The sequence below is a fragment of the Pezoporus occidentalis genome, unplaced genomic scaffold (genome assembly GCF_034315485.1).
Source record: "Pezoporus occidentalis ecotype Australia unplaced genomic scaffold, CSIRO_AGI_Poc_V1 ctg8, whole genome shotgun sequence".
Classification (NCBI taxonomy): Eukaryota; Metazoa; Chordata; class Aves; order Psittaciformes; family Psittacidae; genus Pezoporus; species Pezoporus occidentalis.
In genome coordinates this window covers 3,868,870-4,006,734 of record NW_026916158.1, presented here as the reverse complement: position 1 = coordinate 4,006,734, position 137,865 = coordinate 3,868,870, and the positions used below count along the sequence as shown (strand labels likewise).

Sequence of the window (137,865 nt, the reverse complement as noted above, 5' to 3'; positions counted from 1 at the left end):
TTGCAGCCCAGAGATGTGGTGGTGACACTGCTGTGCTGGGTCTTGCCTGGGGCAGAGGCAGCTGCTGCTTCCCAGCAGCCACAGACCCAGGGATCAAACAGCCTCTGCCTTGCTTTCCAACAGCCCACATGAGAAGGCACATGGGGTGGACAGGGGTTGGGTGAGTCACCATGTCCCCAGAGCACCGGGGCTGCACACTGGGATCCTCGATACGCGTGTGGCCTGGCACAACCTTGGCACTGCATTTTCAGGGCTTTTCCCAGCAACATTTCTTTGACCAAATTCAGTTTCCCTTAAATAACATCATCAGTTTACACCGGATGGGGGTCATAAGCTTGTGCCAGGTTTGAAGCCCAGAAGTGCTTGCTGATGTCTCCAAGATGTTGCACCGTTGGATTTGGTGCAGGAGGGTTTCTTGCCCTAAGCTGATTGACTGCAATAAGACGTCCCGCTGTTTTAGCAAACACGGGAGGAAGATGAGTACAGGATGTGAGGCTATACATCAGCAGGAGGGCCTGCTTGCTTCCCTGCCCAACAGAGCGCACTGCTGCTGGCCCCAGGCAGCCCTGTGCTCTTGCATGGTGCTGCGGGGCCTCACATGTGGCAGCCCAGCAAAACCAGGACAGTTTGGCTCCTGAAGGGGACAATCCATGGCCCTGCTCCCGACAGCAGCATGCCCTGGCATGCAGCAGCGCAGGGTGTTTGCTGGCAGAGGGTGAGGGCTCCCCAGCCCTTCCGCAAACCCTCCAAGTTAAAAACACCAAACTCAGGATGTCAGAGTTCAGCTATAAACCAATCCACTGTCTCACTGGGCAGAAGTAAGTCTCTGCTTAGAGGGAACAGCCCGATAGCGCTGAGCGCTCCCCAGAGTACTTCCCTGCAGGGGCCACTGAAGAGAGAGACAGCCTGAGGGCAAGGTGGTGTAAACCCAGTGGTTTGCAGTCATTGAAATGGTGATGTGCTGTATCTTTGCTGGGATTGCTGCCTTGCTGTCCGAGTTATCAGGGTTAGCTATTACAGGGCCCCAACGTTTTCTCCTCGCTACATGCGGGTTGTGTGCAGCTGCGGTGGGGCAGATGAGAGGCAGGAGCCTGCTGTGGTGACTGAACCACTGGTGAGCCCACTGGGGTGTCCAGCTGGCAGGAGCCAAGAATTAGAGCTGCAAAACGATTTGTCAGTGATGTGGTAGCTTATACCTTCAGCAGACTAATGGGTGTATAAGGGAAACTTCCTGTGTGCTGTGGAAAAGCAAGTTATGCAGTGTCTGCATGAAGGGAGTCTGCGTGCTTCAGGATGGATACAGCAGGGCAGTGGGTGGGTGATGGTGTGACCATGCTCAGCATGGAAGAGGATAAATTACAATGCGGCAGAAAGATGCTGCTGCTCCTGGAGGATGAGGCAGTTTAAACTTCAGAACCTGGTGAAATACAACGTGTGAAGGCCTGGTGTGTTGAATAATAAGTAGTAAGTATGATGCTGCCTCCCCTGGCACTGCTGGCTGCCAGCCGGGGGCTGCCCATGCCTGCCTGCACCGAGCACAAGATCTGTACAGAGGTAGGACGCAGCAGGACTGTAGGTGGCTTGTGTTGCCCTTCATGCTGCTGAACTTCAGCCTGAGCATGCAAGAGCATAGGTACAAACTGTGGTCGCTGCTCCCTTCACTCCTCCTCTCAGACACACAAACACCCTCTGCAGGTCCCCAGCCAAAGGACTCAGCGTGTAAGTGACACAGATACCAAATTGCTCCAATTTTGAAAACCAGAGTTTCTCTTTCACAAGAAAACAGTGTGCCTGGTAAACATTGATGAGAAGATAAGGCAGACAAGAAAGAAGGTCAGATACAGAGACTGCCTTCACATCTCCTGTGAGATGCATAGAAACCATAAAACCTGCTTATTTACAACTCTCTCGCAGTCAGCTTTTCCCTGCCAAACCACTGCCAAGTTATTCTCCCTGCTGGAGAACGGGAGACAGCCCTGGGGTCACACCATCACACTGCTTAAAGAGTGGGGAAACTGTCCTGCAAGTGCCTTTTCCAGGGGGGATCCACATTAACTGGCTGCTTTACCCAAATGTCACTGAAGGGAAGAACTGACAGCACAGAACCCCTCCAGGCAGCACCAGCTCTCCCCAGACCACTGCTGCAGGGATCCCGTGTGCCAGGTCCCAAACCTACACGTTTAAAAATCGCCTCCTCTCTGTGCCTCTCTAGTGGATAAAATGTGATTTTTTTTTTTTTTTTTAGGAATTTTGGGTTTGGTTTTTTTTTTGAGCACTGATTAATATTAAAGTGCATCTCAGGGGTTGTTTAAAAAAGGCAGAGCCTTTGAAGGGGGGAACACTGAACTGCACCAAACCACATAATTTAATTTATATTATCTTGTTTAAATTAATGCTGGGTTTTAAAAGCTGTTTAAAATCAGAAGAAAGAAATCACTGGCAATGTTAACTGTGCCACTTAGTGTAAAGAGGGTTTCGCAGAGAAATATAAAAATAAATATGCTGTTCTTCTAGCAGCCCCACCGATCATTTCATAATGAAAGCAGGCAGGCAGATGAATTTCCTTTCAGTGAAAACACAGAGAAAAATGACAGGCTCATGGTTATTTACTTTAGGTTTTGAAATGAAATTACGGCAATTATTTTGCTCTTCAGCACATGAAATACAGAATTAATAGAATTCACAGAAGATGAATATTCAATTATCCTGGTTTAGGGTTTTTCTTGTGGCTGATGCTGAAGCAATAAACAAACTTTCCTTCAGAGAGCTGTCTCCAGCAGTGCTGTCTGCCAGCAGATCCCTGCTAGGTGCAGTTTTTGCTCCACTTGGGAGCCCAGTGATAAGGGGCTGTCCTGGCTATCAAGTCTGTAATCAAAACCTGCTCCTGTTCAGAGGTTTTCCCAGGAAAGACAGACTGAAGAGTACATGACTGGGAGTCCACAACCAACCAGGAATTTTTGAGATGACAAATTTTGGTGGTGGGGCCCAGAGCGCAGATCCATGTGCTCAGGGTGCACTCAAACTCTGAAACAAGTTATTAGTATTGTCCTGCTTCAACACTGCCACAAGAGATCCTGCTCATTGAAGTTACCAGCCAAAGTCACTGGCTCTCAAACAGTCCTTACCCTCAGTCCGAGGGAGCAGGATTGCAACCTGCAAGTAAATATCCATGTGCACAAGCAAGGTGACGTTGTTACCACACCACAAGCCCACTCTGACCAAATAACATGCCTTTGTGTTCCTCAGCCTGTGGCTTCAGATATCTTAGCTTAAATAGCCAGAAATAATTACAATTAAAAACTATTTCCCAAACCAGAATCACCTTGGTGGCTGTGCAGCCCCAGTGCCAGCACTGTTAAAAGGTGATGGGCCCCAAGCCTGACTTTGGCCGTCATCTGGATCTAACAATGGAAAGAACCACTTGTGGGGTGTTGACCTGGACCTTGCACAGGGCCACCAGCTTTGCTGCAGACCCTGGAGCGAGACCAGCAAGTCCTGCCTGCCCTGCCCCACAGGGTGCCCTGACCCTGCAGCACCTCTGTTAGAGCAGCATTAAGGGCAAGAGTTATTTTTCAGCCCACAACTATACATTAGAAAACACATATGTGAAGATTATTGAAAGTATTTTTCTGCTTATAGTGGCAAGGTCATTTGTTTTTGAAAACAGCAAACTACTATATGGCAGTTATTAAAAGAAACTGATGCAGAAAAAATGAACTTTGAAACAGTGAAATGCATCAAAACTGGCTTATTCTAGTGCTTGCAAGAAAGCAGGTCCTTTGGCAGTGGTGGTGTCCTTGATCAGCCTGCCTGCATTTTGGCCCTGAAGCCCTGGTCTGCAATACTTCAGTGTGCATCCAGACATAGAAAGCAAGTATGGAGCCAGGCAATGAATGAGAAGATCTGAAGGTCTGCACTGGAGCCAGGAAGACACCTTTCCTGCAGAAATCAAACCTGTGGAAGTGTGTTTCCATCCTGAAGCTCTGACTGTATGTGTAACATGGTGCAGACACCTTGGGGACCATCCCCTCACCCCAGGAAGTCCTTTCTCTGTTTGACACATGTCTCAGCTTCTTCAGTACACATTACCCCATATTGTCCCTCGTGTATGAGTAGGCATTTCTGCAGAGGGTGTTAAATCTCCCAAAGGAGACAAGGTAAATCCCTAATGCCACCGCCATCTTTGAGTCCCACATGGCACAGCCTCTCCAGCACCCTTCAAACCAGCTGGCCACTGCCAAAGCTCCGCTGGCACCACTGCAGAAGATTTCCTCCTATTTCACTTTTGTAGGGTACCTTTTTAATGATCACACAGCCTTACAGAAGGAGGTAATAAAACAGCACAATCTAACATGTTTACAGCTTCACTTTTAAATGTGAAAATGTGTTTTCTAAACTAGATAGCTGTATATTTTCAGACCTTTCCAAAGTGCCTGTTTTTCTTTGTATAGCTTCTGCTTCATTATTCTAATTTAATAAAACCATAGCTAAGGCAGAGAGCCGACTCTTTCTAACTAATGACAGACTTTGATTTGTTTGTACTTCTTGTTATAGATTTTTCCTAATTACAAGCATTTTTCAGAGGCAGTTGAAAAAATAAATGAGCAGCTGGTTTGAATGTGCAACCTATCATTGTATTTCCTAGAGCTGCAGAAAAAGTATTGCATTCACAGGAAGATGATTTTCAATAGAGAAGGGCAGAAAAGGCATTTTCCAGTTGGGAGTCCATATCACCTCCCTCCCTCTCTCTCCTCCCTCCCAGTGTTACTGCCAAAAAGCAGCCAATTTTTCAGCTCCTCTGGTATCCCTGGAGATGTCCACCCAACCAAAGTGCAATTCATAGACCTTCCATAGGGCTGCCAGGGCAGGGAAGAAGAGGAGCAGTATCGCAGGGAGCCCGAGAGCAACCATGCATGGTAAGGGAGAATAGGGGTCTCCAGGGTCTGGATGAGCATAGAGCAAATGCAGCAAGAGCCTTGCATGGAAGATGCTATTCAAAGCAAATTAAAACAGCCAAGAAACAGGGTGCCTAATTGCAGTGGCTTGAGCCCAGACTGAGAAACACACCCAGAGCCCGTTCAGCTCTCACCTTCTCATAGCACAGAGAACCCTGCAGCAACTCAGCTGCTGACAGTCCCACAGCACTGTAAATGAGGGCCACAGTGCTCTCTCCCCAGTCCCGCTGCTCTCCCTGTGGGTGTTCACCATTCCAGATCCCGCTGTCAGCTAGACCACAAACACAGCTGGTAGGACCTGCTGCAGTGACAGGTAACAGCACACAGACACTGTCCAAGCAGGGAATTTGGGAATCAGCCCACCAAACCAAAAGCCTTACATGTCTCAACAGCTGGGTGCAGTTTGACTCAATTCATACATATCTATGCAATGATTTCCTATTAAATACTGATGGGAATATCTTCTGAGGTAAACACAGGCTTTTTTTTTCCAAGCAGATGATGTTATTTACTTCACAAATGTACGTACTGTAAAGTCATATGTAAGCTCTTGCAACAAATGACTTCCTGGTTGTGGAACGATGCCAAACACTGAAGCAGACCTCTTACCAAACACAGCCTTGCTGTTGCCGATTGCAACTTGTTGTCATGCAGTTCATTAGAAATCACGCACATGTTATAAAACAGTATTGCTAAACGCCTGGTTAACTCATCCAAGTCAAAGTCCCTGCACGTTTGATTCATTCTCAGAACAAAGACTGATTTTCCTATGAAAACAAACCCCTACATGCTTCTCTTCACCCCTTAGGCAAGCAGATTTGTGGAGGTGTTTTGGTGTGGTTTGGTTTGTTTTGATGTTTGTTTGTTTCCCTCCCCCCCCGCCCCCCCAAGACAATATATTTGATTGCAGAAACCATTTTGAGACTTGAATAAAAAGAAAAATCAATTAGGATCCTGTGTTCTTTGCTAGGGCAAATTACGAAAAAGTTGTATTTGAATCAAACAGCTCACATTTTCCCCTGGCAATGTGTTGTAGAAGGGCTACAACCCCAGAAAAGCCAGTCAACACTCAGTAATTCTCCCTTTTAGCTACCCAGTTTTTGCAAAACAGCTAAGAAAAGTAGCAACGCGGTCACTAAGATAACGCTGCTGGAATTCCTCTGCTAACTGCCTGGTGTGTCGCTGCTTGCTGTAGCAAGATGCGTTAGGTAGCAAATAGCTGTTCAAGGTGCAGAGAAAACGCTGAGCATTACATAAGCGAAGGAGCCTGACAGCCTTCCACGTGCGCACGGTCGTCATGAGTCACTTACAGCTTCACAGCAAAACGCCCTCCCATCCATCCCCCCAGTGCCGCCGGCGCGGAGCCGCTGCACGCTTCAGTGCCGAAGCGTCTCAGAAGTGTTGTCAAGGGGCGCTTCCCTTCACTCCCTCCGTCTGGCGGATGATTAAGTTAAAAAGCCATTAAACCGGAGCAATTAAGACACTGCTGCTGGCACGTCTCTTGCCCACTCCTGAGCCGGCTGCGCAGCCCTGCCGGGGCTTTCTGCCCAGCTGGGCGGTGATGCGAGGCAAGCACAGTGCCGGGGCTGGCACAGGGCTGGGGTGCCACAAAAGCACCCGGCCTGCTCAGATGGCAGGGACCCGGCTTTGGGTTAATTAAACCTTCTGTATTCACACTGCATTTCAAGTTGGTGTTTTCTGGTTGGAATAAAACTCAAAGGTCCTGCCTGCTGCAGGAAGCAGGGAGGATCAGGGTTTGCTTTGTGATGATCCGTGCCTCCTGCAGGCAGGGCTTCTTCCAAAAAAATAATCCTTCCGCTCCCATGTCATAAAAATTTTAGCGTGATTCATTTAAAAGAATTAATTCCAGCATGGTTGGCCACGCAGGGCTTTTCTAATAGGAAAGTGGATGCAGGATTGATAGTGGGAAGGCAGGAAGCTGCCAAAGGGGAGTCTGGCATTTTTCTCTAGCTGTGACTTGCTAGAAGCCCCTTCACTTGCTTCCTAAGTAAGTAAATGAAGATAATCAGAATTAACCACCCTGGAAATCTAGAAATGCAAAGAGCTGTAAAAGAGCTAAATCTATCATAGAAGCATAATGGAACTTTAACATTCAGTAGTTATTATTTAATGACCAAAGTGTTAAGAGCTGCAAACACAGACAGGGATTCGATGTGCGGCTTTGTAGGTACTGCCAGTGTAGTGCAGAGGGAAGTGGACTCTCCAGTACGGGGCATGGGCAGAAGACAATGTTCACCGCTCCTCAAGTCAGAGAGGTAAGGAGGACTCAGAAAGAAGCATAGGAGAAACAACCACCCTCAGAAGTTCAGTTTGGAAACAAGGAAATAACATTATTGGCTCATTCAGATCATCCTTGGCTGTCCTCAAGAGTGTGTGTGACCAAACTCTTTCGGTTTTCTCCCTGGAGACCACACTTGGGTGTCAGTGCCCATGCTGCTTGGTGCTGGGAGGAGCAAGTGGCAGGGTGAAGGCTGCAACACACAGCTCCCTGCTGAATCATTTTGAGACTGAGATAAACTCCCTCTGCTTCTCCAGCCGCAGGAGCATCCGGAGCTGAACGGGCTGCAGGGGTTGCACCAGGCAGGAAACAGGTTTGACTCTATCTGGTGCTGTCTGCTGCTGCTGCAGCCTGACCACAACTGTTTTACGGTTATTTTCTCCTCTTTGAAATGGAAGAGCACCAAGGGGGGGCAAGCTGGGTCTCCTCCAGGGAGCACAGGCTCTCCACAGCATCTCTGTTTTCTGTTCAAGCTGGCACCAAACAAAAAACCCTTCGGAAAAACTCCGCTGGAATTAGTGGAGGCCTTCAAGATGGAGTCAAAATAAATCCTCAGCAGTAAATTACACCACTCACACTCAAGTGTGCAGTTACTTAATTGTGCATCTGACCACAGGAAGCCCCAGCCACCGATTTACCTCTTGCCAAAGCAGAGTCTGATGTGGGCACAGGAGCACTGCAGCATGCAGACCACTGCAAATGAGCTTAACCCCAGCCACCCTCCTCGCTCAAGCTGCTAACTTGAGCAGCTAACTTGGAGCTGATGCTTTCAGTCCAGTTTGTGTCCAGGGAGAGGAGCAGAGCAGCCTAACACCAGTCTCCTCCCAGCCTTGGTGAACTGCACTCCCCGAGACAGCCTGCCTGGAAATCTCCTGTCGGGGTCTGCTCTCAGCCTAGCTGGAACAGCAGCACCATAGGGCTTTTTAAACCTGATGAAAAAGCTAATTTTCAGATACAAATATAGTGTTCAGCGAGCCAAACACTCTCAACTCACTGTTCAGGCCACCCGAGAAGCCCTTCTGCATTTCCCCTCTGTTGCTCTTCTCAGCACCTCTGGATCCTGACCATTTCTCTGCTAAACATGCTGGTTCTGACAGTGCATAATTAACACTGCAGATTGTATTGTGTTATGCATATGAGCTCAATCAGACCTGTAATTAAAGCCAGTGGAAAATCCACCAGCTCTTGCTGCAGAAGAGGCAGCTCTCTCCCAGCAGTCTGAAGTAAGAGGGCAGAGTCCAGCAAGTAGGTGAAGAACCTTTGTGGTTTTCTGCTCTTTGATCTCCCTGTTATCCCAGGTGAAGGATTTTAATAGCATCCTTTTATGACTGTGAGTTGTTTGTTTGTGGTTTTTTTTTAATCACATTTTTTATTATTTAAACACTAAAAAAAGGATTGCACTCTTCACGCAACCAGCAACTGCACCTGCAAATCCCCATCCTTGCAGTGATGTAAGAAACATCACTTGAATTGTCTAATTTGTGGCTCCCACAGTCTGGAAGCACATTTCTAAGCCAATTTCCTTTGTGCCCTTGGGTTTTTCCTTTGGGAGCTGCTGCTGTGCCATGGGCCAGGGCCCCCTCATGTCAGTGGGCGGGCTGAGTGGGGCGGGTGTAAACCCCTGCACACGGCTACTGTACCCTCCACTCACCCTGGCATTGCAGTGGGAAGACGTAGCATGGCTGGCCAAGAGGAAGCAGGGACATGGGGCACCAGGGCGAGTGCTGGGAGCAGGGACACTGGGTTGAGGGTTTTCTACAACCCTGGGCCTGGAAGGCAGCTTTCCCTTTTTTTGTCTGCAGCCTGGCTTCTGCAGGTGCTGCCCTCGCCTCCTGTGCCTTTCACAGATAACACAGAGCTTAATTGATGCATTAGGAGCAAAGAGCTAAAGTACACATGCATTCCCAGTAAAGCTAATTTTGCACAAGCTATTAAGGATGTAAGTGCCAGCAGATGATAACAAGACCAGAAGATGCAGGGAGCAGCTGCTACTCTCCCTACCTGGAACACCAGGATGCCTCGCAGCTGGCTGGAGCAAGGGCATGCAGGGTGGCTGGATGGGCTCTGTTCCTGCCTCGTGGGATAGGACAGGACCAGTTGTCCCACTCCTGCACAGCTCCAGGTCCAGGCTATGGGGCATGAGGATGTGGTGCCCCATGGGAGGGCAGGTGCAGTGGGATTCTGCCCTGAGCCCCTGCCAACAGTGGGATTGGGATCACCTTGAGGCTTCACAGGCAGGCCAGAATTTTTACTATTAAAAATCCTAATTGGTTTACAAAGGCTGAGAGAAGTGGCCTCTAATAGCTCCTATCTTATCTGAACTTTTTGCTGTTCATACCAGAGCCTTTGTTGACATTTTAAACTATTTTATTTATAAACTTTCTTCCCTCTACAATAGGCTGCTCTGCAGAAACAGATGTTCCGCACAAACAGCTCTACAAACAGATTTATATCTCTTAGGCCAAGTTATCCCACTGACCCCAGACATATGCCTGCTTAATAATTAATGACTTTTTCTAAATTACTGGAATGCAGCACAGATTCCTCTGGTGCACTGAAGAAAGAAACCAGACCTGCACTAGGCGATTTAACAGGGGCTGACAGACAAGCAAAGCAGCCTGAGTAAGGGGGCTGAGCAGGCTCTCTGGGAAGCTCTCCTTGCTAGCTGGGCTGACACCCACCAGAAGGTCCCATGTTCAAAGGCTTTAAAGGTTGCCACTTCCCTCAGTTCTGGGGAATAGTTTTCATCCACAGAAAGCCATCAGGCTGGGTAAGTAATTCTCAGAGTCACTGAAGGCTGTGATTTCCCAGCAGCAGGTTTGGTGGTGCTGGGCAGTGTCCAGTACCTCTGAAGACCATCACACATCTACTTGAAAATGCCAAATACTGGAAGTCAGCCACACCTGAAAGGCCATGCCCAGAGAAAACCAAGGGCATTGCTCCCTCTTCCTAAAGGGCTTCAATGTGTACAAGGGACACCAGCGTGCAGCCTTGTCCCAGAAAACCCTGAAAGCCTTTCACTGGTCACTGACTCTTCTGCTGCAGAGACCCAGCGCAGTTCATTGGCAAGATCAGAGGTGGTCCAAAAAAAATGAATAACTCAGTATTCCTGTTCCCCAGGAAATTTTGACCTATTTTGAAATGAGCTGCAGGTTTTTAACATTCAGAGTTGCTGCTCAGTATTCTGAGTCAAAATATTAATTCTTTTAACATTGAACAGTGTTAAAACAAAAAAAATGCTAGAGCATGGCAACATTTCAAACTGTTAACAACTTTTTTTTCCCTATAAATAGGACAGACTAGATAAATTACACCATACAACTTCATGAAACTAACATACACCCATGCAAACTAACAGGAGATGAAACCTCTCCTCACCAAAGCTTCGCTGTAAACTGTAATTCTGAATATCCAAAGTTTTCCTTGTTTAACCCTGTTTTAAGAGACCTTTGAATGTTTTTCTTTTTTTGTTTTTTTTTTTTTAAGAAAAAACCCAAACCAAAACAAACAAAAAACCCCAACCCAGATAGTTTTGCAGAATGAGCTACGAAGACTTTTCCTGTCTCCTTGCATTGACTCCCCTGCTATTTGCAATTGCTGACAAGCAGCAGCAAACCCGGGGTTGAGCTTGGATGGGGAAAAACCCAGTCGGTGAGCTGGAGCAGCTCATGCCCAGGCTGGAGCTGTACCACAGGGACTGCCCCCATGTTTGAGTTAAAACATCCACTACACAGCAATGAGAGTACATTAGAAAGGCAATAAGAACCTTTCCAGCACTGTGGGTGGGGGAGCCCCTTCTCCTCCTCTGATAAATGCATCAGCTAGTGTTACGTTACCGCTGTAATTTCTGTATCAGAAATTTATGCCAAAGACGCTGCAGGAACACAGTCCTCATGGACATCAGGTACCCATTGTGCAGCAGATCGGTTTGAGCTACTCTGGGCGCTGTCCTATCACCGCATAGGGGCGGAGGGTCTGTCCTTGCCGGGGCTGTTCCCAGTCCCCCTGCCACAGCCTGGGCAGAGCAACTGCCCGGGGGCTGAGCTGTCCTTTGGGCTGGCTGGGGTTTTTAATGTTAACTTCCTCATTAAATCAAGCTGCTGTACGCCTCCCCCCCCCCCAGGAATCCTAACTATGACCAGCACGGTGCACCCCCCCACACACCCTGTGCCTGCACCAGCCAAGGAAGCTAACCAGCTAGTTGAGAGATAAACTCAGCTCACAGCCACTGTAACCCAGCATGTGTCTGGCGACACTTAAAACAAATCCCCACATGCTTTGCAAACATTTTTCTTTTTAATTCCAGTGCATTCCCATCAGTATAATGTTTTTAATATATTGTATAATCCATGGCAATCCCCTGCCCGCTGCTGAAACCCAGGAATGTATGTTCATTTTTTTATATTTTTCTTTTTTTACCCTATACAAGCAAAAAACCAGAACCCATCTGCAAAAATAGATGCCAACATGCCACAGTGGTGCCCACAGAGGGGCTCAGGCATTACAAGACTGGCAGTGCCTGTGGGATGCCACTTTTCCCACTGCAGCTGGAGGACTAGGGGCACGGCCCTGCACACAGGGGGTCTGGGTGTGAGTGGCCCACTGGCTCTATCTCAACATCAGGGATGCATCTAAATTTCTGTTGATGCAGGTTACACACAGATGATAAAAACCCAACAGCTTCCCTATGGCCACATGTTCAACAGTTTGCGCTTCAGCACATGATCCTTGCCCAAAGCAGAGCTGGGGAGCTGCCGGTGGCTCTGCAGCATGGCCCAACCATGCTGGATCAGGTTTGCTATGAAGACATGCTCTCTTACCAAAACCACCTTCCCAGACTTGCTTGCAACCACTGGAGCAAGTCTGAGAAGAAAAGAAGTGCATGAAGCCAACATGCCCCAACTGCAGCAAATACAAAGGATAAAATACAAGCTCTAGCATGGTTTTAATGCTCATCTCCTCCTTTTCCTAGAGAGAGAAGGTGCAAACACAGCCATATTTTAGCCATGATTAAGCCAGTCCCACAGATGCAGCAACAATGAATGACCTGCGAGACAGGGTAGCACACCACCGGGACATGCTGTTCTCCAGGAACAATGACATTAAGTGGGAAGCCACCACGCTACCACGGAGGCTGGAGCCGTGCGGCACAGACGCTCCACGCCTGGTGGGGAGACAGCTGGACCTCCTCCGGAATATTAAAAAAACCCGAGGGGATGACTCAGCCTCCCCCTGGAAATGCAGCAGGAGCAGCAAGCGGAGGAGCAGCACACGGCTCCCTCCAGCCGGCGGCACGCGGGTGGAGATATCCCTATCACACACCTCCAGCCCATTGCAGTGTGTGAGGACCACTGGTCCACAGGGCTTCAAGCAGCATCCCAAGGGTACTCATGCCCATGGTGCAGCGATGTGGCTTGGCAAGCAGAGTGCCTTGCCGAAAGGCATTACTGACTTGGCAAGGGATGTTGCTTTCCAGACAAGAAGAGACATGAAGTTGTTGACACATTTCTTCCTGTTCCCATTCAAAACTACATCTCAAGCGGTGCTGTGAGAAAGTCACATGCCGGGTTTAACAGATTTCTTCCCAGAATGAGTCTTCAGCTCAGAAGGGTAGGACATGAGGGATTAAAAAATTAATACAAAATTTTGTTTGCCTAAAAGGGCTGTCACAGCATGCTCAAAATAGGGTGCCAAATTCTTCACTGATTTCTGCCCTGTAGTAGCCTGAACTGATGCCACTTGGAAAGCAAATTACTTCAGTAGCAGTTTTGTTCACATAATTATTAATATCCGCTCTACTGGGAAAGAATCCACAAATAAAGTACAAGAAAGTGTTGCCCATCCTTCACAAGTGGGTACCTTCAAATTGCAGCATTACAAACTGATACCCAGGGTTGGGAAAAGGGACAGAGGGGTGTGAGGTGGGAGAGGAAGGGGAAAGAAAAGAGTTGGAAGTGTGTCCTTTCTGCTGCCCTGCTGTTTGTCTGTCCATCAGTCAGCAGGCTGGAGGGACACCAACCTGCCCAGCGGAACAGGGTGCAAGTGCTCCCCTCCAGGATTTGGGCTGCAAGGCATAAGGGAAGGGGAACGCTGCCAGTTACTGAAACAGGGCAAAATGCAAAATGCCAGAAAGTGAATTGGGATACGGCAAGACCTACATTTTAGTGCTGAATATGAAGTGGTGCAGAAGAAGCATGTGAAAAACAGCTTGGTTCTGGCAGTTCCTGATACTGGGTACTGCCTGTGGGACATCACCCTGCACACTGGGGCGTCTCAGGGCATGGGACGAGCCTCATCATGCCCTGTCCCTGTGGGAGTGTGGCAGCAATTGGCCCTGCAGCAGCCCTCAGCTCATGGGGGGCTCATGGTCCCCAGCTGCAGCATTCACCCTGGGAGTAGTTCAGGGTCTGCAGGAGGGGACCACAGAGGAGCAGGTCACAGCCCTGAGAAGCTCAGCAGGTGGACACATAGCTGCCAGGGTGCCGGGTACAGCCCTGGCTTCCTTCTGGTGAAAAACGGGGGCTTTTGCCAGCATCTGTTGAGCAGGGAGAGATGCATGTGTGAACTAGCAGCTCGATTATGTTTTTGCTGTGCTCTAAGCAAAGCAAAGCCTGAATTCCTGAGAAAGAAAACAGATTGGGAAACAGAAGATTGCCCAATTTACCTACCAGTGAGTCAGAAAGCAGCAAATGTGGCGCATTTGTTCTCCTGCAACAAGCCCTCTGTTTGACTGGGGTACCCAAAAGCAACCAGTAACAACCCTGGGGAGGACCAAACCCTCACTTTGCTGTCAGATTATGTGCACATCAGGCTCTGAGCTTGGCTGAGCAGTGCCACTACCAAAGGCAAAGATTTCCAAGGGGGTTGAGCTCAGTTTAGCACCCAGTTCTGCTGCAGCACTGGGCAAGTCCTGTCCAGGGACCTGGGGCCAGAGAGCTGTGATGCTGCCCCAGCCAGCAGCATCCTCACCCCATGGTCCCAGAGATGCAGCTTGCCCTAGAGTTGCAGCGACTGCCAGGGAAGTGGACCACCACAGCTGCCTGCAGTTACAGGGCAGAGGACTGAAACACCACAGCATTTTGCTGGCCAGTTCCAGCAACAATGGTAAACAACAGCCTTAGGCTTACAGTGGTAGTTTTATTACTGTCATTAATATGTTACGGAATACAAGTACGCAGAAGCTTGCCTCCAACAACAGACCAGCATCCATGTTTGCCAATGACTAGTTAGGTGAGGGTCCTCCAAAGAAAAATAATCCAAGTAAACCTGAACACATAGCGGATTAAAGTTCAATTACTGAGGCAGCACCGGACACAGAAGCTCATTGGATCCAAGACATGAGCAGTCGCTCAGGTGGCAAGCACTTACCACAGCATCTCAGGCAAGTTGGTGTAGCTAAGGCAGATCGGTGCTTGCCCTCATTTTTAGCCATGTTTAAGGCTATTCCTGGACAGTGCTCCTGCTCTGGGAGCTGTCACAGGCCATGGCTGCCCTTGGCCATGCAGCACCCCTTTTCCACACCCTTGGCTGGCACCCCTATCTGTCCCAGCTGCAGCAGCCAGTGCACTGTTGGGGAAAACACCCCTGGGGTATGTTCAGATCTGCTTAGCCCCCTTGGCAGCACCCCAGGGAGGACTGGGGCTCCTGCCACCTGATGGCCTGCAAACATAGCTCTTTCTGGTTGAACTTGGCCATGGCCTCTCTGGCTCTGGCAGAGGCCGGTGAACTGTACACAAGGTGGTTTTTGAACTGAAAGGGATTTTACAAACAAATTGCAGCTTATAGCAGTGTTATAGCAATGGAAATTGGTAAAAGTCTGTCTCCTGACTGGCTTTCACTGCAAGGTGGCTCGTGCCCAAGGTGTTGCCAGCTTCAACGTACGCAGGGATCTCCTGGCCAACAGACTTTGTGCCACATATAAGACATATAAAGGGTCACAAAGACCAAGGCTTGCACCACACTTTGGAGATGTGTGTCCTCCAAAGAGGATGGAGCTGGTTTAGAGAATGGACATAAAGTCGTTAATACATTGTATCAGGAGAAATTAATACAGCAATGTGAGTGAAGCTAGAAAGGAAGGATACCTCCAGAGCAATTTTATAGGGCAAGTTAGATTCTTGTTGATTTCCTCAATCTCTCTTCCTTGAGTTTCTCCTTTTCACTCTGTATCTATGCATCTATTTTAGGATGAAATTTTCAGTTCTGCACAGATGTTCAGAACTAGGTTTCATGCAGTAACGATCTTTTCACATCATTTTCCTTTCTGCACTAGAAATTATGAACAGAGGAAGGAGCTGAAGCCAGCAGCAGCTGTCAGAGGCTGGGTTAAATAACACATTGGATGCATTTACCCCCTTTGCTTACAGCTGCCAATGCCACAGGGCCTGTGACCACAGTCACAGACCCCTTCAACATCAGGTGTCAGTGTCCTACACTCCTCCCATCCCAAATCCCATGTTCAGGTAGTGCACTTCAAGCAGGCCACAATTGCTGGCACTGCAAGGAATGCACCACACTGCACCAGCTGTCATTTGTTCACCAGCTACTCCTCCAGCCTGCCCAGTAGCACACCTAGCCAGACACTAGAGATGGATCCATTTCACACGTGTGTGTACCAGCTACAGTTACGGCATTTTAAATACAGGCATTATTTCACCACCATTTCAGTTTTGCTGCAGGACACATGGTACAGTCACAACAGCCCTGTGAGAAGCAGTGACTGGCCCCTGCGCACTGCAGCAGAGGTGCACAAGGCCAGTGGTGCCAAGCACGCAGCAAATGGGGACACGGCAGGGATGGGTGGCTGTTCATCACCTCCTGCCCAGGCTCCCGGCACTGCCAGAGCTCACACCTATTCCCACCCCAGCTGCTGCTTGCACTGGACTTGAGGACCAGCTCGCCTCGCACTTAAGTGCCCCAGAGCGTCACTGTAATCATCCAAACCCAGAGCTCAGGCCCAGCTCCCCCCTGCCACAGGCAATGATGCTGCACAGGGAGGGCAGCAGGGGCCGCTGCACCGCCAGGCACTCAGGGTGACCTGCACCCGCGAAACACGTAAGCCCTCAGCCCCAGGCTGGCTGGCACACAGTCCACACAGGCTGTTGCCACACTGTGGCTGGCGGCAGAAATACCCCGTGAAATGAGATGCAGCGCTTGCTACAGAGCCGAAGCGCAGCAGCTCTCAGTGTCTGATGCTGGTTGTTACCCACCATTAATGAGTGCGCAGTAACCCAGCACTTGGTGTTGAGCCAGGCTCTTCTTCATGCTTCGTGTTCAGGATTTCAGCACACCCCACACTTCGACCGCAGCAGGTCCCACACACATGTGTCCAGGGAGCACCCACAGCCAGCAGCACCCAGGCTGGAACACTGCACCAGCCCCCCAAGTCACCCAGTGTCAAACGCGCCTCTGCTGAAACAGTGGGAGAGCACAGGAGCAGCTCTGTCATGGGGCAGCAGTCAAGTGCACAGGCAACAAGCACAAGCAACGCTGCTCCTGGCTGCACAGCAAGAGATAGGTGCAGGAAGAGGGAGACGAGAAGCCACCTGGGCTTCCCAGCAGCACCACCCCAGGCAGGTCCACCTGGATTTGCCAAACACACACACAAACACCAAGATGGACTCCACACTCAAGCGAGTGCTGGGAGCAGCTTTTCTTCTGTGTGCTGATGGCAGGACATGGTCCCTGCCCTGCACTAAGCCTGCTATCAGCAGGACACAGGACTCTGTTTTTAGCCTTACCAAGACAAACAGCTCAGCTGAGACTTGCCCACTCAGTGGAGGCTTGTTACCACAGGAGTTCCGCCTGTGACACTGTGCCCTACTAATGCTAACAGTAAGATACACAGCTCTTTTTGTATAAAGTGTTGTTTTGTGGTTTAGGCCACCTAAAAGCCAGCCATACTTGAGAGGAAGGTGGAAAGCAGCAGCTCCACTGCTGACCTTTTCCTGAACCATAGGTATGCACTGAGAAGAGAAAAAACGAGGTATGGGTGGAAAAGGCAGTTAGTAACACTGCTTCATGGAAGGGTTTCTTGTTTTCCTCAAACAGCATTTCACAACATCCCTGCAGAGCGCCACGGTCAGGAGGCAGCCGTAGCTGCTGCAGCCGAGCTGCAAAGCTGCTCCTGAGGCTGTGTGCCCAGCCCTACGCAGCACACTGTGCTCCCGGTGCGAGTACAGCCCCAGATACCATGTGCTCCGTATACAGCCCAGGCTGGATAACCAGCAAATCCAGGCAAGCAAAGCATCAAAGGAAGAGCAGAGAAAAAACATTTCCCTTACGACTGAATGTTTTCTCCAGTGCAGACATTGCTTTTCAGCACAAGCATCCCACCTCTTTCCTGGCCTAGCCCGTCTGGGCATCTCTCCAGCACCCCACAGCTCGGGCACCTTCTCTCAGCCCTGTGGTTTCATTCCTGTTCCCACAGCAAGGAGGACAGGCTGGGCTCACTCTCCCAGACCCTCAGATACATCCCCAGTCCTCAGAGAGTGCTGCAAGTGCCTCCCACCACTGCACTGCCTTGTGGCCTGGGGCACATGAAAACAGTCAAAGTGACTTTGCTCTCTCTGCTCCAGAGCCAAGGGTCCGCACTGTGCCCACAGCACCCCCATCCCATCCCTCACAGGCTGGGTGCTGCAAGGGAGGGACCCCCTCCTGTCACACTGGACATGCTGTGCCACGTGCTGCTTGCCCTCAGAAGAGCATAACCAGTCTTACTCCGTAATTGTCACTCTCCTCTTGCCACTATTTAACTGCTGGTTTCCCTGCTGGTGCCAGGTAATTGCCAATACATGCCACAACAAGCTTGCTAAATTCCTGCGATGGGTAAAAGACTCCAAATTGCCTATTCCTAGGTACAAAGTACAGGTGTGTGATGAATGCTGTTTGGCCATACCCTCCCTGGGGTTTTGGGTGCTCAGGAGTAACTGCAGTTCATTTCTAGTGCATTCCTGAAATACCACTGTGGCTCATTTCCTCCTGTGGTTTATTAGCACAGGAATAATACTCCTTCTAACATCTTCACCAACTCCCATGAAAGATACAGCACATCAACTTCTTACCCACTCTTGGTTTGCTCCTTGAGTCTATATAACAAGCTGCAGGCAGCTGCAAACACCACAGGCACTTGGGCTTCCTCCAGCACAGCTCTATCAGCAGACTGAGTTATTGCAAAGCACCTCTAGACACTGTCACTGTCACCAGCCATCCCATCCCATCCCATCCCATCCCACCCCTCCACAGGGCTTTCAGCACCACCAGCAGCAATGAGAAATCCCGGCTAAAGCAGCTGCATACAAGCTGTTTTGGAGGACTTCAGCTGTGCCTCTTCAAAACCAGGCAGCTCTGCACAGCAATAAGCTGGAAAGCACTTTGAGAGAGGCGTATCCATGCCACAGGCAGCTCACCCCATGGAAGGGGCCCACCAGTTCTGGCAGGTCAGCTGCAAGAGGCTCATCCTTTCTTCTCCTTAAAAGCAGCATCAAGGACCCCTTACCACCTGCCACTTTGATCACTAACTCTCAGAGCCCAGGCAGAACCACAAACCTGAGGGGATCCCCATGGCACTGCAGCCCCATTGCCATTAGCCAGAAACCAGATGCATTGAGCTGTACCTTGGCAAGACCGACCTGGAGATGAGACCCCAGCCAGTGCTGCACAAGCATCAGGCAAAGCCTTCCCTGGTGCTGGCGCCCTCCCAGTGCTGTGGTGGAGCCCTGTCCTGGAGGATCTCCCCCCAGCAGACCCCAACACTACACCCACCTGGCAGCAATCAGGTCCTACCTGCACACCCTGAGGCTCCCAGCTCTGTCCTGCAGCCACCTCCCAAGTCAAGCCGTGCCCTGCTGCCTCCAGCCCTTTATCCCAGCGGAGCCCCACCACACCCACGAGCACACAGCACCGCTGGAGGCATGTGTGTGATTCTCCAAGCCTGCTCTCCCTGTGGCACGGGGCCGGAGGCGCTGATGCTGGGATGGGTTGCTGCATCCCACAGCACGGTGCCGCTCTCCCCAACCCTACATGTGCTGTGTGTCTCTGGTGCTGCCAGAGGGCAGAGCCGTACCTGACCCAGCACCTCTCCCCAGCACGGAGGCAGCGCTGGCAGCCAGTCTGAGGCACTGAGGCACACAGCATGAGGCCGCTGCCAGGAGCACAGTGGTGTGATCAGCTCTGTTTGGGCAGGATATAGGCTGTTTTTTATTACAACTCATACCCGGATGCAAAAGACCTTCGGAATTACTCTGTTTCCTTCTTCCTGGCACCATTCCCTGCTTTCACTAGAGATCATACAAAGGCCATTCAAACTCCTTTTCAGGCTTCTGCTCCTCCTTCCCCAAAGGCTGAGAATCCCTCAGTCATTTCAGACAGCATCTCAGCTGCAGATACCCAGGGATCCCTTTGGACAAAATTCTTATATTTCGCTTTTAACAACTGCTACAGCTGCTGTTGTTGCTTCCATGGTTGTTACCACCCCAGCTCTGGCCAGCGACATGCCACTGCTCTGGGCTTCCTGGGCTGCAGGTGCTGACGCTGCTTTGGCAGGAGCTCCTTCTCATGATTCTCTTCAGCAGCTGAGTGCTTTGATTTTTCTTGGCTCTCCTGTGTGAGCCCTGCTATGGGGCAGAGCTGCTGCTTGGTACTTGCTTACCAGCCTGAGCCCCCAGCACAGCCCAGTGCGATGGGACAAACCTGGTCGGGCTGTGGCAGAGTCCTGCGTGACCCCAAGCTCTGTGGGGCCAGTGGCCCAGGGTCCACACCACTGAGTCGCATCCTGCCCAACTGACCAACAGCAGCTGCCAGATCAACGGCAAGAACCTCCATGGCTGCCTTCATCAGATAGAGAGAATCAAGTCACGTTATTTTTGCTAATTTAGAGTGCTGGCGCTGTTTGACACAGTATTTTTCACTTGGCAGCTAAATGCAATGATAGATTTAACTGCTGGGGTCACTGCAAGCATGAATGCAAACACAGTACCAATAAGCCAGGGGCTCTGCTGACAGGAATGAGGTGTCTGGGTGTGCTGAGCTGAGAAGTGGACAAAACCAGCCTGAATTCTGAGGTCTCTCGGGCTGTGCCGATGAGCACAGGAGACACCTGCAATCCTCTTGGAAACCAACTGTTCTGACAGTTTCATTTTCCAAATTAAGCCTGTGATATTTTTGGTCAATAATTTTGATTACCAGTGATTGGTGGGACGCTGATCAGGGAAGAGTAAAATGTGGAAATGGGGCTCCCTCTAATGCCAGTCACTGCCTTGCTGCAGGTACCAAAACTGGGGGCAGCTGCTGAGGGCCCATCTCCTTTACCTGCATCTTGAAAGTACTGCCACAAGAGGGTAATAAAAGCTCAATCTCGATCTATGGTATCCTGGTACTCTGTATTTATCTTCTGGATTTAACAATAACCTCACACTTCCTTAGTATTCTTCATAGATCTACTGTATCTTTAACATAGGATGCGCTGTAAAAAAAAAACAATACCAGCATCTTTTTCCTCCAAATAAATGATATCCCTTCAGTCGAACAAATGCACAGATAAAACTGAAAATGTGTGCAAAGGAAGCAGTGTAATTTTTAGCCTGATCTAGAAAAATGTAATTAAGAAAGAGACCTTTTATTAGGGCAATTTCACTTTATTTTTTTTTCCATACAGCAAGGTCATCTATAGCAGTAATAATAAAATAAGCATAAAAACAAATTGCAGCCCAGGACAGAGTACATAATTTGGAGCAACTACAAGCAAAAAGTAAGTCTGTGATTACATAATAGTAAAACCAAGCACATCTGTCCTTTCAGCAGATGAAAGTTGCGGGGTTGCAAGTAAGTGCAACTTCACCAATTATTCAGTGTGAGTACTGGAGAGATCAGGTATGGCAATGGCCCAATCGCTTTGTCTTTCCAGCTTTGGCATTCGTGTGATGACAAGGTTTCTTGAATGCTTTCCATTAAAATGGTACAATTTCCCAGGTTTTTTTTTTCACCTGCTAAAAGAACAGGACCACTACAGCAATAAAAATAATCACATAACAACTACAGCTACGGTGTGCTGTTTGGTTTGCCTGTTCATGATTCAACTCTTTTGTGAAAGTCAGTATTTGTTTTTAAGAATCTTTTTTTGTGAACAATAAACCACTGAAATTGTCAGAAACTGGTCTGAATAGCATATATCTTTAATATACTTTTTGATACTTTAAACATGCAGTAGTTTTTGAATAATGTACGGAATATTTGATCCATGATTTCACCTTGATGGTTTGAAGTACCTGCTTTTTTTTCTTTTTTTTTTCTTTTTTGCTTTTTTTTTTTTTCTGAATGGTTTTCAGGCAGATTTGAACCAGTGGAGCTTTTGTCAGTCATGAGGTCTTGGAAGGATGGCGTATCTTTCCAGCTGAAAAAATCCTGGCAAACTACAAGCTGTCCACATAAAGCAAAGCAACTTTTTTGAAGGGGTATGGAGTGCTAACTCTGTGCCACTTTTGCAAGCAATTTTGTTCAGCCTGTCATTTTATTAGCCTTAACAAAACTCCTTGTAATTATAGACATTTTTATTCAAAATAAGATCTTACTATTATACAGGTTTCTCTCTTTTTTGACTATATACAGAAGTGCAAAAAGTCAACCTTCTCTCTATACGTTCCCACATGCTAAACTGCAGCATAATCAACCCTCAAGAGTTTGCACACACACACGATAATTCTTGTTACGTAAACTTTGAGTATTTGGATTATCAACAAAAAGTCCCTTGATCTATTGATTATGCAGCTTATTTATAACAAGGCCTGATATTCAGGGATTTCAAAAAATATTTAAACAATATTTTAACATTTGAAATGGATACAGTAGAAAATAAATTTTATTCTAATATCTAGGAACTAGATTTTCTCATAATAACTAATTACAAACAAAATAAATCATCAAAATATTACTCAATTGTCTGCCAGGATTGTTGCCATAGCAACAACTTAACTTCTTACTTAGCAATGATTATATAATTATAAGATATCCATATAAAAGATCTTTGTTCTTTTAATGAAAACTAGACAAGAACTAACAATGACTGACATTCTTACATTGTAATATTAAATCAGTAAAATATAAATCATTTAGTTAACAAATACGAATACTCATATGACACTACATGTAAATTCAAAACTGAGTATGTTATGAAGAAAACTACCTTTTTTTTTTGTATTTTGAAAAAGTCATCAGTAAACTCTAATAAAACAAAATTCTATAAACTGAAATGGTATTCAACTGGTAATAGAAAATGAAAACAATCTAATAAATGTAAGAAATAAAACCTACACTTTTAACAAGAAAAAAAAAAGTAATATTCTATAATGTTAAGTAACTACAATAACATGTGAAGTCACCTATACTTTCTTAACACGATTGAAATTACATTGGTATGGGTTTTAACCCGTAATGTAATAATCTAAGGCTTTAATAGATGTACAGTACAATCAGTAAAATCAACACATCATTCTTATACTATAAAGCATCTCTCTCAAGCATAAAAACTTGCAGTAAACTTGGAAGTATGGAGAGTTCTACAACTGAACTCACGCTTCTTCCACTCCACGCTACGCTACCAGTGACCTGGCCCCCACTTCAGCACTTTGCTGAACAGAGCAAAAATATCCTTTACTAGCTGCAACATCCAAACCACAAAAAGGAATTCCTTTGGATGAATCCGTTCTTAAAACTTGAATGCACATCTATTTTTTTTTTGTTTTTATTTTGTAAAGGCTTTCTAAGGCTATAAGCAGTTAATCTGAACAAAAAAAATCACATATAAAACTCACCCAAGTATTTAACCCACCCAATTTCTACACTAATTAACATCTCCATTTTTTCATATTTTGGTTTGTCATGCATCTGATGTCAGTGCTTTTTGTGTCTTTGTTTAGAGTCACCATGTAGAGCGTGACTTTGATGAAGTAAAAGTGAAACCCATCTCTGCAAAACATTTATAGTCCTTTTGACTTTTGACAGAGGCTATAAATAGAAGCAAAAGAAGTTCCTCAAACATTTGTTACTGTGTCTCAGAAATGGCTTTTCCCTTTCGTATATCATGTTATACAGTAAAATATGCATAAATATTACACTACAATGCCTTAAAAGAGTTAATATATATGTCCAGTATGGGTTAATTTGTACGGCTAGAGTATCTTTCTTGTGCTGTCTACTGTTACGGTAAGGAATAGTTGGCCATTTCTGAGACAGCTTTGGTTTGAACAGAATGGTGCCCTTTGACTGATTAGTACTAACAAAGTAAGTGAAAATGTGGTTCTGAAAATAACACTGCAGAAATAATACTCTAATCGGATGTACAGTCTATGGCACTTCATGAGAATCCTTAACAACGTGGTACTTAAAGCCATTGATGTGCTTTAAAATATACACAGTTGTGGTTTTGCTTGGCACATTCATCTCTGTCAGATACCTCTCTTACCACTTCTTACAATCTATTACATTAAAAATATTACTCTTAAACAAAAATTACTGTGCATGCACGCTCTTGTCTATAATGGCAATTTTAAATACAAGGTGCACCTTTGTTATTTGTAAACCTTGAAAGAAATAAACTTACTTTAAAAAATTATATCTTGGTCTACAGACGTACCAATACATAATAGATTCATGTTTACATCATCGTCTGTCTTTTCAAGGTGACATACATGGTTATGTAGGAAATAGACTACATATGCATATTCAAACACATATGCATACTTCTGTTCTAGAAAAGATAGACAATGTTGTAGGTTTTAGACAATAAGATCACCTCAGCACAAATACCAATTCAATGTACAAAGTATATAGGCAACAGTGTGCAGTGGATTTCCAAGTTCTTGTTTCATCTCGTTAACATGCAATGTGTGGATGTCTTACTGCTGAGGGCGTTTCCGCGTGTTGCTTGACAGTATATACATTATGGCTAATGAGCTTGTCCTCTTCCCCACCCAAACACACTGTCCTTTTCTCTTTAGTTATGATCTAGAAATAAAAGAAGATAGAGCATTTTCAACACAGTCATAACTTTTTGTTAGCACCATATCAGCCCCAACTTTACACGTGCAGCAAGGAAATCTGCCACCCAGCATGGGGAAGCTTGCACATGCCCCTTGTGGGATGTCCCTCTCTTTAGTAGGTGTTCTTGCAGCACAGCTTCCCATCACACCTGAATTCTGCAGGGGTAAAAGTGCACAAGATGCTGGCCTCCTGCTGTTCTCAAGCCCCAGCTGTGGAATCAGAACTTGGGGACGGCTTCCCGGCCCTACAGCCCAGACCCTGGGAGGCAGCTCACCATCCAGCACTGCGGCAATGCTGCCAGCTGCCCCAGGCCCCCTCTCTTCCCTCTGCTGCTGCTGCCCCTGCAAAGCAAATATTTGAGAGGCACCTGAATACCCTCAGGAATCTGGGCTCTGTGTTCCCAAGGTAATTTTTCACACCTAACTGCACTAGTGTAGCTGTTTCTCTAGTCTCTGTTGCCTATCGCGTGAGGGATGCCTCTAAAGAGTGGTCTCTACAATGGGCACACCCCCAGTCCCAGCTGACTGCAGGGGGAAGCTTGGTAGCACATTTACGCTGCAGATAAGTGGCATCCCACCTCAGTCACTCAAGCAGTTTAACAAGGGCTTTGTTCACCTGAAAGAATATCTATTATTATAAACCCACTGTGGCAAATCAGTTAATCCTCACCCTACATAATAATTCCGTTATTGCTGAGCCATTCAATAAAAACTGCAGCAGAAATGGAGTGCAAGGGAGAGAAAGGCAGTACAAATGACAAGCTATCCTCGGGGAGCTGATGTGCTGCAGGTGGTCTTAATGACAACAGGCAATTTAGTAACAGACTGGAATCTACAGTTTACTCACAAGAAGATACAGGGGAGAAAAAAGTCTCTCAAGCTTAGGCATACAAACCTAGATTTCAAGCTATTCAGAATGAAGATTGCAGTATACAAAGCTGACCTAGACTATCTCCAATTGCCATGCACACTGACATAATGCAGGTGTGAGCTGCACCTGTGCTGTGGGACCTCTCTTCACCATACCACACATGCCAGGAAAATACTGTACATAACATATTGTTGTCACCTGACAACCTGCACTTGTGAGAAATCAGGTGTCAGCTAGACAGACAGCTACACCTGTGTTTGCAGAGATGCCGGCTTTCCAAATCTGGAGATTTAAAATTTGTTCTTTCTAAAGACAGCTTAACATAACCACCTCCCCCCAAGACCTGGCCCTTGGCTCACATTAGGGCTGGAGCCATCATCCTTCATAAACAAAATGTCAACCTCTAATTTTAGACTCTGATTTTGCTCCATGTACAAACTAATACTGACATTTGGTCCAATGCACTAGCTAATGTGGTCACTGCTAACTATGGGCTCACTACTCAGAGAAGAATGGCATGCCAGTGGAGCTCAGAGACTCCTTCCCATATCTTACTAGTTTTCTTAGAAAGAAAATAAAACATCCTGTCCCTGAAAAAGACAAATTATGCACACATGAAAATAAGATAAATGCAAGAAAAAACACTTTGGGAACTTACTGTTTGATGACAAAATGTCTACATCTGTGTAACATACTTGTGGCTAGTCAGATGTTCGGCAGATATTATGGGTATCTATAGGTAAAAAATTTAAACAGTGAATAACATGTGCAATAAGCCAACCCAGAGACACAGCATTTTGCTATAGAATGTAAGTTTGGAAAAGTGAGGATTGGCCATGAGTTGGCAGATTTTATATTTCAACTAGAAGTTAAAAGTCAACTGAAGTGCTACGATAGCAACTTAAAACTGGAAAACATAGTGTTAAGTACTAATTGACAAATATAAGTATTATTGGTTGTTTAGAAAACAAGAGAAGTTAAAATCTACAAAAGTCATGCAGTGCAGTAATTGAAAATAGCCCTTTTTGTTGGCCTACACAAAATTCTGTGCTTTCAGTGTATCATTTAAAATGACAAATTCTCCAGTGGCCTTGTTTCAGTCTGATTTTGTGAAGTGTTCACTGCTTTCAGTGTCTTGGTTGTTGAATGCCAAACCTAAGATGCCCTGAGCTTGATTGTCATGGCTGGTGAAAATCTGCTGTCAAGAAAAGCTGCCCACTGCCACCATGGGCATCACGTTGGGTCAGCTGAAAATCTGAGACTCCCCAAAGCAGTGAAACAATTCTCAAAATGTTCGTCTGCATAAGCAAGAGTTCAGGACGTGGCTCTCCTGAAGTGCCCCATCAACTCAGTTTCCCATAAAAAAAGTATTAAAATCAGACTAGATTACCAGCAGTACAAACTTCTGTTCTACACAAGAGCCTTATGTCCCATCTGTGCAGCCCCATGGTGGGAGTCAAGGGCAAGCCCTTGGGGCCAGGTCCTTGAGAAGGGCCAGCACTAAGATGTGCAGGTGCTGGAGGAACCATGAGGAACCCTGTAGTACAGACAGGACCACATCTGGCTGGAGGGAGCAATAGATGCACCCATGCACAGGGAAACATGTTGGGGCATTGGCACAAAATTGATTTGTACAATCACAAATGGCTGTTGCACTTGAAAAGACTTTCCTGATGGATACTGAGGGAGACCTGTTAATCTGCACGAGAAAGTGAATGGGGAGGTTTCCTCTTAACTAATTTACAGGTCTTGGTGTTGGTTTTTCCACCCCTTGTGCCCTCTCCTCCCCTAGCAGCTCCACACAACTCTACAACATTGCCACCTCGAACAGAAATGTGCTTCAAACATAATGAAGCTTCTCATACCATTTTTTTTCTACTGCTGCAGGACAGGCTCTTGCACCCAACTGTGTAGAAGCATCAGGGATAGGGCTGTTGAAACATACCAAGGACCTTCAACACCAGTCAATGAAGATGAAGGGCCAGATCTTAAGACTTTTGGCATGCATGCACATCGCATCGTGTGGCATTAAATAACTTCAGCATTGCTCACAGAGTATATACATATATTTGTTATATATGTATATATTGAGGTTTGGCTGCAGTACTGTACTAAGTATGTTATGAGGCTCCAGGGAGGATATGCATGAAATGATCTGATTTCACAACAGAAAGTTGCCCTGTAATTTATTTGGGAAAATGCATGGCTATTTAGACAGAGATGATTAGAAAAATAATGATGTTTTCCTGTGTCTTGGCTTGTTCTTACAACTCCCTGGACTTACAAAAGATATAGAGACATACTTAAATTAACTGTATGGCTTAATAAACTACTGAGAGATCAGTAAGCAGACAGGTTACCAAAGAATGTACAGCTGGGCATTGTACAAACTGGGAGTGCTCAACAGGCAAAGGTGGAGAGGCTTGAAGCCGAAGATTCTGGGCTTAATCCTGTGAGAGCCTGCAGCATGCAGCACCCTCAGCGGCAGCGCAGCACTCGGTGTGCTGCAGTTAGGCCAGGGCTGCTGGTGTTATCCACTCCAAGCACAGAGGGGCATGTGCACATGCACTGCTGCCCAATGTCCAGCTGTGATGCACACCCAACAGCATCCCCATAGGATTTGGAATTGTTTAAGGAGTTAGCGCTAATGACTTTGGAAGCTGAATATGTCAAGTAAGCCTGCCTTAAAAACTGACATTTATCTCCAGAATTACACATACAGAAACATGCCTGCAAAATGCTGAAGAAAACATTTAGTTCCCTTTTCTAAAAGTGATTTCCACTGAGTAGAGTAATACCTCTATATTAGACCAGAACTGATGGCTTCACGATATCAGCAATTCTAATTCCCTAGTAAATCTAAAAAAAAAAAATAATTTGTTTTTGTAAGAGAAACTAGAGGGTCTTTAAAAAGCTTTTAGTATTGCAGTTTCAGCCAGATGTACTACAGAAATCTGCATTTTTGACAACCCAGCCAGAGAAAAACAACAGGCCACATTCTGTTCCCAGGCGCAGCTCCAGATGGTGCATGTGGGGACTGCAGCTCCTCTGGCCCTGCAGCTCATCTTTGGAGCAACTCTTCTGGCTTTTCTGGGAGGACTTTTAATCACTTACTTAATAAAACCTTATTCGTTTATTCCTGAAATACATCCAAACATGGCAACAACTGGGGTAACTATTTAGAAATAAAACCAGGCTTTAATGGACATTTTCTGAAGTCTGCTATTTCCAAGCAGAACTGCAAGCTGAAACAAAGGTTTAAAAGAAGTTTCTGTGTGGCCCTTGATCAAACGTTTTGTTTGGTTCTTGGAAGAGGAGAGTCAGAACACGTTCAGACTGCTAAATTCAGATGGTTAAAAGTGTGATCCTGCAACCCCTCTGCACAGAGGTTTTACTGGCTTTCACTGGAGTTCTGTACTAAAAAGAACTGTCGGCTTCACAGAAATAGAAATAAATAATGGGTTCCATGTATCATCCCTTTCTCTTTACATCTCTGAGAGCAGAAATAAGCAGCATGGCCCATAAATGTTAAGACTGAGTCAGAAACCCTATTATCAATTATTTTTAGCATCAGAAATGGAACTGCAGCACCTTTTGAGCATGGATAAAGGCTTATTAAGCTGTGCTGCAGATCTTAGAGAGAATGTGTAGGCCAACAAGAGGTAAAATCAAAACCCCCATGCTCATTAAAAGCAAAAATTTCAAGTTGTCTGTAAGGAAAAGCTGTAAATTAGCAAACCTGGTTGGCTGTGGCTGTTGCAGCGAAGGGAACACTTGTGGCAGATGTTGTTGCTGCAGACACAGTGGCTGGCGTAGCACCGTGCACCATGGGAACTTTCGGAAGGAAAATCATATAAGCAAACATACAGAAGAGTGTAGCAGTATGGGAACCAGAGCGACATGTGGTAGGAGAATTGAGCATGGTATTTATCACAGCAAAAAGCCCGAGACATCATTGCCAGCGCGTGACATGCAATCACAGTGCAAAGCAGGACAACATTCCAGGGACAAAGAGGGGTGGGAAATGAAAGAGAAAAAAAGGGGAAAATGCTTGTTACCATCAAATCAAGAAAATCAATATAAACAAGATTAACTATTTCAATACAAAAATCAACAGAAGAATTCTTATGCCCTTATATTTACAAATTTTTGTCTTTAAAAAATTCAACCCAAATATTTACTGCAAACAAAAATTAATCTTGTTGAAGGACAGTATGTGGCTATAGTAAGATACAATCTTTATATAACAGAAGATAGTTTCTAAACACTGGAACTCATAGTCCAATCAAAATCCACCAAAGAACAATGTGCAATTCAAAAAACTGCTCTACAAAATTAACAACATCTATGTGTCCATGTCAATTAAATCAAAACAACTGCATTTAATTGACAGGTGTTAGGGCAGGAGGCTAAGGGAGGTGGACCGGCACGAGAGCTATAAGTTAAAATCTAGCAGTGGATTTTGAGGGTCTGTGAGCTGCACCACAGGTTTAAGATAATCAAGAAACAAAGCTGGCACCTACCAACACTTGTAGCGGGTGTCATGCACAATATTGAGCCTGCCCATCATGCATTGAAGGAAGGTGGATTTGGAAAGGGAAAAGAATTAAAACAACCCATCACACGTGTAATTAGAAATTTCATTTGAACAAAGAAGAAAAATTGTTATTATGGGAACAGTGGCATGTAACTGTCAGCACAATCAAACCATACAATAGCACAGTGATCCATTCCAACTAGTCTTCAGTGAAGGAGAAGGAGCTCCTTGAACTGTGTGCTGGTTTATTGTGGTTGCCTTTGTAGTACCATGGAGGATTAGCATGGCAAGGAAAAGTTTCTTTAGCTTTATTTTAAACCTCTTCTGGTCTTAGCAGTGCCTTGGTTGTATCTGTATGACCCCTGTGAGCTGCTGGTGCAGTGGAAATGATGCTGGCTGTCCTCTGCATCTATGTGCTTAATACACAGCTCAGAGGAGCGACAGAATAGCTAATGTCTCCTGTGCATCTCAGGGCAGCACCTAAGACACTTGTTCAGCATTTGTTCCTACATTATTGGAAGCAAATAATCTTAATGTCCTTTTCAACCCTAACTATTCTATGATTCTATGATTATGGGAGGTATTTTAAGCTGCTGGTGTCTAGGCTCACAACCTGCAACTCCCCTAGGCTACACAAAAATAACTCAAGGGGCAGCACCTGGTGATTTCTGCCCTGCAACCAGAGCCAACAGCAGTATGGTGGTTTTAGAAACATTATGGTATCATTTTTTTATCTGTCGCTAAGTTGGTAATTCTGTTTACTTTAAACGGCAAAATGCCTTCCACCAGACTGAACTCAGAACCTTATATTTTTGCTTCCAATATGATAGAAAAATATATACTGATATTTCAGGATATAAATTTTTACTATCCAATTCACTTTTTATTTAATAATAACATTTATTAACACTACTAATTATGCCTGACACAGCACAAGCTGAAATAAAATCTAAAATCCCACAGACTGTAGTGGAAATGGAAACAAATTCTAGAAGACTGCCAATGGGAGCCACGGCAATGCTGCTTCCTTGACATTACATGACATAAATGGGGGACAGGAAGTCGTTTAGCTGGTGCCAAACATTTTAGTGGCTTGATCAATCTCAGGAGCATTTAACTAAGCAGGGAAAAAGTCAATCAGTATAGTTACTGCTTGGGACAAGGTTATTCACTGTCATCACTGTATATGTAAGGCCACAAAGAAAAAAGCATGTTTCCTAATTACTTTTTCCTAATTACTCTTCTATCTCTCCTTCATGGAAGATACTGAAAATATTAATGAAGAAAGAGTAAAAGAAGGGTAGCTTTTTTGACTTCCCCATGCACAAATCATGGCTGAAGTCAATGGAATCACTTGCAAGATTAAAAAATGAAGCAAAATTTGTTTATAAAGTATGAACAGTATGTAAAACTGCTTTCTCAGTCCCTATTATGACATCTCTATGGTGTTAATACGGTTACAGAGAAGAACCCTTCAGTTCTGTCTCTGTGCTGAAGTGCCCTATTTATAACGTTGTACATACTTTTTAGACCTGGAATACTACATCATTCCATGCATTATTATGTCTACACATTAAAGACAAGTTAGATATTAATAATGGCTCTGAAATATCACTGTAAAGCTTTTCAGATAGAAATTCTAGTTTGACTTGTCATCATTAACATTATAACCAGTGCACACAGTTTTGAAAGGGAGCTGAAGCAAATGAACACAGGCAGAAATGAAAATACTAGCTAGGGTGCAATAACTTGCAAATATGAAGACATAATGCTGTATGACCCTCTTACCTGAAATAAAAATAATTTTTGCTATGACCTTAATATTCATTTTGACTTCAGAAGCTTTGACTGACTAATGAGAACACATGAATAATAAATGTGCAGTTTCGAATGTTCCCTAGTTTTTCAGCACAAGGCAGAATTTTAATTCAAGGATGTTCTCAGTTAACTGATCATAACTTCACAACCAGACTATTTCTACAGTGGCATAAAGCTATTTTTATAAATATTCTATGTTTGCTGGAGCTTTACTTCCTCCTATTATTCCCCTCAGTCTATTTTTTCAGTCCAATATATTAAATCCTAATTAGAAATACCACCATAGAAAGCATAAGCACTCCTGTCAAGGTAAACAGCTGTGCCTTATTTTTCTCTCCCTAACATCTTGGAGGAGAGCAGTGGTTTTACACAGACCCAGAAGCCTCATGGATAAAGGTGCTCACACAAACACCACTTTAAGAAAATGTGCACTGAGTCCCACCCATGAGCAAGTTCTCTGGTGTTGAGGCTGGAGCAACTACATGAAAGTGCAATGCGTTATCTTAACGGCAGAGGTGGCTGAAGCCCTTCCAGGCTGGCTCCACAGTTCAGCTGCCCTGATACAATTCTGCCCCTTGCAGGTGCATCGTGACAACAGCTCCTGTAAACTGTAAAACTGACCCCCTTCTTCTAGAGGATTATGCTTCTCAAAGACTGCCTGGCTGCCCAGTTGACATACACAGGCTGAGAACAGCTGTATATACACAACTGAGGAGACAGTGAGCTGAGGCACAGGATGGTAAGAAGCACCAGGGCAAGAATTTTATCTTGTTGCCCACAGGAGCTGTCAGCACATATAAACATGCCCACAGGAGCTCTCTATCAGCACTTATAAACATACCCCCAGCCAGCTCACAGTTACTGCAGGACAAATGTGTGGAAGTAGTGAATGCCAAATAATGGGTGCTCTGCAAGTTCACAGCCCCACAGCAAAACATTTGCCCACACATCTGCCAAGGTGTCAGGAGTCAGCAGTCAGGTCCAAAGTACCAAAACCAGCTGTGAACATCTACTAAGTCATGCCAAGCCTCCACACTTGGCAGACTACCTCCACTTATTTCAACTAGCCAACACCACAAGTGTCCCCTGTTCTTTCTTGCAACGCCTTTCAGACTTCCCTCTCAGTCTGGGGACAACTTCCAGCAGTCAAGGTTTCTGGGAGACCTCAAGAGGGGAGCCATGTAAAGAGAGAGCTTTATTCAAGAGCAGTGAGATGAGTATCTAAGAGCATATAATCATTTAAAGTGTGCTGGAGTGCTGTCTAACCCCTGGCTGGCACAGATGATCCTTTTATTTGCATTCGCATGCCCTTGCATACAGGCAGCCAGAATTCTGCCTTACAATTCTGAAGAAGTATATGGGTTTGTCTGGACCATGAGTGAAAAACTCTCAAGGGTGAAACATTGAAAGGAAAGTGCCCTGCAGAGAGGAAGGTCCTGCCAAGATCCTCCACAGAGGTACATACTGATCCTACACAGTGGACACACTGACACTGTGTAGGTTCTACAAGTGTCCTGCCCTCAGACCTCCTGCGTTTTCATACACTGCAGCTGAAGCAGTGTAAGAACGCACATGAGTAATTACACTTTGAGTGTCTGAACCTGAAAAATGTCACATTATTATTATTACTGGGAAGCTCAAACAGCTGCTGTCTGAAAAATATAAAAAGAGAATGTAGCTCACACTAAAAAATACTTTGGTTTTCTCGTTTAACATATACTGAACTTCAGTGGTCCAGAAAGGTCAAATGACTCATCAGGAACCACTGCGCAAACTCCTGTAGGTTTCAGTACAGATTTGCTAGAGGAAGGGCTGAGGTAGGTGGTGTGTAAGTGACAACGTCAAAGATCGTGGTCAATTATGTAGTGCAAGTAAGCTCTGAGGCACATGAACCATTATGACAGCTTCTAAGTTCAAAGAGTGTGATTCAAATCAGCTTGAGTACTTTCAGAAATGATCCAGCCCCTCACTAATTTAATGGAAGCTGGAAAATTTAATGGCTTGCTAATTACATCAGTTATGCTTTGCCAAAACAAATGTTTAATATTTACAGGAAGGACTCTGATTGCACACGTTTTTATATGAATTTTAGAATGTGGGTAGAGATTTGATCTAAAACTTACTCAATCAGTCTTTCTATTGACTTGAACAAGCTTCGCAATAGGCAAAAGCCTAACTAATAAGATTTCAGAGGTTGTAAGCTATTAAAATCAAGCTACTACATCAAGCAACTGACTTTTGTGACATTTAAATTACACCTGCGAGTTGTATGTGACATCAAAAAAGAATAGTAAAAGGCATTATACTGAATTCCTGGGAACATACATGCCAAAAATGTTTAGGATAAAATATTTAGGTGTTCTTGGTAAAGACTGAATAGCTGTATTTTCTTTTCTCCCTCAACTAGTCTGCATTACGAAGGGCTGTCCTCACAGACCCTTTCTGATTTTCTGAGTACAGATCTATCAGAAATCCTCTGCATACCTCCTAGAATGATAGTGCTGTTTTAATGTGGGTTCATAGTGAAAAACTAACTCATCTGTGTTAATACAGGTATAAATTCACATGGCATACTAGTTACACAATTCTTCATGAAGTGCTGTTTGCAGAACCAAAACATATATTCCATCACTTGTCCTCTGAAGGGACTTTTGTTTATGTAAGTAACACAGGCATCAATTCTTCTGAGACAAGTGTAGATTTGATCACTCTTGAATAAGAACAGGTGCACCTTGGCTCTGCTTAATCCAAAATTAGCCCTGGGGCTTTTGTGGTAGAGGCCTGAACCTTTCTGTGTAGGTTCATGATCAGCCTACCTGTGAGACTGCCTGCCTGTGCCTTTTATGATCACCGCACTGTAATTAAAATCAAAACTTCCAAGTGTGTGACTGAGAACAACTGTTGCTAAGCACACAAAGGCAAAGGGGTCTTACAGCAAAGAGAAACAAATACAACAGCCTGAGAGATGTGTAACGAAGAGAAGTTAATTGAGGGAAAGAGGAACAAGACAAAAGATTTCACATTTTGATTTGGGATGACAGAAGATGATGTTGATTTTTATGTTAGACTGGAAAACACCCACCCAGCTTCCAAGAGAAGCAGAGAGAAGCCAGCCTTCCTGCAGTCAGCACCTCCTTGGCCAGTGGCTCACTGGCACCGCAGAGCTCACCCCAGCACCAGTGTCCGCTGCACGCACAAATACCTCTATGCATTTGCCACCAGGAACAAACGGTTATTTCCTAGTGTATTTTTCCAGAATTCACATTTCTCCCTCCCCAAAAAAAGGCAAATGAGAAGCACTTACCTGGTGGGAGGAAGGCTGTATGCTGCTGTAACTGCATGTTGGCAAGAGCTTGCTGGTATTGGAAAATACCAGTGTTAAAGACTGCGGTGGCACCATTGGTTTTTTCAAGCGCAGGCCTCTTTGGTAATGGGGGAAGTACAGCTTGAGGAATTCCCTGAATGGTGGATGGGTATAAAAATAAAGTCCAGTAAAAAAAAGAAGAAAAAAAGGGGGAGGGTGGGGGGTGGAGGAGGACAGAAGGGAGAAGAAAAGGAAGAAAGAAAGGAAAAAAGAAATATCAGTAGAAGGCAAAAAAATAGGCAGCACCATGTTTATCCATGAGCAAGCAAGCAGCATAGCAGACTTAACTACCAAATAAAAGGCAAGGTAAAAGATTTACAAGGGAGCACTACTTTAGCCTACCATTACAGCGGCACAGGTAATGTGTCGGAGCCATACATTATGGGAACTGGCATAAATATTATGCTACTGTAAAGCTTCAGGGTTTCGGTCAGGAGCGAGGCTATTGGGGTAGGGTGAAGCAGCACTGCTAGCTCCATGAGGATCAACACATAGAAGCAATGTTAATAGTCACCGTCCGGAGCAGATGGCAGGGCCACTGGCAACTACCCACTCCCCGGGCCCCAGCGCCTGCCCGGGCATGCAGAGCGCGCGCCGCATGCCGGCACCCCCAGGCCACCTCCGCGCCACAGCGCCGCGAAGCCATGCCAACGCACCCTGCGCCCGTGGCTGGCCCTGCGCCACGGCCGCCCGCATGGCACCCTTGGGGAGGGGACGGGATGGGACGGGATGGACGGACGGACGGACAGGGGGATGGGAGGGGAGGGAAGGGGACGGGAGGGGGCCAGTGCAGCGCAGGGGCGGTGGAGTCTGGAGCCCTGCTCTGGGGCCTAGTCCAGCCTGGCCGCCCCTTGCCTCTGGCCAGGGGTAAGGGAGGGAAAGCGGGATATTCCGTTTCTACACATTAACCCCAAACTCGACTCTACGATACAGCTACATGCCAAGCTAAAAGGTGAAAGGTCATAGTACCAGGTCAAAGGTTGCCTCGAGGGGTCGCTTCAGTGATTTGACAGCCGACTGAGTCTTAATTAGCAGGCAGCGAGCACATGATGGCAATGGCCAGTGGGGTCAAGCGCATTAACATAAACAGCAAGCAGAGGTGCATCATGGGGGCAGCAGTGCATTTGGGTAGGTGAGAAAAAACAAATAAAAACAAATCACCGGATGCCGTGTACAACGGTAACAAGACTAGGCATGCACGGGGGGCCGGCAGGCGGCCCCGCGCGGGCAGGCGGGTGAGGCGCGGGGCACTCAGGGCTACGCAGGAGCACAGACGGGGCTCCCCATAACCGGTCACCACCCGCGCTGGCCGGCAGTGGAGTGCTTTCTGGGAGCCCGCGGCCACTGCCTCGCACCGCTGCTCCTGCTCCCCCTGGCCACCGTGCCCCAGCACGCCTGCTGTGCTCCTCTTCCCACACCCCCATGGGCTGAGCACAGCCAGGACAATGTGCCTCCAGGGCCCTCCTCAGGGTGCTGTCCTCTCCTCACTAGGACACCAGTCCCTGAACAGTTCCACACTTGGTTGCTACGACTAGGAGGTTTGCTCTAGTGCCTGGCGAGAGCTGCTGACAGTCCTCAGGTAGGGAACAGGGAAGTGGGCTATGAACAGCATTAACACAATAAGGTTGACTTCAAACTAAGTCTCTACAGACATGGACTTACGGTAACTGAAATACAGGTTTATCTATCCGTGCAACTAGATAGATACACATCTACCCACACAAACATACAATAAACTATATATACATATATGCACACACACGTACAGACACGCACACATGTATGCACACATATATGTACATATAGATACTCTGTACATCAGCAGGCAAAATTAGTGAAACACCTTAACGGTCTGAAACTACTTGACAGCAGATCTGGCACCACATGCTGAGAAAGCTCATTGCACCAAGTAGTGGCTAGGACCCCGAGCACACGCACCCCCCTCCAGCAAGAACAGCTATTACAGATCAGTTATTGTCTCTCCTCAACATACTTCAGTTCCAGAGGTGTTTTCCAAACTTACCATGGCAGCTGCAGTCGCTGCTGCCTGGGCAGCTGCAGCTTGATTAACCTGGTACTGGGCAGCCTTGATCTTGGCTTGCAGGTGTGCAGGAGGGTGGAAGTATTTGCACTTTTCCCGTGAGCATCTCCCTTTGATGTAATCCATGCAGACAGTGACCGTATTATCGTTGGTGTCAATCATTGCGCTGTCGGCGGGGTGAGCGAACCGGCAGTCATTTTCTCCCCTGTTGCAGTTGCCACGCTGATACTCTCGACATACCTGCAACACCAGGACAGAAAGTTGCTTAACCTGGGTGATGGGTGTTGCAGGCACAGCTTGAATCAGAGTTAGGATTTCTGAACATCTGTGAGAGTGTTGCAAGAACGAGTGCCTGTCTCACCACAGAACACAGCAGTGGTCAGATGGTGGGCTTGGCTCTCTGGCAGCAGACACTGCTCTAAAGCCAGTTCTGATGTCGGAGCACGAAAACCCACCAGGATTAAGAGCCAATAACACAGCAGGTTCTATTCTGGCTCGCACCTAGCTGCCCACCAGTTTTTTCCTGTTTTCTGAAGAAACGTGCCGTGGCTTGCTCTCAGAGATCACCCCAAGCACCACAGTGCTTGGATATGGTCACACTCCGCTGTGATCTGGCTGTGACCAAGTTAGCAAGACTCAACGCAATAGTTAAGGTGACTGGCCAGAGGTGCTGGAAGAAGGACTGCATGGCTGTCCCCGAGCAGCCCCACCAGACAGGTGCTTTGTGCCCGTGCCAGGAAGCGAGCTCCACCCACCGGATGTACAGTACAGCACCGCCTGCCATCATCCAGAAGTGTGCCACAAGAGAGCAATCCAAAACCCATAGTGGTGGTGACTGCCTCCCCTGGGCTGACCGGCAATTGCCCTGTGGATCAGCTGGAAGCTGGGCAGTGGTGGAAAAGAGTAGAGGGTGCAGCCAGGGCGGCCACTGCTCCTGCTGCCACACAGCTGCCGTGTGACAGCAGCCAAACAACGCTGAAGGAATCAGAAATGGCACCAAGAAACCTGCTCGGCTGGAGGGATCCCCTGCAGCACCCCTTCTGCTGGTACAGGGACTCCAGGCCGGCCTGAAACAGCACAGAGCCCTCAAAGACCTGCGGCCACCACCAGCAGAGCAGACACGACTCTCATCACCTGTGTGACAAACAGCAGCTCCCTCTTCACACACCTTGCAAACCCTGCATTTGAAAAAATGATGTGTGTTCCTTTCATGGTCAGCTCTTCACAACCACAAACAAAAATGCATTTGTCACTTTAGTTTTCCAAAGGGTATAGGAAACAAGGGGACAAAAGCAAGTAAGTCTGTGTAAAAATAAAACCACTTTAGTAGATGGAATTTCCTTTTCAAGGTGGGTGCCCATGAGCTTGGACCATCAGTATTTCCTCAAGAACCTGGCTTTGATCCCTGCAACAAACCAAATTTGGTTGTTACTTGGTTTCCATCCATGCTAGTGCTCTAGCTGCTTTTTAACCGCTGCGCTGCTTCAAGTACCAGCTGCCCATCACCTAAAAATCATGAAACGACATCCCAAAAGGACAAGAACAATGCCATTTGTGAAGCCCCTTCACAGGAAACATCAATTCGTCCAGTGTCATTTCAGCGTGACCCTATTTATAACTTTTTTCCATGCAGTGACAAAGACTCTAGGTGTATATTTGCAGCAGAGCCAAATGAGCCAGTTCAGTGACTGGGAAGAATGTGGTGCCTTTTTAAGCCATCAGAATCACAATTCTTCTGGTATCTGCTGTGTGAGCTAATTTTACCATAGTTAAAAACCAAAGAATGACCAGAAAGCTGAAATAGTTAGGCAGAGATAATCTTGTCCAGAGCAAATTTTCACAGAGCTGTCATGCAGTAGCTGAGATAAGGTGATGAATGGCTTGCTCTCAGTATTCCTAAGCAGATCTCTGAACGATGGTTTACAGCAGTCAGACACAAACCATAATACTGGCAGTCCTTCTAATGAGTGTGACCAGCAATGGCTTTTGAACCACTGTGACAGTAACCAAGATTGTTTCCAATCCTTGTTTACTTAAAAGCAATCACTGAAAACGGTGGTGCTTTTTTTTGCCATGGGCATGCAGCAATATTTCACTTATCTGCTTGAGCAGAGAAAGGCACAGAAGTATGGCATGCTGCCTGGTCTTTCAGATCTGGAGAACTTTTATTTAGTTATTTATTAACAGCCCTGTAATTACTATCATAATTTTCAACTTAGTATGTTCAGAAACATAAACAGAAGAGGCACCTGTGGGTCTCTGGCCTGTTGACAAAAACGCTGAGTTAGTGCCGCAATCTTACTGATTTGTTGCAATTCATTTAACTTGTTCTGACTTTGGTCTGTGTTTATTCTGACTGCCCTGCTCGGACTTAAGCTGCCCACACTGGTGAGGAGCCCACCGGTGTGTCACCACACCTATGGCAGAGGTCCTGCACTGCTCACCCAGAAGCTGGACAGAGCTTTGGTCAGAGGGCCATGGACAACAGAGCTGAGATCCCTGCACTTCCAAGGTAAGTCACCCCTCCTGTCTCCTCTGCATTGAAGAGAATTTATCAAAATGGGCATATTGTTATCCCATATGTTGCAAACATTTAAGCAAATGGCACCACTAGGTCAGATTTTCTGATTACCCAAGATCTAAAAATCTCCAGGCACTTCTAAGCTGCTTCTTTCTGGAAAAAATGGTATATATGAAATAAGCAGGAAACAGCAGCTTGGTTGTGGTAATTTTTGACTCTTGAACACTTCTAATAGAAAATGATGGCATTTAAATATAAACACATGTGTTTTAAATAAAGTGTTTAGGCAATTACTTTCTCATTTCCCTATCCTTGCTTTTCTTCTAGTTCACTGAAAGAGCCATGCTTTTGTTCAAGATATTTCTGGCAGGAGAGGAGTGTGAGGAAAGCTGTAGGAAAGGCCTCAACCCATGAAATTTCCCCCCTGAGATCCAGGTTCCTTATGGGAGTGGCTGAACACACTGGACACCCAAACATCTGCATGCTATCTGTATAGGCAACAGTCCAAATACACATGAAATCAATCCTACTGCTAGTAACAGCCACTGACCTTATCTTATGAATATTCATATTAATTCAGGAGACCAGGCACACTGCCAGACAGATTTGTGCTGTCTGCCTGCTTTTCTTAAAATCCGAGGTACATGTATTGAGAGCTTTGATTGTGGAACAGTCTGATTCAGTATCCCAGAACACGTGTGCTAACTTACTTTATGCCAGAGTACATAATTCTTGAAAATAAATATTTAAAATTCTAAGCAGAACAAATCATATTCCAAGATTAGATGCTAACATCACAGTGGTTATTTTGCTGAAGGACAGTTCATTCCCAGGGAGAGCAAGCTAAGCCTTATAAAGCTCTCTAATCGTGTCATAACAAATGACAATACTGACAGCAATAATCTAACTTATAGAGCAGGTGGACACATGCTGGCTTCTCTGAGAGGTAACAACCAGACCATGCAAAATCTCTCAAATCAGTTCTGCATTTCCATAATCTATAAAGTCCATTAAGATGTTTTGCTGTTAATAGAAATGATGTACTTACTTGGTATTTTTATACTAAATTTGGATACTCCAGATCAAATGACCCATACTGGTAAGCAGTAGCAAATTATTTTCTCACCTACATATTTCACTACTTGAACTGCATTTGCTGAAGGAAAAAAGGAAGAAGAAAAGACACCCTCTCCCCACAACAGATACTGATTTTGGAAGAAAGCATCATGGTGTGGAATTGCAGAGTTGGTGGGTCAACCTGGATGTGATTCATTCTATGATTCTGTGATGTGCTTCTGGTCCCAGCCAAAATAAGAACTTAAGCAGCTTAAAGGGCAGCAGAAGCTGGATTTCTCTAAAGTTATCTACATGGTGCAATAGCTAGAGCAGAGCCAAGGTAAGGGTCCCATTAGGAAGGACAAATTCATCTCCTACGTGCAGAACCCATCAAGACAAAAGCAACTACCACAGAAAAGGCTGCTGGGTCCTGATGAGCTGGGACCTTACTCACATGGCTGAGAAATAAGTGCCCTGCTCAACAGCGTTCTGCCCCTGAGCCAAGCCCACGAGGGCTGATGTTGCCTTCCCAGCGGTGCCGCGGGCTCCCCCTGGTGTAGGGTGCTGCCCTGCAGGAGCGCAGCCAAAACGCAGGGACCCAGCACGTTTCTGCACGACAGCAATTCCTGCAGCAAATGAAGTCTGCTCTCGGAGGAGTCCTTGCACAGTGGCATTTCACCAGGAAAGGTGACAAAAGAGGCACTCAAAGTCTCTGCTTTTTTTTTTTTTTCAGGAGTTTCTAAGGCCATCATCTTCTTTTCCATGGAAATTCAAAGCAAAACCACCCAGCCTTTTTTTTTTTTTTTTTTTTTTTTTTTTTTTTTAATTTTACTGGCATCAGATGGTTCTGCTGGCTTTTCCTAATCGATAAAACATTTTTTACTGCAGACTGTGCCCTGGGTGTTTTGTGAGAGTAAGACTCTCACAACTCCCTCTTGTGCAGAGGAGTTTGGCTCAGTAGTGTATCACTTCGCTAAATAGCTATATAAAGAGAAAACAAGCATCCAGAGGACCAAATCCTGCATATGAAGCCCCAGATTTCATTAGCTCCCTGTGCACTTTGGTCACAGTCTGCGCTGGAGGCACTACATGAAGAGGTGCTGCCATGCACTCACTCTTGGGCTCCCACGGATGTACTTACTTTCCCAGCCACAAGCAGAGCTGGTGTTCAGGGACTTCAGGTATGTCCTGCTCTTGCTTAGCAACAGAAAAGTTTTGAGACCATGTTTCCCCAGCACCACTGACCAGCACCAAGGCCTCTACAGAGGTGGAAGCACAATCAAACACAGCAGCTAACCATGGCATTGTGAACCAAAGGGCTTCCTGCCACTGGTATCCTCTCTCAGTACTGATTTCCAAATCTAGCATGATTTATTTATGAATTTATCTAATTGCATTTCAGTTTTAATCCACTTCTGGAAGGTATCCATTGTGAAATAGAGTCCTCACAGGAAAAACATCCCTTAGTGATTCCAAACAGCCACCCATGTATCAGCTCTCAGCAAAGTGTGGCTGCCTCTCCTGTAACCTGAGCATGCTTTGGGGAACGCTTTCCTTGGAGAAAACATCTCTAAAAAGGGAAATGACGCGATCCCACAGAAGGGGAACCTGTGGTGATGTGAAGTCTCAGAATAGTGACAGTGGCAGCGGGAAATGCTTGCTGCCAGATGACTCTCCACGCTCCTCCCAACTTGCAGCGTTCTGAGCAGCAGCTCATCAGTCAAAAATGTAACTAAGAAAAAGGAATTAATTTTCCTTCTAAGGGGAGTTAATCCCTGTTAATGCAGATACATGGGCAGAAAGAAAAGCATTACAATTACAACTAGATGCGCTGTGAAACAGAGAGCCTTCTCGTTCCTCCCATCATGCTCCCTGAGTTCAGGGACCATAACCAAGAGCAGAACAACCCATCCACCCCTGCACTCCCAAGCCATCACACCCTTCCCATGCAGAGATGCTGCAAGGAATTCTGCAACCTGCTGCTGCACCAATGCTACAGAAAAACTGGTGCTGAGCACAGGCCACTGAGGTGGGGGCTGAGTGCAGAATATGAAGGTTGGGGCTGCAGGGATGGGTCATAGCAACACTCATCTCTCTCCACTGCCAATCAAAGCTGATCTCCCGTAGGCAGTGCATGCCCTAACACATCGCCATGTACAACAACCAACCAGGGTGACAGTGGATCAGCCCATGTTCTCATCCTCTCCCATTGCTGCCTTTTAACCACTGGACCTTACCAGGGCTGTATGTGCCCACACACAGGCTGTGCTTGCAGGCATGCCCCAAGCACGTGGCAGCTGGTGGCATGTCACTGGCTCACCACCCATGCTGCTGCAGCCCCGATAAGGTGCCGAAAACACTGTCAGGCCTTTCAGATAAGTAAGATTGAGGGCACGGGAGAGCACCAGCTAGAGAGCACTAACATTTGTCAGGGCTGTAGCAAGGATGATAAGCTGGGTGTGGGAGGTCGGTGGGGGAGTGCCAGCACCATCTGTCCAGAGAGAACCTTAAGAGAGAGGCTGAAAGTCATCTTTTACCCAGGCAGCTGAAGCTTTGCCTTTACACTGCCCCTGGTGCTCAGTACCCATGCCCATGGACTCCCGCCATTGCACACATTAACACCTTCTGGGCATACATCAACACAGTTTTGAGGTGCGCTTGCTGCTGCCATGGATATTCCTAAAAAGGCTCAGTATTTCCATTTCTTTCTGTAGAGAAGGGTCAGAAGCAGAAACACAAGCATTAACTTACTGTACAATCATTCAGTCACTTCCCATCCTTACCTGTTACTGAGATTTAGTATTATCAGCTGAAGTAAAACCTGCATTATTTTCTTTTACACAAAAAGTATTTTATATCTAGGAGACATAATAAATGATACAACTTGTGAGAGTAAGTTACACATATTGGCTCCTACCTCCAGCCTGTCTGTTCTCATTAGCTTTTGGGCAGCAGCAGCAGCAGCGGCAGGAACCGGGACACCAGGGTTCCCTGTCACGAGCATTGGGGCAGTGGGCAGGATCTCCGCCGGGACCAAGCCTGGGGAGACAGGCCCCAGATAGGGGTTGAAGGTGGCTGACGCGTTGGTGGCTAAGCTCGGTGTAACAGAAAACATCGGCTGCAATCAGAGAAAAGAAGAAACACATTTCAAATATTTATACTTGCCATGTTGTCAATGTAAGAACTTTTTGGCTGTCATCTTGGGCACAACTGTGGTGAGTTTCTGTTACTGATGGGAAAAAAAAATTGCCAAGTTTGCAGGACATGAAGAACACCCATGCAAATGTCACACATGAGCAAGACCACAAGGACAAGCCTCCCCTGCCAGCCTCTGCTGGTTCTCCTGTCCAAGCTTCCCTTGCATGCTCCCAACGCATAGCTGCTCATGGAGCAAACTCATTTGATCTGCACTTGAGCAATGCCACCATAAACAAGCACTCCTGGCCACAGAAGAAAGCCTGGGGCTCTCAGGGGGACACGTCCAAAATGTGTATAAACATCCGCTCTCAGGGAGAAAGGCATCTGCACAAGAGCCCTGACAGGCTGTCACACCACACTTAGCTTTAGACACAGATAAATAGGTTTCTGACCCTGATGACAGCCAGCACTGATTGAGAAATTACAGAGGTTTAATACAGGAATAAGACCAGATGACCACAACCACTTAGCTTTACAAAATTGAACATGCAGATATTCAGAAAGAAATACACTGCATCAAGGATATGCTTTATTTAGACTAACACATTAAGCCAGAGAGCATGCAAGTACTATTATTCTTTGTTTGCTTGTTTTAGAAAAGAGTCAGATGCCCTTGAAGGCTATCACATGTTGTGAAGATAATTGATATAGAAGACCAAATAATGCTGTAAGACCAAATGTGGAGCTGTTACACTGCAGTAAAGATTAAATAACTCTTCTGTCCCACTGAACGCAAAGGCACTGCACTACCACTGTAACTGCCAAATAAAATTTAGTCTGGAGTGTTTAGTATCTAAATAAAGTAGTTACTCAAGGCATTTAGACTCTTCTTCCAAACTAAATTTTAGAGGGAAAAACAACTTCAGAGTTAATGCAACTCTCCTTCTCTGATTCGTATCTATTTCAGCCAGACAACATAGCACACCACATGTTTTTGTATTCCTGAGGAAATGACTGAACTGTTTGGAAGCACGGAACAAGTCCATTTGAAACACTGGACAAAAACCCAGAGAGAGATTACTGAATTAAAAAAAGAGTTAAAGTTGTACGAATGGAAATAATTTCTTTAACGTCTCTGGTTCTTTATCCATGTGAATGAAAAAAAAAAACAGGCAAATTTTACTCTCAAGTACACTATTAATTAACTGTACTTTTCACTGCTGTGCTATCAGCTATGTAATAATGAACACTAAAAATAAAACTACAAACCAGTCTATTACTGTGTAACTTAAGAGATACCCGTATTTGATTACAGCCCAATATACTCTCTGTAAATAAAAGACTACCCCATTTATTTTCTACTGAGATAATTTCATACTAATATAAATATCCTGTGGTCTTTAATCTTATGACCACTGCAAAATAATAATATATTTTAACAGAACCACTTTGTATTATAATGAAACTCATCGACATTGTGCAATGTTCTGTACACATGTAAATTAGGAGATAAAAACCTGTACTACAGTTGTACTGGCCCATACTCAGAGCCACACTGCTGGCAGAAAGAGGCCATGAAGTGGTGGACCCTGGGCAGCACACAACTGCTTCTCAGTGGCAGGACTCTTCCAGGGCACAAAGCTACCCGACTGCTCCAGCACCCGACTGCTCCAGCACCGACTTGGGTGGCTATGGGATATAGAAGAGTAGGACTCTACCACGAGGGTCACCCCAAGCACAGCCCTGACAACCAAGAGCATCAGCTGAGGGTCAGCTTGGGATCCCCTGCCTGTAACTGCAAACTGGTCAGAACTGGGCCCTCAGTGTGACACAGCAGAGACAGGGGAGGGGCCCATCTCTGCTCTTTACTGATGACTTGTTTTCCAGTGAACTTTCACTTCCCATCTCTAGAGGCAGAGGTACTATTTCTCTATCACCATGACCAAACCACAGAATTACTTAGTGGCCTTGCAGTCTGGGTCCTGCTATGCTGTGCCTCTTGCAAAACTGCTCAAAAAAGCAGCTCCTGAGATTAGCAGAGAGTACAAAGGTGAAGGAGACACAGCCTTGGATGCAAGTCTGTGCTGCCAGATGACCCATAACCCATGCTGTCTCCTCTACTGAATAATTCTGCTGTAAAATTGCCTGTGCGCAACTAACGTCAGCCTCACTAGCAGGTCTGACCTCCACGGGTCTGACACTGCTTGCTCCTCCCTCGACTGGGAAGGAGACATGGGGGCTCCTTTTGAATCAGCCTCTGCAGCACAGCAGAGCCATGGCTCCTCCCCAGACAGGCAGACAGGCTTTATGCCAGCACTCCAGCTTGCTGGCCCAGAGGGACCAGCTGCCTGCAGGGAAGGAGCTGGACTCATTTAACACATCTTTAACAGTCATCTACAGAGCACCTGCCCCACCAAGGAAAGCACAAGAGTGCACCACATACACAGAGAGAAACACTAATAACCTACAGCTACCTGTGAGATACAAACACACCTGCAGGAAAGGCTGTGACCTTGCTCTGCTGCAGGTACGAAGCTGCAGCGTGCAGCAGACTGGCGCACCAGCGCTCTGCAGAAACCCACGCCTGCCTAACAGCTCCGCAGCTCAGGAAAACCCCACTCACTGTCAGAAACCCCCTTCCTCAAGTGCTAGCTAAAAACAGATGAAAGAGTGAACTAAAAAGGAAAGATGGGAAAAGTCCATAGACATTCTTGCAACTAAGACAATGAAAACATTTCTCAAACAGAAATATGAGTGAAAGGATCCTACTGCTTTGCTTACCAAAATAGAGTCTCTCATTAAGTTAGTTCACTTACTTTTATTAAAGCATAGGGTATTGATTTTAGTAAAACAAAGCAAACTGACTGAAGCATTGTAGGATGGGATGGTATAAAACACTTCCCAAGAACATCCTGAAGTAACATCTGTTTCAACTGTGCTAAGAAATAAAGTAATTTCACAACCAAATTAGTAAGACGACATCCATTTGGAAACACTACTGCTGTGGCAGCCAGTGGACCTTTCTATGAATCCTTGTACTGAATGAGACTCAATTCTGAAAATAGCCTGCAGTGCCTGACCTCCAGCAATGCACACAGAATCACCCAGCTGCAAATGGAAGGGGTTGTGCTGCACTTGCCACACTGACTTAAATTTTGCTTGTTAGGGACAGAGTGAGCATAGCATAAAGGAGAACTGAAATATGATTTAAATGTCCTCATGCTAATCTCTTCTATATTAAAAAGGAACATTAATCTAAAGGACTGCATTACTGCTTTTTTGCATGCTTACCCACGTGTTGGTGTGTGCCTACACATTGTTTTGTATAAACCTGAGAGAGCCACATTTGGTTACAATTCATGAAACAACCAACCAAGCACGTTAACAGAGAAGAGTATTTTAAGCAATGGTTCCTACTGTTGGCTGCATTCTGACTTTAGTTTTCTCATAGTCCCAAATATGACTTTACTGGCACTAATCCTGTGTCACTGTACTCAGATCAGGAAATAAAAATAAAATTGTGGCATGTGTACACGTCTGCTTTGAGCTGTTGAAACTGAAAAATAATTCTGAGGTTGCTCTGGAGTTGAAGCACGTAAAGTACAGCCTGTTTTTGAGCTGTCTAGCTGTACAGACACTTAATTTGGTTCCTGATCTGAAAGCCAGCAGCAGCGGGCAACAGCCCACAGGCAGCCCCGTTCCTCCTGCAAGACGGGAGGCAAAGAACTGGCTGTGCAGCACAGTGCCAGGGTGTCCCAAGGAGCACTGCAGTGCCACAGCCTGTAGTGTCTGTGCGCTGATGCTGCCTCAGATCCTCTCCTTGACTGGGTGACACAGTTTTATCAGAAGAGAGGAAAAGAAAATGGGGTATCGTCTCACACTGGGCTAACAGGTTCTAAAGCCAATTTACTGTGACAATCCTACAACATTTTCTGCTTTTCTCCCCCACATACAGTTTTTCTTGAAACAGCCAAGGCATAAAGCTCTGCGGGAGAATAACAGTTACATTAACTGAATCAAATAAGATACAAAATATTTAGTGGCATTCTGTAGATCCACAAAACGTGGGGCCAAATAACCATGAGGGTCCTTTCTGCTGAGATGATTTTTTCTAAGGATTTAGCTATATTTTGAGGAGCATTAATTGTCACTATGTTTTTGGAAATAAAAGTTGAAGAACTCACCTAACAGAGTGAATACAGGTTTTCTAATGGAAGGTATACAGAGATAAATAGATCTCCCTAAATTCTACCTTTGACAGCAAGAAAGAAATAAAATAACTGTCAGAAAAGTACTAATGAAGATATATTTATTTTATACATATGTATGTGAACTTATTTTTCCCTTTGCTGCCATTTTACGAATTGAAAGGGAGAGCTTCTGCCAGGGAAGCATTGTTTCCCTTTTTATGTAGAAGATACCAGCCTTGCTCATACATTAATCAGCGTCAGTCTTGCTCATACATTAGTCAGTACCCTCTAATGTCGGAGCTAGAAATTTATATCACAAGGGCCAAATTTATCCATAGGTTAGCTCAATGACCTCTCTGGATTGCATTAGAGAGGGATCTGGCACAGGATGTTCAGTTCCCAAAGGCGTACGTGCACAGTGGGTTGATGCCAATCATCTCTGTATTTGCTGAAACGAGGGATTACTGCAGAGCAAGAACTTCAGCCACAGCATTCGACTTCATGGAACACTGCACTGTGCCTCCTTACTATGATACAAGAGAAACAGATATAACGTAACTGGTGACCACATTTTACTGTGACCAGACAAGAGATTTCTGATAGACTCTCATTACCCCATCCCTTGTCCTTCTGTAGAAAATACGATTATCTGTGTTTCTCCTTCTTCCTGCCAAGCCTAAGCTGTTGATCCTGCATGTCAGACTGATATGCACCATACATCACTCAGAGCAAGATTTCTGCTCTGCCTGACAACGTGCTGTGAAAACCAAAGTCAAATTCCAACCCTGAGAAGGTTCCCCTGAGTGAATGGAAAACATCCAATGGGAATCGTCTCAAACCCAGGAAGTTCCTAGAGCATATGAAACTGCAAATGAAACATCTATTTACGTAAAGTCCCACACAGATCACTCACTTTCCTAATTTTAAGAAATAAGTTGCAATGGGAATGAAATTAACAAAAGACTATTAATTAACAATATTAATTCAGGCAAGGGAGAACTAAGCAGTACAAAGACATACAGACCAGCATTTCATTATATTGGACTTGATGATCTTAAAGGTCTTTTCCAAACTATTGCTTCTATGATTCTATATTGATTTCTTCACTAGTTACTGACATTTGTGGGATTTCATAGGCAGACAAGTACACCTGCTAACAACTTGCTTCAACTAGAACTCACTGTGCTCACTGATAGAAGCCAAAAAGCAACACATACCACAGGCTGCAGTGGGGCACCAGGCATCATGGCATTGGCAAGCTGCATCTGCTGGGCCAGCATGGCCATGTTCTTCTGCTGAATCAGGTTATTGCGTCCATTGATCTCCAGCTGCGTTTTTAAGTGGGGTGGTGGGTGAAGATATTTGCAGTTTTCCCTTGAACATCGACCCTGAAGAAGAGAATTGACATAGCTGGCTTAGAAGCTATAGATGTATCTTCATTCCTTATGTCTTGAGCTAAAACAAATGCAAACATGCATGCTACAAGCTGGAGGAAAGCCCCTGCAACTGATCAAGGCTGTTGCATACTGACCAGAGCAACTTGACGATTCCATTATTAGCTGCTTGCTTTGCTTCTCTAAGTTATGTATTTCTGCAGTACAACTTTAAAAAAACACCGTTTCTTTTAAAAGTTGCTGAAGGCAAGCAAATATTAGTTGTTCTGAAAGCACAGCATGCCCATCTGCTATGGGCACACCATTTTGACCAGTGAAAGCTGTGCCCATGAGGCCTCAGAATGGCTCCGCCCGTGCAACAACACAAATGCCCAAGACTCTCTTCTCTTTCTGCTGTGCAGGGGAACAAGAGGCACTGAGCATACAATAAAACATGTGGTCAAAGTACCATTATGACCAGGAAAACAGTACCAGCTCTGCACTTTCACTAGACCTGGAATACAGCATCTTTGAAGAAAACCTCTTACATACGATGCTTTTTTGTTGCAGTTGTGTAAACCGAACAAGAAAATCAGAACTGACTTGTTTCTAATTTTTTCATCAAATTCAGATGTGGTAAACAACAAGTTTAATGCACTAACTTTATTTGGATGAGAGGGCATTCATCAATTTGACGAGCATTCACATTGAGAAAGAACAAAAAATCCTTCTATGTACAACATATACCCACTGTACCTCCCTGTTACCAAGTAAACCAGCTTTGCACGTAAGACAACCCCACTTGGCAAACTCTCCCAAGATGGCCTCTTGCTCCAGGAGTCTCCTGTGGGCTCCCAGCTGGGTGCAGGAAGCTGGGCACGGAGGTGGCTTCTGAAAACCAGCCCCTAGTGCCCTGGCTGGTAAAAACCTCTGAAAGGCTGAGCCAGAGCGATGGGTGCTGCCTGCACGGCCGCTTGGCACAGTGTGCAGCACAGGAGGCCAGGGGAGGAAACCTCTGTCCTGAGGAAGAGAATCCCTTCTTCTCAGGGCATGTGAGCTCTGCTCTCACATGCCAGGTGACTTCCGAAAAGGAAAATTCATTCATGTGGAAGCTTTACACACTAATTTTTCTTTAAAATTGGAACACTAGAGCTCGTATTTTCGCTAAAGGGGTGACACATTAAAAAAAAAAACAAAAACACAAAACCCAAACAAAAACTAAAAAGGAGAATTGAATCCCTTAAAAATTGAATGCCTTAAAAAACATTCCTTAAATTATATTTTTTCCTCTTTACTCATTCATTTTTTAATAAATCCGAACAGCAACAACGATGAGGCAAAAGACAGCCTTAATTTAAGTAAGAAACCGTTTTTATCAAGAAACAAATTAATTCAATTTAGTTTGACCTTATACTGCAATTTTGCTCAGAAAGTTAAAATATATTCTTGTTATCAGATCTGCCAGAAATCTAATCTGTATGATGATTTTTGTCTCCCCTTGAGGCTAGGATAAGCGCTTTGCTGCTGCCCCTCTCCTAGGCTGTCTCTCCTGCTGGCAGTCCAAAGTTCTTAAAAGTAATTTTCATAATTATTTATCTGACATCTATGTGCACAGGAAGATACACTTAATACAAAGAAAAATATGGGAAGTTTTGTGGATATCTTCAGGTCTCCAGGCTACCCACCAAGATTATAGAAAGCCCTGTGCAGATAAAGACCACTACTGTAGTGAACAGCAAAGAAATTCCATTTTTCAGAGCATCTGTTCATAAGCCCTGCGCATATTCCCTTGAATGAAATGCATTTTCCATTACATGATCCTGTCTGCCTCCAGAGATGACAGAGGAGAGCTGAGCAATGCTGGCCAGCTACAATGGGAAGGCGCAGACAAACAGAAACCCCAGCACCTGGCCGTGCCACGCTCGCTGCCACCTTTGCTGGTCTGGACACTGGTCTTGCTGGTCTTCTTGCTTGTGGCAAGAGCCAGAGGGCTCCCAGGCCCCTGGTGTGAAACCTTTGCCTACCCCCCCCACAGCCCTGGAGAGGGCTCCCATGGGTGCTTGCTCACTGTACAGAGGGGTGCCGTGGGCTGTCCTCAGCAGAGCTGATGCACAGAAGGGACCACCAAAGTCACTTGCAAGAAAATCTCCCTAAATAACACAGCTCTGAATGATAGAAGATAACCAAGACAGGCCAGATAATACACAAAAGCTAAAAGCATAACAACTATGCTACAGATAAGACAGGGAAAAAACATGCAGCCTGAGAAAATATTTTTACAGGGGAATGGAGTATCCTATTGCAAATAAGGATCAGGATACACCAGTAACAAACATTAACGATTCCCAAGGAGAAAATACAACTTGGTGGTGGCAACAGGAATCAGTGTTGACGGAGCGTGAATTTTACTCACTGTGCTTGCTCTTAATTGAAAGCACGTTTTTGTCTGTGTGCCTACATGCACATACAGAGGTGTGCATGGCCTGGGGTGGACCAGCAGAAATATTGTGCTGGACATCTCCCACCCAGCTCACCAGCACATCGTGCTTTTGCCTGGGAGGTGGGGGGAAAGCATGCTTTCAGCCTGGGGGATGCTTTCAGACAAAACAACCCTCAGTTCTCTCCTTTAGTGCCTTACTGACAACACTATTCATACTGTTAATACTGTTCAGTATTTAAGCCATATTGCTCAGATAATCCAATCTCATTTCAGCACACATCTCCCCTCCCAGCATTTCACAATTATATGAAATGGTAGGCAAAAGGCAAGCGCTTTGGAGCAGCTTTATTTACGTAATTTCTTCTCTTGATACTAAAACCCATGTTAATTATTGCTACCACTAAGTAAGATGGGGTAAAATTACATGTTTACTAGATGCCTGCAAGATGATATCTTACATTAGCACAATGTAAAAATCAGACTTAATTACTACTAAATGGGTAACATGAAACTACAACATGTGTTGCTGGAATCAGAGGAGCAATTAGCAAATGTGATTCTGAAATGCAAATTAAATTCAGTGTCCTCAGTTCAGTGGTGGGGTTTAGGCTGCTCCACAACTCCCCGGACTGGATCCTAAGCCTGGCAGTATGGGTTGCATAGCATGACCATTTAATGTACTTCATAGACTCAAGTGCTTTAGGGCCAGAAGAAATCATTGCAGCAACCTAATGCACTGCCCTCTCCCTTGTTTCCAAATCAAGGCCATCATTTCTGTTCACTTAGCAGATGAACTTTAAGGAAGACAATTTACTCTCAGTTAAGGACTACAAGAATATACCATATTCCTGAGGTAAACTGTGATTATGGTTAGTCATCATTAGATACTATAAAAAAGCTTACATCCTTCTTGTTTGTATGTTGCTTTGGAGCCTAGTGCAGTTTTAACCTTCAATCTCTTCTAATTTTCAGATCTCAGAAAATTTTCTCTGTTCGGGAACAGGGTTTCTTGTCTTACTTTTACTCCACAGACCTTTAAAAATGGTCAACGGAGCATCCAGGAGTCAGAAACCAAACACTGAAAAGCACTGTCAAAAATCTCCATCAAGAACAGGGACTGAATTGATCTCCTTTATAGTGCACGCAAGTAGTTTCTTAGTTACTTTTTCACTAGATTCTGACAACTCCAGTCAACAGTTTAAGGCATATTTTAGTCTCTCTGAACCTTTCTGAACTCTTCACCACATTTTCAGTCATAAAAACGAATACTACAAGAGAGTAAATTCAGTGAAGCAGAAGTTGAGGTTGTGTCCTGAAATGCTGCATCAACACACTGGTAGGGTTTTACCAGAACTCTGCTGAACTAAAACTTACTAAACATGCCCCCGAGGCTCCCCAGGTACACTCTCCAGCAGAGGCACCCCCCGCAGACCTCGAGTCCCTTGAGACAAGTGGGACAAGGCCTCCCTCATGGGCAGAGCCAGCAGGGAAGCTTGGGGTGCACAGCATGACACTAAGTGGGGGAAACACCCGCACAGCACTATGGTATTTGGGCGAAAACCTGTCCCTGGCCAGCACCCACCTGACAGCAGTGTCACCAAGAACAAGCCCCGAGCACTGCGGTGAGGCATCTGCGCACCCTGCTCACAAATACGCCCTGTGGAGTGAGGAAGAGGGTGACCCGAGTCATCAGCCAGGCAGCTCTGTGTCCTCCCAGAAGGAATGCCGGAGCAGGACGTGCAGGCCGCTCTCACATGATGTTTTTCTCCAGCTATCACATCAACAATGCTCAGGCAGAGAGCCCAGATGAACTGAACAGCAGCTCGACTGCCATTAAATCAGGGTCTGCAGTATTTTAAGCTGTCTAGCCTTGGCCCAAGCAGGTGATGGGGACCGGGAGAGAGAGGTATGGGTAGCCCCTGCATGGGGCCCAGGAAGTGCACGACACTGCCATGCAGTGCTGGGCATGCATCTGGTGTTACCTGCCCCAGTAGGGCTGGGGCAGTGAGAGTACCCTTCTTTGCTAGTAAGGTCTCCTAGGGCCTCGCTCTGCAGCGCTTTCTGTGCCCACGTTAAATGTTTAGACTTCACTGACACAAGCACATAGCAAGCACACCCTGAGCTGATGAGCAGCCATGCAGGGGCTTGGCTGCCTCCTCAGCACCCTTCTGGAGGGATGGAGCCAGGGCCTGTAGGCCCAGCATCACCCAAGGGACTCTGTCAGTCTGTTCACCCCCACTGCCTGCTAGATCAGGGCCACCTCTGAACAGCTGCCCAATCTAAATGCCATGCTGACATCGTGAAATGGCAACAGCATGCAAGGGCAGTGCCAAGAAGACATTTGTTTGCAAGCTGATCTACCTGCATGCTACCTTCTGCACCACTCCTCCTCCTAGTAGTGTCAGCGCCACCGGGAGCCCTGTTCCTGCCTGTGTGCGGCGCTGAGACAGTGTGGCTTCTGTGCCTGGTGCAGGCAGTGAGCCAGAAGCTGGCTCCAGGGATACGTGGCATCTCCACCCAAAAACGTCCAGAGGTCTTTGTCTGCCACCCGCTCCCTGTCACTCACTGCCAGGTCCCTTGCTCAGAGGAGCTGGCAGACTTGCCAGTGGCTTCACAAGGACACAGCACACATCACTGGTTGTGCCAGCGCCACCAGGCAGTATCGGCACCCAGTGATGCTCCAGGTTTGCATGCTGGCCAAAACCACAGCAGTCAGGTACATGAAAAAAGCCAAACCTTGAGTAGCTGCAAAGGCAGCAACTGAGGAGCAGGAGCTGCCATACTGCATGAGGAGCCTGCCAGAAGTGGGAGACCCTAAATGGCCAGAGACACTGGGATGCTACACAGAAACCATCGAACACAGCTTCAACATGCCATTCAACAGCAAACATGGCTCAAACATTGACCCTTGCAGCTCCCTAAGAAATAAAATATAGCCCCACAAACACACAGAGCACTGAACACCTTAAAAATTAGTTATTGTTAATCTCAATATTCTTCATGAGCCACAAACCAAACCCTTAAATCTAGATATTCTCCTGAAAATTTCTGCACTTTTAAAAAACTGCTAGTCAGATTTTTGTGCTGAAGAGTTTTTAGTTGGAAACAGGGATTAATAAAAATGTGTCTGTAGGAAAATATTTACTTTGATTATTCATTTGTTGACAGAAAACGCCTGTTCTCTTTGACTTCTCTATTTATTTCCCTCGACAGGTGGAAGCAAGTGGCGTTGCCAGTTGGCACATGCCCATCATGTACATTTCACTTTCACTGCTCAGAAACGATGTAAAGAAGGACAATCCTCTCCAGCTGTGGGATCAAGATGCTGCGGCCGCAGCCTAGCTGTGTATGCCTAACTCAGTGGCGTTCAGCCTCCTGTAACACCTTATGCAGTGCAGCATGCGACTAATCAAAGTCTGGTGATAAGGAAGCAGGTCAGGAGTTACTGTTCCCAGTGCCTTCAGGGAGCAGGGACACACATCTGTCCTCCCACAGACCTCCAAAAGCATCTTCCAGCTATGCAGTTCGGTTCTATTCCCCACGAAGTGGGAGGCATTTCCTGTGAATATTCGCAGAATTGTGGAAAACATGGAAATCTCAGAAAAAAAGAAACCACAGTCAATCCTGTCTCAGAAAAATCACCCCAAAAATTCTGCATTCTGAAAATTCAGTGTATTTCGACACAACTTGGATCATCTGATGTGCTAGATATTGATGTTACACTAGATATTTAAGATTTTCACAAGCAAGAAATGAGCTTGTTTCTGTGAAGCGCAATATGTACTGTTTTTCAGATCCCACACTAAATGTTAGAAATACAACAGCAATTCTTGCTCTCTGAAAATAATTTCCTTCCAGAAAATGCCCTGATTGCATGTTTAATAATGAAAAAGTATTCCTAGGATTCACTTCTGAGATTGCAAGCTCCTTCATCCACTGCAGTTACAGCTTGGGTAATACAGGTACTAATAATTTTTACTTTTTCCTTAAGGGAATATTTAATGGAAATATCAGCAGAAGTCAGTAAGTAATTACCAAGAAGATAATTTGATCTTAGCGTGCTGTGGAGCCCTCTGTGTGACTGTGCTGCTGCCTGGCAGAGAAGCATGACCCACCAGAAACCTCGGGGCATGTGGTGCTGCAACAGCCCCAGTGCTCACCCACAGCCATAGGGCAGCCCACAGCTTTGGGCAAAATCCTCCATGGCCTGTAAATGCTCTTTTAAATGCCAGCTCTCAGGGTGGCATCAGGACCAGCCCCCGCATCCATGACCCTGGCATCTCCGGCACTCTACTGCTGGTCTCTACCTCTGCTCCAGTAAGGCACATGTGAATCCCTAATCCCAAGCACACTTAGGCCAAAGTGCACATGCTTTGTGCAAGTATCTTCACTAAGGTGTGAAAAGCAAGTCCTTGACTCTGAGTAGTTGCTATTAGGCCTTCAAAGCTGTTTTAAAAACTTAACATAAACTTTAAGCTAATTGAAATTGGAAACAGTTACTTTCCAACACCTCCTTAGAAACACCATCTATTCTGTCATGCAAAGGAAGAACAGCAAACTGTGGACTTGGCTCCAGCCTAAAACTTTATTGGAAAGCACAGCCTGGTAAGGCACTAAATAAGGTCAAATTAGCAAACTGGGTTGTGCCAGAGGCTATTGTTCCTCTGGGCACAACCCACGAGGACCCCATGGTGCCTGCACAAGGGACCTACAGGAGCCCTGGGCAGCTCGAGCACAAGGGAATTCCCAAAGCCAAGATGTCCTCTCCTTAAAAACTGTGAGCAGGCAATGGGAGGTCTTCCACACCGAGTCCTCATGGGGTGCAGGGAAGACCGAGAGCACCCTGCTATGCCGTCACACACTGTGACACCCAACGTGAACACTCCTCTTGCAGAAGGTTCAGCGGGATACCACCGCATGCACCTCCAGTACACCCTGAATCTCAGGCTGAGGTTCCTCAAAGCAGGGCTAACCCTGCATTTGGTTATTTCCATGGGATGCTATTTGCAGTAACATAATACATAACCATTGTCAGTATTCTCTGTAGCATCCAGATGGGTTCTGGACAGCAACAGGGTGCACACAGCTATTGGGGACACCACTTAGCACCACCTGGTTGTGACCAAACCAGCATGACAAGGGAGAGGACAGAGAGGCAACACTGCACTTGCGTTTCTATTTGCAATGTTAGCAGCAATTAGACAGACTGCCAGTGCTGGGATGCCTGCAGTTTTGGAGAGGAGGCATCCTTTGCGGAAGAGGCTGAAGGTCTTGGGAGGATCAGCAAATATCAGATTGGGCACAGACATAGACATACAGAGACTAAATAAAGATCACAGTTACTGCTGTCATTTGATAAACACCAGAGAGCACAGTAATCTTGCCATTGCTATTTAAGCTTATCCCTCTGCAGCAGCATAAAAACAGAAAAAGCAGACAGACCCAGCAAGCCACTGCTGTGCTCCATTGACTCTGCATGTCCCAGCACAGCACTGACTCCTTACTTCAGCTGCCTAACTCCACGCAGAGCTTTCCTCGGTGTTCCTGGAGGCAGGCAACACCAACCACTCCCTGCGTATCTGAAGTAAATACATCTGTATGGGCAAGTTTCATTAAATGCAATTGGTCTGAGAAAGTCTTAAAACTAAGCTGCGCCAGCCTGCTGGGTCTGTTTGTTTATGCTATTTTTACACCACTGCGGTAGCACAACCCGAGTTACCAAGCACTTGCTCCACAAATCCGTGAGTGTTTATACAAGAACTACTGCTCACAAAAGCAAATGGGAAAGCTTCTTTTTTTTCATCAACCCACCAATACCATACCATTAAAATATCAATAGAAGTCCAGGGCAGAGAACCAAGAGCACCAACATGCTACTCACTGCGTGCAGAGATGTTACTGGAACAAACCCCTGAGGCCCTTGGAATAAGCCCCATGAGCTCTCCTCTAAGGTCCCAGCACTGGCCCGGTCTCTGCAGGCAGAGCCACAACACTTGGAGGAGTGTGAAGCTGTTTGTGGTGCAGTGCAGACACCAGTGGGTGACAATGCTGCAGCGGCTTCCTCACCCTGACCGAAGGCCAGATTATCACTTCAGAGCTGAGATGCTCACCTGCAACCCCCACAGTGCTGCTCCTCGCCGCCCTCAGCTAAACTTTGAGCAAAAAAAAGGGACTGCTACCTATAAACACAGCATAAGTACAGGGCTGATGCAACAACCTTTCAGTTTAGATTTTTAGCACACATTGGTGCTCAGGATGTTCTGGAGACAAATTAATTCTCCAATTAAAAACTGTTGCTTAGCAACAGGGTTTGAGATGCAGAAGGGAAAAGCCGGGTGCCCATGACGGCTTGCTGTGGGCAGGCAGGAGGGGCATGAGGAGCTGCCTCTGCCCCAGCCTGCAGCCATCACTGGACACTCGCCACAAAGGAGGTGTCCATGCAGCACTTTCTGTGCAACAGGTAAAAACAGCCTCCAGTGCCACAGGGAAACATAAGCTGTGGAATTAAACTCTGCTCTTGCTTATTTCAAAATAAATAGAAGTGAAAGAAACATCAGCCCCAGGGAGCTGCTCTGAGTTTTGAGCAAATATTTTTTCCTCAGGTGGTTTTGTGAAATTATGGTTAAATATGTGATCCTGCATGCAGCATTGCTGTTATTGCTGCTAACATTAAATCAATGAGACAACCTCCACACCCCAGGATGCAAAGAACCTGGCTTTGAATCATAAAAATGTCAACCACAGGCAAGCTGTAATTTCTGCTGACAGCCTTCGGCAGCTACCATGGCCTTCAACCATTTGCAACATTACGATGGACTCACAACACTTTCATGCCATTAGTTACCAAATCCTGCTTTTCCAGATTAGACATAGAACCCTCTAATATTTAACAGGCTATTTACTGAAAACAAAAGAAAAAGCTTCTTGCAGCCTGCAGACACTTCTGAGTGCTGTACATCCCGACAGCGATAAGCGCTGCACAAACATTTATCACCCCATCACTATTTAACAATTATTAATGACAGACACAATTAAATCAATCACATTGGGGTATTCCAAACATGCCATGGTACTGAATGGCAATAGCCACAGCTGAGGATGCTCCACTCACATCTCCTCTTGGCTGGAAAGCTCTGCTCATCGCTACCACCTCTGCAGCGGTGCTGCTGGTCCCCCCTGTGCTGCTGGCACCCAAACTGACTTGCACCACCACCAGCCAGAGCTAGCAAACCAGCAGCCACACTGAACAGCACAGCTCTAACAGGTTAAAAATTTTTGCTCTGAAACAAACACGAAAACACCTCCCTCTTTTACGGAGTATAAATTCCTTCCAACAGCAGAGAGCTCGGCGCGTTAAAATCCAAGCAGAAAGATGGCTGTTATGCAAAATCCGAGTATTGCCTGTAAATGGAAGAACTATTTATACCGATGCACATGTGTTTTACAGGAAAACATTTAACTACACGTAAGCTATGATTTGCTTTTTAAAAATAAACTGCACACACTTTATTGTGGTCATTGGCCTGCCAAGCAAACACAAACTTTTAAAATATTAAATAAAAAGAGTTACTGGACCTATTTTACTGACTTGAAGCATACAAACTGCAGTCCCAGCAAGCCAACAGCTATGCTCGTGACTCTGAAGGCAGACCATGACTCAGAGGCAGGACCACAATTGCTGAGGTGCTGCAGAGCATTGAGGAACAGACCATTCTGAGATGCAGCCCAACACACACCAGAGGAGTCAAGACACCTCAGCTCCTCTGCCAGCTCCTCACTGCCCTGGCACACGGCCAGCCATTCTCCTGTTGCTATGGGACCACAGAGCCTCTCCCCAGAGCTGGTCCAACACTGTAGCCAGCCGCTGGTTCATTGCCAAACCCACCGGCTGGGAGCGATGCTCAGGCAGAATGCCTATCCATGACAGCAGGGGCAGGCCCTGCCATGGCCAGGCCCTGGCTCACAGATCAACAGCCTGCAGCACAAGCTTAGACATTCCCAAAGAATTTTCATGTGCAACCTGCTGGTGGCAAATATACATCTTCAGAGAAAGGGAGCGAGTGCATCAGCCCCATGAAGATCCCTCAGCCCTGTCCAGGGCTGGGCTGTGGCATGGGGACAATGATGAAGCATGAGCTGTTATTCACATTCACCGCAGACACGTTTTTCGCACTTAAGGTGAAAGCTAAAAATGAATTCAGCTTTTTTCCCAGGGTGAAACAGCTGGGATCATTTTCTTTTGTCCAAAACTGCATGCTACAGATGCATCAGGAGCTTGGTTTTGGGTTTTTGTTCCCCAAGAGGGTATGAGCATCCTTCACCCAGCCAGGTCCCCACAAGGTTCCTCCAGAGACTAAACTGGACAAACCACCATTTGCTGAACAGTAATGAGGTATGCTTCCTCACATGAGGACATAACTGTGTGACACGGTCCTTCACTGGGGACCAGATTATTGAGGGAGGTGAAATCCCATTAGCAGCACTCCATCACAGTGAGCAAATAGCCTTTTAAACATGTATGCGCATATCCATCTGGGATGGAAATACCTGATTTTATACTCTGCACAAACCATACAGAAGATCTCTCCTTTTAAAACAAATTTCTATTTTTGAAATTAGGCTGCTTCAAAGCTCATTAAAACCCAGGCAGCCCTGTCACCAGCACCCCTGATCCCTGCACAGGCCCTGGCAGAGATGGCCCTTGGCACACACACTGCTCTTGACTTCAAACTGGTGACTTCCCTGACAGTGGAGGCACAGGGGTCACTCAGGGCTCAAGCCCGAAATCTGATTCAGCATGTCTGCCTCCAGTCTTGCTGGTTCTTGCCTCCTGCACCATGGTGCTTTCACCCTGAGGGGATAAAGATCGATGTTGCTGCATTTTGCTGGTTTTGGAGCCATTCAAGCAGTCCATTCCTTTGCTGGTTCCTCTACAGCACTAGCACAACAGAGGAAAGGCTACAAGCTCCAGAGCACCAGCAGAAAGGCAAAACAATGCTTTGTGTCTATGTAAAAAAGATGAAAATCACCTGTGTATTTCTGGATTTATAAGTGATTTTAATGCATAAAACAAAAAATACACCGCAGCATGACAAAACCCAGCAGGTTCTTGTTTCTGTGTACAGTAACCACATTCCTGCCACCACTGTGGTAGGGCTACCCTGCCAGTACAATGACCTACGACAAATACATGGAGAACTGGGAGAGAAAAAGATATCCCCTTGATATACTCATTTCCTCCTTGAATACAGTGAGTGCCCAGCAACACACGGAGTGTCAGAGGACTGCAGACACAGAGGCTGGCAGTGACAGATGCCACAGTTTAGGTCTCTCCAATCGTTAACAGCTCCAGCTGCCCTTCAGACCTCATCTGTTTGCCAATTATCACCGCCATGCTTTGTTCTGCCCAAGCGCACGTCTCTGGTCTGGAAAATTGCCCCTAAACATCCCGCTGAGACCAATTCCACCTCCCTGCCAGTCCCACCTCCCGCTGCCAGTGGCTGTGGAGGTGAGCAGGCTGCCACCAGACCCCACTACATAATATTAGTCTCAAAACAGTTAAAGAAACTTATAAGCAAGGCAGACTCCAACCTACAAAGCAAGCACAAAACTGCAGTGGTCGACACAGACCCCTCCTGCAGCTGTGGGGTGTGAGTGCTTCAGACAGATAGCAACCCAGGGACAGCACAGTGCTAAGCCAGTATGGCCATGCAGAGACTGGCAGCCACAACACTCACAACAGAGTCCCTGCTCACAGAGTTAAAACAGCAGAAAGCATGATAAGGGGTTGATTAAACAGCAGCAGAAGAGAATAAATACTGGCAACAACTGCTTAATTTCTGTTAAACAAAGGATTTCACATAAACACACAGCAGTCAGTTACAGCTGAACATCCCTGTTGTAGAACACTGAAGCTGAGGAGCACAGCACTGGGTGTACACTGCATCCATGGCACTAAGTGACATCAGGAGGGGTGCCATGCCCCAGGCAATGTCTGTACTGAGACAAACTCACAGCAGGCAGCAGCCTTGGCTGGGTACAGCCCTGTGCTGCCCCACCTCACCAAGTATACATTTCTGCCAGCACTGACATTAATGAAGTTCTCATGGAAAACACATTTTTAATGAATGACAACAGTAGAAGGATAAAAATAACCCGGATATCTTTCCAGAGCCTTCAATTCAGCTTGCATTTGTCTTTCCATAAGGCTTTCTGTTGGACTGCAAGAGCTGCCAAGTGTTAGTAAAGACAAGCAGGAGGTATTTTTAATAACAACAACAAAAAAAGCTCTGGGTTTTATTAGGTAGCTGAAAAATGCATTTTATTCAGGCCTTAAACAGGGGTCTTGGGAAGTAGATTTGTAGTGGGGAGCATGACACTGTCATGAAAGCAAAGGAACCCCGCAGCCAGCTGTGACACCAGAGCAGCAATGGCATGCACACTGTGCCATGGCACCAACACACAGAATCATAGAATTGTTAGGGTTGGAAAGGACCTTAAGATCATCTAGTTCCAACCCCCCTGCCATGGGCAGGGACACCCAAGGCCTCGTCCAACCTGGTTTTGAACACTGCCAGGGATGAAGCATTCACAACCTCCCTGGGCAACCCATTCCAGTGCCTCACCACCCTAACAGGAAAGAATTTCCTTCTTATATCCAACCTAAACTTCCCCTGTTTAAGTTTTAACCCGTTACCCCTTGTCCTGTCACTACAGTCTCTAATGAAGAGTCCCTCTCCAGCATCCCTATAGGGCCCCTTCAGATACTGGAAGGCTGCTATGAGGTCTCCACGCAGCCTTCTCTTCTCCAGGCTCAACAGCCCCAACTTCCTCAGCCTATCTTCATACGGGAGGTGCTTCAGTCCCCTGATCATCCTCGTGGCCCTTCTCTGGACTTGTTCCAACAGTTCCATGTCCTTTTTATGTTGAGGACACCAGAACTGCACACAATACTCCAAGTGAGGTCTCACAAGAGCAGAGTAGAGGGGCAGGATCACCTCCTTCAACCTGCTGGTCATGCTCCTTTTAATGCAGCCCAGGATACGGTTGGCTTTTTGGGCTGCAAGCGCACACTGCCGGCTCATGTTCATTTTCTCATCAACCAACACCTCCAAGTCCTTCTCCATCGGGCTGTTTGAATCTCTCCTCTGCCCAACCTGTAGCTGTGCCTGGGATTCTCCAACTCAGGTGTAGGACCTTGCACTTTCCCTTGCTTTTCAACCAGTCTCCTCTGCAAAGCCCCAAACCAGCCAATTCACAGTCAACACGAATCAACATAATTTTTGCTTTACTTGTCTTAAAGACCTTCCTCCATTTATCACTGGGCTTTAAAGTCCCCACAGAGCTTCCCTGGCAGCCCTGGGCAGGCTCCCCAGCACCCTGGGAACCACCCCTTGGGCACCTCCCTATCCCCATTCCTGCTTGGCTTTGGACACCACCTCAGCAAACCTCTTTCAAGTATGTGCATCTTTTCATTTTGGACTATAAACTTATTTATTAAACTTATAAAAGGGCCTGTTGTAGAAACCAAACAAATAATTTCTGCTTATAAAGCACTGTAAACACTCAGCAAATACACTGAGTACACCTGGTTAAGTTCTGATTCTAGGAATACCAATCAAGGCTCTGCCACTCTCTGGAAAAGAGTTTAGCTTTAACTAATAAATGGTCTGGAGCTGTTTTAAGCTTGGTTCAAGGCTGCTATTACTCTAAGGCCTTAACGCAAGGCCCTTCTGCTTTCCCCCACATTGTCTCAGTCCTCCCAGGGCCCACCCTCCAGTGCAAGTGCCTGGCTCAGCAGGAGCCTCTGCAGCAGAAACAGAGCCCCTCTTGCACAGAGCTGTCTTCTTGGGGCTGAGGAGGAGGAGGGAGCCAGGGGAGAATGCCTGGGGCAGTGAGCAGCCACAACCGCCTCCTCATACCCCAGCTCAGCTTGGACATGCAAAGCACATGCAGGACACACTGACTGCAAACATGCTCCTTCCAGCTTCACACTTCATCATGGCCACTGGTTCAGGGGATGACTTCACTCCATCTCCAGTTAGCCCAGCTGTAATTATGTGCTGTGCTGCAGCTACTGCAATGGATTATTTTGATTTATTCAGCTAAATTAAATCATCAGTGGCTGAGCAGAATTATTTTCAAATATCTTTCACTGATTTATTTATCATGTATTTCTTTCTATGATTTTATGGCTGTTACCGCCAAAAAGAGAAAAAAAAAAAGTAAGAGGCCTTTTTCAGTTATTCCTGGTCACTTTGGGAGTTTTTTGCCAAAATCTGTGCTACTGGAATGGGTACAAACCAAGTGTTTCCCAAGTTGGCTCCACAGACAGAGACAGGACGTAACAAGAGCCCCCACAGCAGCAGCCCCATGTGCCTACTCCAGCTGCACTACACTACTTCCCTGCCCAACAGTGCTGGTGGCCCCAGACTCCTGCAGGCACCTACAAGGAGAAATGTGACTCATTTGAATTTGCAAAGTGAGATGCTTTGTCTCACTTTTTTGGCATGATGCGGTCTTGGTTATAATAACTAAATTGATTCGGCTACAAGTTTTATACTTTTTAATTATCTTTGTGCATCTTTTCATAGCCAGTGTAGCAATAAAGCACACCAAAGTGATAACTTAATGACGTCTGTGTATCTTGTGGAGAAAAGTCTCAAGTTCTCCAATTTATCACTTTAGCTTACACTGCTAATGGCACTTGTACGGGAAGGAATGCAGAGGAGCCATCATATTGCTATGAAATTCAACAGGCTTAAAAAAAAAAGAAAGAGAAAAGAAAACAGCGTAAGCAGACTCCCAGCATGAAACCAGAAGGAAAGAAAACAGCCCAGCGGCAAAACCCTCCCTGCTGTTCCTAGCGTCTGCTTGGAGCTGCCCTGGGCTTTGCTGGCCGGGCTCAGCAATTCTAGCAAGTCCTGCCCAGGGACTGGGACAGAGGACATGCCCTGGGACTTGCCTGAGCCTCTCCTCCAGCTGGCGGCGTGTGATGGATGCACCTTCTGCTCCAGCCTGGCAAGCCCTCGCCCCATCATCACCAGCAGTTCAAACTGCACAATCACAGTAGGAGCAGACAGGGAGAAACAAGGGGAAGCACAAACTAATCTCTGGCTCCAGTAATAGTGGCATAGGGACAGGGACGTTCATGCCTGCACCACTTTTCTTTGCACCCTCCTCCTCCTGCACAGCACCCACAACGGCATCACCAAAGTGTCTGTCCAGCTCAAGTCATTCTGCAGCCTGGGAGTAGTGTTCCCACTGGAGGCTTTGCCAAACCACAGAATCTTTGCTTCCTTACAGAAACTGAAGTATGTTTCTAATCATGTAAATACAATTTGGGATTGTTACTCATATTGTTACAAATACTTGGATACCCACGTGTCTGTATATATGCATTGTATGTATCAGTTTATCAATATTTATATTTACACCACCCAAGACACACAAACTCCACAGACTAAGAAAGATTAACACTGCATTTCTTCTTAAGTAACCTTCCCCTACCTCCAACCAGTGCTGTACTGCAGGACAAGAGGGAATTGCATTTTTTCTCCAGCCCTATACAAGAAACCATAATGCCGCCTCAAGAGGCGGTTATCTCACACCGGTTGCACGTAAGTAGCAACAGAAAGTACAAGACATTTCTAGCAAGGACTTCCGAAATGGCTCTCTAAACTCTTAATGCCATCAAATCCTGTTAGAGCAATCTCTAACAGGAGTAATCTCTAGAGTAATTCATATGATCCTTACTCAAGCACGTAATAACTAACACTTGAAGAGTAAAATGAATGACTCTACGTCAATACCAAGTAAAACATGCAAGATTTAACCTGTTCATTGCTACAGCTTCACACAGTGTCACCAAGCAAGAGGCTGTGGATGAAGCAGTACTGTACAAAGCCTCACCAGCTGTAGGCATAGAGGATTACTTACATCAGTGTTTCTGTTCACAGTGAATAATCTCCCTGTAAATGACTTGGTTTGAAAAACATCCCTTTGCTGCCCAGCCTCTGCCCTTAGGATCTCAGTAGTACCATGTAAACCACAAAAATGAGCAATGATCCGAAGATCCACTGGATTCCACTGCAACTGTTTAACGGATGTACTGCAGCATAATTAATATTTAATAGTATTTTCAGGCTTCCAATTTGTTTTGTGTGGTATGACAGAGAACAGGCAATTTGTCAAACACTGCAGACTGGGGAAACAGGTGGCTGCCCCATCCCTGGCAGTGTTCAAGGCCAGGCTGGACGGGCTTGGAGCAATCTGGTCTAGTGGAAGGTTCCTGCCCATGGCAGGAAGGTTGTAACTAGATGATCTTTAAGGTCCCTTCCAACCCAAACCATTCCATGATTCTATCATACAGTCCTTGGTCAGCAGAGCTGCTGAAACAGGTCAGTGTTCTTTGTGGCAAATTCAAAAAGGGAGTAACCACAAGAGAGATGACACCGTGGATGTTATCACATACTTTTTACATAACTGATGTATTTAAAAACTATTTAGAAACCTGCCCTGGCTGCCTGCAGGGGTGTTCCCACTGTTCCAGCCCTGGCTCCTCTGGTGCCATGAGGGTGTTCACACTGCCTCTGGTACCTGCCTGCAGGCTCTTTACCATCCCTTTGACTCAAGCACACTCTTCTTAGTAGAAAATATCAAACACAACTTTTAAGGTAGATTTATGCACATGTAAAATATCCCAGATGTAACTGTTTCCATCTGGTTTTGCAGTGCACTGGCATTTTAAGTCTCCTCCACCTGGTGAAAAGGGAGGAGGCTGGCATGAACTGGATAATTAGTGTCCTCACCCTAGTGTAAATACAGAGAATTCTCCATTTATAGGTGCTATATTTAAAACTGAATTGCTATAGTTTAAAAATAAAATCTTGCTTTTGTGATTTCAAGAGGGAAAAATTGTACATGCATACAGCAAATAAGCTGAGGCCAAAGACAGCAAGCTTGAGCCCGCAGCAAGCAGGATATGGCACTGGAGTGGCCCTGGCCATGCTTCTGTGGCAGAAGTGATGCTGCGTCGATGTTCCATTTACAAAGCTCTTCCCTCAGTTGCACAGGCACAACTACATAGCAGTACTACAGCATCTTCAGAATAAAGCTGACCTGGAACATACAGGACTGGCAAAGCAAACAAGCAGCACAAGGAGGGAAAGGCACCACCGCTGTGTCAAGCCTCCTGTGCAGAGCCCAGGACTGGCTGACACCTGCAGCACATCCCCCATTTGGTACCATGCTGTGCTTAGGCAGGGCACCCGGCCCTTCCCATGTGCTGACAGGACCAGCATTCCTCCCACCTGCAGCTGGATGTGGCTGGAGACTGAAGCACCCCCCACTGCTCAACAGGTGTACAGGAGCTAGGGGTAAGCTCCAGAACAAGGGCCAGGAGGGCAAGGAAATCATTTAGTTCAGAAAGGGGAAGCGCGCCTTTCCCTCCTTGAAGCTCTGACAAGGCTTTATGGCAATGATACACCACTGCATTGCAATGACAGGGACTGAGACGGGAGCAACGTTAACAGATTACAGCTGCAAACTGCTGTGCTTCTAAATGGGAGGGATTTGGTAACCAACTCACAATATACTTACTGCAATACTAAAAATACCCTTTAAAGAAGATATAAAACATTTTCAGAAAATTTCACTGTAATTATACATATGGTTAATTTTCCTCCTTAAGCCCTGCATCTCATTTTCAGCTCGACGTTGCAACAGCTTTCCACAGTGCAGAAGCCGCTCTCACAGCTGTGCCTGCCTGCACTTTCACCTCTGCTGCAAAGTGCCTGGTGTTTTTTGCACACTAGTAATTCAAAGGTAGTACTTTACGTAACAGGGGAAGCAGCAGAAGCTGGTGAATCCCCAGCATCCCAGCAGTATCCGGAACTGCCCACCTCACCACTGTTGCTGCAATGTATCCCTGTTTTTCAGGCATAAAACTGGCAGAGCACTGTAACCTGTGGGACTAACTTAAACACAAAGATAAACCCAAGAGCTGGTAACAGGCTGCCACAACACTCAAACCAGATACAATGTGGAGGTGTATTTGGAAGAGGACAGCCTTAACACAGATGTTCAGGTACAGTCATGAAGACACTGTAAAGGGAAGCTGGACCCAGACAGTCAAACAGTGACAAAAAGGAGGATACTCCTCACCCCTACTCTCCTGCATTAATCTCACAGGTTTTGTTTGGATGTCTGAAATCCTCATTGCTACATCTCTTCTGTAACATCCTACAACCATCATGCTTGTTTGGGAGGCTCACTCTGTATTTACCCCACTAAGAGAAGTGATTCCTGCAAACCTTCATGCAGTATTACCCCTACCACACATAGCTCTTCTGCTAGTATACTTTTGCAGTGACAGTATTCAATTTCTCCTGAAAACTACTCATGCAGGGTCCCTTCTTGGGTTAGGTTTTAAGTAAACGGCATACTATATTATGCAGGTGGTGAAACTTGGGAGCTGTCTTTCCATCCTAATTAACAACTTGGCTGTTGAGGGAAAAAGCCCCAGGTGAAACGAGGACACAGACTGCAATGCTCTGCTGTGCTGGGGGAGACGTCAGTGGTCGAGCAGCCTGCCAACACTGCGTAGCCTCTTCACGCATTTACAGTTAAGGTCATTGCTGAATAACAAAAAAATTAATGTCATATCAATAAATTGTTCTCTGCTTTCCAACAGTACACTGATGGACCTCCTTTAGCAATCTGAAGGTCAACTGCTCTCATGATTTTCTGGCTGGATTTATATTGAAGAGAGGTTGATTTAAAAACATTGGTGAAAACTGCAGTCCCACACCACCATCACTAGAAATCACTGCTGGAATCGTAACCTGAAAATGCCAACACATTCACATGTTTGGCGTTTTTCACTGATGTGGTTTACATAATAATTATATATTTCTCTATTTTCTTGCTCTTTTGTAGTATTTTTTCTCTGTTTTTAGCAAATAGAGAATCGTAACATGTTATTTTGAATACAACTAGAATAAATTGGTCAGGCAAATATTTAATTGATTGAAAAATAATTAATATGGATTGACTGAAACTGTTCCTAGATTTGACTAGAAATTACCCAACAACATTAGTAGGGAAAGCTGTAGCTGCCCCATCCCTGGCAGTGTTCAAGGCCAGGCTGGACAGGGCCTGAACAACCTGGTCTAGTGGAAGGTATCCCTGCCTGTGGCAGCGGGGTTGGAACTAGATGAATCATTAAAGTCCTTTCCAACCAAAACTATTCTGTGATTCTATGAAAATACTATTTTATTCAAATGAAATTACAAATTCGCATTAAAACATGGAAAACTGTTAATTTTAAAATAGGACTTGACTTTATGACTGAGCACAAGTGAAACAAAGCGTTCTGATTTTGTATTTTGTGTGGCCACCCAAACAGGGAACTCCACTATCTTCTTTCTCTTATCAAGATCTCATAGCAGCATTGCAGTGCCCCAGGTGCAGCAGACAGTGCTGCTGCTTCTCTCTTATCCCCCCACCCACATGGGCCCATATGGTTGCTCCACTGTGGGTCCTATGCCTGCACTGGGCACCTTGGTACACTGGTGGCTGCTGCTAGCCGTGCTCAATGCATCCAGCCCCATTGAGGTGTCTGCGCTGTACTGCCTTTCTGTGCTTTTGATTTCTTCTCCTGACGAAGTCTCTCCTCCCCCAGGCAAATCCAAATGTATGATGTGCCTATTCAGGTCCACCTCTGCAGCAGAACTACACTACCGCAGCCCGGGTAGCCTCACTGCTGTGTACCCTCTGCTTCAGGTCTGCAAAACTAGAGGTGAATGGATCTGCCAAAAGGTTAATTAAAAGCTGGAAGTACCAGAACTCTGCATCCTACCCCAAACACAGCCAGCTCTCAGAGAACAGGCTCTAACACCTCTCTTGTGACAGGGGAGACCCACTGGCCTGGGATTAATCAAAGGAGCACTGGAGTAAATGGAGCACTGAGATGCTACCAGTCCGAAATGTTAACGGAAGTTCCCAGCAGCTTCAGACTTTCTGTGCCCTGCAGAAGTTATTTGGTATTTGGCAAGACTTAGTGCATCCTGCCTGCTGGTCTCCCTCCTTTGTAAGGGACTACAATGGGTATGGACTAATTTCACCTGGTTTTGGTATCTCAAATCTGTGCTGAAAAATCAGCTTACACTTCAGTCAAATACCAAAAATGTGTACTCCAAATTTTAAACATCTAAATGGTCATTTCCACACTAAAAGGCAGATGGAGGTCTTAGACAGGAGGACCAGTGGTGCCCCTCTGAACAGGCAGACTTGCGCAGAGGAGATGCCCAAGCATGCACCAACAGCAAGACCTAAATGATGCCTTCTCCCCGCTGATACAATTGGTTCAGGGGGAGAGGACTGGTTTCTGTGGAAGGGGAAAAGACAGAATGTGGAATCTGCCAGGACCTGAGGTACTCCTTAAAAATACAAAAATTATTTTTAGATAAATAAAACATTTCCCTGAAACCAAGGCCAACGACTCAGGAGATTATTTCAAAGGCATCCACTGAGCTCTGCTCTGAGATTCTGCTTTCATTTGACTGTGAAAAGCAGAAAGTGAATCTTCACTGAGTGAATGCCAAGCATGGGGCTCTAACAAATCTTTACACAACTAATAAGGAGCAGGTTAGTGCCTCTAAGGGATGCAACTGTTATTTTGCAAAGTTTAACAATTGTGAATTAGCAGCATGAGAAATGATCTTGAATCCCTGTCGGTAATGCCACACCGAAATCTCCGCTGAGCAACATGCTCTGCTTCTCTGCACAGTTCTGTAGGAGCTGGCTGGCATTTTCAGTCAAACCAGACAAAATAAACCCAGCACGTTTTGCTTGCTGGGAAAACTCGCTCACTGCACGGCACAGCCGTCCACTGAAAGTCACTGACAGGTGGCGTGGAAAAGTGACCTGCTTTTCAGAGATGCAAACAGCTCTCTGGTCCCTAACCCTGACAGGAGAGAGACATTTTACAATACAGTAAACTTTCTTAGATGGAAACATATTGTTTCAATAAAATCCAAACCTTTCTACTTTATTACTGCACACACGCTGCACTGTCAAAATAAACCAAAAACAGTAGCTATGGAGGGGAAGGTGAGAGATGTTAGGGGACTGCAACAGAGACTCTCTCAGGCAAATAAAAGCCCTACTGCAGCTGCAGGGACACATGTGTGGGTGCCACTCAGGCAGACATGTGCGACAGCAGAGGACAGGCTGCCTTCAGCAACCAAGTTGTGCCTTTGGCAGCTGAAAACACTTCCGGCCCTTTTTGCACAGTCTGCTTATATAGTAATCAAATTAAGGCCATTCAGTCTACTCAGTTGTAAAAAAAAGAAGTGAAATACACAAAGCCACACAAGAAAGGCCTATGCAGGAGGCATGGTTCCTATTTACTCCTAACTATACTGGATTTCAAAACCAGTTTAGCCTAATGTCACCTCACCACAAAACACTAAGCCTAGAGATGTAATTTCCACAGGTGCTTCAGCTCTAAGGTATGTTAGGATGCTGGGGCTGAAGGACCACTAACATTCATCATAGTGGGCAAAAACTGGAACTTGAGACCCTTAGAGCAATGGTGTGAAGTCCCACATGTAAATCCAAGCTGACCCACAGCCCAAGATGGGGGTGACCCACATCTTTAACACTGAAGGTTTGTGTTTGGTTCGCAATTACCACCACCACGGTACCACCGACAGGAGGTGCATGGAGAACTGACTGAGTATCTCCCAGCCTTGCAAGCCCCACCAGTGGCAGCCCAGCTTGCTGCTCCCCAGGGCTGGGCAATGCCCCGTCAAGCTGTGGCAGGCACCCAGGGACAGGTGCTGGGAAACGCTGTACCACACCGCTCAGGGCATCCACCATGGGATGAAGGATGAGCCTTTCATCTGTGGCTGTCAAAGGTCCAGCTAATCCCAAGCACCAGGCACAAGGCAGAGTCCAGTAAGTCAGCACAGGACAATGAAATGACACAAGGGAGACTGGCCTTATTGGGTTCTTTAAAGAGACATAAAGGAGAAAACAAAAACACACAATACATAGAAAAAGAAGGAAAAACATTTAGAACTTCCAGTAATGGGACAAATCAGGCCAGTGGATGTCCCTCCACCAGCCAACATCACTGCTGCGACCAAAAGGACAAAACCACAAACGTACTTGAGTAAAGCAGAAAGTTTCTGTTCCGAGAAAAACAATCAGGAAATTTTTAACAAATTTTAAGAAAAAATTCCACCTCTTTCACCACAACAGGGAGCTCCATGAAGCTAATGGCTTCCACTTTTGACAGAACAGTCATTTCCACCCAACAAAATGCACCTTTAAAAAAATTACAGTCCCCCTAAGACCAGTGGCAGAAATAAGCATTGTGAACAGCGGCTCACAGGCATGCTTATGCACATGTGCTGGACGGGCACACGGTCCTGCACTGCTACAGCCCCCAGGGGACATGGTCCCACCACCCTGTCTCCGAAGGAACTCCAGGTGTCACTGTCAGTGCCACACAGTGCCCCAGGGCACAGCCACTTATGTGACATGGCACCCCCATGTGCCCCACAGCCTGGTGGCCACAGACTGCCAGAGCCCATGGAAAGGTACCTGTGGTGACAGGTACACATGCTGTGACAAAACAACTATTTAATTTAACTGTATTCCTAAAATGGGAGCCAGAAAAATCCAGAGTGAACAGTTGGTCTGCATACCCAACCAAGCCAAAAAGTGTCAGCATCTGATTATTATTTATTGCACCAATACAGCTGGCACTGACAGAAGCTGCTGTAAGCAGAAGTACACTAAACAAAGCAGTAATTAATGTGCAATCATGCACCAGCACAAGACAAGGCTAGCTGTCCAAGGGTCAGTGTGAAATACAGCTCCTCACCACATCTCACCATGATGCCTGTGCTGTAATTAGACAACTACAAAGTTTCCTATAGCTTGACATCGCTACACTTAACAAGTTATCAGTGGCAACAAAATTTTGCAAGACTTAATCATCAGTTTAACAGGAATTAACAAACCCAACAGCATGCACCCATGAGAAAGGACAACAGTCAGACCTCCAGCCTTACAACATCCACAGATCACTAACAGCTCCTGCACCCTGGTGTGCTCCTGCCATGTCCCACACCTCTCCTGTTGTCTCAGAATTAAATGCATCTGTCCCTTTGAAGTTTTTCCTTTAAAGCTTAATTCTCTCTTTTTTTTTTTAAGTGAAAAATCAAAGAACTATCATTGGAATATAAGATTAGGCTGACGGAAAATTAGATTTGCATTTTTCCTTAAACATGCAACACAGAACGAACACTACCCTTCTCTTTTTCTTCTCTACTGTGTCGTAATTATAACTAAAATTGTTGGCTTTGGCCCTTTTATTTTTGCACATGCAGATGCATGTAAACATGTTACCTGAACTTCATATTTTACCCGGTAGTGAAATCTTTCTCCTAGACTAATTACTAGAAATCATTTATAAGAGTAAGTTTTATGGAAAGGAACAGTAAACGCACTTCAAAAAGGAAATAAGGTAAGGGCTGGCAATATGGCCACTCACCCTCCTTGCTGGCTACTCAGTATGGAAGGAAGGGAAATGTTTCAAGAGCAGAGGATTTGGTGGAAAAGAGAGATTCACATGAAATTTGTCAGGGAACAGGTACTGAGGCACAAGAAAGTTTTAATAAGTTGAGTTTTTAAGAGACCTAGAAGCCAGCTCCATGAAATGTGTCAAGAATAGCTGGTGACAGAAAGACATGCCCTCAGGACAGGTGAGAAAAGCTTTGGAGAACAATCAAAATCAGTGCTATTGCAAAGAAAAGGGCAGGGAATAAAAGAGAAAACAGAAACAACTGATTTTTCTAGGGAAGACAGAACTTAAGGAAAAAGCACTGCAGAGAGAACTGCACCAAAAGCAATCAGACAACCATAACTAAGTGAAAAGGAGAGGAGAACAAGGCTTTGCAAGACAAAGAGGAGGACTATAAAGCTCAGAGGCTCTAGCTCTGCCTATGCCATGACAGCAGCTCCCGAGCAGGCTATAGTCAGAACTGCATGGCTCTGGTCCCAGGGCACTGAACATGGACTGCAAGAAGAGCACAGGCAGAAGCGTGAGTAACAGCTCACAGCGTACATGGTACCATGCAGCCTGACAGCCCAGCTGAATTCCCCATGCTGCCCTATCTTCCTTTAAACTTTTGCCAGACCAGAGCTCATTAAACCCTCTCTACCCATTACTCCTGTTCCTTACCTTCAATTGTGAGGAAAAGGCTCTTCACCTTGCTCTGGTGAAGATCCAGAAGACACCCATAATTCGTGTCCAAGTGTCTGCAATGCTAGGAGCTGCAGAGAATATCAAGTCAGCACCTGTGGGCAGCCATGGGGCAGCAGAAGGAGCCAAGCTAGGGCAGACACTGGGGAGACAGCCCCATGACACCAGATACATGTTGGCAGCTATCAATATGGTTGCAAATGAACAATGAGGACTTGCACAGATACCATTTATAGTCAAAAAGAGATGTTTTCTTCCACACACATCTAATGGCTGCTCAGGTGGGACTTTGGCCAAACCAGCTGCTGACGGCTTGGCCACCAGCACACCATTCAATAGTGCTCTTCTCCAGACTTAGAGAGAGCATGTACAGTGCAAATGATACATCTATGTAAGTAGAACAGGGATAACATTAAATCTAAAATACGGGTTCCAACACAAGCACTTACGGCACACTTAAAGCTTGCCTGCTCTTGTAGGAGAAAATCCTCTAGCAGTGTGCAGGGAGAAAGCCTACAGAAAGGATGCGTGCTTTGTTACATGGTCATCCTCATCACAATAAAACCACAAAGCCTAATTGAAAATGGGTACTGATCCACATAAGTGACAGAATTCAGCACATGCAAATTAAAACAATTAAAGTTAATAATTTTTACAGTGATACAGTTCCACCAAAAAGAAAAAAAAATAAAAGAAAGGGATGCTCTCCCCCGTGCTGCCAGGCCTGCAGTAGTCTGCGGGTGACAAGTGTTTTAGTTGCATGTATAAGAGAACTGTAAAATCAACTAAGTTGGAAAAGACCTTTAAGATCATGAAGTCCAACCATTGACTAGAGAAACTATTTTCCGTTGTGTGCTATTTTTCATGCTCAGTTTCTGCTGGGCACTATTAATTTTCTACCAGCTTTATCCCTATTAACTGTCAGAAAATGCTTCCCTGAAGGAAAGCAGAAGTTTAAAATCACCTGAAGAGAACGTATGGCCACAGTGTCCTGCAGTGCAGCCAGAGGAGCTGGCAGGGGAGGTTGCAGTCAGCTGCACCAACTTTGCAAAACAAGCTCTTTTCCTTCTATCTAACTGTGTTGGCAGCACTTCAAATATTATTAGTTAAAGAATTTAGATATAAATTTCAGATTTTTTAATAAATCAGCTGATTTTCAAAATGGCTGAGCACTTTGTATCCCTCATAGTTTGCTAAAATGCCAATGTAATTAATGGCACAAACACCACCAGAACTGGCTGTGGCTCCAGCAGGACCAGCGTCTCTTGCTGCAGAACTTCTGGGCCTGGCACTCAGATGTCTGCTCCTTCGAGAGCAGCAGCACGATCTGGCAGCCTGCAGCCCTTCCTGGGCACCGACATACCCACTCGTCCGCCTTCTGAAAAACAGGGGAAATGCCTCAAGTTGTTTCTGAATGCTCAGGATGTCTGAGTAAGCCCTTGGTGGCAGAGCAAGGCAAGGCCCTGAGTCAGCTGTGCACGGCCACCCCAATACACAAAAATAACTTGTTTGTTCCTCCTGTTGTGTTATTTTTACACTGGCAGCTCCAGCTACCATGGCGGTTTGCTGCCGCTGGTCCCAGCGAAGGCACGTAGTGGGGGCCTGGTGCATGAACCCCTCAGGGCGCTGATCAGGATGTCCCTGTCTGGCCCAGTCATCCTGCCCTAGTGCACAGGGCTGCCCTGTGGGGTGGGGAGAGGTCCCTGCACCGAAGCGTCTGTGAGAAACACAGACAGCCACTGCCCACCCTGTCAACTCTGCCAGGCACTTGGGGAGAGCCATCCTCCGCCTCCACCCATCATTGCCAGTGCCCCCACACGGCCCTCGAAGGAAAGACTTCACCTGAGCTGCTGCTGCTGAAGACGACACTTTTAATTTGCCACTGTCTGGAGGAAAGCCCTTGTCCTGGTTTCAGTTCACAATGCTCACCATTTCCAATGAGGCAGAAACAATTACTTTATACATACGAGCAGCATTTATCAGCTCAGGATAGCTGACAACAACTTAATGATGCCCACCCTGGCTGCACCCATACCATTGTTTAAAGGAAGAATCAAAGTGCAACTTTCCCTTCTGCAGTCTGAATGCTGGTTCCCAGTGCATTCCCAAAGTAACTTGTTAAAGCTCTGCTGGGGTTGACTTCTCTTTACAAATACTGGTTTTAGGGATACAAGTCCAGCTGAGCAAATGCAAACATCTGTAAGAGCTGCTAATAACAAAGCGCTGCTGGTGAAAGGTAAGTGGGAACGCAATGGAGCCAGAGTGGGACAACAGCAGAGGAAGCTGCTGGCAAGTAAAGATTGCTCAACATGACACCAGTATTGGGGAAAAACTGACAGAGTGGAATAACAGGAAGCTTAGTCACTTCTGGACAAAACCAACCCAGCATATGAGAGAGGGGTGGGAGGGGAGCCGAGCAGCAAGCTAGGATGGCTGGACTGGGAGGGCCTAGAGAGTGGAGCTCAGCTCCCAGGACAGTGCGAGCAGGGGACACACTACTGCAGACACTGGGGCAGCTGGAGGAGTAGGTCTATCCCCCGAGGTGCCCCACTGTGGTGCAGGGCCAGGGCAATGGGCAGTCCCACTACAGCAAACCCTTCCTGAATACAGCATCATTTGCTGCACAGTCCCCTCACATCCCCAGGCAACTCTCCAGCTAATGATTGGTCCTCCGCCTTCCTAAGCATGGAGAGCGCCACAACCGCTCAGCTTGGGGGCAGATAAAAAAACACCAGGGGAGGCCAAGGAAGGCTGAAATACAGCAGTTAGAATTTAAGGATGTATTTAATTTTGAACAATTATCAAACAATCATTCAAGCCTACCACACAACAGCTTCAGGAGCAGAGTTAAGCCTGACTGATGCAGCACTGCACACCCACCACCTTTCATGGACCATGATCACTTGCTCTTGTTAGGAACCACCAGAGAAGGTGACCGGCAGGTGCACAGGAGAATGCGAACCACAGCTGAGGAAAGGATCCTGACTGGCAGACCACAGACCATCGCATCAAAGCATCACCCTGCAGAGCATTTTGCTGGTGCACAGCATTAGCACATTCCTGGTGACTCAAGCAATATAGATTCAGACCTTAAGGGTACTTTGCAGAAGCCTCAGAAGTGGGAAGGGAAGTTGAAAAGATTATTAGATTTCCCTGCTGGTGATCTTCCACACTGAAAAGTACTCATTACCCTTAAAATACAGTCTGCACTGCTCACTGATGAAGGGATAACAGCATTGGGTATTAGCAAAGGGACTATGCTAGGAAAACACAAAGCAAAAGAGACAAATTTAAAATAATTAGAGGCTAGATAAAGAAAGCAATCAAACCATGCCAAAATGAAGACAACCTTGATAAATAAAGTATTTTACTGCTTCGGCAAATGAAAGAAAAGGATGCAATAAACAACTGGTTCAGCAGCAGAGAAATAAAAAATACTTAACCAAGTTAATGGTTTAAAAACTATTATAATGTAAATCTTGTCTCTAAGTAATTCGGATTTCAGTAGCAAAAAAAGAAAAATAGAGAACCAGTTGATATGTTTGATATCAGGAGGAAAAGGGAGAGTTAGAAAACTTTAACTAAGAACAAGTTTAAGCAAGCAAGGCTAGCAAAGGAAATGTGTCATGGGCAAATAAAGGCTGATGCACCAGGTTTGTTTTACCTAGCCATTGTGTGCTAACGCACAATAAAAAGCTTCCTAACCAAATAAACAGCCCTCCAGTCCCTGCAGGCTAACCACAGCCACAGCAAAATCAAGCAATTGGGTGTACAGCTGGAGGCCTGGGCCAGTGAACCCAAGCAGTGGAGCAACACGTGGGGCCTTGCATCAAGCACTGCTTCAGGATACATTGTGGGATGCACTTGTCGTGTTTATTTAAAAACCAAACAAAACCCGAAGTGGTGTAACAGCTACATGGAAAAACAAACTGAATGAGGGAGGACACCAGTCTCAGCTGGTGGGAAGCCTGCCTTGCCTCGTTAGAAATTGCAGTTACTGACACACCACACACAGGAGGGAGGAGGAGCACAGCAGGGTACATGTGGGGAGGACACCACAGAGGCTAAGCACTGCAAGCACAGGCCGAGCTCAGCGCCACAGCAGCAGCACTGCCAGACACCGTGGTGTGGCCCTGCAGACATGCAGGTGAAGGGCAAAGGGCCTTGGTGAAGTAGCAGCAGAGCCAGCCAGCGCGTGACAAGCACAGAGCAGCCTAAACAGGCCAAAGGATGAGGTAGTGCTGCAGACGCCAGCCCTTGTGGGGCTCTGCTGCTGGTACCACCCCAAGCTGGATGGCCAGGGCTGGCCAGCAGTGCAGCACAGCTCTGGGAGCAGCTCCCTGGCCACAGGCCATACAGGATGGTGACAAAGGGTGGCTGGGCTCAGCAGGATTGGCACGGGAAGGCTGAGAGGGTGACAGTGGGCCCACCATCTCCACTGCCTTCTGACCAACTCCAGAGAGGGTCACCCACTGCCACAAGAAAAGTTTTGTTTGATTTCTAATTTGTAGTGGCCATCTGTGGCTTGCCTTCACCACACAGCAATGAAACAACACCCGAGGCATGAGCTCAGTTCAGTGTCCAGCCACCGTGCCCTCAGGTCAGTGTCTGGCTCCAGCACCAACACTCCATGACACGATCCAATAATCGTTAACACTGTGGCACAGAAACACTAACAAAAATTAAGTTTCAACCCATGCCTATGATGAGTTGCTTACTCAGAGCTCTGAAGTGCACCGCCGGAAGCCAATGGGAATGGCAGGACACCGCTGGCCTGGCAGCAAAGCTGGACTCAGCAGGTCCGCTATCAGTCACAGACTTCTTTTTAATACAGCTTGGGAATAATTTCCTGCACTAAGTGCTTCCCAGGCCTCATAACACTGATACTGTAGATCAATATTTTACAGACACAAAGCTGCATGACGGATGTATGCACTAATTAAACCATATCTAACAAGCAGTGCTGCTGAAATCACACACTTTGTATCCCATGTAGCTTTTACACCAGAGGTTTGGCCTTGCTCACTTTCAACATAAAACAAAATGACAATAAAACAACAGAACAAAAGATCCACTGTAAGTCACAGTGTGCAAATAAGATAGTATCTACGTTGTTCGTATCAGTGCAGAGCAAATATAATTAAGGCTATGAGAAAACATCACTGGCTCTCAGGAGCTCTCTATCTTCTCTCTGTTACAGGCTCTGCATAGGCTTTACTTTTACAAATGCAACTCTTTGTTCGAGCAAATACATACATTGCACAGATCCGCACTGCTAGAACAAATACATACACTGATAGTTCTCACACTTGAGTTGCTAGTACTCCACACAGCCCCAGCCAAAGCTGGTAACACATGGACCACACACCTCAGCGCTGCTGCAGAGTGCGCTGGGAGCTCTCGGTGCAGTCAGCAAAGGTGCCTGTCCCCTCGACTGCAGGCATATCCCTGCATCCCCCAGCTGATCCCAGGGGAAGGCTGCTTGCTGGCCTTGGCACCAGACTGCAGCACCAGCATGTTTTTGAGATACAAGTGTTGTTCTTGTTGGAAAGGACTCAGGTAAAAGCCTGTATGTGCTCAGAAACACAGCTGCAGGATGAATATTCAGTATCAAAGCCTTCAAAAAGGCTGAACTCTGACAAAGTAGCGGACTGGGAGGGTGGGGGAAGACGATAGCTTAGAAAAGCTTACAAATATGTGACAATGACATTAGAAGAGCAGAAAGTACATATAAATGGCAGAAACTGGTTTTCAGCATCTGTAAAGTCTCAACAGAGCATCTGGGCTCTGAAGGAATAAAGAAATGAAGATTAATCTGCCCTTGCTATTTTGCTGGAGTTGTTGAACAGAGGTCAATGGACACAAATGGGAAACACAGATGGCAGGATTTATTTTTCTGAAGTTAAGTAATCACAAAATATGCCAAAATACTGCTTTGTGGTCAGAATTCCCTCTAATTGTTTATTTTAACATGGGCACTGACAACTGAAATGTCCTGTCACAAAAACAAGCTGTGCAGGCAGAAGCAGCCGCTCTGATGGCAGTACAGCTCCCAGCAGGAGTCCCACTCCCAAGAGGAAAAGGTACAAAAAAAAAAACAAACCACCAACCCCAAATGCAAAAGTGGAAAGGGGGGGAGGAAGCATTTGTTTTACAGAATTAATCTTTCTGTAGGAATTAGCATTTGTACCAATGGCAGTTAAAGTTTGTTATAACACATTTCAGAAGTTCCACTACCTTTCCCATATACACCAAGAAAAAGGAAATAGGGCCTCTGCAGGTATTATCTGTAGCGTGTATGAGCTCAAGAACAGGCCTCTGACCTGAAGACTTGAGTGCTCTTGCTTGAAGCATTCAGCCACAAAGCTAGTAGGAAATCAAAAATTTTCCATGTGTGGGAGCCAACCGAACTGATGAAACAAAAACTAACATTCAGAAGGAAGACCAGAATATCATGATCTCATTCAAGAAGCACTTTATCCCCCAGTTCAGCATGTTTGAGGCAGAACCGAACTCACAGAGATGAGAGCATCGGCCTCGGAGGTGTGCTGGAGGGCTGCACTACAGGTGTTTGCTCTTCAAGAATCTAAATTTGCCTTTAATGTATTTCACACAGATCTGTGAGAGAGGAGACAACTCATTTCTAAGTATTCAAAGGAAATAAAACCACTATTAAATTCTCCTCTCTTCCCCATCTTTTTTTTTTTTAAAGGGAGACCAGACAGACTGTAAAAGTAGTAGAACAGGAAAGAGCTTTCTGCACTATAACCTCCCTACAATAAACTAAGTTCAAGATTAAAGCTTTGTCCACCATGACTGCCAAGCCCTAAAAGCCCCAACAAGATATTTGATGGCATCTAGAGGCACACTGTCCCCTACACTACCTTCGTGCTCCCATCCCCCTCCAACTCCCAGGGCAGTAGTGAAGGACAAGGCACTGCTTCACCAGCACACACTCTCCTCCTCTTCCTCCACAAGGATGAAGCTACTTAATGCCAGGCTTCTCCGCAGTGCTGGCAAAATTAATTTTTCCATACCAAGAATGAGGGCTGGAGCCCACCTGCTCCTATCACAGAAATAGGAGGAGGAGGGAGAAGAGGAGGGAGGAGAGATGGAACCAGAAGCCAAAAGAAAAAGAAAGCAGGAAGATGGCTGGAGGGAGACCCGGCACTGCTGCCCATGGTTGCTCTCACTGCTGTTCCAGACAATAAAATCCAGCAATGCTTTTCAAATTTTAAAAATTAAATATCAGTGTATTTTCAGCAACAAAGCAGCATTTTTTTACTTCACAAAAGGCCCTTCCAGCTGCTGAAGGCTCCTTTTTACATACAAAACCAAAGTCAATGCACAAAAGATCAAAACTTGAGGAGCCATCTGGCACCAGTTGCTGCAATTGCTGGAAGAATCCATAGCAAGGCCAAGGATTCAGGAAACATGGGACACAACTGCTCATGTCTAAAGATGCTTCCCCAGTGATTCATGGCCACTTTATCTCCTTGCTACAGGCAGGGTCACAAGGTGTATTACGATGATAACAACTGTAGCGTCCGAAACTACTGACCTCCCACCCCATGGGAAGTTCCATTTAAATCCCTAGCCATCCTGCATCCGCCTGCCAATGCAGCACCACATCATGCAGCACCATGCAGGCCAAGGGCTGTGCAATCCTGCTACATCTTAGCAGTAATACCCTGCAGCATCACCATGCCAGCTCACACCTTCTGGGTGTCAGAAAGGTGTCACTGTCGCACCTTCCAAGAGACTGCTGGTGGACCCTCTGGCCTCAAGCACTGTATATGGGCAATGACATTATGAAAATGCTGCTTTTCAAAAAGTATCAAAACCAAACCATCAATGTACTGCAAAAATACAAGGTTGGTACAAACCAAGCAAACCCACCACAACTTATCAGAAGACATTCACGCAGAGCCCTTCTGGAATTGGCGGTAGATAAAGTGTAAAATCAAGAAAGTCTTTTTGACAGTTCAATTTACATAACAATTTTTAAAAACTGTCATGTGAAATAAAATAGATTAATACCAAGTTCAGCAATTTTTCAAACCTGTGCAGATAGTAAGGGAGAACATAAACAGAAATAAAAATCAAATTACTTTCAGGGTCTTTTTTTCCTCCTTTGAATTACAGTAGTTACATGAGGCAGACAGAAGGTGCAACTGACATTACAGCAGGGAGCTCAGAGTTGTTTGGATACTGCAGCAAGCTATGCTCATCCCACCTCTCCCCCAGCCCTGACTTGAAGGAAAAAGGGGAAGTCTTGCTGTGGGATGTGAAAGGAGAACACTGCCTAAGCCTTAGCTTTTGTGAATGCTTTCTTTCTCTGAAAACATTTATGTTTCAAATACTTCACTGTAAAAGGTTTTTTTTACTGATTTTGCCAATCTTGAGTTTAAGACAGGTTTTTTTAAAAAATAAAGAAGCTCTTCATCTGTTGCATTCCCTGTACTTTACTAAATTTTTAAGCTTTACCACTGGAAAAAAAAACAACAGTCAAGGGTGTCTCATCGTACCCAGGTCAGTTGGTGTTTTCCTCTTGTCTTTGGAGGGAACAAAACTCTACCCTTACCCCAAAGCCCTGCTTCTGTTAAATATAATGAGGGCACCCCCCCCGCCTTTCACCCACATGTTCCGGGGGAGCACTCTTTCGGTTTCCTGAACCCTAGTCCACTGATGCCAAAAAAGAAAGCAAGTACAAAAGAACTTTGAAAAACAGCCTGACTTAAAAACTATACATGATATATGGAGATAGAAAGCCAGAAGAAAGCATCACACTGATTAGGAAATCATGTAACAGTTGGAATACCTCTTACTATCTGCATTCTGCCAATAAACAAGAATTACAAATAACTATTGCTGACACACACATGCCTGCTCCCAGGGGCCACAACCCTGCGTGCTCACAGCTAGTGAATGAATGACAACACCTTCCCATGCTTGGGTGCCAAATGCTTTCATCAGAATCCAAACCCGCTGCTGGAACCTCGGAGCGATTTTGATCACAGATCTACTTAAATGTCATAATTTAAATTAATGATCATCCTTCCAAGGAATTTGAAGCAGCGTTTGCCTGGATACAAAGCCAGTCAGCTTGCACACAAACAGTAAGAGCCGTGCTGTGTAAGCAGGGCCGGGAGGCACTCTGGAGCTCAGCCCCTGCAGCACTAGGCCAGGCTTCATCGAGGTGGCGCTGGGAACACCAGGCTGCCCTGGGGAAATGAAAACTGAGCATCACCTGAGAGCTGCTCCCACTAGCACAGAACCTCTGTGCACATCGTGCAGCTGGGGCAGCACTCAAACACCCAAAGCACCAGAAGTTCACACTTCCTGTCCCTCCCCTGGTCACAGTGAGCCTTGCTTTGTGTTACTGTCATCAATCTGTAATGTTCATAATCATACAGACATCATATATAGCATATGCTGAGCATATATACACAAACAGTATGCAGTGTGCATATGCACATATGTATAGCACAGAGTAAAACGCTTAGGTGAAAGCTTTATAACAAGTAACTTTAAGCTTCCACTGCAGCCTCTTTTTCAGTTTCTAACCACTTAGGTGTTTACACATCAAAAATCACCAGAAGCATCTAAACAATAAATGTGTGACAAACAGGGTGCCAAAATATTTTACATTATTACAGACATTAAAAATACCTTCAGAAACATTAACAGGAGGCCTGTGCTTCCCTTCATATTTTCAGTGCCTTAGTTAAGCCGAATGTTAAAAGCCTCCAACTGTGCAAAATTAGGTGCACTTTTCCCCATATACAAAAAGATCTATAAACAAGTATTAGTTTTCTCTTCAGATATATTTAAAATCACACCAGTAATCATGCTTGGAACTTGGTAAAAAAACTGTCTTGCAAAGAGCGGGCAGAAACTGAGAACAAATGCATTTTCTAAAGGAATTTAGGAGCCTTTCCATGGATGTATGCTACGTCCAACCGGTGCATTGCCCTGAACAGTTTAGTTCTCAACATCTCTTGTGTTTTATTCTTTCTTCCTCTTCCCCTTCTGTCTGCTCACACTTACAAAACAGAGTCCTTTCTCCTTTGGTCTCTCTCAGGAGGTGTAACAGCATCTGACCTCATTCAGCCTCATGCCTTTTTCTGTCTTCTGTCTCTTGTTTTAATTCCACTTTGTCTTCTTTTCTCATTAGAAACTGAATCACCTCCTCACACATTTTATTTCTGTAAGCTACAGAACATGCGTGGTCGTCACCTCCTCTTCCCCTTTAACTACTTTCTTTTTTCACTTCCCTCTGATGATCTCCATTTCAGTGCACACTAAACATCCCCCTTCATTGATGGCCTGCACCATCTCACCAGCGAGCCCCTGTGAGCGCCTTCCCTGGGACTGGGCTCAGCCCCGAGGCAAGTCGCTGCTGCCACTGCCAGTCCATTCTCTGCTCAGGGCCTTCAAAGCCTAATACACATATATACTATCTGCTTTCACCTACAGCCAAATACATTGTAAAAAAGGAAACAAAAAGGCTTTAACAGTGTACTGGTTCCTTAGCTCACTATGATAAGGCCATTTACATAAAAAATTTAGCACCTGAATGTCTTTGTTCTTCCAGCCTTGAGTTAAAACAAACCAACCAACCTCCTCCTTATGGACCTCCTGTACCATAGGAGATAAGACATAAAAAAAGCAGTCATAAATTCTGGTATTGTGGACCTTAACTTTAACCAGCACCTCTCCTTAGGAAGAGCTTTTTACCTCAACATAAAGCCATATCAACCTGTACTTGCAGTGGACAATTAAAATCTGCCCCCTAAAACAACACAGTAATTCAAAGAAGTTTTAAAACCAAATGAGAAATAATTCCCAAGTCATGTTTTTCTGCATTTTTTAAATCAGCATTTGAACTAATTATCTGTGTGATTCAAGACTTTTAAAAGTAAAATGAACAACACTGCATATCAACCTGCACTTCAGAGCACTCATCTCTACTCAAAGTAGCCAGGCACATAAAAAACCTTAATCATTTACAGCTGCTGTAATTAATACCTTGACTACAGGAAAAGGCAGTTGTCTGCTCTGAACAAGCAGCAATGAATCTCTCTCCAGCCACCACTGCTACAGCACCTCTGAGCAACAAAACTCAAGGCTCGTTCCTGAGCAGAGGGCTATGAGGTCCTGCTCCCCTGAAATTTAACTGCAGAGGGCAGCTACGTGATTGCAAGATAACAGGAATCACTGTGAGAGCTCCGAAGAAGGCAGAGACTTTGAGACTCTGTACAATTTAAACTTATTTCAGTCAATTTCCAGGCTTTAGGAAAGTCATGATCTACAGAAGCTTTAAACACAGTAATCTGTAATCTAAAAAACCTGAGTACAGCTGCCTAAAACCTGGTATTTCTGCCTTCTCACAATGGCATTCTTACTTTGGTCAATTCATTTATTTTAATGATACAAGTAGTTGTACAAATAAAAATCAGTTGCATCACATGGTGGAGGCATTCAACGTTTGGTTTATACATGTAGCACTGTGCTCTCCTCCCTCATGTATGTATCTAGACATTTTGGAAAAATTATGCAGGCTATATATAAGGCTGGTATTACTTTCCGACTCCTGTGATGGCACCCATTCTTTCTGCATCCGAGCCACCAGGAAAAATGCTGATAAAAAAATAAAATATGATTACATGCGTTTCTACTTGTCTCCCTCCAGTCTTGCTCACAATGCTTCAGATGGGTCCTCCCACCATGCTAGCAAATGGCCAGCTTAGTGTGCTGCACTTACTAGGTTGACATTTAAATATGTTTTAAACCCTTTTACCTGGGCTGAGTCTGTTTCAACTGCTCCTGAGAGCAAGTCAATCCTTGGCTGCCTTTGGAACCACAGGCGAGCTGGCGGCCACATTGGGCCAAGTCCAAGTCCAAGTCCAGAGGCCGTAATACAGAGGGTTTATTGCACTCTGTGCCACTGAACAGATCCCCCCCTGCCCAGGCTGCTGGCTTGCACCGGCTGTGCTTCTGTCTTCTTCTCCCCTTCCTGTTTCATTTCAGTCCTCAAGTAATACCTTCTACTATGTTTCAAAAACGGTCCCTGCTTAGTGCATCAATTTCCTTATGTTTAACACATATTTTAGTTAATTTGTTGCCATTAGGCTTAACAATTACATGCAGAAAAATAACTTTCTCACCAACATTATCACATTTTTACATGCCTTTAGGTTTATTCTTCCTAAAGACTTCACTAAGCGTCCTTGCAAATTTATCTTCCCTCAGCACAAATATTGCTCCATATATTCCACACTTGCACAGGTGAGAGCACAGAAATTATACCAGTGTGTTCACTGCTCTGTTTGCACTTTACCGGAATTAACCTTCAGAACATTTTCTGAACACAAAATAAAACTTGCAAATCAACTTTCACAAGTGAGTTACTTGAGGAAAAAAAAGTTTAAATACGTCTAAACATTTTTTCAAGCAAAAATATAAACTATTGCCCACTCCTGTTAGTATCCATAGGGAAGTATGGATTGCATTTCAATGCAATGAAAAGCTGTGTTGACTTCACTTGACTCTTGTGCTCTCAAGAGTTCACAAACATTTCCAAAAAGCCAGTTTTGACATGGCACAACTGTTATAAAAACCCCTTTTTTTATCCTGTTCAGTCCAGCCACAGAAAAAGATTAAACCCCTCAGTTCTGGTTACAGTGTGCTTAGCCTTTTGTTGCAGGTGTGCTTTAGCCAGTTTGCAGCTCCACGCACATTCACTTCTGTGCCACGAATGCTTGGCCAAACGAGAAATTCCCAACTGACAAACCCCACCACATGCCCCACAGAGTCAACCAGAACTATTTAAATCACAAATTAATTTTTCTCTATGAACTAATTCCTCAGGCTCCACCACCAAAAAGAACTTTGCATTTTAACCTTCACCTTGAAATGAAGCTGCCACATATAGCCATGTGTATCCATCCATCACCTGTGTGCTTTGTGCAAGGGGAGTACCTTACCCTGCTCCATAAAACACGAGGTGCAGCATTAGTGTTCAAAACAACAGGAATAAACAGCAACATAACAAAGAACTGACTCTTCCATTTCCTCTGAGGAGTGTCTAATTTGAGTGTGAAATCTTTAATCATTCAGTTTGCCCAAACAGAATTTTTCCTAACATGCCCACATTTTTATCTGGCTACTATTGTGGCATAAATCCCAGTTACCTCAGCCCACTGCAGGGAAGATTTTACCAGAGTACTGGACACGCAAGGACACATTAATGTGAACAATCTTTCGAACATGCCTTACCACCAGAAAGCTGAATTAGAGGCACAATTTAGCATCAAAAGCTGGCTTTAAACACTGACTCTGCTGCAGAAAACACGATGTGACAGAAGAACCAGTAGCCTGCCCGGCTTCAGCCTGCCCTGTCTCTGGCTCTACAGCATGCTCTGAGCTCAGGGCTGCTGTTTGGTGATGGTTGAATTTTGCTCAAAGAGAAGGACCAAGTGTACAAATTTTTCTTTCTGCAAGTATTTGCTTCAGTTTATCATGAGTCCCAAGGTCCCAGCAAAACATTTCATTCTGTCTGTTGTTTACAACAGGCTTCACTTAAACATGCATACTCTTGTTCCTATATTAACAAAGAAAAAACGTGTGTTCTTGACACTCCTGTGCTAGCTACTACACACATAAAAATCTGCCAGGCTCCTGTGAAGTGAAAACCTCTCCCTGGGCCAGTCAAGGCTGGAAGGAGCTCTCTTAAACAAAATGTGCAAGCTCCTCACCCACAATAGCAGACAAGCACCAAATCCTGGTGGGTATCTAGGGCTTTAGACCAAATCCTGTCAGGATAAAGAAACTAACTTCTGCAACAGATTATCAGTCTGTGCTATTTGTAACCACTGTTACAAATTCATCATGGAGCTCTGCTTGCTCACTTGGACACTTTTACACAGGGTTATTCCTTAGATTTCTCTCCAGCATGCACGAAGTACAGGCTAGTCAAACTTGTTAAAACCCACTCTCATATCTTCTTGCAATCTTAACCTAGCAATGTTTATGATCAGCTTGTATTTATCCTTTTAAAACTGAGGATGTTTTAAAAACATCCTAGATAAAGGTCAGGGAAAGGGAAAACAATGCTGGAAAGACTGGAAATTGAAGAAGTATTAATATTGCGAGAGGCTAAAATGCCGCAGGGCTTCTGATGTTCCTGAAATTCAGCAGGTGGGCACCTCCCTTGGACAGAAACTCAATTCATGGCTATGAGATAGGATAGACTTAAGAGCAGAGAATCACGATCTTATTCCTAAAAAGTGGTGGTTACCTACTATACCTGCAGCTACCCAAGGTTTGTGCGGCTGCCCATGGATTGTTGCTGTTTTTCAGCATGTCCACAAACAATCCTGCTCCCCAGGTATGTGCAGAACCCCTGGTACCTTAGCCAACTCTAGCCAGTGATCTGCCCCAGCTGTGAACTGCCATGTTCCATCTTGGATTCAACAGTGTTTGCTCCTACTAGTCCCACAAGCAACAGCGGTGGCCCAATAGCTCCCACCTCTATGTCCTCACGGCCCCCTCTCTACACCAGCCACTTCCTGGCCGCTTGGGCATGCAAGGACACATGCCCTCTCGTACAGGATGGACAGCTTGCAGATACGTAACAGATGACTTCCATACTTTGTCATTCCTTTTCTTCAAAATTTAAATCTCAATCTCACAACTATTTATATTTAAGCCTGAAAACTATCCTATTCAAATTCAGTGAAATGATGCCAACAAAAAGTAAACAGCTTTGTTTCCTCAAAACCCTGCTCTTTTCTTCAAATAGTACTCTCTTCCTTTTTTGCTAACTTTCTGTGTTATTTCGCCAAGTTAGAAATACTCTAGAGGAACCTGGAGCCAAAGAGAGTCTTTCCAGGAACTTGAAGTGCTCTCGAGATGTAAGCTTGATCCAACCCCACCACCCCAGCTGGCCCCTCCAAACCCTCCTGCTAAAGCACCACTGCTCTTCAGCAGCCTTTGAGCAACTTCTGAAGTATCAGCATTTTCCCCTTGGAGCAGCACTAGCGCTCCCAGCATCCTGTTTCTGAAAAGCTGAAAGGATCTGTGGAGTTGAGAGCTGGCAGTCAGTGCGAACTTGGGTGCAAAAGGCTGCTGAGTTTAGCACTTCTATCAACTCAGAATTTTATGCAGTGACTAGGATATGAAAAAAAAAGCAACCTGAGAAAACAGATCCTGGTTATCACACCAATACATTTGCCATACCCAAGAATGCCTCTACTCACTCTGAAGCAGGGACAGCACCTCTCAAGGCAGTGCCTACAGAATGCAGCTCTGTAATGGAGCAGATTTAACCTATGGGCTGGGCACACAGACATCTGGGCAGGGGGGCAGTACCCCTGAGAGCACTCATCAGCTATGCCCTAGTGCTGCTCCTCAGGGAATCTTGCTGCCTGCATGTGGAGGGTTGACAAGACATGGCTGGGCAGGAGGGAAGGCTCCACCACAACCCTGTCAGCTCCTCAACCCTTAAGGGGTGGTGTGGGGGCAGCTCTCCGTGGGGACGAGCCTCAAAGCAGCATTGCCTGAGTACATGACCAGTCTCCAGCACAGCTTCTGGTGCCTCACACAAAGCAGCAGTCCTTCCAGGCATCCTACACTGCTGCTACCAATACAGCAGGAGCTCATGAAGCTGCTGCATCCCACAGCTTGACCTTGCTGGTGTGGAGCACTCCAGCATTGCTATGCCTTGCAGATGAAGCAGCTGGATTTATTATTATTCTTTAAAAATCCACTTCATCAGATGTTAATATTATCCCCTATTCAATCAAAACACTGAAGTTGCTTCCAACTACCTCAATGGGTGTTCTGTATCAGTTAAATAATCAGAAGTTCCCTAATGAAGGGGATAAGTTGTAAGTATTTCAATAAATTCAAACATGAACCCCCAAAAGATTTTACTTGCATAACCCTATGTTTCAGAACCTGACAATTCAGTACTTACTTATATCTTATTTCAATAGCTGTAATCCTTATAGTGGCACTATGCAATGAAGGAAAAAGAACTCTGGATCAGAATAAAATCATCTCTTTTGTTATTTTATACAGGGACCAATTCAAGAGCTGTTGTGCATTCCTGGATGAAAAATCTAATAGCCTGGATTCCCCAGCCATTGAGTGAGGCTCACACAGCTGGGCAAGCAGGGACCAGCTGCCACAGTGCTGCTTGCAGACAGATTCACCTGTACGAGTTCAGTCCCCTGTGATTAGGGCTGCCAGCAAGCATGCCAACTAGCACAGCTGGCAAGATGGAGACTCTGGGAGGTTGCTTCATATCTTCTAAAGATTAGAAAGATCACCCTCTTATTACCCCCAAGCAGTGTAACACAAGGCCGGTGGGAGGAAACAAACAGCGAGGTGATAGCTGACAACATCAAGCAATTAGTGTCCCTGAAACTGAGCACTGCCTGAGATCTCGGTCCTCACAAAAGAGCTGACTTGAGCTGACCCCTCAATGGTGCTCTGGAGTCTGCTTTCTCTCTGTGTTTGAGCACGAGGCACTGCTTCACCACGTTCCCCGAGTCCAGTCCCTGACCAGAGAATGGATGGTGCCAGGAGCTGCTTCCCAGGACAAGAACCACTGCTGTGAAACAAGGAGAGCAGGCTCTCCACAAGCCTATCCCCATGCACCCATCACCAATCCATGAGGAAAAACAACACAGCACAGAGCACGCACAAGAAAACAGAGATTAATAAAAAGATGCCCAGTACTAACCAACCCCAAAATAATGCTGGGTTTTTAATCTTATCAAGGATTTCTGAATCTGACCGAATTGATGGGAGAGTTGCAGACTTGCCTTGGCTTTGGCCTCCTAGAGAAGAGGTCTCATTCTCAGACACTGGACCTGGCTCTGACACGGAAGCTATTCCTGACATTAATCACAGTCTTCTAAACAGCATCCAGGGCAGTGTTTCCTAACCAGTATCCAGTTAGGCTAACAAGACTATGCAGTCCCAACAAAGAAACATTAATGCTTCTCCAAAGTAAAAAAACAGATGTGATCATTTGGTCTTAAATGCAATTTGTTGTTTCCAACAAATTCAAGAGTGAGCCTTGGCAACGAGGCATCTGTATTTAGGAAAACAGAGACTTGGGGTCATCCTGGGAAGGAGAAGCCTCACAGGCTGCTTCTGACCCCTCCTTTGAATACCTGGGAAAACGACTGAATATTCTTGATGTGAGGTTTTCTTATTTTATGTCTCTTTAAGTTTTCCCCCAAATTAGTTCAGAATTTTACTGATTTTGACTGTACCCAGGAGAGCTTCTGACTGTACGTAACAGAAACCCACGCTGGTTTCTATCAAGTACAGCCTCCAAAAAATGACACTGCAAATGCTGCAATGCAATGTTTCATTTTTTTTTAATATCTTCCTGCAGATGTAGAGCTGAAACTGTAATATGAACTCTGAACACTGCACTGAGCCATAAGTCTGAATATCCGATAAGATTTCAAAATGCCATTTATATTCCTACCAAGAAACATGCATGGTTTTGACTGTTTGCTTTTTTAATGGACTGTTTGCCACTCAGCCTAACAATTGCACCATTTTCCCAATGTATTTGCCACCTTCCCTTTGCTTCCTCTTCTGGAGCTCAGCCTGCTGGCAGACACACGCTGAGGAGAAATAAAATGGCAAATCAGATCTAAGGAATTTGAGCACTGTTTGAGTTTTCATTTTTTTCCAAGGATTACTGCTTTATGAGTTTCCTTAGAACCAGATGCGTGCCCATCTCCCTCCCAGCCCCTGAGCTGAACCTATCCCTGTGCCCTGAATGCTGTTACCGCTTTGCGCTCCAGTAGTGCCATATATCACAAAGTTAAAACTACTGAAGAGACACCTGCTAAACTGTTCTGTGACTACGTGTCTGGATTTTTAATTCTGCTTTAATTAAAGACAAAGCCAAAGATTTGCCTTTTGCACATTACCAGTGAAATACACTTTAAAATAAACAAACAAGGTCCTTATTCTACACCCTTAGGTAAGTATAACACAAAGGGGAATAACAAGTCAAAAAATCATTACTTTTTTAAGCAGTGACAAAGTAGAGAGATTTGAACAATTAATGATTACATCTCAGAGGTGGCAGAAATAAGGCGCTCACCAAGTTCATCAACAACAAAAATAAATAATAACGCATTTATATACTTTTAAGGTTTCTTGGTAAGAAGTGACATGTCGCTTCTACAGAGTTCAGGAGTTCAATATAAAAAAATATAAGTACTTCAACAGAAGATAAAATACTAAAATACTATGTATTGGTGGATCTCAGACACAAGGCACCAGAGCTTCAAACTTAAACGCTATCAGTGAAAAGACTTGAACTTCTAGTTTCTACATTTTTTTAATTAGAATTAAAAAAGAAAAAAGGCAGAAAATATGAAAGTCAAAGACTTTTCAGCTGTTGAAGAGTAGGAAAAAGCTTTTAACACTTCACTGGAACATCCAACTCCAGCAGGAAGCAGCTGCCCCAGCAGGAGCATAATTTGAGAGGGCAAACATTTATTTGAAAGTTGCAGTGCCCATAGTGAACATCAAGCTCCAAAGGAAAAACTATGATTTAGGCCAAGCTGTGTTCACCAAGCCCGAACTGAACTCATGTGAAGTTTGGAACAGTCAGAACTGGCATGTTTTGGATCATACCAGCTCACACCCTGTAGAAAGCCCACTACTGCACTGGAGAGGTGCCGATGAATGGCAGTGCTGACCACAACCAGACCACAGCACGGAAAACAGAATCCGAGTCCTCGTCATCCTTTCCCTGCTCTTGTCCTCACTGTTTTCACACTTATAAAAATCTATGGCTAGGCAAGACCATGTGGCAGTCAAAGGCTGCAGCACACAGATAAGCAGCAGGCAGGCTGTTGGGTGTTCTCAGTGCATCTGCAGCCTCCTGTAAGACTTGCATTTGACATCCATCTCCCCATTGTCAAGTCATATTTATCTCAGTTTTCAGGAAACGTGAGATGACTCATCTACCGGAACATCTGATGAAGTTAACTTCAAAAATTAATTCTACGTAAGCCTATTTTTCCAAGAAAAAAAAACAAACAAAAAACACAACAGACAAAAAAGAAAAATATTTTTAAATTATGCTACAAATCAAATTTCTGTGCAAACCAGTTTTCTCATTCAGAAATTCAAGAACTTATTTTTGCTATAGACAGTTTAACAGGCTTTTAGGCATCCGAATTTAGGAAAAAAATCCTACAGCATTTAAACAACGCAGAGCCAGAGCTGGAGCTGACTCAGCCACTCCAGTCCACAATTTGAATATACTACATAATCATTCTTGTTTTAAAATTATCCTCCTAATATCTAAGGGTTAGATTATCCCACATACATTCATCTTGATTAATGCACTACCCTAAAGACAGCCTTGCAGATTCCATTAGGACTAATTAGGAAGCAGGGTATGCAACAGCAGGATGATACAATCTTGCTCCGATTGACATGGCCCTGACCTCTTCCTTGCACTCCCTTCCTAAGGTCACAGAATGCATGTGTCTTTCCTTTTCTCCCCCCCACGCTCCTAATTAACATGTAACAATTGCTGCTTGTTACCAATTCAGAATTAAGAAAGAACCCGTGAGGTGCACATGCGGGACATGCTTCCCAACATATGCACGTGTCCAGAGATCAACATGGCAATGGCACACTTCCACAAAGCAGCCCTTGCAAATGTCAGCGACAGGACCTGTGGGTGGCAACATGGCACAGAAGAGAGATTCTCTGGAGTAAATGCCCTTTTTGCTCTAGACCTACGCATACAGTTTTTGCTTTCATTTCACGCAGAGGGATAAAATTAAAAATAGAAAATATATATTTATACATATATTTTACCCAAGCTGAAAGTTCCACTTCTGAAACCTGTTTCTGCCTCTGACAAGCAGGCTGAATGAGCAGTATTTGCCCATGATTGGCTGTGCACTCTGTGTGCTCCGTCCCTGCACAACACCCGCAGAGGACACCCGGGACAGAGGCCAAAGTCTGGCGGGGCAGAGCTGAAGGGTAATGCCATTTCATGGGGTCCCCACAGAAAGTATTTGCTTTGCCTGTTTATGTTCTAAATATAGCAGAGCACACTGGCCATCTCTAGATCGCAAGCAAGTATTCCCTACCAGGGCTGCAGCTCTCTGCAGCGCTAACACACACCTGCCTGATATCTGTTAATATAATTATTTTTTTCTTAAACACACTAATTCTTGGGAGCGCTGTGAGTGAAAGATGCATCCACAGTCTGCAAAGAAAAATTCAGTGACTAAATATCTGTCTTATGACCAAGAGATAATGCAAGATTAGCTGTTTAGTTAATACTAATACTACATATATCTATACGAAATCAAGTATTTAATATTAAGGTCAATTTCAGGTGTGCTGCTGTTTTAGTAAAGAACAAGGACATTACATCCACACTGAATTATTGAAATATTTAATATTACTTTTGAATGTCGTAACAGTTTACCAAATTAAAAAAAAAGGGGCTGGTTAACTGACCTTACAGGGTTTAGACAAATCTGGTAGAACATTTCCCTACATTGTCTTTGCATTAAAGTTTGTGATACTGCAGAAAGCATGAAGTAACTAGTGACTGTTTACTTTTGCAGACAGAAAAATTGATGAAGATCTGAAACAAAACCAAAACTGATCAACTGCTTTTCCACTACGGGGATTGTACATGGAATTCACTGAAGGGATATAGTCCATTTTCTGTTATCAAATGTATTCTCATACATTATACAAGCTACTTAACTAAAAAAAAAAAAAAAAAAAAAAAGAACTAATAAACCCTGAGAGCTCAAGAGCCATCTGATGACCATAGCCATAACGCCTGGCCACGGTGCAGCACCATGCTCAGCAGCAAGCAGCTCTTACAGCTCTGGCAGCACCAGCAGCAGCACAACCCAGCACTGCTACCCAGGCCGTGTCAAGAGGACCCATCAGATCCCTTCTGGCACATGGCACCACAGACACAAGTAAACCTTTCAGCATGAACACAAGTAAACATATCTGGTAAGCAGGGTATTTTTAAATAGCAGATTCTTTCCCAGCTTACAACTCAGCTACTGCGCTGACTTTCCATGTGCAGTAGGAGTCAGCAGCATAATACTGCTGTAGTGTTACCTACAAGTATTATCCATGGACCTTGCAGTTCTTTACAAAGGTGATGATTATATCATTCATTACAAAAGGAAACAGAAGAGCCCTGCTGATGGAGGTCCTGTGCCACAGGCCACCTTGTCCAGCACAAAGATTTTAAGGCACTTCCAGCAACCAAGGACATCAGAAATCTGGGCAGAGAACGCTGATGTACAGCAAACTCAGGGAGTGTCTCCCACAGCAAAGCAGATTCATGTCCAGTTAACTCTACTGTCTTGTTTTAACCTTTTCAGTGGGATCTTCACTCTGATAAGCACAAGGCCAGCGGGGTGAGGCTGCCATGACCACAGCGTGCCCTGCAACCAAACAGCAGTTCAGTGGAAAATCAAACTGGGGCATCCTGCAGGTGCTATCTTACCCAGCAAATGCATCACTCACAGCCTCTCACAGAGAGGCAGGTTTAAATCTCCAAGGCCAGGCCCATGTTTCTGGCAGGTGTGCCGCCACAGGGGCAGCGCTGCAGCAGGCCATGAAGCCACCAATGACAGTGACAGCACACCATGGCTCACGCCATTGCTCACACCATGCTTTGCCACAAAGAGGAAGTGCCAGGAGGGCTCGCTGCCACCCAGGCACAGTGGCTGTGGCGGACAGAGATGGTGGGCCAAGGGGCTGAGACTCCCTGTCAGCACAGGCAGCCCCTGGCACAGCTCATGACCCGACAGGTTTTTAATGCACAGAAACCTTTTATTTCCACATTTGAAATTATTTTTTATTCCTCTCTCCCTCCCCCACCCCCACATTGTAAGTCCTGTAGTTTTAAAACACATTTGAACAACACAGAAACAGAAGCATTTTAATATCCACTGGAGGGGGGGTGCTGGGTATTTGCGCCTGAGAGCATTTTAAAGGTTTACCCTCTACTCTGATCTGAGACAAGAAACATTTTTAAACTCAGGAGTGCTGCAGGATTTATACAAACCCGCTATAAACCTGCTTCCTGCTCAGCTCCCACTGCAACTGGGGCCTGGCTGCACAAGCAACCTCCAGTAGCTGGTTACAGCTACAACTCCCGTCCCAGAGCATGTCTCTACCACGAGGCAACTCCACACACTCAAGCTCTGCTCCGCTTCCCGGGTTTGGTCCCAGGAAGAGAAAATTATACTGTAAAAATCAGTCTGTCAGTTGTTTTTTTTCTATCTTCCAACTTTTATTATTTTTTTCATGACTGTACTGAATTTATCATGCACTGTTTGTGGGATGAGTATTTAAATGTTAAGATGATTGAATTCATAAAAGAAGAAGAGAAGGTGCTGGCATCCAGATGTTTAACACCTATTAATGAAACTACAGCCACAGTAAGACAGGAGCTATACATTTACAGTGCCGAACTCAGATGCCCCTCCTAAAAAGCACTGTGAGGCTGTACCCTCTCTGCCACAGCCCTGCTTGCACGTCTAGAGGCACCCTGCCCTCTGCTAAGCATCATCCTCGCCTTAAGCAAGTGCACTTGTGAAAATGACAGAATAACTATAGCAGTCCCAATCACAGAAATACAAGCAGGGTGCTCACAGGCACCCAAATAACCTAGGGAGGAAACACTCTTCTAAGATTCACCATCAGCTGTCCAGAGACACCAACCACCCGCTGGTAGTTACGAGATGAAAACAAATCCACATATTGCTTACGTGGTTTGTGCTATTAAAAACAAAGAATCCTTACAGTGACTTTGCTGTTTCTACGTAAAGCGCCCTTTATTCCAGCTACAGGCAGAGAATAATTTGGAGGCAAAGAACCAGTTAGTGTAGCCATGCCAGAGGATTTGAGCCCTGTCAGGTATATTTTCCCTTCATCCCCCTATCCTTCCCTTTCCCCTGAGGAAAACAGCAAAACAAATCAACAAGCATCAATAAAATAAACGCAGCAAAACGGCCCACTGCTGGCAGCCAGCAATTGCTCCCTTTTGGGCTGCAGGGTTTCTCTGGCTACAACCGCTTCTTTCAACAACTGTATATCCTTGAAAATAATATAGTATTTACTCACTTTCAATGAATCAAAGCAGGCGATTACGCGTCCATTTTCAACTTGGCAGCTTTTCGATGGGTGTGCAAATTTACATTCCGTGTCTGGTCGTGAGCAAGTCCCCCTTTGGAACTCCCTACACACTTCCAGCGTTAGCCATTTTGTGTCCCGAATCGGTGTGACACTAACAGCCATCTTTAGATTTTACAGGTAGTTAAAAATTTCCAATAAAACGGACGAATGAGTAGCAGAACTGATAACCTGGAAATGATCAAAGCACCACCTCCAGAACACTTTTACTCCCCCACCCCCCCCCCGTTCCCTATTTTAAAAGTACATGTAAAACTGGGTAGCTGCAATCTCAAGGAGAAGGTGTGCCACCGGGAGTTCAGCGCGTGACACTGTTAACGGACAGAGGCTTCGCACTTAGAGAAGCGCTCGGATTACCGGCGAGGTGAACGTTAGGAAGAGTGGCCCGGGACTAGCCTCGCGCGCTCAGTGGCCCATCCTGAGCGCCAGCCGGAGCCCACGACGCACGCATGGGAACGTGGCAGACCCTCCGACACGGGATTTCCGAGCTCTGTCAGTGAAGTTGTCTGAAAGGTAATCTCCTCGCAGATGGGTTTGCAGCGGGGGGTTGTGGTGCAATCGGTATCGATTAGTTTGGCATAGATGCAGCAATTTAGAGCAACGATCGAGACGGGATTTTTTTTTTTTTTCCTCCTCCTCTCCTTGATTTTCGGCAGCAGAGCTCTGACCTTCTCAGCAAACTTTTATTTTTACAGTAAAGCAGCCTGCGGCAAGGCCCGGCAGCGCCCTCCTCCCGGCGGGGCGGCAGCGGGTGGCTGCCCGGGGTCGCTCTCCTCGCGGTCTAGCTGGCAGCAAGCAAGGCAAAAAGCAGCGGCTGCTCTAGAAGCGGTCCCAAGCAGCAGAGACGTCAGGAAAGGCACTTCTTAGTACCGACCTGCAGAGAGAAGAGACACGTTACAATTCGCCGGGCGGCACGGGGGCCCGCGGAGGTGCCGCCGCCAGCGCAGGGCACTCACGCCAGCGCCGCCGGGCTGCGGGGAGAGGGGCCGCGTCCCCGGCAGAGCCAGGCATGACCGGGAACGAGCCAATGGCAGCGAGCGTTGCAGCGATACTCCGGGCGGAAAGCCAATAGCGGGGGCCGTCTTATAAAAGGTCGCGCCTGCCAGACGCTGCGCTGCCCTGAGCGCCGAGCGCGCCCGGCCGCCGGGGCTCGCCCGGCCGCCGGAGGACGAGCGGGCGGGCTCGGGCCCTACCCGGCATGCAGCGAGGGGGGCGGCCCATCGCGGCGGCGCGGGGAACGGTGCCGCCCGCCGCCTGCGCGCCGCCAACCCCCCTTCCCCTCCGCCTGCCACAGGTACAGGCTCCCCGCACGGAAGCGGCGCGACCGGTAGGACGCAGAGGGGCGGGCGCGCCGCCCCGCCGGGAGCTGTCACAACGCCCCGTTACGGTGCGGCTGTCACCGCCCGGGGGCTGGCGGGGGCGCGGCCCCTCCGCTCCCGCGGGCCTCTCCTAAGGACAGACCCCAAAACGGCGCCTGCCGCCGGGGCCGGCTCGGGCCCGATGCCGCTGCTGGCTGCCCGAGACAGCCATCGTGCTGGTCAGTCACTGATAGCCGCCCGGGGTCTCCGCAAACCGGCCCGGACCCGTGCTCACCCGAGACCCCGGGAACGCCGTGCCTGCACCCGCGTGACCGGCCCCTCCAGCTGGGACCGGACCTCGCTTCCTCCCTCAGCCATGGGGAACCACAAGCTTCGTGACGAGCTCTGTTCACTTTAAAACCACCCAGGCATGTAACAGCTAGGAACGAGACGGTAAACCTCTCCGTTCAGATGCCAAGGTGAAACCATTGTTTCTTCGAGACGAGTTCCAGACACCCAGCTATGCCACAGAAGTCTGGGGACACGAGTAAATAGAACTCTGTAGTAAAGGATAGCTCCTGGTCCAGCACGGAGATCCTGGAAAAGCAGAGGAGCCTTTGTGGCAGCACCACATGTGCTTCTGGGGGAACATTGGAGCCCCTGGGCAATACAGACAATAGGAATGCTCCCAGCAGCACTGCAACTATCCACAGCTTCCTGCCCACCTGCGTTCAGAAGGTTGTTTCCATCCCTGTCTTTCTAAAGACACTGATCCACAATCTTTGTATTTCTCACCACCATCACCTGCCAAAGCAGCATCCCTCTCATCAGGAACATATCCTGGGAAATGCTGGTCAGCATGGATGCACACCAATAGACAATGAAAATCTACTAAGGGTCTTTTTCCCGGGGCTAAGTGATTAGAACAAACTACAGGAGAAGTAAAGCACACCTAATACAGCTAATAAGATTGTAACAGGTACTGTTGTTTCCTTGCCAGGGCACTTTGTAATCATGCCTACATTTTTCATTCCTGCTAGCAAGAGACAAACAACTGTGCATAATTACTTGCAAGCACAAGTTAACAGCTAGGTATGTTTCTGGTAAACACAGATACTTACTTGCTTCAACTGCCTAACCCTCAGGAATCAGACTCATCCTGTGCCAGCAGTCACTACTGATCAGTGCTCAGGACTACAGCAGAGACTCGGGTATTGAAAAACTCCTTCTGTAACAAGTGCTCAGACAAACAAGTGAGGGTCTCCCACCTGTGCCGGGGCACCTGCCATGAAGGGCCAGCACCAAGCAGACCACTACCAAGCACCGATTTCTCCAAACACCAAGAGAGCAGCAAACAATGTATTTTACATGCTAAAGCCAATGCAAGTTAAAGGCCACATTTTCAGAAGAAGATACTTAATTTCATTCTCATTACAAGAGTAGTTGGTCACCCCTAACAAGGAAAGAAGGACAGCATGTAGGCAACGCACAAAATGAACACAGATGAAAACTATCTTTTGTGCTCACATGTAGTGAAAGGAGTAATATTCCTGGTACAACTCACCAAACTAGATTTTACTCCTAGCTTTGTAGTAAATTTTCTATTTGGAATTGGACTAGCCACCTACTCAGAGCAAAGTCCTGCTCCTGTTGAGGTTAGTGACATATCTGTAACAACATTACATGAGGCTGAATTTCATCCCTCGTTCTTCAGGCTGCCAGCTACAAACAGAAAGGTTACTCCAAGGAGCTGCAATGCCTCAAAGAGAAATCTTCTCAATGTGAAGAAATGTTAGGTGTATATTTTGTCTGCATAGTTACTTGAAGAAAAATTGTTTGGTCAGAATTTGTTACCTAAAAACAGAGCAGAAATGTCAGCTTTAAAAATAGCCTTTTAGCAAAAACAAAGACTGACTTCAGACCAGAGGTACATCTTCTTCAGTACCTCCACTAAATAATTTTTATTTAGTTAGCATAGAAATACAGTTAGGTTAGCATAGAAATACAGTTTTATCTGCATAAACTACTTTCCCCTAGCTTTGAAATTCTCCTGTGATGTTCCAGCTCCCCAGTAAGCCTCAAATGCTAAAGGATTCCCCTGTCTGCAAGAAAACCCAGCAGATATAAGTGATGTCTTTCTGTGGCTGTCTCTGATAAGCTGGGAAAGACTGCAACAAACCCAGAGGGAGGAACCCTGGTGAGAGACAGGAAAAGGACTGTCTTCATTTTTTTTTTTAATTAAAATTTATTTAGGGGCTGACAGTTTCCAGATTCCACCTCGCAGGCCATTCAGTACCAAAGGCTGTTCTTAATCGACAGGTGATTTTTTAAGCTACCTTTTGAAATTTGGAAGTATTCACTACTTGTCCTGGGAATGCTGCAACATTGGCTTGGCCAGAGAAAAATCCTGCCTTCACAAATAATTAGGAATACAAGGGAAATGAAGCTAAAGATATTGAAAACTTATTAAAATGTGATTCTCGGAAAAGACAAAAGAGAGAAATAACAATGAAAAGTCATTCCTTAAAAGGTTAAGAGATGACAGTTGTCTGCTGAGCTGCGTTAATGAAAATCATTTAGAAACAGCTTTGCAAATCAATGGAAAGGTTATCTGGAAATGCACAAGAAAGTGAAACTAACACAGAAAGGACCATGTGATTAAGGTTTCCCGGTTCTGATTAAATACATTCAACTTTTATTACTTCCCATTGCTGCTATAAAGAAATGTACAGCCAGGTTAGCGACACCATTTTCTTCCCCTTCTCATTACAGTCTTAGACACAAACCCAACGTCTCTGAATGGGAGTGCCCCACTGCTCTGGGACTCCCCCGAAGATCCACTGCTTTCACTCTTCCTGTATCTGGGTTTACTGGATATTCCTGTTTTCATATGTCAATTCACACACATCTCTTGGGAAGAAAGATGCGTAAAGCTGGACATGCAAAAAGCACAATATTAAAGAAGAACACAGCAGTGCAGAATGCTATTTTTACTCTCGGAGAAAGTGGAAGCTGAAAATACCAGCCTCAGTGACATGAGAACTGTCAGCAAGAACCAGTCGTTACACAACATGAATTCATCCTCATGACAATGACTCCAGTGAGATAGGAAATGGAGTAAAATCAATATTCCATTTACATTGACAGTACAGTATCAAAGCTTGAAATTGCCAAATGGCTGTCTTTTAAATAAATTAGAAAATTACTGTCTGCCTTACCGTATTTTTTAAAACACCTCTGCCAAATTCAGAGTTTACTAATAACATATCTCAACATAAAATTTGGAGACGTTTCAGCAATTACTTCATGGCGCAACTAAGGGATGTAATTAGAGAGCTGTCACAAAATTAAGCAGAAACAATGAGCTAATTAACATATTGGCCACGTAACAGTGAAGGATTCCTTAAAGAAAAAACTGGTCTGGTACCCACCATCCCCATACAACGGCACGTAAAAGCAAGAAAACTCCTCTCTCAAATTTGTACTTTGGCACATATTGTGAAAAGCAGAGCACCAAGGCAGCAGCACAGAACGGCCATCTCAGAAGTGGGAATGCCAATACTGCACCATGCAACACATGTTTCACAGCCCCCCTGCCCAGCAACTTCTGACTTAAACCAAGTCTGTTATCAGCACTGAACTACTGAGCAAGTCCCAAACTGGATTTGTAAAAAAACTGTCAACATCACTTCTATGACACAGGTACTTCACATAATATTCATAGTTTTAGTAGCAGTAGTACTAGTAGTAGTGTTTTAAAGGTTATTTCTCTATTATGTTAGCTCTGACAAAGTTGCTTGGGAAGGCAGTGCAACCTCCCACCGACTTCAGTGGGCTGCTTAGGCACATCCCCATCAGGCATGTGTTTATCTTGAGTATATTTCACAGTTTCTGAAACTATTTTAGCAGAAACACCTAACTGTGACATTACATTGGAATTTAACACATCCAAGCATACTCAGTTCATGAAAACCAGATAAATAATGAAAAAAAGAAGCAACGTCATAAAGTCAGCGCCCCTAGCTGTGCATGTTACAGCAACAGGCAGAAAATAAGGTTATTTCCTTGAAATCAATTCTGTGAAATTCACATCTGTAACCAAACTGTGACCTAATTCCCAACACCAGTGGTAAGGCCACTGATGTACAAATCCCACAGCTCAATCCTTTCTCACTTTAGATTACAGTACTGCTATTTCCAACTTAGAAGGTTATACCGCAAATGCTATAAACCCTCTTTCCTTTAAAGAGCAGTTATGAATTAACTGCTCTTACCGTAAAAAAACTTTGAAGTCAAGAAATATGCCTGTTGAATTTATTTTTTTTATTTTAGAACCAATGCTATAGATCAATCTCCTATACAAAATTTGGGATGCCAGACATGCAGAATTCACATTATCTGACAGCATCGGATGGATGTGTATTTATAAACTAAAACAGGGAAAGGCCAGTGTCTGTCTCTTGACTAGGACAATGCATACACCAGCTATTATTTTGCTCCCTCAACCTGAAAGCCAGTGACACAAAAAGGGCATTTAATTCATTTTGTTGTTCATTTATGTATTACAAAGCATTCATATATCCATCCACACCCCTAAAACTGCAAATACTGTTTCTGGTAGTAAAACCATGTCCATACTATAATTCCCTTACCATGACATTTATATAATATGCTTTAGAAATAGGAATTTCTGTATTATCCTGGCATAGGGGAATTTCAACCATTAAAGAAGTGACATTTCCCAAGCAACTCTAAAAAGACGTCATTTATCTTTAAAAATAACACTAACCTAGTGACTTAACTTGAAACTCCAAAAAGTTTTTTTTTTAAAAAAAGCTGAATTTAAATAACCAAAAGCTCTTTTATTAAAATCAATCCTATGTGTTTGTTCTAATTAATATTAATTTTAAACACTCTGTTCCTATACAAAGACATTTGAAAGGCTGTAACAGAATAACTGTGCACTCTTCCAGAAAGTACAGATCTATTTATTAATAAGCATTTTGAATATTAAAGACTTTTCTGGGGGCGGAACTGTAATCATACGGAAGCCAAGTGATGTAGGAGAGGGGTGAGATGACCCACATCAGCAGCATCACACCAGGATCAGTCTCTCACAAACCCAGCATGTCTCTGGGGCAGCACGGGGTGCATAAGCATGGCAACCACTTCCCTCTAACATCAAGTTCAGCTGATGCCAATGGTTGGTTTCAGGGAGGAAAGGTGAGCAGGAGGAGGTCTCACCATTGAGAGATGCAGCAAACACCCAGCCTAACTTCCTGCAGGTCAGATGCCTTAGCATCTACTGTATAGCAAGGGAAAATATACTGGCACCTCATTACTGCTAAGGTTCCCACTTTTTATAATCAGATGTATCGTTTTTCACTTCCCTTCCTAAAGCAGCTGCCACGTGGCCCTGGCTGCAAAGGGTGGCTTTCTCCTTCCCCAGAAACGGCTGGATAAAGCAGTGGGTAAAAAGACCGTTCCTGTGAGCACCTGATGGATTATGGCATATACATGGTCAGTCTCAACATTATTATTAATTTATTACTAACAGCATTTGCTTCATCCACAAGCTCCTCCACTTCACTGACCTAACCCAGTCTGGGCACCCCCTCCCACATTTGCCCCTGTCACCAAACTCTAGATTCCAAAGTTCTTGCCCATTCGCATGATGATCGCTTTGTTATATGAACAATTCTGAATTAGAAGTCTGGATGCAGTCCACCATATCCTTGCACACGTCAAATTAACTGGCAAGATTAAAACTGAACTTAATTACCAGAAACAGAATAGGCCACTGATGTCATCTGCTCCAAGCCTGTGCAACATCCTGCTCCTGCCTGCCCTGCAGAGAGATGTCCACCACAGCAGGGCCTGCCAGGGCTTCTGCAGCAAAATTCAGTGGGACACCTTACCTCTAACTGCCCTCTGCAAAAATGAGCATGCTCCTAGCAAGGCAAATCAGTTATAATTATGTGCATTGCTTCATCTTGCATCTGACTTGAGGGCAAACAAAAAGGGACATGAATACAGATAATGAGGAACACGTTATACAGAGTTCCGCTTTCGACAGCAAGTCAGACTTTGGGTTTCAATGGCCAGGTCACTTTAGCTCACTAATGGTGAGCTGTGGCAACACTGTGACAATCACATGCTTCTCTCCAAGGACAAGAAAATTACATGGGAATAGGGCTGCCGATGCGGCAGGGACCACAGGAGAGCCGCTGACAGCACCAAGCCAGTACCCAGCACTGCAGAGCACACCCCAGCACAGCACCCTCAAGAAAGGCCCAGGGGACCCATGCCTCTGAAATCACCCCAGTCTCCAACGATGGCAGCCCTGCCACACTGGGGACACCCAGAGCAGTGAGGCAACACTAGCTTAGTGTGAGGACATGACTCCTGTTCACATTAACATGAATCACAAGGCAACGGCAGTGCTGGAAAACTACTCCAGCATCTGTTGCAAGACAGGATATAATGCTGACCGCAATTCAGTTCAAAGCTTTCTGTTTCTCAAAGAATCTCAAATCCAGAATAAAAGAATTTTCTACATTTGAATGAATTCTGGCCTTACATTTAATTTATATTTGTCAGTCATATCCTTCCCAGATAGTAAGAACTTGTATGAAGAAAATAAAATGAATCTAAAATAATTTCATTGTTCATGCAAGAACCTTAGAATGGCCCTCAAGAATCGGGCTAACTCTATGCTCTGTCACCATCTGAGGTATCCAAGATAACTGTTAGGCACTAATGTAAGATCAAAATTATTCTCCAGTACACAGCAAAACTTACCAAGTTTAGGAGATGCTTTCCTTAACAGAGATCACTACACATGCAGTGCTCAGTACAGAAACACTTATCGATACAATTAATTTTGCATCATAAAAAAAATCTCACCCAAGCTACATAAACACATGTCTTCAGATACCAAGAAAAAGCTCCAAAGTAGTCACCGTTATTAAAACGTAACAAAACTTGAAGGACTGTATTTTAGGAAAGAAGTGAAAAATGTCTTTGAGACCATTTTCTAATCAGCATTTGCTGTAATTTATTGTTATACTTGTTCATTTTGAATTACACTCTTTATACAGCTAACAATAATCGTGAAAAACAATCTCCAACATTCAAACAGATGCTCCTGCACAAAACCGCAGCCAGACGAACCACCATGACTGGAGGAGAATTACGAAGGGATGTCAGAGCAGGGCTGTTCCCAGTGCAGGCTGGCAGCCATGTGGTTAATGGGGATCTTCCTGGCACTGCAGTTTGCTGTATGCAAGTTTTTAAGGGTAGCTTTCCTCCGCTCCTTTACCAAGAGCTGGGTTTGGTGATGAATTTTGCTAACACTCATTTTGTTCATGGATTCCCCAATGTCTGCATGATCCAGTTGGTGCCACACCGCTTCAGTACATGCTTGCATACAACTTTTCTCTCATTTTTATCCTTTGGCTGTGGGTAATAAGGATGAACTTAGGGGAGGATGAAAAAGAGACTTCTGGTTATTTCACTGCCCAGAAGGTCCTTCCAGAAGGTTGTTGTTCATATGGAAGCTGCAATGCCATGACACCTGCAGACAGTGCCTGCAGCTGAGACCCCATCTGCTGCCAGCGCAGGGTCCTTGGGCTCTCCTAAGGCCACCAGGAAAAAATGGCTTCAGGGACACCACTGTTGTAACACAAAAAGGCCCATGAGATCACCCACAGGCTGCTATCATCTGAGCTTAAAAAACTCGTATTTTAAAAACGAAAAAAAGAGAAAGAGCCAGAAGCAGCCTGGTTGGTGTGGGAGGTGCAGCAAGTGTGGTGGCACCTTCTGCATCACTGCAAACAGTAGCTACAGGGAGTTTCCAGCTTGGCCAGTCCGATCTTTAGAATGGGCCAGGTCATAACAGACTACCTTGCTAAGTTTTTATTTATGGCTGTTGCACATCTATCTGAACTATTTCTGAGGTCACATCTTCCACAGAATAATCAAGGAATGTCTCCAAGGCAGAACAAATGCAGACCCTTCATCACTCTCTTCCATCCATATATTCTGCGTAGCTTCACACTGTAGTAGCTGCTGGATCACTCTTGTTCCACCTACATGCACCTGTAACTCACTACCCCAGCCTGTTCTGCTCATGCCGGGCCAAGGGAGCGACCTTTCCCACTGCTCTAGCAAGACCCTGAACACAAGGCACATGGCCTGGTCTCCAGTACAGTCTCCTGTGGCCTTTTGCTCACTTTGCAAAGTGAGCCTTTCCTATGCTCAACTGGTGCCAAATCAGAGAACACATAAACTTCAAATTCCCACTAATTCTTCTTGCAGAAGAAATGGCCTCCATATGTCCATGCAACAGAAAAATGGTTCACTTATCCCAAAAATGTCCACTATGACAGAATAAAAATACCAGTGTTAACACATCAATGGACCGCAGCTGTGGACCAAAAGCCTTAGACAATCTTTTAAAAGTATCTAAAGCAGTCAAGGTTAAACCCATCATTAGAGTTACTTAACCATTCTTATTTTCTAAACAATCCCAAATAAAAGCTTGAAGAATTACACTATATGAAAACCCAATACAAAGAAAGGCTCAAGCCCATCTAATGCTGCCACTCACACTGAGAGGTAGCTCTACAGCTTCCCATCTATTTTATTTCTAGAGAAAAGCCACATAAAGGCTTGTGTAATATCTGAAACATTTATCATTATTGCATACCCCCACTATTTTTATCTACTGTCCAGTAACATTTCTCACATGGAAGATTCCTCCCTGTCCTCTACTTGAGTTCTCCTTAATGTGTCCCCTTTTTCATTAATGTACCTCTGTAAGCTACCAAAACTGAACAACACAGTGAATGAACTTTGGAAAAAAGCTCAAAAGAGAACTATTTTCCTTGTATTCTCACTCTTGCCTCTAAAAGCTATTTACAAATACCGGATATGAAAGTTTAAAATTCTAGTCTTACACACAAACCATGGAATATTTGGAAAATAGCTTCTGACAGATTTAAGAAAAAGCAATTTTTGTGAAAAATGGTGATCAAAACCAGAAGGAAGTTGAAAACAAACCAAATCAACCAACCCAAAGCAGTAATTTTGCCTGTCATGCAGAAAAATGAGTGAAAGAAGTCCAAATTCTTTCATTTTAGTTGCCACCATTAGCAGTATTTAATTAGAAGAATGGAACAGAGTTGTGTTACTTTTCACAAAAAAAATCACATAATTGAAGATTTATGTATGGAGTATATTTGCACATAAATACAGAAGCTCAATAAAATGCTAGTAAGCAGCAAGCTTGGTATCTTCCCAGGGACCTTCTTCTAAGCAGTTTGCACAGCTAAGTCCTAGCAGCAAGTACCTGAACTCTCAAAACATTTTTAACCGTTACACATCAAAAAGCTGAAAAGCACATAGCTGCATTATCTGTATCACGGATTCACTACCTTTGATTTTTCACTGCTTGTCAAAGAAGTCTCAAAATCAGTTTAAGTTTTGCCTATGCATTGAGCACTAAAGGATTCCCGTATAAAATTACATACGGAAAAGATTTTACTGAAAACCAGAAGTGATCATACAAAGTCAAGACTGCTTCCCAGGCACTAATAAAGTCTTCCAAATACTGGAAGAAACATTTTTTTGTTCATATTTTAATTTTTTTTTAAGCTTCCAAGAGTTACAGAAAAAAAATTCCAGTTTATTTTTCACAAGTAAATTGTGCTGCGTTTATTGGTATGTGAAGTTGGCAAGACCTTTCCATCCATGGAAACGAGATGGCACAAACAACACCAAAACAGCCAGTGTGAGTTGTGTTGGCGAGCACTGGCCCTCAGGGATCCGTGAGGAAGAGGAAGGGCGGGTGGTTCTGCACAGCCAGCCCCAGCGCAGCCGCCATCCCGCCCGCGCTTCTGTGAGCCAACTTGGCCGATCTCAGAGCACCAGCTCTCAGGCGCCTGCGCGCAAGGAGACACGTATTGTCTATGGTGAATCCAGGACTAATTGCTGCTGCCTTCGGCTTGGCAACCTGCTTGGAAAACCTGACGTATCTGCCTGGTTCAGCGAGCTCCCAGAGCATACACACTCCTCCACCATGCCTCCAGAGCGCGCGGAGTTTAAAGGCTCAACACCTCAGGTACATCTAGACCCAATCAACACAGCAAAGTTCATTTTCTACTACAGGAATTTACTTAAATTTAAAAGTAAAGCTTATCTCCTTGAACACCGTGTAGGTGTCACTGCAGCAGAGATATCAGCACTGCAATGCCAGAGCTAACAGAGCCTCAGAAGCATGCTCCTGTCTGATGTGCCCTGCTGCAGGCCAACCTGGGCGGGCTGCAGCTGCCCACCGTGAGGAGGGGAGGAGTGTGGCATTGAAGGACTACCGAGAGAGGAGTGCCAAGGGCCTTGTGGGACAAGCTGAGGAGCTCTGATCACTCTCCCTTTTTTAGAAAGAAAAAATTCCCATTAACTTCTCTGGAAGCAGGATTGGGCCCAGGGCCCATAAATGCTCTGGGTTCCCAAGCCCTTACTCACTTGCTAGGGAGCCAGCAGGAATGCGCAGAGCCACTGCAAGCAGTGCAGGCAGCAAGGGCTGAGGGCACTGCACTGCTCCCTGCTCCTCCACCCTGCACCACTGGCACCTGCACCCAGTCTCAGCAGAGGAACGAACAATTCTGTGCTTTGTACTCGCCCCATTAAACACCGTACGTGCGCTTCACAAATGCTGTCTCTCCTCTGTGGGTATGTATAAAGGGCAAATGCAGATGCCATCAACTGAGCTTCCCATGCAGGCTCTTCAGCAAACTTGAACTTACAGCCACTCAGGTCAGGACATGTTATTTATCATGCTTTTGACATTTTACTTTTCTCTCCATGCATTACCAACTCCAAGTTCAAACCCAAGGCATATTTTGCCTCGCCATATGATCTGCTACCGTCTCATGACTTATTACGTTATCATCACTAAGCTTAGCAAACGGGGCTGGTAAGTCTATTAATCTTCTGAAACATGAAGTCTGAAACCGCAGAAACAAAACATCTTGCTACAAGATACATAAAATGTGGTATAGTGAGATAAGGGGAAAATTCAGTGCACGCTCTGTTAATTTTTTTCTGTGCCACTGCAAGCAAAACTGATGTACTTCTGTAAGAAACAACTCTAAATGTAACATTACTGGCAAGTATGTAAATGGAAGAAAAAAATAATTCCTTTTACAGCAGCAGCCTCCCTCAGGGGCAGACAGTAAAGTACACTTCCAACAGGGAAACCTGGACTGTACACAGAAGTGTAAACTGCCACCTGTGAATTCACAGAAAGAACTGATAGAACAAGTCAAACACTGCTGGGCGAGTAATGGAGGGCTACGTGAAAGCTCACTTTCTGAAACAACTAGATGTATTTTAACCTGTCTAGTACTTACTTCTTTTTATAGTGCTGAAATTCATTCCAATTGAGCCACCAATACACAGCTTGTATACTTATGTCCCAAAATATTTTTCTGTTAAAACAAATATTTGGTGTATTTGCCAAAAGCACAAGGTCCTGAGAGCAACACGGGCAGTTGCACGCTTCCTGACAGTGCTCAGATCAGGGCTGGAAGTTGTTTGTCTCCAGGACTTCTTGCCAGCAGTGGCCTGCAGCTCCAGGAGGCTGCAGAGCTGCAGAAGGACAGACAGACCAAGGGGCCGAGCTGGCATGCAGCTGTGCGACAGCAGCAGCATGGCCCATACCCTGCACTGCATTAATGCTGACTATACACTTGGCTAATGGAAATGATCATCTGCTATGCGAAACTGACGGCCAGTTGCAGTTTACTCAGCCCTGGCTTCCCATGTTTTCACGTGCAAGCAGCAGATTCCACCAAAAATGGACCTGAAGCACACTATTTAGCATCCTAATGACAGAAGTATACTTTTACTTTACAAACTGCTGCTGATATTGCTAACTAATGCATGTAGCAATTATCCCATTGAAAATTCAAGCTGCATCTAATGAGAACCTAAATTAAGCTTTAGTGAGGACAGATTATATCTGTTGCAAACCTTGACATTTTTTCTTTGTAGTACATTAAAAGAGAGTTTCCCAGCTACCTAAAATAAAGATATTGTGACTAAAAATACTCTTTTATAACAATGCAGCAGATGCACATAATTTGAAATGCGGACTATTTCACAAGTTAGTAGCTGGCAGCAAGCAGACATTTTAAAATAATAACTGATCCCAAAGGAAAAGCAATTCTCCCAGGATATAGCTGGGTTTCATCCTGAGGTCAACACGCATCAAACCCTCACAGTCACCAAGCAGCCCGACCTCATGTACACTGGCCTGCACCAGTTGAGTGCTGCTGCTCTCACTCTCCTCTTTCTGCCACTGAAGCTATAGAAGAAACTTTACATTGGTCTGAGAGCAGGAAATTTACTGCTGGTTCTGAATGCACAGAACAGTGTAAAACGACATCTGCCACTGGCTTTAGTCTCCAAGCAAAGCAACGACTAAGACATTCACCCCGCACAAAGTGCTGAAGGTAGAATAGGAAAGGGTGACATCAACTTGAACATCCTTACGAGGAACCATGCTCCACTATAAAAAGCCATATACAAAACCTTCACCTCTTGACTCTTTATATTAAATGTGTATATTTTTTATCTTGTTTCATCACAATTGTAACGCAGTTTTAATGGTCCCTTCTCTTTCCTTGTTAATTGCTGGGAACTCTCATTGACACTAATGGGAATTACAATTGCACATATTCACGGCAGAACAGACTCCAAATGTCACCAAGGATAGCAATAAAAAAACATTCACATGTTTATCCTTTCAGTAAATATTTACAGGGTAGTTGGAAGGAAATGTTGTTTACTTTGCTGCATTACTTAGGAAATGAAGTTTACAATATATAATTGTTAATAAAATAAGATAAAAAAATAATAATCACAGGCCAACTGCTCTAATCCCTAATGAAGACAAACAGTGGAGACAAGCACATACGCAGGCAAAGGAAAGCCATGGAACCCACTCCAGACCCTATGCGGGGCTGGAAATGGGCCAGATTTGAACATGGGAGTCCCCAGAGAAGCAATCAAACCCAGTTAGGTTCCTCACCTTACAGTTGCTAGGTGTATGAAGCATATGAACCAAAATCCTGGATCTACACATCCAAGCTCTGCTCACACTCCGGCCAATCTCCAAGTCCCCAGCAGCACCTGCACATTCATATGCAGGATTATTCTGCCACCCCTCACAAATAAACAACAGTGCAAAACTGGATTACTTCAGGCAACACCCGATCACTGATATCAGTGTCCTTCCCTGTTCATACTGGAAAACCACCACAAAAACATACAAAATACAATCACAGTAAAATTCCTTCTGGACAGAAGTAGCTGCAGGATTTTTCAGATAAATATTTATAGTTACAGAAGCCATCCTCAGCATGGACAAAAATCATAAAAGCCTGACAACAAAAGAGAACAGAACTTTTCTGCAGTTTTATCTTAATGAGCTGGCCCTTGTTAACAGCAAAATCACCTCTTTGTAGCATCTGCATTTAAAATGTGCATAAGGCAAAGGAAAACACATAGTAAGCCTTTAAAAGGATTGAATAGTTACTGCAAAGCGTCTTTTCTAATCCAACACATGTGACTTCCTCAGTGTTAGCGCTGTTAGAAAAATTATGTTCACAGTTTATACAAGTGGTTCCCAAGTAGCAATCATCCTCTGTTCCAGGCATCAAGAGGTGCTAAGGCTCATCCTCCTAATTACAGGCATTCCTGTGCCACTACCACTTCCACACTGAACCTGAAGCAGCAGAATAAAACAACTACTTAAACGGAATAAAAACAGAGGGGAAAGCGTATATTTTAATCTGAACTGGCCACAAGATCTTCATCTACACCACATGTATAAGAACCTTTACTGTGGCCACATAAGCCATCCAGGACAGTAGGATAAAACCCAAAAACCACGCAGCCTTAATGGTCTGTGCTTCTCTGGGCAACCAAAATAACAGCCCTACGGAGCAACACCCGTTGCTCCGACTGCTTAATGTTTGTTTCAGCTGTCTGGTGTGATGCATCACCATCTCTTGCGCCTCAAATTTATCTTCCACGTTTCCAATATACATGAGCTCTAAGTTTAGCGAAGTCAGGTTTGCACCCTGGGGCAGGGATGCAAAACAGCGCAGCTCGGACACTGTGCAAAGGCCCCAGGACAGGATATTTATCAGTCATCTAAAACCCTCTGGAGGACAGACTGCAGTGAATGACACTACAAGTTTTGTTCAATAGGATCTTCCCTGCTTCTGAACTTATGGAAAGCAGCACTTTCAGTGCTCCTGAGACATGCAAACTGGGCAAGCACCAGAAATCTCCATGCAAAACAGGTTTTCAAAGAAAGCAACAGCAGCACCTGCTACTTTCAAACCGCTCTCGGTGCACAGTATTTGTCACAGAGGTGTCTAAAAAAGGTTAGTTTATTCAACTCCTGGCCTCACTGTAGGAAGCAGAAAGTAGATAAACTCAGTAATTATTACCTAGCAATAATATGAAATGATAAACAGCATCTGAGACTTAGTGAACAAACAAAGCAGTAGAACTCAAGAGGTGGAACAGTGCAAACCAAAAATCAACCATTTTTAAAGCTGAATGTTTGCATTGAAGGCTTGAAGCAGCTTGATTCATATCTATTTATTTCTGATTATACTGTTGAACTTCCCAAAGCAGAATGAACTAACAGTGTTTCCAGTCTGAACTAAAAATCAGCAAAACTCCCCAAAATTTTTATGTATCCATGCCAGCAGCAGGCTGCACGGCCCTTACTGACCACAGCCCAGTGGAGAGCCATTCCCACACCCCAGCCTTCCCAAGGCACCTGTGGAATGGCCGCTGCAATGGCGAGGTACTCAAGGAACCTGAACAGCACCCTACCAAACCCCTACTTGGTGTCTGGTTTAGGATTATCCTTTTGCCATCTCCCTGGTCTCACTGGGATGAACTGGGCTGAAAGCTCTCATGACCACAGTCAGTCAGCAAAGGTGTAACTTCCTGGCCCTGACTGCCCACCGAAAAACCTTTGAGTAAAGTCTATTCTGAATTATGATTATAATTAGTTCCACAATTAGATAATAATATACCAGAGAAGTTTTAAATTAAAATTCTCTGCTTCCACTAATTCAACTGTTTTGGTCATATTCCTGAAGACAGATACTGTCCATTCCTTGTTAACCTACCAGATCTAAAACTCCTTCATGAGGGTGAAGGCCGAGAAGGTGAAGGTCAGGCGCCTGCCTAGGAGAGCCCAGCGGTAGGCAGTTGCTGGATACATCTCAACTGGCAATTTCCCATGTTTGCAATACAGCTTTCAGAAAAGCACAGAGCTCGTGCCTCTGCGGCACGTGGCACAGCTGCGCTTCACAATACTTCTGAGACAACAAGCATAGAGGATTTTGTGGGCAGGTGAAAAGAAATTCACAAAGGAAGGCTGCTCCTGCCACAGGGAACGCTGGCTCTGCGCAGTGAAGGGATATATGGAAACTATATCCTGCATGGCAGCTGAGAGGAGGTTCACAGGATGGTGCTGGCACAGTTTCCTGACTCAAGTGAATTACAGATTGCTCACATAATGCCACAGTTTTGCCCATTGATTCAGCTGCCACATAGCACAGCAAAGCATCCTGTGACCCAGACCCCTGTCTGCCATTCAAAATAAATTTAATCAAACCATGGTATTAAGGAAATGAGATGATAAATATGCCCTGTCACCTTTTCTCTCATATACCAGACTAAGAACACCATTGCCTGTATATCTTTCCTCAGCAGCCTGAGGAAGTAACAACCGCACAATCCAACTGTACAACTGTACTTTCAGGTATCACACAGACAAGGCAGGCTCCATGACAATCATACATACAACCTACAGGGTATTAAGTTTTCCAAATTTTCTCAAGTCTGGAGACTAGCTGGTTATGAAACTGAACATTCAGTCATCACCATTGTTTTTCTACTTAAACATCCTTCATTTCAACTAAGCCTGAAGAATTTCAGTACTGAAGGCCAGCCTTCAAATCCAGGGAAGCCCAGTTCCATTTTACAACACTCTGGGCTACACCTGATCTGACAGAAGCTGAGGAGAGAAACAACATAGGCCCCACAGAATTTAAATTGCAAAAACACAAGCTGCAACCACAGAACTCAGCTCAAGCATGCACCCAGCACCCCTGTTCCCTCCAGACAGACCATCAGGGTGCTTGGCTGCCTGGAAAACCTCCCAGGCAGCACTGCCATCTCAGCCCACAACGCATGGCAAGCAGAGAGACTCCTGACATTTTGGTTTTCTGAGCTAGTACATCCCAACCTTCCACATCCAGCTGTTCTGTCACCCATTTCAGTGAACCTGGGGATGCCAAGCCTTCAATTTCTTTCTGTCTACTTTCAATTGCCATACTGGCTTATGCCTGCAGGTCTTGCAAGGATCAGTGCCAACACAAGCATCCAGCCCTGGCAGAAGCCTGCCATCCACTGCAGTGTCCAAGTGCCCAACCTTGGGCTCTAACCCTCAAACCTCCCCTGCAGTAGCAGGTACCACCGGTTAATTATGTATTATGCAAATTATTTCCCTGTTGCCACTTTGGAACATACAACCCCTTTTCTGCAGTCCTGAATAAGATACAGCCTGGTTATTTATTCCATTCTATCTGCATGCCTCGCTCCCGCCCGTCAGAGCCCATCACAACTGCTATCATGCAGTTTCACTCTCTCTGCTTGTCACCTGTGCTCTGCTACTGCCATGTTTGGCAGAATATATTCGCCCCTTAAAAACAAATCACCAAAAGGACTTTTCAAAAGAAGTAACCATGCATTTTTCTCAAATAACTGTTTTGCACAGACAACATTCCTGCATTTTGCTTTTCCACTATACTCGCATCTTGAACTGATTTGTTTGCAGTAGCTGCAAAACAAAGTTCTGAATTTAAGAACTTTCTCTAAAAAGAACAGATTTCCGCGCAGTTGCTCTAGAAGCTCCCAGAGGACAGGCAGTACGGCCAGCGCGAATCTGACGGGCCATGTGCACCACCGGGGTCGGGGGCCGCCCTTGCCGGCCTCCTCTGCAGAGCAAACCCTTCCTCCGGAGCGGAGACTCGGCACCACACACAGCGGCCTCCCGCGCCCGGCCCCGGACACCCGCCGCGGCCCTCCCGCCGCCGCCCGAGCGCCCGGGAGGCGCCGCTCGCCCGCACCTGCCCCGCACAGCGGCGGGGCGCGCCCGGCAGTGCTCCGGACGGGACACGCGTGAAGCGCTTCCCCAGTCGGGCAGCAGCGCCCTGCGCTCGGCCCTCGTCCAAGGAAGGACGCGCGGGCAGGCGCAGCCGCCCTCGAGGAGGGCTCCTGGTCCCCCGGCTGAGGACGTCTCTGTCCCCCCTCCGAGCCCAGCCGAGCCGAACAGGGCGGGCACCCCGCTTCTCCAGTGCCACCGCCCGCAACAAGCCGCCGCCCGCGGGGCCCGCCGCAGCCGCCGCGCGGGGCGAGGCCGCCGGGCCGAGGGCAGAAGCGCACCGGGCATCTGCGGCCGCCCCCACCTGACTCACCTCTGGCATGCCCGCGGGGCGGGCGGGCGGCGGCCCGGCCCGGGCTCGGCGGTGGCGGCCGCGAGGGCCCGGCCCAGTCAGGAGCGCATGCTGACACGGCCGCCGGCGCGGCGGGCGGGCGGGAGGCGGCGGCAGCGGTCCGGGCTCCCCGCGCCGGCCCCGGCTTCCGCCACCGCCCCCGCCCCGCCCGGAAGCGCGGCCCCGCGGGCAGCCCCGGGCCCAACACGGGCCCGCTGGGAGACCCAGGCCCGGGTCCGCGGGGGTACTCGGCCCAGTCGCAGCTTGGCCCCGGCCCCTGCCCGGCCCGGTCGCGCTCACCTAATCCAGGCGCAGCCTCCGGGATCCGGGCGACACAAAACCGGGGCCAAGGAGAAAAGCGGAGGCGTCGCGGGCTACCCTCCCCCAGGGACTCGCCTCCTTCATCCTCCCAGCAGCGGAGCGGCCCAGCGCCTCATGAGTCACGGTGCCCGGGTCCCAGCACACGTGCCCGGCCCCGCCGCCGCCTCCGGTTTCGGAGGAAGGGGAAAAAAAAAACGAGGCAGCAAAACGGGGGAGCTCGGCCAGCGCTGCGCCTTGCTGCCCGGCCCGCTGTGCGAGGCCTTGGCACCAGCGTCTTCCAACTGCGTTATCCATTATACCACTATTTTTCTAGACATCCCACCCCCCAAGTGCTTTTTCGCTAAGTAGGCAAGGCAGTCTTTACAGAACAGGAAAAAAAGGCTGTACTTCAGTCCTGTTTCCTGCTTTTTCTTCATCTCAGCAAGTAAGGGGTGTTGCAGACCAGTCACTTTGTCCACATGGTCCCAACATGGTGAGCCTGGAGGCTGCTGGGGTACTCAGGGGGCTGCCCCGGCTGGCATGGTGCACCCCATGGTTGCCTTGGGCACCCCATACACTCTGTGGCCAGAGCAGGTGGCCAGCACCCACTGCAGCAGCCGGGCACTGCTCCGGAGGGGCCCTGTCCCTCCTACAGCAGCACAGCCATCCCCAAGGTGATGGCTCTGTTCTGCCAAGTGTCACAGAGTGTCACAGGACTGAGGTGTTGGTCCTGCCATGGCAGAGATGCCAACAGGAGCAGTGCAGGAGCTGCAATAGTCAGACAGTATCAGTGTGTCTCTTGCCAGGATGCTCATGTCTAGGGCCATGTGTGAAGGAAGCTCTACAAAACAATGTGCCACTACCTGAAGGGACAGAAAAAGAGAAGGACGTACACCTAAACGCATGGGTCTAGTCCTATCAGTTTTGGCCTGCCAGGACGTGGGAAGTGGGATGGGACTTCTAGGGACAGTGGTGGAGACAAAATGATGAAAAGAATTGGAAACAACCTCCTGATGCCAAGACTGAAGGAAGCACAGCAATGATAGTCTCAGATTTAAGAACACTATAAAGAGCAGGAAACAATCTTGTCTCTGTATTTCTAGTGGTGAAGATTAGGAGATGGGCTTAAACTGCAGGGAGGGAGGTTCAGGCTGGATTTAAAGGAAAAAAAAAAAAGGACTGACAGGGGTACTAAATCAAGGTTAGGAACCCGTCTAGAGGAGTGATTCAGGTATACTCCATCCTGCCTGGAGCAAGGGAATGGATTAAGTGACCTTTTGTTCTCCCTCTTCTGGCTCTTTCTTCCACTGACGCTGCTGAGGTTTACACTTTTTGATGTGTATTTCTCTCTTGTACTGTGCAGTCTGTTCCATCCCCAAGGCTCACAATAGACCTCTTACACTGTTAATGCCCTTTTTTTTCCCCCATGAAAGAGTTCCATGCCTTTGAAAATTATGTTTTTCAGTTCTCTATATTTGACCATGTTAATAAAATCAGTGGCAGGATTCTCCAACTTTGTCTTTTGATACCAGGGAAGCAGTCATGTCTTAGCCAAACTCACACCCAAAGCCTACAAACATTTGCAATGAATCTAGCAGACATTTTGCTTAGTTATTACTCTCTTTTTCCTTAAAATCTGAATTTCAATTCTGTTTTCTTCCATAGAGAACAATTCAGAGAACTGCTGCCTTACGGCAACTGCTCCAGCTCTCTCCGTGCCTCCCTGGTCCCCATTACTAGATGTAACCGTAGGCCAGTTAGTCAAGACAAGGAACTCCCTTCTCTGCCATCGGCACAGGCGCTGCTCACCTAGCTCCCGTGAGTCCTGAAGCCCTGCAGTCACCCCGGCGGCAGGCTGGCGGATGACCAGCGCTCTCATCTCTCCGCAGGAACAACAGCTACCACAGGGAGTCTCCACTGGTGCTTTAGCCGCTCTTAGATATGGAAACCATTACAAAATGGACATGTCAAATGCTCAGAGCTCCACCTCCATAGAGCTTTCTCCTTGCTTTAGTTGTGAAAATTAAGAACCATTGAATAAATGAGTGTTCACGGAGAAGAAGAGTGGAAGAGTGTGAACCCTGTAAGTGAGTCCTGCTAATGGCATAATCTACACTAAAAGGACACAAAATAATGTCTGTAAGGAGGCGATTTTTCTGAAGTCCCACCGCTGTCACACATCGGTCCTTCATTGGCAGGGATTGAAGCATGGGGGCATACATGGCAGGGAAAGAGGCTCAAGGGCTGCTGGCAGGAGCAGGGTTCTGAACACTTCAGAAATCAAAACACAAAAAACTATAGAAGTTTACAAATTTTGTCTGATCTCCCTTCTAGCTTCTGAGGGAACTACCTCAGGCCAGTACATCCAGTCAGCACAGGCACTTCACCAAAGGGGCTGATTTAATGCTTTTGGGTATGTCCTGTGCCTCACATCTCTCTTGCTGCTCACCAACTTTTCTGTGGAAACACCAGATACTCCAGACACCTCTGTCCTCTATGCTCCTGGGTGACCTTAATTCGAATTGTGATACTTCCATTCTTTCCTATTTTCATCATTACTACCACAGAAGGTTCTCTCAATTGGAAACATACAGTGGCTGCAGCAGCACTTGGAGCTGGGTGCTGTGACAAGCAGCAGTCGTGCAGTGGTGCCCTGTTGCCAGAACATAAACCCACAGCCTCCCTCCCCCCAAGCAGGCTTCCATTCTCAGACATGGTTTAATTTCATCCACTCTCTGTTCCCACAGACTGGGACTCCCATGTCATGTAGCTTTTTAAACTGTGAGGCTGGTGTTCAAACCCCCATCAACATGAACAACAGGCTAACAAGAAAAATATGAGGCACAGCAACATCAGAGAAGACAAGGAGAAAAACAAAGGTTTTATCTCCAGTATCAGGAGTATAACTTGTGTTAAACATCTCTATCAACACAGACACCTTGTTCCAACTTTAATTTTAATAGCAAACATTGTGGGGGTTGTAGGTCTGTGAGAACTTTGTCTTTCTATCTTCTCCCTCTTATGCTTGTCTTTTTCTTCCAAATCTTTTAAGTTGTATTTATAATTCTGAGCATCACTTGTTACCATACCCAGTTGTTCCAGAATACTTTTATTTTTATCTTACAAATGAAATCACTACTAAAGTAGCATTTCCACTGCAATTAAATGTTACTTTTATTCATTTATAGATACTGAACTGCTGTTGACTTGTGAAATTTCGATTGCTCAGAATTACATCTGCCGCATCCTTCAATGCATAACAGAATAAGCCAAACCACTGTTGATATTTATTAGGCTTGGGGACTAGAAGAAACCTGCCTTTAAATTTGCCTTTTCCCCTAATCTGTACCCAGGGCTGAACTAAGCAAAGAATTATGTTTTGTGAAATGAGGTTATAACATGCTTTTCCACTTTGAAGAATAATTCCTCATTTTATTTTGGGAGACAAATAATGTTACCTGCTCAAGAGATCTGAACTCCAGCTGTTTCCTTATTCAGACATTTTGTTCTATTATACAGTCTGTAATGAATATAATTAACTTCTATTGTGATTATGTGCTCTAATCACGCCCTGCAACAGACCATGCAGAACTCCCGAACCTGTAATGAGTATTGGGCTGCCTTGGCCATCCCCCCTCAGGAGCTGTCTGAGGAGCAGCCTGTGGGGCTGTATGCCTGAGGAAGCAAAGGCACATCACTGACTGTGAGATCTTGCTGATATTTTGTATTTATCTTTGGGGGCTTTTTTACAGAAACTGGAGACTGAAAGGACAGAAAGAAACATTAATTTTTCTTTTAGGAAAATATGCCACGAATTTACACTTGTGTTTCAGAGAAGTCTAATCCTGATTAGTAAAAAATTCACAAAAATTGGTATCCCATTGTATTTTTCTGTTTGCTTAACTTCCATGCATTTGCCTGTCGTCACACAAAGCATCAGCGGTACAGATGTACCACTCAGATAACTTCAGCACTGGTTGCACACGCCTTGATAGTCTCTGAGAACAAATACTGTAATGGATCATTTGTTGCTCTTCCTGTTTCTGTTCTATCACAAAGGAATACATGAGGCTACTTCCTCTCTGAATGCTTACATCAGTATGCTGGGCATTTTCAAAGCAGTTGTTCTGGTCACAATGTTTTCTGTACAAACTCCTCACTGCCCAGATTTCTGTTAAATGACTTATATAGGCCGATGTCTGCACAAATGATCTTTTCTATCCACAAAGCTAGCTTTTAAAAAAAAAACCAACTTGTGTCTAAACTGTGCCTCCTGGAACTGCCTCGGCAAGAGTGCATGTGTGAGCACCGAGATTCTCACAGCCAGTGTGGCAGCTCCCTTCCCAGCTCCCTGCAGCCTTGTTTAAAGCGTCTAGCTCCATAGCTGTCATTTGGTCTCATTGGCAGTTAGGTTTATTTAGTTTCATTTTCCAATCAACCCCATTTTCATGTGACAGCACACAGCAACCTGCCTGCTGGGTTTGGTACATTCTGCCTGTGATGGCAGCAACTCTGCCAGCCTCCGTCTGCCAGCCATGCCTGAACTGCCACCACCGGGTGTTTCTTCTGGGGCTCTGCTCAAACATGCCCCTCTTTTGACAAGGTCCAGCTCCAGTATGCCTATCATAAGGTTTATGCCCTGCTCATCTGGGATGTAATTTCTTATTGTATCCTCCAAAGTGAACATACTCTGTTTCACATAGGTTTATATAGGTTATGGGGATTAAACCCTGAAGCACAGATGCCAAACACAAGCTCTGCAGTAACAAGATGTCCAGGTAGGGCATGGTAGAGGGGAAACTGTAAGGAAATCTCAGGGGGCTCACAGAGTATCATCTGGTAATAATTATAATTACCATCTGGGATACCAAACGAGACAATGGACTAATCTTACAGCAGAGAAAGAGAAAGAAATATATCAGTGTACACTTAGATTCATGTGTCATTCAAGCAAAAAGACATAAATTAGGAGACAAAGGAAAAGAAAATTGTGAACACACAAGGTATTTTGAGAGATATTTTATGTTTTAGAGTTATTATGTGTTATTATAACAGGAGCAAAAAAGAGGAACTCTCTTGGCTGAGGGAGGCAGCTCTGGTGCAAGTGAAGCAAGAGTCTGACTTCCAAAAATTGTGCAATGGGAGCCTGCCTTTCCCTCCAGAACCCATCCAGAAAGGCTGCAGGGCCAGCACTGACCCAGCCCAGACTGGCAGAAGCTCTGGAGGCACAGCACTGGGACACCAATGTGTCCTCGGTGCCCTGCGTGAGGGTGGCTGTTGGCATCCTTTTCACAGCTATGCCTCAAGCAGAATAGAAGCACTTCCCACTTCATTTCCTACTCCAAAATTATGTGAAGGGAAAAGTTTAAAGGGAAAACTCTGAGTGATAGGTCATGCTGTAACCAGCATGGCATTAGGGACATGAGGTGAAAATAGATTTAAATTTTCTCTTTGTTACTACAAATGTGATAAATACTCTGACAGATTACTTCAGTCTGCAGAACTAAGAAACTTATGTTATGAATGCCTTATGGAGTGTTTCCAGCCCTCCCATAAAGATCTGTTTTGTAAGAGATTCTGTATGTACAGGAGAAGGTAACCCATGGTGCACAAACCACAGCTACTTTAAGCACCAACTCAGCAAGCGTCTTTCAACCGTTACTCCATGAAGGCAGCCCCCCTGGCAGCCTGCTGCCTCCCCACGCAGCCACAGGGTCCCTGCAGAGACCAGGTGCCTAAAGGTAGGCAGGCACTGGTGACTGGAGGTGTGCAGACTGTTGCATACCCAAACAGCAAGGACCAAATCCCCCAGAGAGGACCAAAGCCTCCAGCTTCGCTTGCACCAGCATTTTACTCCAAACCCCAACTCCTGCTTTGGTAAGACTGTAAATCAAACAGGAATGTTTTGCTAAAGAAAAGCAAAAACTCAACAATTAAGAACCTAATTTAATCCAGAACCTAATTTAGTCCAGGAAAGGTCTCTGGACTACTCTGTGCAGCAGAGGTGAGCAAGCAGCTTGGGTAAAACACCAGCCCTGTCAGGTGCCTGTGCCCCACCATGCTCCCCGCCAGTGCTGCATCATGCCTGCAGCCTCCCCTGGGCCACAGCTGCACTGGCCCCCCAACTGTGCATCCCAGAGCAAAGCTTCTCTCCTTAATATTTACAGTAACATAGCACTCCAAGGATAACTGCATGAAGCAACCTGCAGACTCCTTAGCTGTCTGCCCTTGATCCACCCAGTGACAGCAGCAGCACCAGGCTGTGGTGACTGCAGAGCTCCCACCTGGGAGGAGTACAGGGTGCTGCCATACCCGTCTGTTCCACAGATAAACAAAAATCACAGTGCAGATACATCTAGCTTTAACTATGTCTTGTGGGTTCATTTTATCATACCAAATAGCTGTGATACGATAGTCACAAAACAAAACTTGCACTCTGGTTTCTTTTTTTTTTTTTTCATTGCCTGTATTAAAAGCAGATGCACAAATTACTTCAAACAGACTAAACACGATTACAATCCTGGAGAAGCTGTTTGCTTCCTTTTGCCCTTATTTGTTCAGCACTCATGAAACTCAACTTCCCCCCAAAAGGCCTGACATTAAATTTCAGTCTTGCCAATGGAGAAAGCAATCATTACATCTCTTCTACCACAGCACAGCTTCTGCAGTAACGAACTTCCGCTTCTGCTTCACAGCAACATGGAGGCCATCACTGCCACACTACAGTGCTAGAAGATGCTTTTTTTAGCTGTTTTAATGATATTATCTGCAAGTGAATTTTCGGAAAGATAATACAAGAATTTTAGACTTGGCCTTTCCACTGTATTGTCCTTTTGTTTTAAAACTTGCAACTATGAAGTGATTGTATTTGTGTTAAAAGTACTAAAATACTGAAAACCTCTACTGGTCTACAAGGATATAAATGAGCAAAACCACACTGCTAGTTTCACAGCAAATCATTATTACATATGCTGCATCTTCTGCACTTTCAGTGCCCAGCCAGCAGTGCCAGGGTCTGCTCTCACTTCAGCCTCTCTGGGCAGTGGTGTGGCTTCTCAGTCCAGGCAAACCCTACCTGCAATCCAGCCTCATATTTAATCATGGAAAACTGGCAGGTAATTCACCAGCAGCAGTGTATTTCACAGCAGCAAGCCAAGGGTTTACTCTCAGAGGATTAATGTAATTTCAGTTTCTCTAGAGCTTTCCCGAGGATAGCTGGGGGGCTGGAGCAGGCTCGGAAGAGGTGCTCTATGACAGGCACCCCCCCGCCTTGCTCACGGCTGGAAGGGACCCAGGGGGAACAGCACTCTGCCCCTGCTGAGAAATGCACTGGAATTGTGGCATAGCCATGGCTGTGATGCCTCAGCACCAGCGTAGGCCATCCAGCCCTATCTCCACTCCACCAACAGTACAGAACACATGGCTAAACCAGCTCCTGGGGCTCTGCTAAGCACAGGAAAATACTTCTTTCAACTTTTCTAGTGCTGTAAGCACCATTGGGAGATTAACTGGCAAAATGATAGTAAAAGCAGAAGAGAAAGACGCACTCATTGGTGCTGCAGCACCTGGCTCCCACATCAGGATTGTCCCGCATGTTCCTGGGTGTGGGTTGGAGCTCGCCCAGGGTCCTGGAGGAGGTCCACACCATAGGGCCCTGCTGCACTCCAGCAAGCGCCGCAAAAGTTCCACTTTGAAATCCGCCTGTGACTTTTAATACTCTTTGGAAATGCAGAGGTTTTTTACTCAAACTTTGCATAATGAAATGTCACATGCAGTGCTCAGTTCTTTAATGTATTATTTAAATCTTCCCCAACTTATCTCAGGATAGCAAGACCTATACACCGAAGTCAGCACTATGAAAGGTAGACATAATAAAACAGTTTCTTTCTGAACAACTTACTGCAACCCACTAAACACCTGCAGGCTATCGCGCTGTGAATTTGCATGGCCAGCAAGGGCCACAGAGTGGGGTAGAAGGCATAATTCTTACCTGGGGTCCTGCCACGCGGGGTACGTCGCAGCAGGCTGCAGTGCTCTGGCAGCACAGCCACCACTTCCTCCGGCGGCGCGCGGGGCGAATTACAACACGCTTTTTTGCAACGGCAGGACAGTGGCCTAGCAAAGGGGGGAAGCGGTGAAAGGCCAGAAGAATTATGCTTTCCAAACCCTATAGGTCTAAGGATGCAACATAAGCTATTCACAGCGGCACACAGCAGTAACCATGGTGACGGGCTGTGGTTTGCATATATGTTTTCTTAAAGAAGCAAAAATTACTTTCAGATCATAAAAAAACCACAAGAAGTGCTTTTGCACTGCAGTCACATCGCAAGTTGCGGCGTGGCTTGCTGCTGGGGGGGCTCCCATCTCAGGCACAAACGGATGTTCTGAAATGCACCAGTTGAAGACATCTCTGCTGCAACCCGTTAATCTGCCCATGGGCATCTGGCAGGGGGAAGGCCTCAGGCTGCCTGACAAGGCCCTCGCTCACAGTCCCTGGAAGTGGGGCAGTGGTTAGGGCGGAGTCCCTGGGGCTCCCTTCCTGCTGTGAGCCACAGATAATAGCTGCCTGGCTGGCCCTCACTTTGGCACACAGCATGGCTGGTCTTACCAGCCAGAAACATTTAGACACATTTTTGTTATTTCTGCTGTGGCCACTGCGATGTCTGGGCTTCCTGTGCAAGTAACAGCCCTTCCACCCAACACCCTGCAGAGCAAGAGCTTGCCGCATGCTGCAAAGCTTGCTAAAAACCTCCCTTGCTTAACCCAGGGAGAGAAACGCTGTCCCCCTGCTCAGCTTCACCAGCCACTGCCAGCCTTCATAAAGCAGCAGAGCAGCTCTGAGCCTGGGCAGCGCCCCAGCAGGGGCTGGCTGTCAGCAGTGGGTACAGCACAGGGCAGAGGTGGCGCGTGGGTGGCAGCTGGGGGAGCAGCCACATGGGCACTGCTGCAGAGGAAACCTGGCTGGCTTCCGCTCCACTTGTTCAACCCACTCTCTGCACATAGTGCAAGAGGGCTGTGCACTTGCAGGGCGCAGTGCACAAGACCTAAGCTTGCAAAGCGACCTGTTTCTTGGAGCTGCATCCCTGAACTGCCCATGCTCCCAGGGTGTTCTGGAGGTGCAACCTGCAGGTAAAAGCAGCCTTGAAACCACGGCAAAGAGATATTGCAGTCAACACCAGCAGGAATTATTGTCAGCATTTCTTGCTATTTCTTTCCACTCCTCTACCACTGCGGTACTGTCCAGGCACAAAGGTTCACCATCTCATCTGACAGGATGTTGCATGAGTTAACAACACAGTTTGGCAAGAGCTGTACAGCCCATCTCATGGCATGTACCGGCTAACCCAAACCTGGTGTGCTGTTAGAGCAGCACACAGCCCCAGCCAACCCATCTACCCAGCCTTAGCATGGGCAGCAAAGGTGACTGCACTGAGGACTGGGAAAGAAGACGTCTTCATCTGCACAGCTTCCTCACCGAGGCCGCTGCAAGGGCTGCCCTTCAGTGAAACAGAGTTTCTCCAAGACCTGCTCATTTATATTGGCATGACTGGAGCCCAGGTGGGGTGGGAAGGCAGAAGCCAGCAGGGACAGGCTGGACTGGCACTCAGCGATGGCCTCTCCCAGTTGCTGTACAGCCCTGCAAGATGGGGAAAGAAGTCACACCAGAACTGGGCCTCCCTTCTGTAACCGCTGTAAACTTCTGCACTGTGGGCTGGCTGGAGGGAAGGCTTCTTACCACAGGAGCAGTGGGGCATGCCAATCCTCACGTCTCTCCCTCAGCAGTTGCCCCCAAGGTCCCCTTTGTCTGAAGGATGTCTGGATGTCTTTGTCTGAAGCAGCTCTTGCTGCTGGCTTGACTCTTTCAAAGACCAGAGCACTGCAGACAGCATCTCTCACGGATCTGCTTCCAGGAAATAACAGAATACATGGAATGCTTAGCATAATGTATTTACTTTAGTATGCTTCCATTTGTTTAGCAGGTGGAAGGACTTAACTAATAATTTAATTAATAACTTAACTTCATCCTACAGGATGAAGCACCAAAAGCTTCTTTAGGGAGCAGGATGCTCCAAGCTTAATACTTCTTCACCTTACATCACAACATGATTCACCTTTGTACCTGGAAATTAGATTATTTACAAACCAGGCTTTTTTGCCTGTTAAAAGCCCAAACAGGAACTAATAACACAATGCACCTTCACACAGACAACACTGGGAAATATTTTTTAGTGACTCAGAGAGAGGTGTTTTGTGGGGCAGCTGTGGCTCAACGGTGCGTTTCAGAAGTGACATCCTCCAGTGCTGCACCCAAGTGCTCTTGGACTCCTCTCCTGGCCAGCACAGGGCAGGGCACGCAAGAGAGGCTGTTGTTCTGTTAGAAAGTGATTTAACCAGGTTGGCAAAACCTTTTGTATGGACACTGTTTAGTCACATTAGGATTGTTTAAGATGAGGCATAAGATTGAATGAGATCAGATACTGCTGCCCTAACCATCCATGTGTGAGTCCTTAATCCACAGCAGGTGCAGTGGGGAACGCATTCTAAGTGTTAGTTGCTCTTTAATATATAGTATTTTAAAATGCATTAACTAGTTAAGAAAATTCATGCTACAGATGTCCACTAAGCAGTGAATTTTTAAATAATGTATTTATACAGCTACTGCTTGTACATGCCCACAAACTACAATCATCTTCCTGGGTTTTATAATGAAAAAGATTAAATACATTTACACTGCATAAGCTGTATTTTCTTTTTTTAAATGGCCAGTGTAGAATATGCAAGCAGCTGAACACAACTGCAGGAACATGGCTGACAGGAGGAGGCAGGGAGAGAGAAGGAGGTGAGGGGAGAAACACTATCTGCCCCACACATGGTAGCCCTGGGGAGAGAAACCGTTCCTATATGCTGACCCACTGGGCTACTCACAACACACATCTTGGTGTTAGAAAGCTGCAACTTGGAGTGTGCCAGTCTCCCATGTCCTTCAGGGCAATGTGAGGCGTCAGGCGCTGCTTTTCACGACAGTGCTATCTGCTGCACATCATTATGGAGTGAGGGCTCTCACCTCACACGTGAAAGCGGCGTGTTCTACCAGGACACAGCGGGTGCTGCGCAGGGCATTGTGCATGTGCATAGAGTGCATACACCAGCACTCATGAACACAGTGGGGTTTGATGCCAGCACTAGAAGGCAGCATGTGCAATCTCAATGCACTATTTACCAGCAAAGTGCTTCTCACAAGATAAAAGCCTCAAATATTATTGCTTTGTAACTGGTCTTGAGCTGCCAGGCGCAGGTAAGCAGTTGAGAGAGTTGAAATTGGCCTGGTGTGCCTGAATGAGTTTATGAATTTTTTCAGCACCATAAGGCTTTTTAAAATCTTGGTTTTCTTCTCTTCAGAAGTATTGCAGTTACTCCAAATCTACTTGGACCATGTGGCATAAGAGCACACTTTGTGTTATTGCATGTCCTGGGAGGCACAGGATAAACTTCCTTTTTGCCAATTTCAAGAGTAAAGTCTTTCCCTTCTGGGGTTTGCATCATTAGTTTAATCAACTGATGTAATTAACATAGTAAACAGAGCAGGAAAAATGGAGTTACCTTCTTTAGCAAAAAGTACTTCCCTCTTTTTGGTAACCAACAGTCTTTCCTAAATGGAAAGCCAGATCAATGTTCAAATGTAAAGCCAGATCCAGAATATTGCAGAGATCCAAATCAGGAAACTTGATTTTAATTGCTAATAAATAACAAAATACACATAAATTGCAGAATATAAATAAGCTAATTTGATTTTACTAAGATTTTGGAACAGCCTTCTAAGCAATAGCCTAGAATTTGGCACAAATTTTTTCAAGGATGTGGACACCACTTTTCCCATCCGCAGGCCTTTTTACAGGCAAAGCACAGGCATGCTGATCATTTCCCTGAGCTTTTTAGTCCAGCAGCCTGGTCAGAGTAAAACCTCCAATGAAGGTGAAAGATACTTGTAGAAATTTCAGCCACAGAGACACAACAGATAAAATTTTCCATGGGTGTCAGGCACCTGTGCAGAAGTCCAGCATACCCTCGAGGCCTCTACCAGAATGGAGGCATCTCCATAGAGGGGCCCTGTTCTGGTCTGAAAAAAATCACAGCTAAAATGACAAAGAGATTTTTTTACCTTTGTTGTACAGTTCTTGCACTGCTGGACATAGCATGTTAGCAAACATCACCCCTTCCTGGCCCTTCAGGAAATTCACTTTAATGTGATGCTAATACATGGGCTTAAAAAAATGCTTAGAGCAGGGCCAGATAGGCAGTGTCAGATATGCAGTGCCAGATATGCAGCAGGGGAAGTCTTCACGCTCTGATGAATGAGTAAAACTGCTTGTTAATTACTGATTAAAGATGAACTTGTTGGCACATTTTTGCTCAGACTGTCGCTTGCTTTGCTGTGTTTCTCTTGCATCAAGCTGAAGTGTCATCAACACCAGACTGTTTAGGGAGCTTTATGGTGGTAGGTCAGATGACAGCACTTTCTGCCTATTTTTTTCATTTTTTATTAATACTACTCAGAAATAGTTGCCCAAAGTCTGAGGCCTTTTTTAGGCCTTACTCTACAGACACTGAAATAGTAAGTTCCTTTGGAAGGGCTTTCTTCTCTCTTGAGCCTAAATTACCTCCAGTGGGGGCTTGCTGGGAAGAAGGCAGCCAGAGACCGAGCACAGGGTCACCGTCTGCCTCTTGCCTCCGTGCTGGAGCAACGTTTTTGCTGCTTGACAGCTCATCGACGCTTTCTGCATGTTCCCTGGCTGAAGTCATAGCCCTGCATGTGACTTGTTGCTGTGGAGATGCCTGTATCACAAACACAGCAACATAATGCCAGAGAGCAAAACAGTACCGAAAAGCAGAAGAGCTGAGGAAAATACTTTCTTTCCCTGCAAATGTCATTAGCAATTGCTAACCTTGTGGAGGAAGGAGCTTCAGAAAGGACTGTGAATGCGTCTGTTCCCAGGCTGCAGTGGGGCCAAATGGGCCACCCCGACGTCAGATGTCCACGCTCAGGGCTCATGCCATGTGGCAGCAGAAAGGCCACTGTTATATCAGAGTCTGCCTCTGGGGTTTGCTGTGACTTGGGCTTTAGATTCAAAAACGTGAATGCGCCAGAATGTTCAATTCACAATTGATCTGACAAAGCTCTGAAGACCAATTCTGTGGCCTGGCAGCCACATGAAAACCCGCAGAGGAGAGGAGCATGCAGTGTTACAGGGTGTGGGACTGGGGAAGAGCTGGGAGATAATGCTCCCTGGGCAAGCTCCAGCTCCTTCCCTCCCACAGCAGTCCTGCCTGGAGGGGGGGAGGGATGCTTCACCTGTGGGCCACGGAGAGCCAACACTGTCATTACAGGGCTGAACACATATTACAGTTTTTAGGGGATTCTGCTATTGTTTGTTGTTACAGATTATTGTATTTTTAATTCTGTTTGGGATGCCACTTCAAGAGAGAAGCTGAGTGTTGGAAAGGGGAGCAAATGTGACATGCAGATTTACTGAGAACCCAGGAGACCAGCCTAAAAGACAAGCCTCATTGAGGGAGGGTAGGTCTGCTGAGCAGTGCTGGGCAGTGGCTGCCAGGGAGCTGGGAGCTGCTTCCCAGTGAGCCAGGAGCTACATCCCAGGGAGCCAGTCCTAATGTTGTCACCCTCCACACAGGCAAAAACACCAACATCCCATTCAACAGCTGTTATGGTAACTGCTGGCAAAACCAGGGGGTATAATTGCACATGGTTTTTAAGCATCCCTATATTAGTTCATTTTCTGAGTCAATAATATGATTTCATAGTTATGCAAATTATAGTGGCTAAAGAATAAATGAAAATTCATAAAACACACTATTCTTCTGAAACCAAATACCCTCCACAATGGTGAAAGGATCCAAGTTTATTTTCAGGTTTTTTTTGGGCTTTCTACAGATAATTTCTGCCTTTTTTTTTTGGGGGGGGGGGGGAATAGCTCTCATTCATACCTGTTCTCTGTTTAAAAAAACCATTTGAGAAAGAAGCAGAAATATAAGAAGTACCATCTATGTACTTCATAGCATTCATGCATGATGAAGGATGCAACTGGCACATACACTTACACATCACTCTCATGAATGGTATTGCCCAGTTAGGCCATTTAATATTCAACAGAACAGGAGAACAGGACCTGGAAAAGAACAGCAGAGCCAAGAAGTAGCAAAAGCCAAAACAAAATAATTCCCCAGGTGTCCTGGGTTCAGCTGTAGCAGTCATTTTTCTCCTTCTTAGTAGCTGGTGCAGTGCTGTGTTTTTGAACCCTGAACCCAGGACACCAGGTAAACTGCATTAAAGTCAGTGGGGATGCAGCCCATTCCCAATAAAAGCCACCTTTTGCAGCAAGCCTGTGCAGGCACATCATAGCATGCTACGTCCCTGTGGCCACTTTGTTCCTGGGGACTCATGAAGTTGCACCAGCCATTGCTGTCACAAGCCTCATTTATACACATCCCAACTTCAGTGAAAGCTCTACAGATTTCTTTCCTAAAAGGAGCCAGGAAGGCATGCAGACCTTTGTGCATACATAGCCCCCTAAAAATATCAGTGCTCTCATATGACTGAATTTATAAAACTGGCCAATATCTTCCCAAGCTGGTTTGCTCCGTGATAAACAAACAGGACATCTACTGTACTTCTGCTTCAGTAATGGTATATGTGTGTTGAGGAGAAACAAAATATACAGACTCACTTTTTGATATTCTGGCATGCAGCCCCACTGGCATACACTTCACCAAGTGGATCAAGGAAGTAAGACATGTAACTCCTGAATATGGAAAATAGGCAGTCTATTAATGCAAAGTACACCAGGTAAAGCGAGTGATACTAATTTGGATTCTGTGCTTTGCAGTTTTTTCTTTCCGTTGATAACTATTTAAGGCCTTTCTGCTGGGTTTTTGGTGGTTGTTTTTTTTTTTTTTTTGTCAGTTTGTTTTTAGTAAGTGCATCCAGGCAGAAGATAATAGGTAGTTTCAAGAAGTAAGCCAGCGAGTGCTTTGGAGAGCAGGCTGACGAATCCTCCAAACAGCTGATTCTTACAATCTGTTTGTACTCAAGACTACTTTTCTCCTTGGATACATGCCACCATAAGCATGGTGTTTAAAGCAAGCCAGCCTTGCTCCCATGCACTTCATTCTGAATACAGAAGAAAAATCTTCATTTCACCTCCCAATTAACCTGATTTGTGAATCCAGAACCAGAAATATTTTCATTTCCTATCAAGAGCAATATACAATGCTCCATTAGGGGTAAGTTACTGGACCAATTCAGTTCATCTTCCACCCTGACCTTCTGTGGATCATCAGACCAAAGTGTTCATTATTTGCTGAGGAATACAGGTTTGTTACTGCCACAATTCTGCTGACACCAACCTCTCAAAAGACAGAATTCTTGACAATGCACTGATTTAAGCCTCATTCATGCAAGGTAAACACAGATGTCTAATATAGCAGAATCATAGATTTTGGGGAATGAAAAAAAGTTTGTCTCCATTTGCTAAAAGGAAGCACATGCTTTTACTTGCCAAGACATTTTCTGGTGCTTTGTTCAGCCTTATGTCAGCAGGGTCCCAGCCACCAGCACCACTCTCCTTTTTCCAGGCAATCCTTCCACAGTGCAGTGCACCTACCGTGGATCTTTTCTGCAGATTTTCAGGCCTAGTGCTTTGTTTAATCTTTTTTTTCCAACTCTACCTGTTATCATTCCACTCCCTGGCAAACAGCCAGCATAACTCCTCTCCTTCCCTGCTCTTCCCAATCTCCCTGTTCTCTCAGAGCAGTATTACATTCCTACCGACTCAGCCAAATTAAATATTAACTCCTGGAAACAGTCCTCATTTCTCTCCCTCACTTATCTTCTGGGTGAGGCTCCCCTAAGCTCTGAAGTTCACTGGCACTGCAATGCCCATGAGGACAGTGGCACATCCTGGGCATTGCACGGCAACTCTTCTGCAGACAGCTTTCCCTGCTGGTACAGGGGTTGCAGGTGTGTGCAGCCAGAAACACCTGAACTCCCTCAGCTGCACTACACATCAGTATCTGACCCACTGCCCATGCCTCCAGCATGGGCCAGGTTTCTCTTTCCCAAGTACTGTGCTCACAGCTCATCACCAGTGGTCACAGCTGGAGTTTTTCCAAGCAGATTACCTGCTCACTGCCCTGTCTGCCTGAATCACTTCTCCCTGCCCAGCTTGTGCTGGATTTGTGGGAGCACTACCAAGCTGCATCATCTGATAGCACAATTAACTTTCCTTTCCACATCCCTAATGATATTAAAGATGATTTGACTTAACCTCAGCCCCTTGACACAATAATGAGAAAATATTTATCAGTGACCTCCTTTAATAGTCTTTCATCCTGTCTGTAAATCCACTTGGAACTGTCTCTTCAACACCACTTTATAAGGCACATTATTAAATGGTCTATCAGTCTGCAAAAGTAATTTCACCAAAACCCCTAACTGGCTATAACTTCCATCAAGAGACGTACTCTCTCTTGCCTCACATTTCTTCCCTTACTTCAGCAGGGAGACCAGAACTGAATTTCCTAGAGCAGAAAATTCCTTTGCTCCTCCACAGTGGCCTGCACAGACCCCTGCATGCAGTAAAGCTTCTGGAAACAACCAAAACCACTGCTAATGTTTTCAAAAGTCACTAATCCTTAACGAATCGAGACACATGTCATCCAGCCAGAAGTTTCATGTGGATTCTCCCCTTGTGCTTCTTAAGAATCAGAAGCTTATTTTGTGAGGTGTTATGTGCATGCTAGACTGATTTTCCAATTATACACATGAATAAAGCAGAGGGTCATCAGTGTGCTATATGTGTAAGAGCTTTTCTTATTCTTCTAGTGCTGTATAGGTGCATTCATCCATATCTGGTACATCAGCCCTGCACCAATGGTAACTCTCAGAGGTCTCCGCAGCTGCAGCACACAGAAGAACCATGACACCAATCATAGCCTGACCAATCTGTGGGTATCCTGGTCTGACTTTACCAACCTCCTTCAGAGCCATCTGGAGCCCCCAAGATTGTATGAAACCACAGAGCAGCCCATCTAAAGCAGCCACGTATCTATCAGCCTCTTAAGCGAGGCCAAGTACCCACCTCACCCCACCAGCTGTGAAAGCAGGATGTAAGCCTCAAGCATCCACCAGCTCTGTGGGTGAGGAGGCACTTCCAGACCTGCGTCTCCTGCCATTCTCAGTGCAAGTCTTGTATAACCATAAATTTCTGCTGTGCAGCTACAGGATCCATGAGAGGCATTGTCCCTTCTCTGTGCTTGCATCTCCTGTGTTTTGCTGTCCAGCTTCCACAAACGTACAATTATTCTCTTAAACAAAACCTGAGAGGGCACATGCTTTCGACATGCACTCATCCAGCCAAAGCTGTGCTGAAGCCACTCTGAAGGACAAATGTGGCTACAACACAGAGGCAGTGAGAACTTTTTGAAGTAATGTGTCATGCCAGCATTCAGTTAGAGGATTTCCACCACTTACTACAGGCTTTGGCAAACCTCATGAACAGACATTTTCATTTACCCTCCTTAACACCACTTGAATTCTATCAATTTTTTTAATCTTAATTCCAAAACCATCTATGGCAGCCCCCAGAAAGTAAATTAGATCAGCAGAAATAACACTTATTTTCAAAGTGGTATCAGATTCATAACAGTTTTAAATGATTACTGGAATTAGAAATACTTGGTATTAGAAGCCAGCCAGAAGTAGAAGCATCTCTGATACCTTCATCTAACGAAGAAATATCTTCAGAAAGAAGGGAAATTGTTGATTTTTTTTTTTTAATATAGATGTCTATTGATCTAGCTTTTTACATTTTATGACCCTGTATTGCCAGACAAGGCATAGCTCCCTAAGCCTTAGTATAAACAATGCTTTTGACACCCACTGAACTTCTGTATGTCTAATAAAAAGAAGCCCATCAAATATCACAGACATCTCTGTATCTTGCCAAGACCGAACATCATTTCTTTGCGCCAAACTCGTCCTTCCAATACTCTATATTGGCCTTCACAGGCCAGATCCCAGCGCTCTATATTCTCTAGCTAAGTACAAAGTATTAGACTTGTATGCTATTTCACAGTTGAAGGCCCTCAGGATTTGAACAAGTGGCCTTTCACCTAATGAGAAAAACCTGATATTTTATTTTGGTCATGTTCCCTTCAACCTTATTTCCCTCCCTCCAAAGAGGCCACATGTCCAGTTCACATACTAGGAGCCCACAAAAGCATTTATTACAACAGCAGAAAGCATTCTGTAGCTACTTCAGTAAAAAAATAAAATAAAATAGGATTTGGGAACTAGTACCAGTAACAAGTATCTTCCATAAGTTAAGCTGCAGAGCAGACATGGCAAATGACATTTGCCTTGCTCCCCTGGAGCATTCAGTTCTCCAGACTCTGCACCACACAACCTTATCAGGAGCCTGGTAAATCACAGGAGTTGTTTTGGGGAATGCCCTGATGCTCTGCCAACTGACCTGTGCTCAGGGACTAACACTTAGCTTGGGCACAGGCACTTTCCTTTCTTTCCTAAGGAAAAACACTAATTATACCAAAATATTATAGCAATGCAGTAGCTTCAACTTCTCATTTGTCTGAAGTATTGCACTTGAAATGACTCCAGCTTGCTAGTTTGAAATGCAGTAGCCTGAATGAAGCAGAGACCCTGCAGGAATTCAAATCCTGGACATGAATTCTTCCAAAAACCCACAGCGGACAATAACACAGAAATTCAGGAAAAAAGAAATATGTTTCCCTGCCTCTTGCCATGTGGCCAGCTGGAGATGGGGCAGCCTCCTGCCTGCACACCCATCCCACCACACACAGCCATCCCAGTAAGTGAGGTACACCTGTCTCCTGCATCTCCCCAGAATGTGCTGGAAAACCAGCAAATCCCTCCACATACTCTGCTGGGCAAGCATGTGGCTTCAAGGAAGGTATGGGCAAACCTTTCTGGTGTGCTATGCGTTTCATACCTGCACCAAATGATGCAATTTAGCAGAAGAGCAATCAGCTGGCGCAGATAAAGGATTGCACCTGAGGGACAGGTCTACTAACCTTTATTATTATTTTGCGAAACAGGCCAGATACTGTTGTTTCAGCAATTAAATGACATTTTGAACTGCAGTTCAAGTAGGAGCATCATATAGTTGACCAGCCACACTTAGAAATGAAAAAATTATTCCTGGAAAGACTGTAACCAACTACTTATTACTTTTTACTTTTAACTACAAATATGTATCCTGCTGTGCTAGCGGAAGAGTAAACTCCTATCTGTGTGAAAGCTCTGGCATTTTGGCATTTTATCAAAATATTTGCTTTGCAAGAGGGTTTTATGTATCTGCAATCCAAAGCAATTGTGTTTTCAAGATCTTTTGTTGCAAAATGTCCAAGTTGCACAAGTACATGACAAGTCTTCCTTTATACAGAATACAGCTAATTCAAGAATGAAGATGTTCTTCTTAAGGGATCCTAATACTATCATTTTTTTCTGATATTTGTTACAGCAACATCAGCTGATTAACATTAGCTCACCAGAGTGCTGCTGGCTGGATTTACCACTGAATGTTGAGACCTATTAATATTGCTGGCTCACTTTAACACTCTGCAGCACAATGGCTCCAAAATAATACAGAGCTTTTCTTGAACAGTAAAACAACAGACAGCCCTTCAGGTATAGCCATATTAACGGTGCTTACACAGATGGGAGGTCTATGACGGGGGGAGCACAGTTCCCCTTCTGCTGACTAGGCAGATTAAATTACATTGCAAAGTCAAATTTCATTTTGATGGGAACATGGAGAGCTTTTGAGTTAGGGTGGTCAGCCTACACATACACTTAAATAATCACGTTATAATAAGTGCATCAGACATGACTTTCTGTGCCCCATGTATTTTTAGCCAAATAAAGAGAATGTTGGGTTTTTTTTTAATTGTTTTTGCATGGGAGTTCAAAGCTTGGGTGAGTGACCGCAGTGCGCCAGCTCCTGCTGGGTGCCTTGTGGCAGTGGTACATACATTTTTTCACACCGGTATTTAGTTTCACACCCCTTTTGCCAGCTCCGGCAAAGCCAAAGGCTGTTTCACCCCCCTTGCAGGATGCCGGGCTGGTGCACCAGAAGAGAAATGCTATTCCTCTCCTTTTAAGGCTGGCTGCACAGTCCGGGCTTGGCAGGCAGTCTGCGGTGGGCAGCAGGAAGATGAAGCATGCTGGTGTGTTGGGGCCTTGGCCACAGGAAGGGCAGTGGCAGTGTGCTGGGCAGGAGCTGCGGAGCCCAGGAACAAAGCACCGACGGCTGCTCTGTGAAAATGGTGCAGTCTGTCTGGGCGCTGCTGGAGATGCAAACAGCTGAGTTCAGGCCACCAAATGCTCACTCTGTCTGCCGCTTGCTCAGCCGGGCTGCTGGGAGAGGGAGCAAAGGCAGGACCAGGAAGCTTGGGGACCACCAGAGGTTTCTCAGAGCCAGTCCCAGCCACCTGCTTGGGTACAGCCCTCCCTGGGAGGGCAGCTTGTGTTTCTTTGCATACCGAAGTGCAATCCCTGCAGTGCCAAAATGCGAGGGTTTGGGGAACTCTCATGTCAAAGCACAGCCATGAACACTCAAATGGGAAAAATACTCGTGAGCCAGTGTTTAGGGTTGCTGTTCCTGCGGGGAGGAAGGAAGGGCTCACCAAATGAGAGGACAGTAGGATATTGTGAGACTATCAACTCTTTAAAGAGGGGGAAAAAAAAAAAATGTGAAAAGAAAAAGACAAATTTACATCCAGTTCAGAAAACCCAAAGATCATTTTACATACTCAGGGAAAATGCAATTGCACACTCATCTATCCTTAAATGACCAAGACAAAGAGCTGACAAAAGTCAGGGGGAAATGCCATTGTTTCGTTAACATAAGAATACTAAAATCAAGAAACAGGGCCTCAAAGGTGCATATCACTACCACTATCAGTCCTTGGGATTTTCAGATTTTGGACATATTTAGTAACAGGAAGTAATCTGAATCAAGGTCTGCCTGCCACCTCATCCCCCAAATCTGTCCATCCAATGGAGACTCCACATCAGGGTTTCAGTCATTGTGGGGCTCACCCTCAGTTCTGGGGACCTTCAAGGGATGGCTAGTGTTTTAGAGGGGGCATGGATGTGCCACTTCCACGCCACACAAGAGGGATGGATCCCAAACACACCATTCAGCTAAAGCAGCCACCAGGGCTGTGCAATGCCTGAGAACAGAAGCAGTGCTAGCATCCTGCTGGCGAATGAAGTTGCTAAGCCACTGGCCATCATATTTGAGAAATCATGGCAGCCAGGTGAAATTCCCGACAACTGGAAAAAGGGAAATATAACCCCCATTTTCAAGAAGGGGAAAATGGATGACCGGGGGAATTACAGACCAGTCAGTCTCACCTCTGTCCCTGGCAAAATATTCGAGCAGATTCTCCT

The 137,865-nt window shown here is 45.6% G+C and overlaps 1 protein-coding gene across 15 annotated transcripts; it reads right to left on the bottom strand.

Annotated features, from left to right (window-relative positions):
- Positions 1-20,853: 20,853 nt before the first annotated feature.
- Positions 20,854-124,710, bottom strand: MBNL1 (muscleblind like splicing regulator 1). Of its 15 annotated transcripts, none has more exons than XM_062603074.1 (11): positions 124,345-124,710; positions 97,097-98,039; positions 49,041-49,211; positions 43,413-43,613; positions 36,901-37,158; positions 35,847-35,900; positions 34,818-34,971; positions 29,682-29,717; positions 28,898-28,992; positions 25,817-25,891; positions 20,854-24,252 (listed from the first exon to the last, which is right to left on the bottom strand). In XM_062603074.1, the coding sequence occupies exons 2-10, from the start codon at positions 97,268-97,270 to the stop codon at positions 25,835-25,837; spliced, it is 1,200 nt and encodes a 399-aa protein (XP_062459058.1). In that variant the 5' UTR covers positions 97,271-98,039; positions 124,345-124,710; the 3' UTR covers positions 20,854-24,252; positions 25,817-25,834. The 15 variants fall into 15 exon arrangements, with proteins under 15 accessions (XP_062459058.1, XP_062459054.1, XP_062459056.1 ...); XM_062603070.1 differs by lacking the exon at positions 124,345-124,710 and adding an exon at positions 116,355-116,494; XM_062603072.1 differs by lacking the exon at positions 124,345-124,710 and adding an exon at positions 116,037-116,173.
- Positions 124,711-137,865: the final 13,155 nt, after the last annotated feature.

Bases quoted from the DNA above. Each gene is read 5' to 3' on its own strand.
- MBNL1 (XM_062603074.1), bottom strand. From the start codon at position 97,270: ATGGCTGTTAGTGTCACACCGATTCGGGACACAAAATGGCTAACGCTG. The intron at 35,901-36,900 runs GTAAGTTTGGAA...CTGCTAATTAAG, and splicing joins CAGCGACTGCAGCTGCCATG to ACTCAGTCGGCTGTCAAATC. The intron at 34,972-35,846 runs GTACTATGACCT...TCCACCATTCAG, and splicing joins TCGAGGCAACCTTTGACCTG to GGAATTCCTCAAGCTGTACT.